General features: G+C 36.1%; 1 protein-coding gene across 1 annotated transcript; it reads left to right on the top strand.

The window, feature by feature from the left end:
- Positions 1-62,571: 62,571 nt before the first annotated feature.
- On the top strand, positions 62,572-121,215 carry GABRA1 (gamma-aminobutyric acid type A receptor subunit alpha1). Its single transcript, XM_044230129.1, has 10 exons — positions 62,572-63,011; positions 65,298-65,386; positions 68,795-68,907; positions 83,276-83,343; positions 90,242-90,462; positions 92,708-92,790; positions 99,436-99,579; positions 108,299-108,451; positions 112,803-113,005; positions 118,334-121,215. The coding sequence occupies exons 2-10, from the start codon at positions 65,313-65,315 to the stop codon at positions 118,643-118,645; spliced, it is 1,371 nt and encodes a 456-aa protein (XP_044086064.1). The 5' UTR covers positions 62,572-63,011; positions 65,298-65,312; the 3' UTR covers positions 118,646-121,215.
- The last annotated feature ends 22,964 nt before the right edge of the window (positions 121,216-144,179 follow it).

Raw genomic sequence — 144,179 nt, 5'->3', positions numbered from 1 at the left:
TGGTTGAGCATTTGCCGACAGCTCAGGTCATGATCTCTGGTCCTGGGATCAAGCCCCACATCAGGCTCCCAGCTCAGTGGGGAGCCTGCTTCTCCCTTTGCCTCTCCCTCTGCTTGTGCTCTCTCTCTCTTTTTCTCTCTCAAATGAATAAAAAAAAATAAGAAATGCAACTGATTTCTGTGCATTGATTTTATATCCTGACACTTTACTGAATTCCTGTATGCATTCTAGCAGTTTTGGAGTGGAGTCTTTTGGGTTTTCCACATAAAGTATCATTTCATCTGCAAAGAGTGAGAGTTCGATGACTTCTTTGCCGATTTGGATGCCTTTTTTTTTTTCTTCTTCTTCTTGTCTGATTGCTGAGGCTAGGACTTCTAGTACTATGTTGAATAGCAGTGGTGATTGTGAACTTCCCTGCCATGTTTCTGACCTTAGGGGGAAAGCTCTTACTTTTCCCCATTGAGAATGGTATTCCCTGTGGGTTTTTAATAAATGGCTTTTATGATACCGAGGTAGGTACCCTCTATCCCTACACTTTGAAGAGTTTTGATCAAGAAAGGATGCTGTACTTTGTCAAGTGCTTTTTCAACATCTATTGAGAGTATCATATGGATCTTGTTCTTTCTTTTATTAATATATTGTATCACATTGATTGATTTGTGGATGTTGAACCAACCTTGCAGCCCAGGAATAAATCCCACTTGGTCATGGTGAATAAGCCTTTTAATGTACTGTTGGATCCTATTGGCTAGTATTTTGGTGAGAATTTTTGCATCCATGTTCATCAGGGATATTGGTCTGTAATTCTCCTTTTTGATAGGGTCTCTGGTTTTGGGATCAAGGTAATGCTGGCCTCATAAAATGAGTTTGGAAGTTTTCCTTCCATTTATATTTTTTGGAACAGTTTCAGAAGAATAGATACCCAAAATCCTTGAGGAGCACACAGGGAGTAACCTCTTCGACCTTGGCCACAGCAGGCAAAAATGAACTTTTGGGACTTCATCAAAATAAAAAGGTTTTGCACAGCAAAGGAAATAGTTAACAAAACCAAAAGGCAGCCTACAGAATGGGAAAAGATATTTGCAAAAGTTTTATCAGATAAGAAGCTAGTGTCCAAAATTTGTAAAAAAGTTATCAAACTCAATACTCATAGAAAAAAATAATCCAATCAAGAAATGGACAAAATACAAAAACAGACATTTCTCCAAAGAAGACATCCAAATGGTCAGCAGACACACAAAAATGCTCACATCACTCGGCATCTTGGAAGTACAAATCAAAACCAAAATGAGATATCACCTCACACCAGTCAGAATGGCTAAAATTACCAAGTCAGGAAAAATAGATGTTGGGGAGGATAGGGAAAAAGGACTATCCTTTTATGCTGTTGGTGGAACGCAAGCTGGTGCAGCTACTCTGGAAAACAGTACAGAGGTTCTTCAAAAAGTTGAAAATAGAGCTACCCTATAATCCAGCAATAGCACTACTGGGTATTTACCCCAAAGATACAAATGTAGTGATCCAAAGGGATATCTGCACCCCAGTGTTTATAGCAGCAATGTCCACCATAGCCAAATTATGTAAAGAGCCCAGATGTCCATCAACAGATATGGATAAAGAAGATGTGGTATATATATACATTGGAATATTACTCAGTCTTAAAAAAAGAATGAAATCTTGCCATTTGCAATGATATGCATAGAACTAGAGGGTATTATGCTAAGTGAAAAGTCAGAGAAAGACAATTATATGATTTCACTCATATGTGAGATTTAAAAAACAAAACAGAGGAACATAGGGAAATGGAGAAAAAAATAAAACAAGAAAAAGCAGAGAGGAAGACAAACCATAAGGGACTCAGAGACTCTTAATCATAGGAAACAGACTGAGGTTTGCTGTAGGGGAAGGATGGTGGGGGAATGGAGTAATTGGGTGATGGTTGTTAAGGAAGGCAAGGTAATGTAATTAGCACTAGGTATTATATACAACTGATGAATCACTGATCTCTGCCTCTGAAACCAATGATATACTATATGTTAATTGAATTATAATAAAGAAGAGTAATGGTTAACTTAATCTTTATTCAATGTAACCCCAGAATTAAATAGTCCCTGCACTGTACTGTAAGTTCCACAATATCAGAAATGTTTGCCTTGTTTCCTAGTGTATCCCCAGAACCGCGCACAGTGCTAGGTCCTTGAAAAAATAGGCGGTCAATAAATCTTTGTGGATGGAATAAATAAAATGAATAAAATAAAAGACAGTGAACAAAGGCATGGACCTTGTCCTCTATTGGAAATTATGGTATAGAAACAGTTTTATTGCAAAGTCAAATATCCCAAGTGCTATAATGAAGGGCTCAAGTTCTCTGTGATGAGTGAAATTAATAACAAGAGGTGAAGTCAGCAGAAATGGGGAATCATTAAATCTTTCAATGAGCAGTAGTTCTATATCCTGCCTTTATGAACTGGAAAAGGCTTATTTTATTTAGAATTTTTCTGGGTGAAAGAACAGTGAGACAAGTAATCTCAAAGGAGGGAAAGGGAATTTATCATAATGAGACATATATTTATTTGGGATTGAGGTACAGAGATCACTATACAGCCAGGAATCACAGAAACAGGAAAACTTTCAAAAACAGACCCAGCTCTATCTATCCCTCTCAGGAGCTGAAGGGCAGACAGTCCAGCTTTGCTAGTCTTGCCTAGTCAAGCTCTCAATACCAGATCATTGCCTCTGCTTCTTTGTGCTCTTAATACATCAATCATCACTGTAATTTCCTTTTACTTCCTTTTGTTTCCATTGCCTCCTCCTTTACTGTACTTTGGTTCCAAATGCTAACACCCTCAATATCTTATTTTTAAAGTGCCAAGTGAAGGGACACCTGGGTGGCTAAATCAGATAAGGGACCACCTTTTGATTTCAGCTCAAGCTCAAGTCATGATCTCAGTGTCCTGGGATCAAGCCCTGCATGGGCTCTGCCCTTAGCAGGGAGTCTGCTTCTCTCCCTCTCCCTCTGCCCCTTCCCCTGCTTGTGAGCTCTCTCTCTCTAAAATAAATAAATCTTTAAAACAAAAATGCTAAGTGAAATATCTTGTAAGTAAGTAACTAGCTACCCAACATAAAGGCATTTTTTGGCTCAGGGCTATGTAGCGTGTTGACATTTCAATAGGACTATCAACAGTTAACAAATTTCTGAGAAGAAATCCTGGGAAAGTGGGCAGGTATAAAATACAACTAGTGAGAACATGTACTTATTGGCTATTTTTTTAGATTATAAAATCAATGGTTAAATAAAATTCATGATTATCATCATAACACTGAATTACTGTATTACTCTGGGACATTTTCCTCCAGTCTATTTTCATGCATATATTTCTAATACTATGCACATACTTTTTAAAAAATATGTGGGATCTCACTCTATATATTTTTTAAAGATTTTATTTATTTATTTGACAGAAAAATCACAAGTGGGCAGAGAGGCAGGCAGAGAGAGGGGGAAGCAGGCTCCCTGCAGAGGAGAGAGCCCAGTGTGGGGCTTGATCCCAAGACCCTGAGATCATGACCTGAGCTGAAGGCAGAGGTTTAACCCACTGAGCCATGCAGGTGCTCCTCACTCTATGTATTTTTATAAATCTCACATTTCTGATTGCTTATATATATCCCTATTCCCCTAAAAACACAGATTTAAGTGACTATGTAATCTCTCTTAGAAATTCATCATCTTTACTTACCCCCAATTTCCTGCAATCAGGCTTGTACGCACAATAACATACACTGCACCATCAATACAACTCTCCATATTTTTAATTTAATTATCTATTCACCTATATTTTTCATTCTCAGTAAATATTAAACATATACTGTAAGCCTAGGTGGTGTGAGGTACTAGGGGCACAAATATGAGTAAAATATTTTGCCATAGGCCCAAATCCGAAGCCCATATCCAGACATGGAAACAACCTATTATGATGTAATAGTACAAGTGATAGTTAAACAAAAAAAAAAGGAAGAAGAATGCACGCAGAGTTATGGATTCCAAGAGGAAGAAATGGCTAAATCTGCAACAAGAAACAAGCAAGGGAGGCTTCTTAGGGAAAATAACAATACTCTTATTAATACTGAAATTCTTATCAAAGAAACACAAACTGGTTAGAATGGCCAAAATTAACAAAACAGGAAATAACATGTGTTGGAGAGGATGTGGAGAAAGGGGAACCCTCTTCCACTGTTGGTGGGAATGCAAGTTGGTGCAGCCTCTTTGGAGAACAGTGTGGAGATTCCTCAAGAAATTAAAAATAGAGCTTCCCTATGACCCTGCAATTGCACTCCTGGGTATTTACGCCAAAGACACAGATGTCGTGAAAAGAAGGGCCATCTGTACCCCAATGTTTATAGCAGCAATGGCCACGGTCGCCAAACTATGGAAAGAACCAAGATGCCCTTCAACGGATGAATGGATAAGGAAGATGTGGTCCATATTACACTATGGAGTATTATGCCTCCATCAGAAAGGATGAATACCCAACTTTTGTAGCAACATGGACGGGACTGGAAGAGATTATGCTGAGTGAAATAAGTCAAGCAGAGAGAGTCAATTATCATATGTTTCACTTATTTGTGGAGCATAACAAATAGCATGGAGGAAAAGGGGCGTTAGAGAGAAGGGAATTTGGGTAAATTGGAAGGGGAGGTGAACCATGAGAGACTATGGACTCTGAAAAACAATCTGAGGGGTTTGAAGTGGCGGGGGTGGGAGGTTGTGGTACCAGGTGGTGGGTATTATAGAGGGCACGGCTTGCATGGAGCACTGGGTGTGGTGAAAAAATAATGAATAATGTTTTTCTGAAAATAAATAAATTGGGAAAAAAAAAAAAAACTTATAGCTGCAGAAGATAAAGAAGAGATTTGGCCAGCTGGAGAAATGTCTCTGCTATTTCAAATAGTTTGGAGTTTATCCACCAATTAGATGTGAATTTTAGAGAGATGGGAGCTGAAAATTTTTAGTGGGTTTATTAGTAGGTAGTGGATCTGTGGATATAATGCAGAGCCAGGATGGGTCAGTTTGGGCTTTACTCAGTTTGAAGTAATTAAAGGATATGAAACTAATAATACACTGTATGTTAATTAAATTGAATTTAAGTAAAAAATTTAGAAAAACAAAAACTGGAAACAAAACAAAAAGGCCAACTGGGGCCATCTTTCCAAATGGTAACTGATAACTTCCTCCAAAATTTCAATGACTCTACATTGCCCTCAGAAACAAGTTTAAAATCCTTTAGAATTTTATGTCTGTGCTTAATCTGGCCTTACCTAATTTTCCATTATTATATCCTGTCCCTTTCCCTCTCCCTCATACTGTTCTATTGTTGCTACACCCCTTCCCAACTAGAGTCTTTGTACCAGCAGTGCCTGACATGCCTTTCCATCTACTTTCCTTCTCTTTCAACTAAATTCTGCTGGTTGCACAGACCACAGCTGTTTTTCTAGCTCTACATTGTCAGGACAGGCTGTGTGCTTTGTAACAAACATCATATAGTTGTTCATAAACTGGCCTTTTCCCTTCTGTAATATTCTTCTGTCTCTGAAGAATAGAACCTCCACAAGGTCAGGTTAGGGATTTATCCATTTGTTTACTTCTGTGTACCCATTGTCTCATACAGTTTCTGAATATAATGGGCAATCAATAGATCCTCATTGGAAAAATAAACAAAATAATGGATGTTGAGAGGAAAAAAAAACCCATAAAGTCACTTATAGTTAGTATGACTTCAGGTGATTTTTAAAATCACCCTCTGGAACTTCAGTCTGAATACCAAAAATTGTATACTGTATTATGCTAAATAAGAGAAGAAAATGAGTTCATTGAATTTCACTTTCAACAGTAAGAGCAGGACCACCCAAAGGATATGTTTTAGTTAATGAACCAGAAATTGACTGTTCCTGAAGATCCGTTCCCCCAATATTTTCTGTTGTGGTGGTAGTAAAATGCATATAACATAAAATTTACCATTTCATTTCCAAATTTTAAGATTAAATAAAGACAGAACGTGTGTGGTAGAGTACTTAGCTGTTCTCCAAATCTGTTTCTTCGGTTTCCTGTACTTACAACTATACTTTATTTCCCAGCTGTTCCATTAGTTCAGTATGGCCATATGGCTGGGTTGCAGCTTATGGCATGTGGTGTGTGAGCAGAAGGTAACACGCTCCCCTTCCATACTTACTTCATAAAATGCTTGCATTGAGGGTTCATCCATGTTTTCTCCTTATCTAGTGATTAATGAGAGGACCAAGGAGAGGACTTCAGGGGTAGTAGACTCACAAGCTGGAAGGATGCTGGTTTCCTGAATGATCATTTAGAAGTGTTCACTTGTGGGGTGCCTGGATGGCTCAGCGGGTTAAAGCCTCTTTGGCTCAGGTCATGATCCCAGGGTCCTGGGATCAAGTCACACGTTGGGATCTCTGCTCAGCAGGGAACATGCTTCCCTTCTTCTCTCTCTGCCTGCCTCTCTGCCTCCTTGTGATCTCTGTCTGTCAAATAAATAAATAAAATCTTTAAAAAAAAAAGAGTTCACTTGCATTTATGATCAGTTAATGAGGAGTGGAATTTGGAATTTTGATGCTTCACAGTGGTAGAACCTGGCACTATTCTAACAAATACGATATGTTCTCTGTAGCTGATACAAATATTGACTGATAACTTTTTCCAGGTATTGCAGTAGTGAAAGATATTGTGGGTGCTTTTCCCCTTCTTTTTCTGTTTTCTTCTTAACTGACAGCATCCAGAAATTAATGTTAGGAGTTGAAGAGACAGATAAAATGGACTTCTATTACCAGTAACAGGAAGACAGGCAAGGATTGGCTGTACACCATTTGGGGGATGGCACAATTCTGCATGGAGTGCCTGAGGCAGACATGTGTTCACATCAGAATGGAATGATGGATGCCATGACAATGGAGTGGTGGCATTTATTTCTACTAAAAACATCTAAAGCACATGCTGCACCTTTTCCAAATTGAATACTCTACTAGAAGTAATTTGCACATATTTCCTATTCTAAACTATTATAGTTCCCTTTACTATAAAGGGCAAAGGGCCTCCTATGCAGACTTGCCTTGTCACTGTTGGCTCCCTTTTCAGCTCCTCAGGGACAAGAGGGGAACACAGAAGGATTTCTGTGACTGGGAAGAACTTGAACCATAGAGGTGACAGGGTATAAACTGTTCTCTGAGAGAAAGGGGGAAGTTACTAACTCTGTTCTGAATCACTGTATTGGGATGGATCTGAAAGTGAACTAGGGGTAACTTAGTAGAAAAGCTAGCTCTACTTTCTCTTCTTAAACAGTTACAATAGTATTAGGAATATGATGACATCTTTAGGTTAGTGAAGCTCACCTAGAATGATTCTTTCATAAAGCTGCCAAAACCACCAGGGAAGTCATTCCTTTATTTAAAATACTTTAGTGTACTTCTATCAAGATAAACGTGCAATCTGAATGAAGAAGGGCCTGTGTAATCTTGCTGTTGCTTACTTCTACATACTCATCTCAGGACAATCTCCCCTGTCTTTATGGTCTTTACGTCAGCCTTATTTCTTTCAATTCTTTAAAAAGCCATGCTTGCTTGCATCACATGATATTTGTACCTGCCATTTCTACTATGTGGGATGTTCCCTGTGGACCACAGCTTTTAGGCAAACATATTTTATCCATTAGAACACTACTAAGACAGTACCTGAAACTTTGACTCTCTGACTAGATTAAGGATTTTTCTTACATTACATATCTTTTGTGGGCTGTATTAGTTGTCAAAAATATCCACTGCCTTTTGACAAAGTACAGCCTCCCTTCCTGATCAAAACTCTTCAAAGTGTAGGGATAGAGGGCACATACCTCAATATTATCAAAGCCATTTATGAAAAACCCACCGCAAATATCATTCTCAGTGGAGAAAAACTGAAAGCTTTTCCGCTAAGGTCAGGAACACGGCAGGGATGTCCATTATCACCACTGCTATTCAACATAGTACTAGAAGTCCTAGCCTCAGAAATCAGACAACAAAAGGAAATTAAAGGCATCCATATCGGCAAAGAAGAAGTCAAACTATCACTCTTCGCAGATGATACGATACTATATGTGGAAAACCCAAAAGACTCCACTCCAAAACTGCTAGAACTTGTACAGGAATTCAATAAAGTGTCAGGATATAAAATCAATGCACAGAAATCAGTTGCATTTCTCTACACCAACAACCAGACAGAAGAAAGAGAAATTAAGGAGTCAATCCCATTTACAATTGCACCGCAAACCGTAAGATACCTAGGAATAAATATAACCAAAGAGGCACAGAATCTATACTCAGAAAACTATAAAGTACTCATGAAAGAAATTGAGGAAGACACAAAGAAATGGGAAAATGTTCCATGCTCCTGGATTGGAAGAATAAATATTGTGAAAATGTCTATGCTATGTAAAGCAATCTACACATTTAATGCCATTCCTATCAAAATACCATCCACTTTTTTCAAAGAAATGGAACAAACAATCCTAAAATTTATATGGAACCAGAAAATACCTCGAATAACCAAAGGAATATTGAAAAAGAAAGCCAAAGTTGGTGGCATCACAATTCCGGACTTCAAGCTCTATTACAAAGCTGTCATCATCAAGACAGCATGATACTGGCACAAAAACAGACACATAGATCAATGGAACAGAACAGAAAGCCCAGAAATAGACCCTCAACTCTATGGTCTACTAATCTTCGACAAAGCAGGAAAGAATGTCCAATGGAAAAAAGCCTCTTCAACAAATGGTGTTGGGAAAATTGGACAGCCACATGCAGAAAAATGAAATTGGACCATTTCCTTACACCACACACGAGAATAGACTCAAAATGGATGAAGGACCTCAATGTGAGAAAGGACTCCATCAAAATCGTTGAGGAGAACACAGGCAGCAATTTCTTCGACCTCAACCGCACCGCAGCAACATCTTCCTAGGAACATCGCCAAAGGCAAAGGAAGCAAGGGCAAAAATGAACTATTGAGATTTTATCAAGATCAAAAGCTTTTGCACAGCAAAGGAAACAGTTAACAAAACCAAAAGACAACTGACAGAATGGGAGAATATATTTGCAAACGACATATCAGATAAAGGGCTAGTGTCCAAAATCTATAAAGAACTTAGCAAACTCAACACCCAAAGAACAAATAATCCAATCAAGAAATGGGCAGAGGACATGAACAGACATTTCTGCAAAGAAGACATCCAGATGGCCAACAGACACATGAAAAAGTGCTCCATATCACTCGGCATCAGGGAAATACAAATCAAAACCACAATGAGATATCACCTCACACCAATCAGAATGGCTAAAATTAACAAGTCAGGGGGGCGCCTGGGTGGCTCCGTGGGTTAAGCCTCTGCCATCGGCCCAGGTCGTGATCCCAGTGTTCCAGGATCGAGCCCCACATCAGGCTTTTTGCTCCGCGAGGAGCCTGCTTCCTCTCCTCTCTCTGCCTGCCTCTCTGCCTACTTATGATCTCTGCCTGTCAAATAACTAAATAAAATCTTGAAAAAAAATTAACAAGTCAGGAAATGACAGATGCTGGCGAGGATGCGGAGAAAGGGGAACCCTCCTACACTGTTGGTGGGAATGCAAGCTGGTGCAACCTCTCTGGAAAACAACATGGAGGTTCCTCGCAATGTTGAAAATAGAACTACCCTATGACCCAGCAATAGCACTACTGAGTATTTACCCTAAAGATACAAACGTAGTGATCCGAAGGGGCACATGCACCCGAATGTTTATAGCAGCAATGTCCACAATAGCCAAACTATGGAAAGAGCCTAGGTGTCCATCAACAGATGAATGGATAAAGAAGATGTGGTATATATACACAATGGAATACTATGCAGCCATCAAAAGAAATGAAATCTTGCCATTTGTGACAACGTGGATGGAACTAGAGGGTATCATGCTTAGCGAAATAAGTCAATCGGAGAAAGACAACTATCATATGATCTCCCTGATATGAGGAAGTGGAGATGCAACATGGGGGGGTTAAAGGGGTAGGGGAAGAATAAATGAAACAAGATGAGACTAGGAGCGAGACAAACCATAAGTGACCCTTAATCTCACAAAACAAACAGGGTTGCTGGGGGGAGGGGGGTTGGAGAAGGGGGGTGGGATTATGGACATTGGGGAGGGTATGTGGTTTGGTGAGTGCTGTGAAGTGTGTAAACCGGGAGATTCACAGACCTGTACCCCTGGGGATAAAAATATATTATATGTTTATAAAAAAAAAATAATAACCACTGCTTTCTTGACTCACCCTGGTAGGACCTTTCCCTGGAGTCTCCTTCTCCTCCTCCTTCTCCTCCTCCTCCTCCTCCTCCTCTTCTTCTTCTTCTTCTTCTTCTTCTTAAGATTTTATTTATTTATTTGACAGAGAGAGAGAACACAAGTAGGCAGAGAGGCAGGCAGAGGGGGAGGGGGAAGAAGACTCCCCACTGAGCAGGGAGCCCAATGCCAGGCTCCACCCCAGGACCCTGAGACTATGACCCGAGCCGAAGGCAGAGGCTCAACCCACTGAGCCACTCAGGTGCCTTGATATTTCTTTCCCCACTGATGCCCAATTTTATAATAAGGGTTGCTTTGTACAGTAGCATGTGAGTAGAAGTGATGTCATGTCTACAAAGAGGTTTTGAGTCTTACAGCTAAAGCTGGAAATTTTGTTTTCTCCTGGATTCCAGAAAGAAAAGGATATGGAACGGAGTTGAAATTGACCTAGAAGGGACATTGACATGAGCAATAAATAAACCAATCTTTATTGTTATAAGCCAAAGAAACTTGGGGATATATTTGTTATTTCAGCATAATATAGTGAAAGCTGACTCATGCATTGTCATAGCATACTTTTTTTTAACATGAGAGGAAGTAAGAGTATGATAATGTAAGACAGGTTCTTAAGATTAAGCTTCTGTAGTCAGTGTCCATTCTGTTACTTGGTATTTTGTGTTCTAAGATACCACATGATTTACTATCTCTGGCCTCAGTGATTTCACTTGTAAAATATAAATAATACTAGGATAAACCACTTAGGGTGGTGGTGATAATTAAATGAATTAATCCTGTTAAGTATTTATACCCATCTCTGGCACAGAAAAATCCCTCAAGTGATGTTAATTATTAGTAGTCACAGAACTTAGTGAATTTTTCAACTACAGTTTTTCTATGATTATTTGATTAAAGTCTGTTTCCCCTTTTGACTGTTAAGATACTGAGAGAAGAAACCTCACCAATTTTATTCACTTTTATATCACCAGTGAGTAGCATAAATCTCTAAACAACTAACTAATACTTGTTTTCTGCAGTGAGTTTTTAAAAAAGGAATGAATGAATTATTTTTAAAGCCCAAGCTAATGTCAGTGGTTATACTGAGAGTAATAAAAAGTATAATCTCTTCCAGTCCCGTCCATGTTGCTACAAAAGTCAAGCAGAGAGAGTCAATTATCATATGGTTTCACTTATTTGTGGAGCATAACAAATAGCATGGAGGAAAAGGGGCGTTAGAGAGGAGTAGGGAATTTGGGTAAATTGGAAGGGGAGGTGAACCATGAGAGACTATGGACTCTGAAAAACAATCTGAGGGGTTTGAAGTGGCGGGGGGGTGGGAGGTTGGGGTACCAGGTGGTGGGTATTATAGAGGGCACAGCTTGCATGGAGCACTGGGTGTGGTGAAAAAATAATGAATAATGTTTTTCTGAAAATAAATAAATTGAAGAAAAAAAAAGTAAATACTACTAATATTTTAAATTTTGTAAGAGGACTAATATTTCAAGTAATACTAGCTTTATCCACTGAAATTATATAAAATCTCGACTGATGAAAACAGTCAGGCTATTGGCTGAAATCTGCAGGAGCCAAGTTCCTGTGGTAGACTGTACTATAGGTCTATGTGAGTACCATCACTCTTCCTTTCATAAATCACAAATGTGTGATATATAGAAAAGTGATTGTTAAGATGTTTTATTCTCAAAAAATACTTCAGTCATTATACATCTAATTTTTGAATTTTATGATGAATAAAGCCAGTCCTATTATCTATGTAATACCTGTTCTCAAACTCTCCCATTGCCTTTTTCTGCCACTCCAGAGGACATTTCCTTGTATGTGATATTGGCCATCATTTTCAAATCATCTGCTATAACTGCAACTTACTGCCCATCTCTTTTCTGACAGCCAGTCTCTATTTACCTAGCTATTCTTTTTCCCATTTCAACATCGTGTACCAGGCAATATCCTTTCATAAAAGCTTGAAATTCAAAAATTAGATTTCATGGCATAAGATACATGACTAGATTAGTAAATTAAATTGGGCTCAGGCCTAGATAAGTAACCTGGAAGAAAAAAAACTGGAGTACAGATTTAAGGCTTAAGGAAGTTAGACTAGAACCTGGGTAGGGATAAATATCAAATGCAGAACTCAAGAAAAGTGGTTTCAACTATGTATTTTTCTAGATTTATTGAGATATAATTGATATATAACCTATGTATGTTTCAGGTGTATGGGTGATGACTTTAGCACATGTATCATACTATGAAATGACTGACATAGTGTCACAACACTTTCATCATCTCACATAATTACCCATGAGTATGTCTGTGTGTGTGTGGTGAAAATGTTTAAGATCTACCCCCTAGCAATTTTAAATATGTAATACAATGCTGTACAGTGGATTTCTAGAATTTACTCAACTTCAAGTTTGCTCCCTTTGACCAACATGTCTGCATTTTCCCCATGCACCACCCAAACCGTGGCAACTACAATCGTACTCTGTGAGTTTGGCCTTTTAAATTCCACATGTAAGTGCAATTATGCAGTATTTGTCTTTCTCTGTCTGACTTATCTTAATATAATGCCCTTGAGTTCCATCCATGTTGTCACAAATGGAAGGATTTCCTTCTTCTCATGGCTGAATATTGTGGAATATGCATATCACGTCTTTATCCATTTATCTGTAGATGGACATTTAGGTTATTTCCATATGTGGGCTATAGTGAATAATGCTGAGGTGAACATGGGAAGGCATGTATCTCTTTGAAATCCTGATTTCACTTTTTTTTAATATACATCCAGAAGTAGGATTGCTGAATCATATGGCAGTTCTATTTTTAATTTTTGGAGGAAACTTTATAATGTTTTCCATAGTGGTTGTACCAATTTACATTCCCATCATCAGTGCCCTTTTCTCCACACCGTAGCCAACACTTGTTATTTTTCAAGTTTTAGATAACTGTCCTTCTGAAATTGATACCTCATTATGGTTTTGATGTCACTTCCCTGATGTTTAGTTATATTGAGAAAATTTTCATATGCCTATTGGCCATTTATATGTCTTCTTTGGAAAAATGTTCGGTTTCTTTGACTATTTTTAATTGAACGGTCTGGGGTTGTTGTTGAGTTGTATGAGTTGCTTATATATTTTGGGTATTAACCCATTATCAGATCGACCATTAGCAAATATTTTCTCCACTTTATAGATTTCCTTTTCATTGTGTTGTTTCTTTTGCTGTTCAGAAGCTTTTTAGTTTCATGGAGTCCCACGTTGGTTTTTGCTTTCATTGCTTGTGTTTTCTGTGACACATGCAGGCAGTCACTACTAAAACCAATTGTCCAGGAGATTTTTTCCCTGTTTTATGCTAGAGGTTGTACATTTTCAGGTCTTATTTTTAAATCTTTAATACGTTTGGAATTAATTTTTGTTAATAGGAGTTCAGTATCATTCTTCTGCATATGCTTATCCAACTTTCCATTACTGTTTATTGAAGATAATATTCTTTCCCTATTAAGTATCCTTGGCTCCCCTCTCAAATATTAATTGTCTATACATGCAAACATTTCTTTTTCAGATATTTTATTGTTGGTATTCATCTGTTTAAGTCAAGTAGTCCATACGCCCAAATGGTTTTACTCCTGAGAGGCTCCATTGAAGACTTTGGCCCTGATACAGAGTTGAGCCCTTGAGATTGGGAAGCCTGTAAGAGTCTCAGTGGTGCTCAGATAAAATTATGTCCATGTTCCATTAAGGGAGAAATGAACACAACAAACACCTAATAAGTCAATGTTATTGTTGCTCTTTTTTTTTTTTTAACATTTCTTTTGCCAACAGTTCTTTCAGACTCTCCAGGAATGACAATTGGAGATATCTTCAAAGGATGCAAAATAGGTACTTTGACTTTCAGTTGATGACATTTTAGGGTCAGGCTTAGGGTATCCTTTTCTTGATTTGGCAAAAATACCACATTGTGAAGGTGTGGGGATGGGATAGATAGGGGAGGTGGAACTGTTTAGGGAACAGAAAAATGCTAATAATTTATCAACCAATTAATTAGTAATACACAATAACCAACTGATCACCAACTAGGCATTTTTTAGAATTACCCAGAGACAGATATCAGTTTTCATTCTCAATGCTTATAATTCATATTTCACAGTCATGAATATCCAAGAGAAGTTTAAGTAAATGGATAAGAATTATTTAAATAACAGAGCTATATTCATAAAGTGATAGATGAGATTCATATGATGATAAAAGTTTTTTTCTTTCCTAAATACCAAGTATTGGAAAGATATTTGATTCTTCATATACCAACTATCAAATTATTTTAAAGGTCATTTTTCCTTTCCCACTCTCTTTTATTCTCTTTTGTCACTGTGGTAGATAATCGTGGTAAAATCACTTAGAGTAAGAGCTATCTGTTTTTCTAATTAAACACTGATGTAAAATATAGCAGTGCAGATAGCTTGGATGAAGAGCAGAGGCAATTTATAACAGTAAATTACAATACCTGATTTAAACAAGGAGGTTTAGAAGTATAATAAACTTTGGAGTTTTAATTTCATGCCATGATATCCCTATTAATAAAGATCAGACTTATAAAAACTGAGGTGTTTTTGTTCCCCCAGGTATTTTCTAGATCATATTTTATCTCCTCCAAAGAAAATTTTATATCTCTGATGCATTATGTAAGACTCTGGTCTTCCTGTGCTCTGTGAGCTGCCTGTCTTGTGTGCTTGGGTTGCAGTGGCCCCACATAGATTGTGGGCATACTTAATCTGGGCAGGATACCAATAGGGTTCAGGGTACCCGAGAATGTACCACATTTTCATGTGGATTATTTCAAACTGAGAATGATCTGAGCCCAAAAACTCAGGAGCTTTTACCTCTCCCTTAACTTCCTGAAAGAATTTTAGGTAAAGAGCTTATACACTGAAGAGAGCTATTACCAAAGATAACATTTTTTTTAACATAAGAAAGGCCTCTCTGCAAGACATGCTAAACATTTATTTATTTATGAATTGCCTTCCTCCCCTTTGAAGTCTTAGACCCCTATCCCTTCTCTGTAGCTCAAGATGGCATATAAACCTCAATTACCTGTCAGTGAGCCTCTCATGTCTTATGGGACTTGTGTACAAACAAAATTAAATTTGCTTTTCTCCTGTTATATGTCTTGTGTCAATTTAATCATGAGGCCAGCCAAAGAACCTAGAAGAGAAGAAGGGAGGTTTTCCTCCCCTATAGTACTAAAGAGATAAAAGCACATTCCTGAGCCTTCAACATAAAGGACTCTATTCATGTAGCCTGGCACTAGGGATGAAATATCAATTATTACAAACACATTCTGGGCACTGAGAGGCCTTAATCATTCTTCGATGTAGAATGGGGATTTGTGCTTTCAGGAGAAAAGAGGGAGTTGGCAGGTGCAATAAGAGTTGCATAACTTAATCCATTTCTCTTGGGGTGGAGAAGCCAGTTTACATTTTTCCAGTGAACCATATCCATTGATGATTGCTTTGATTTCGTTGTACAAGAGGCTTAACAAACAGCCAACAGATTTATGTTTTAATGGAATGTACAGCATAACCTTCAGCAGAAAACCTCCTTCAGAAAGAAACTGTGTGTTTATGCTGCCAAATACATTTAAGGGTTGCAGCAGTCTAAGAAAATAGGACATTTGTGTGCCATATTCACCAGGCTGTGTCCTCTGAATTATCCCCTTGGGGACAGGTCCACACGCAGTAGCGGTCACATGCTCCTTGACCTTAGCAACTTAACGAATCTCTGTCATTGGTGCCATAAAGGCTGGAGAGAAGCTATCTGATGGTAAGATTTTCTTCTCCCCTGTAAGGAATTTATGCCTTTAAGAGATGTTTCTATTTAACACACACATTTTGTTCTCTGTTAAGGACAGAAGCAAAAAAATAATGCAGATAATACAATATATCATCTGAAAAGATCATTTTCCCTGATTGTAAAATTTAAATTGTAAACACTACAATCTTAATTGCTTTATTGAGATATGATTAACATCCCCAAAACTGTAAATATTTAATTTCTATAAGCTGATGTGTATGAAGATAAATATACACCTGCGAGAGCATTATCACTATCAGTGCCATAAACTCATCCATCACTTCCAAAAGTTTCCTCTGCTACTCCCCTATTTTTCCTTTTGTGTTTAGAATACTTAACATAGGATCTATCCTCTTAGATCTGAATTCTATTCTCTGCTTCTTTGTGTTTGACTATTTAGATTCCATATAAAAGTGAGATCATGCAGTATTTGTCTTTCTTTGTCTGGCTTATTTCACTTACCATCATATCCTCCAAATCCACCCATGTTGTCACACGTAGTCTGATTTCCTTTTCTTTTAAGGCTTACCAATATTCCATTGTGTATATATATATATATACACACACACACACACCACATTTTTCTTCCGCGCTCATCCACTGATGGACATTTAGATTATTTATATATTTTGCTATTATGAATTATGCTGCAGTGAACAGGGATGCAGATATCTCTTCAAGATATTAATTCCTTTGGATATTTACCCAGAGCTAGGATTGTTGGGATCATATTTTTAACTTTTTGAGGAACTTCCATATTATTTTCCATAATGGTTCTTACCAATTTGCATTCCTACCAAGAGTGTATGAGCATTCTTTTTTCTCTACATCCTTACCAACAGTTGCTATCCTTTATTTTTTTTTTCATTTTGTTTTTCGGAAAATATCCTAAGTGTGAAGTGATAGCTCATTGTGGTTTTAATTTGTATTTCCATGATGACTAGTCATGTTGTACCTACTGGCCATTTATATGTCATATTTAGATAGATGTCTCTTTAGATCCTTTACTCATTTTTTAATTGTTTTTTTTTTTGCTATGGTATTGAGGAGTCCCCTATATATTTTGTATATTAATTCCTTTTGAAATAAATGGTTTGCAAATATTTTCTCCCACTCTATAGGTTCCCTTTTCATTGCTTTCTTTGCTTCACAGAAGCTTTTTAGTTTGACATAATCCCACTATTTTGCCTGTGTTCTTTTTTCAAAGATTTTATTTATTTATTTGACAGAGAGAGATCACAAGTAAGCAGAGAGGCAGGCAGAGAGTGAGAGAGAGAGAGAAAGAGAAAGAGGAGGAAGCAGGATCCCCACTGAGCAGAGAGCCTGATGTGGGACTTGATCCCAGGACCCTGAGATCATGAACTGAGCTGAAGGCAGAGGTTTAACCCACAGAGCCACCCAGGAACCCCTTTGCCTGTGTTTTTTGATGTCATATGCAAGAAATCATTATGCAGTCCAAAGTCAAGTAGTTTTTCCCTAAGTTTTCTTCTAAGAGTTTTATTCTTTCAGATTTTATGCTTAAGTCTTTAACACATTTTGAGTTCATATTTGTATGTACTCAACTTATAAGTAAGAATCCAATTTCAATCTTTTGCATATGGGTAGCCTGTTTTCCCAATACCGTATTGAAGAGACTGTATTTTCTCCACTGTGTGTTCTTGAAATCTGTCAATGATCAACTGACTATATATGAATATGTTTTATTTCTGGGCTTTTGATTCTCTTCCATTAGTCTATATGTTTATTTTTATGCTATAACCATACCATTTTAATGACTGTAGCTTTGTAATATATTTTGAAACCAGGAAGTGTGATGCCTCTGACCCTGTTCTTATTCAAAATTGCTTTAATACTTCAAGGTCTTTCATGGTTCTATATGAAATTTAGAATTTTTTCTATTTGTATTAAAAAAAATGCCAGTGGGATTTCGATAGAGTGAACTGAACAGGAGGAGTCAAGATGGCGGAGAAGTAGCAGGCTGAGACTACATCGGGTAGCAGGAGATCAGCTAGATAGCTTATCTAAACATTGCAAACACCTACAAATCCAACGGGAGATCAAAGAGAAGAAGAAAAAATTCTAGAAACAGAAAATCAACCACTTTCTGAAAGGTAGGACTGACGGGAAAGTGAATCCAAAGCCACGGAAAGATAGACAGTTGTGGGGGAGGGTCCAGCTCCTGGCAAGCGGCAGAGCAACAGAGCACAAAATCGGAACTTTTAAAAGTCTGTTCCGCTGAGGGACATTGCTCCAGAGGCTAAACTGGGACGAAGCCCACGCGGGTTCAGCGTGGCCTCAGGTCCCGCAGGGTCACAGAAGGATCGGGGGTGTCTGAGTGTCACAGAGCTTGCAGGTATTAGAATGGGGAAGCCAGCTACAGAGACAGAGCCGAGGAGTGAGCTCTCAGCTTGGGGTTACCTTGAACCGGTAACAGGCTGGGTGAGCTCGGAGCACAGCCAGAGGGCAGGGAGACAGGAGTGATAGGGCGCTATTCTTTGAGGGCGCACTGAGGAGTGGGGCCCCGAGCCCTCGGCTCCTCGGGGCAGAGACTGGGAGGCCACTATTTTCATTACCATCCTCCAGAACTCTACAGAAAGCGCTCAGGGAACAAAAGCTCCTGAAAACAAATCAGAGCGGATTACTCAGCCCGGGCACTGGTAAGGGCGGTACAATTACACCTGGGCCGTAGACAATTGAGAATCACTACAACAGGCCCCTCCCTCAGAAGATCAAGAAATCCAGCCAGGACCAAGTTCACCTACCAAGGAGTGCAGGTTCAATACCAAGGAGAGCAGCAGAATTCCAGAGGAGGAGAAAGTAAAGCACAGAACTCATGGCTTTCTCCCCATGATTCTTTAGTCTTGCAGTTAATTAATTTTTTTTCAATTTTTTTTCTTCTGCAAAATTCTTTTTAACATTTACCCCTTTTTTTAAACATTTTAACTAGTTTATCTAATATATATATATATATTTTTCTTTTTATATATTTTTTTCTTTTTTTAATTGTTTCTTTCTTTCTTTTTTTTTTTTTTTTTTCCTGAACGTCTTTGTATCCCCTTTCTCCCCGCCATGATTTTGGGTCTCTTCTGATTTGGTTAAAGCTTATTTTCCTGGGGTTGTTGCCACCCTTTGAGTATTTTACTTGCTCCTTCATATACTCTTATCTGGACAAATGACAAGGCGGAAAAATTCACCACAAAAAAAAAGAACAAGAGGCAGTACTGAAGGCTAGGGACATAATCAGTACAGACATTGGTAATATGTCAGATCTAGAGTTCAGAATGATGATTCTCAAGGTTCTAGCCAGGCTCGAAAAAGGCTTGGAAGATATTAGAGAAACCATCTCGGGAAATATAAAAGCCCTCTCTGGAGAAATAAAAGAACTAAAATCTAACCAAGTTGAAATCAAAAAAGCTATTAATGAGGTGCAATAAAAAATGGAAGCTTTCACTGCTAGGATAAATGAGGCAGAAGAAAGAGTTAGTGATATAGAAGACCAAATGACAGAGAATAAAGAAGCTGAGCAAAAGAGGGACAAACAGCTATTGGGCCACGACAGAAGAATTTGAGAGGTAAGTGACACCATAAGACAAAACAACGTTAGAATAATTGGAATCCCAGAAGAAGAAGAAAGAGAGAGGGGAGCAGAAGGTATATTGGAGAGAATTATTGGAGAGAATTTCCCTAATATGGCAAAGGGAACAAGCATCAAAATCCAGGAAATGCAGAGAACACCCCTCAAAATCAACAAGAATAGGTCCACACCCCATCACCTAGTAGTAAAATTTACAAGTCTTAGTGACAAAGAGAAAATCCTGAAAGCAACCCGGGAAAAGAAGTCTGTAATATACAATGGTAAAAATATTAGATTGGCAGCAGACTTATCCACAGAGACCTGGCAGGTCAGAAAGAGCTGGCATGATATATTCAGAGCACTAAACGAGAAAATCATGCAGGCAAGAATACTATAACCAGCTAGGCTATCATTGAAAATAGAAGGAGAGATAAAAAGCTTCCAAGACAAACAAAAACTGAAAGAATTTGTAAACACCAAACCATCTCTACAGGAAATATTGAAAGGGGACCTCTAAGCAAAGAGAGAGCCTAAAAGTAGTAGATCAGAAAGGAACAGAGACAATATACAGTAACGGTCACCTTATAGGCAATACAATGGCACTAAACTCATTATCTCTCAATAGTTACCCTGAATGTTAATGGGCTAAATGCCCCAATCAAAAGACACAGGGTATCAGAATGGATAAAAAAACAAAACCCATCTATATGGTGCCTACAAGAAACTCATTTTAGAACCGAAGACACCTCCAGATTTAAAATGCTTTAATTTACCATGCTAATGGGCATCAGAAGAAAGCAGATGTGGCAATCCTTGTATCAGATCAAATAGATTTTAAGCCAAAGACTATAATAAGGGATGAGGAAAGACACTATATCCTGCTCAAAGGGTCTGTGCAACAAGAAGACCTAACAATTTTAAATATCTATGCCCCTAATGTGGGAGCAGCCAACTATATAAACCAATTAATAACAAAATCAAAGAAACACATCAACAATAATACAATAATAGTAGGGGACTTGAACACTCCCCTCACTGAAATGAACAGATCATCCAAGCAAAAGATCAACAAAGAAATAAAGGCCTTAAATGACACACTGGACCAGATGGACATCACAGATATATTCAGAACATTTCATCCCAAAGCAACAGAATACACATTCTTCTCTAGTGCACATAGAACATTCTTCAGAATAGATCACATCCTAGGTCCTAAATCAGGTCTCAACCAGTATCAAAAGATTGGGATCATTCCCTGCATATTTTCAGACCACAATGCTCTGAAGCTAGGAATCAATCACAAGAGGAAATTTGGAAAGAACCCAAATACACGGAGACTAAACAGCATCCTTCTAAAGAATGAATGGGTCAACCGGGAAATTAAAGAAGAATTGAAAAAATTTATGGAAACAAATGATCCTGAAAACACAACAGTTCAAAATCTGTGGGACACAACAAAGGCAGTCCTGAGAGGAAAATATATGTGGTACAAGCCTTTGTCAAGAAATAAGAGAGGTCTCAAGAACACAACCTAACCCTGCACCTAAAGGAGCTGGAGAAAGAACAAGAAAGAAACCCTAAACCCAGCAGGAGAAGAGAAATCATAAAGATCAGAGAAGAAATCAATGAAATAGAAACCAAAAAAACAATAGAACAAATCAACGAAACTAGGAGCTGGTTCTTTGAAAGAATTAATAAGACTGATAAACCCCTGTCCAGACTTATCAAAAAGAAAAGAGAAAGGACCCAAATAAATAAAATCATGAATGAAAGAGGAGAGATCACAACTAACACCAAAGAAATACAAACTATTATAAGAACATACTATGAGCAACTCTATGCCAAAAATCTGACAATCTGGAAGAAATGAATGCATTCCTGGAAACATATAAACTACCAAAACTGAACCAAGAAGAAAGAGAAAACCTGAACAGACCCATAACCAGTAAGGAGATTGAAGCAGTCATCAAAAATCTCCCAACAAACAAAAGCCCAGGGCCAGAAGGCTTTCCAGGGGAATTCTACCAAACATTTAAAGAAGAACTAATGCATATTCTCTTGAAACTGTTCCAAAAAATAGAAATGGAAGGAAAACTTCCAAACTCATTTTATGAGGCCAGCATCACCTTGATCCCAAAACCAGACAAGAATCCCATCAAAAAAGAGAACTACAGACCAATATCCTTGATGAACACAGATGCGAAAATTCTCACCAAAATACTAGCCAATAGGGTTCAACAGTACATTAAAAGGATTATTTACTACGACCAAGTAGGATTTATTCCAGGTTTGCAAGGTTGGTTCAACATCCGCAAATCAATCAATGTGATACAACACATTAATAAAAGAAAGAACAAGAACCATATGATACTCTCAATAGATGCTGAAAAAGCACTTGACAGAGTACAGCCTCCCTTCCTGATCAGAATTCTTCAAAGTGTAGAGATAAAGATATCACCTCACACCAGTCAGAATGGCTAAAATTAACAAGTCAGGAAATGACAGATGCTGGCGAGGATGCAGAGAAAGGGGAACCCTCCTACACTGTTGTTGGGAATGCAAGCTCGTGCAACCACTCTGGAAAACAGCATGGAGGTTCCTCAAAGTGTTGAAAATAGAACTATCCTATGACCCAGCAATCACACTACTGGGTATTTACCCTAAAGATACAAACGTAGTGATCTGAAGGGGCACGTGTATCCAAATGTTTATAGCAGCAATGTCTACAATAGCCAAACTATGGAAAGAACCTAGATGTCCATCAGCAGATGAATGGGTAAAGAAGAGATGGTATATATACACAATGGAATACTGTGCAGCCATCAAAATAAATGAAATCTTGCCATTTGTGACGACGTGGATGGAACTAGAGGGTGTCATGCTTAGCGATTTAAGTCAATCGGAGAAAGACAACTATCATATGATCTCCTTGATATGAGGAAGTGGAGATGCAACATTGGGGGGTTACGGGGGTAGGAGAAGGATAAATGAAACAAGTTGGGATTGGGAGAGAGACAAACCATCAGTGACTCTAAATCTCACAAAACAAACAGGGTTGCTGGGGGGAGGGGGTTTGGGAAAGCGGGGTGGGCTTATGGACTTTGGGGAGGGTATGTGTTGTGGTGAGTGCTGTGAAATGTGTAAACCTGGCAATTCACAGCCCTGTACCCCTAGGGATAAAAGTACATAATATGTTTATTTAAAAAATTAATTAATTTAAAAATTAAAAAAAAAAGAGTGGATTCTACAAGTCACTTTGGGTAATATGGAGATTTAAAAAAATATATTAATTCTTCCAATCCATGAACAAAGGATATCCTCCTATTTATTTGTTGTTGTTATTTTTATTTCTCTCATCAATATTTTGTAGTTTTCTATGCTCCAGTCTTTCACCTCCTTGGTTAATTTATTCCTAAGTATTTTACTCTTTTTGATGCTTATCAATGTAAATGAATTGTTTCCTTAGTTTTCTTTTCACATTGGTTGTTGTTAGTATACAGAAATACAACTGATTTTTGTATGTTAACTTTGTATCCTACAATTTTATTGATTCACTTACTAGTTCCAACAGGTTTTTCTTACTTGTTTAAATGTTTTTTTTTTTTTTTTTTTTTTGGTGAATCTCTAAGGAAAGAAAGAAATAAAACTAGCTCTACAGGTAAACTATATACATTTGGGAAATACAGAATAATATAAAAATATCCCCAAAATATCCCTATAATTTTGCTACTAATGATAATGTTTTATTTCTTTTATGCATATATATTTACCTCTATATCTGTACATTCCTATACATGTATTTGTATGTAGATGCATGAGTACGTATATTTATAAAGACATACCACATTATAGCATGCTTATATCTTGTGTCTTATTCTTCTATCTTGGAAATTTTCTCTTGTAAATCTAAGTTTTTCCAAAGTTCAGTTTTAAATATTTTTTATGCCATTGTATCATACTGTCAGCCCAAATATCTAGCTACAGATAAATATCTTCCCTATATCTTTCTTGACAGATAACTGGCATCCTCTGCTCCTTTGTTTATCTGTCTCTGATACAAAGCATAAGAAAGAAAAGTGTGTTGGGCTAATACTTTTTGTTCCTTTTATCCAGGAACCTGGCTTGTTTTAGAGAATGCCCAGGTGACAGAAAATAACAGGCCAGGTGAGAAAGTCAGCCACCTAAAGCTCTTCTTCATCATTTCATTCAGAATGAATTTTCAGGGAATAGATTTAGATGTTTGGTTGAGAGAACTGACCTGAAAGAGACTAAAGCAAAAGCGAGGGGGGTACAGTGTTCAGGTAACATGAAAGTGAGGTCCAGGGAGAGCCTCTGAGAGGGCTGCAACTTTGGTCTTCCCAGAGCAGGGTGATCCGGTAATTTCTTTGGGTATGTTTGACTATCTGGATTCCACATAAATGATTTATTGTGTATAGGATTGTTGCAACAAGAAGAGGCAGAGAGAAGAAACAAAGACCTAACATCGCTTCGTTGTGCAATGGGCAGAGAACCAGTGAAAGCAGTGACCTGGCTAAGTTATCTCAGCAACTCAGACTAATGGGATTTTTGCCTGCTTATATTGTACGGATAGCATCATAATGGTCTGCTTTATTTTTCAAGCAGGGACACAATCTTTGGAACAATGTCAGGAAAAAAAAATACAGAATCACACATATTTTCTGTGGCGGGGTTCTATATAGGTTAATACAGAGACACATTATTTTATGCCGTATGGATAGAGGGAGAAGAAAGTTGAAGCAAAAAACTTCCTGATCCTTGATCTCAGTTATAAATTTTTGTCTTGAACATATATTCTGTGAGTATAATCCCAGCTTTTGTTCTTCCTTAGTGGTTATGATTAGACAGTACCTGTTCTTTGTTCCTTCAGTATTCTGATATAAAATTTGGGAGTAGACACATGACTTACTGCTTTTGTATTTGTGCCATATGTGAGAATTTTAAGAGAAAGATTTTTTTTTCTTTATTTGTCAATAATCCTTAAAATTATTTTTTTAAAGTTTCTCATTTTTCATAAGCCACCTTAGCATCTTTAACACATGGGGCATTGTGTGTTACACCTTTGTCCCTGCTGTTCCTTCTGTCTGTAACACTTCCTCAGACCACCACAGGACTTTCTCCCTCACTCACTTCAAGATGTTGCTCAGGCATCATCTGCTCAGTGAGGTCTTCTATGGTCATTCCACTTAAAATGTCACCTATCTATCTATCCTTCCTATATATATTTATACCCCTTTTTTGCCTTTTTCCCCCTCTTTAATACCTTTCTCTTAATAGCTTCTAACCAAGTATAGAATTTTTATATTGTTTATGTGATGTCTTCCCACTAGGATGAAAGTGCTTTGTGGAGAGAAAATTTGGGCTGCTGTTTTAGTAATAATAACCAGCACCTAGAACACTGTCTTACACATAATGGGAATATATACAAATATGTTGAGTGAATGCTATTACTACAAGAAATTTTTAATGGATAAATATAACTACATACTTAGATTTTATTTATTTTGGTAAGCTACAAATCAACAGAAGTCAAATAAAAGCAACAACCAAGGATATGTGTCTAAATTCTTATAATATTATAATTCCATATTTAGACAATTATTTAAAAATTAAGCAGTCTGCATCAATTTTAAACTGAATAATTTATCATTGATTTGGGCATCAGTTCCTGAAATCTTCTAAAATTTCAGTTTTGCAAGTTATATTTTAGCTTAGACAGTATTCTTGCTATCAAAATATCTTCCCAATAACAAGAGGACAAGAGGATTTTTTTAGTTACATTTTAAAAAGACCCAAAAGAAATTATAAGAATTTTACCTAGTTTCAGTCATTAGCTCAAAACACCTGAAACAGAAAAGAGAAAGAACAACAACAAAAAAAAAATTACATCCTGAAAAAAATAAATAAGCATTGTAGTTTCAGATTTCATGGCTTCCCCCCACCCCATGGCTTTTTTTTTTTTCCTCCTCTTCTCTCCCACCTGTATTTATCTGCCTGTGTTCACTGGCAGAGGATCTAGTTTCCTAAAATCTGTTTTCTTTTTTTTTTTTTTTAAGATTTTATTTATTTTTATTTGACAGATAGAGATCACAAGTAGGCAGAGAAGCAGGCAGAGAGAGAGGGAGGAGGAAGCAGGCTCCCTGCCGAGCAGAGAGCCCAATGTGGGGCTCGATCCCAGGACCCTGCCCCCTAAAATCTGTTTTCAAAGAGACATTCTATGAATTTGTTTTCCGCATTAAGCCTAACTAGGAATTAATTGCTCAATAAAAGATAATACATTTAGTTTATCCTTCATTTATTCATTCAGTATGTACAAAACATTGAACTAGGCTTTGTATTATCACAGGAGGAGTAAAACGGGATCTCAGTCCTCATGTAACTTACAGTCTATGGGAAATAACAACTCGACAGTCCAGGCATGTGTGGTGATACCCTGACCTTTGGGAGCTGGGTGGTGCCTCACAGTATTGCTCTCTATATATGATGATCCTTGTATCTGTGAAGTTCACAAGTGTCGTAAGCATTGATAAGTATTGGCTGGCATGGAAACAATTTGTCAAATAAGACAGGAGGCCATACGTGCTATTACAGAGGTGTAATCAATGTGCTGCTCAAGTAGTTATTTCTGACCCAAAAACTGCAAAATGGGAAAAGCGGGGGGACAGAAACTGTAGGTGGCGTTACGGGATTTCCCCCCCCCCCCCGAAAGTCAGGTAGATTATTTGGTTTAAGTAGACTGTTAGAGTAATTAAGCATGAAAGATAGAAGAGATTTTATAGATCACTTCTATTTCTATCTTTGCTTTATTGATCAGGAAACAGATTCAGAGAAAGGAAGTGATGTGCCCAAACTTATAGAGGTAGTTAAATGTATTGCAGAATTCTAACCTCATTTATTAACTGTTACTTACTGTCAAACATTATTTTCAATCTAGAATTTTTCTTTACTTTTTTAATGAGACACCTCTCTATCAGTCTCTTGATTATTATAGCGGTCTTGGAATTGCCATGTGATATAATATGGAAAACTTTTAGATAAGATTGTATGTTAAGAATCTGCTTCAAGGAAGAAGACTGTTAAAAAAAAATCTTCATGCAGCTTTCCTTAACTAAATGAATTTAAACTAATGATTTTATATTTTTAGTTTTTTCTTATGCTTTAAAAAAAAAAAAAGTAACCATAGCAGAAATAGCATGTCATAGCAATACTGATAGGGATTAATTTATTTAGAGATTATGAAAAACTATTTCCAAAAAAACTAGGAATTTCTTTATATCCTCTAAGTCTACTCTGATAAAAGGAATTAGAGCTGGGGAAGTTTGCTCAGGAGAGCATAAGTCAGAAAGTATACCTCCTTGATTGGGTTCCATGTCTGATTTTATCCCTACCTTCCTCCCTGCACAGTAGCTTCATTAGGAAAAAGCCATGTCATTTAAATACTATTTACCTAAAATTAAACATAAGTTTACATAAATTTACATAGAATTAAATATCATTTAAATCACCCCTCAGGTGCCTGGGTAGCTCAGTCTGTTAAGCATTTGCCATCAGCTCAAGTCATGATCCCAGTGTCCTGGAATCTAAACCTGCATTGGCCCTCTACCCCTACCCCTGTTCGTGATCTCTCTCTCTCAAGCTCAATCTCTCTCTCTCAAATAAATAAAATCTTTAACAATAAATAAGTAAATCACCTTTTTAATTGTAAAGTCAACATTCTACAGCCTGCAGATAAAAAACCTTTGAATCTTGAATTTATACTTACTCATGTTACAGGAGTTGAAAATGCTCATATTCCATAGGCACATGTATTTTAGAGTAAAACTTCATCAGCTCAATGTAAATAATTCCCATTGATAATGCCGGCTTTTCTTCCTAGTCATCAAGAAAATTTTAAACCTGACTCACTAGCTCATTCAACAAATGCTGTTGACCACCTACACTGAAGAGTAGGCACAGTGTGTGATGCAGTACATCTAGAGGGCTCTCCTTCCTTCATTTTCATCCATTTGTCTCTAAATCCAGCTTCAGCTTGCTCCTTAAGTAACCAGTCTCCATATTGTAGAATTACGTTTTCTGTCCCTCATTCTGACCCACAGGGGTACAGTATGAAATACAGTGCCACAGGACTGGAAACCAGGTGAACAATGGCTCTTCTTTAGAAAATATCCCTTACTCTACACAAGACAATTCCCATTTCTGATCTCAGAAACATGTTGTGTATACTGCTACAGATGAAGGGAACAATAGGTTTCTGTTTTACTTATTTATTTTCACCAAATCTCAGCAATCTCATATTATTTCACTGCTTTGTGAGCCCCGCATCGGGCTCTCTGCTCAGTGGGGAGCCTGCTTCCTCCTCTCTCTCTCTCTCTGCCTGCCTCTCTGCCTACTTGTGATCCGTCCATCAAATAAATAAATAAAAATCTTTTTTTTTTTAAATCCAGAAGCATTATGATAAGATTAATTATATAAAATTTTTTTAAATTCCTGCCAACCTCAAATGTAAATCCATCCAGTTTAGGAGATATTGAACAAATTGTAGTGCCAGATTGGCATACTGTTTAGTACCTTGAATATGCATTTCCAAAGTGTTCATTATTTTATGACATTTATGAAGAGGAAAAAAGATTAATTTCTATGTGTAGGTATTTCTCTATTAATAACAAAAGTTGAAGAGAATGAGAAATAAAATATTAATGGCAGGCATACTTGAACAGTGAGATTATCATTATATTTTTTCCATGTTTCAGTTACTACACTTTTCACTATGTTAGGTTTAGTATGTATTGCATCTATTTGGAAAAAGAACCATAACTGAAAAATAGGCAAAACAACACTGAAACTTAAAATGATTTCTGAGTCACTTGGTAGATTTTTTCCCCATATGTAATTTACTTTTTAATTTTATATTTTCAGTGTTCCAAGATTCATTGTTTATGCACCATACCCACTGCTCCATGGAATATGTGCCCTCCTTAATACCCACCACCAGGGTCACCTAACCCCTCACTCCCTCCAAAGCCCTCAGTTTGTTTCTCAGAGTCCACAGTCTCTCATGGTTTTTCTCCCCTTCTGATTTCCCCCAGTTCACTTTTCCTTTCCTTCTCCTAATATCCTCTGTGTTATTCCTTATGCTCCACAAGTAAGTGAAACCATACGATAGTTAACTTTCTCTGCTTGACTTATTTCACTCAGCATAATCTCCTCCAGTCCCATCGATGTTGGTATAAAAGTTGGGTATTCATCCTGTCTGATGGCTGCATAATATTGTATATATGGACCACATATTCTTTATCCATTTGTCTGTTGAAGGGCATCTTGGCTCTTTCCACAGTTTGATGATTGTGGCCATTGCCGCTATGAACATTGCAGTACAGATGACCCTTCTTTTCACTACATCTGTGTCTTTGGGGTAAATACCCAGTAGTACAATTACAGGGTCATAGTGTAGCTCTATTTGTAAATTTCTTAAGTGTCTTTCAAAGTGGCTGCACCTACTTGCATTCCCACCAACAGTGTAAGAGGGTTCCCCTTTTTCCACATCCTCTCCAACGCTTGTTATTTACGGTCTTGTTAATTTTGGCCATTCTAACTAGTGTAAGTTGGTATCTCAATGTGGTTTTTATTTGAATCTCCCTGATGGCTAATTATGTTGAACTTGAGGCAGAAATCTATCAGAATCCTAGATGAGAACATAGGCAGTAACCTCTTTGACATCAGCCACAGCAACTTATTTCAAGACATGTCTCCAACGGCAAAGGAAACAAAAGCAAAAATGAACTTTTGGGACTTCATCAAGATCAAAAGCTTCTGCACAGCGAAGGAAACAGTCAACAAAACAAAGAAGCAACCCACGGAATGGGAGAGGATACTCGCAAATGACACTACAGGCAAAGGGCTGACATCCAAGATCTATAAAGAACTTCTCAAACTCAACACTCAAAAAACAGATAATCGTGTCAGAAAATGGGCAGAAGACATGAACAGACACTTCTCCAAAGAAGACATATAAATGGCTTACAGACACAAGAAAAAATGTTCATTCCTGTATGTAATTTAGAGCCAGAAAGATGTGTCTGAGGATGCCTCATAAAATACCACAAAATAATTAAAAACTTAAACTTTAAGGAAACATTTATTAAAGATGACAAATTTAGTGGTTTAATTGTACACTAAAAAGTGCCAGTGTGGGGCACCTGGGTGACTTGGTTGGTTTAGCATTTTCCTTCAGCTCAGGTCATGAGTCCCACATCAAGCTCCCTGCTCCATGGAGAGCCTGCTTCTCCTTCTGCCTCTGCCTCTCTTTCTCTGTCTCTCATGAATAAATAAATAAAATCTTTAATATATAATTAAAATGAAAAAAAAAGTATCAGCTCTCCATCATGCTTTGAGGTTTATGGGACCCTTAGGTATCACACGATCTTATTCCAGGTTTTGATGTCTTCACATTTTAATCTGGGCAAGATAGGAGTGGTGAGCAATAATGCAGCAGATGGCACTCCTGTCCTTAGGTCTAGACTAAAACAAAATCTCAAGTTTGTTTCACACTTCAGTATAGAAACAGCACTTAGAAATCTATAAAATCTGTTTATCATAATACTAGCATGGATCAATGCAATCCCAATGAAAATCTCAGTAAGTTATTCATAGGTATTGACAAGCCAATTCTAAGATTATGGGAAGAGGCAAAGACCTAGAATAGCCAACACAATATTGAAGAGAAAGTTGGAGAACCGACACTCCCTGACCTCAAGACTTAACTATAAATACACAGTAATCAAGACAGCAGGATATTGGCAAAAGAATACCCAGATCAATAAAACAGAATAAAGAACCCAGAAGCAGATCCACATAAATACAGTTAACTGACCTTTGACAAGGGAACAAGCAATATAGGGGAGAAAATTTAGTCTTTTCAAAAAATGGTGTCATGAGAACTTGGAATATACATGCAAAAAAAAAAAAAAGACATGAACCTTACACTCTTCTTGAAGAACCTTACACTCTTCACAGACCTAAATTTAAAGCACAAAACTATAAAATTCCTAGAAGATAACATAGGAGAAAATCTAGATGGCTTTGGGTATGGCTATGAATTTTTAGGTATCACACCAAATGCATGATCTATGAAAAAATAGTAAGTTATACCTTATTAAAATAAAAAATTTTAGCTCTGAAAAAGACACTGTCAGGAGTGGAAACATAAAATGACAAAACCATTTGGAAGACCGTTTAATGGTATGTTACAAAACTAAACCTTCTCTTATCGTATGATCCAGCAATCATGCTCTTTGGTACTCACCCAAAAGAGGTGAAAACTTACATCCATGTAAAATTCTGTACATGAATGTTTATAGCAGCTTCATTCATAGTTACCAAAACTTGGAAGCAACCAAGATGTCTTGTAGCAAGTGAATGGAGGAGTAAACTTGGTGCATCCAGACAATGAAACATTATTCAGTGCTAAAGAGAAATGAGCTATCAAACCATGAAAAGACTTGGAGAAACTTTAAATAGGCATACTACTAAGTGAAAGAAAACTATCTGAAAATGCTGCATACAAACTTTGATTGTAAATGTACCACTTTGGTAGGGGATGTTGAAAATAGGGGAGATTGTGGGGTGCAGGGGATATATGGAAAATCTCTGTACTTTACTTCCAAATTTATTGTGAATCTAAAAAGAAAAAAGTTCTTTTTAAAAAACTATTTATCATAATGCTAGCATGGACACCAAGTATATTTAGGGAGAGAGGGATGGAATTGGGTAAACAAGCTCATGTGATCCTTAGTAAGTAAATGGTATGGTTGAATTGTAAATAACCTTGAGTGTACCAGTGTTCCTTACCACTTTCAAGAACATCCCTCCACTGACCTTCCTGCTAACACAGCAATTACCATTATTGCAGAAATTTACAGTCCACTGTGGTTTAAAACTTTTAAAAAGATGTTGACATATTCAGAGTGACAGTCTTCTTTCTCCTGAGATACTCTGCAAATACTGATTTAAAAGGGTCACGTGAAGACCTATTGGAAGGTGCAACATGGAGGGTAAACATTTTTTTCTTTTTAAATGTTTTTGTGTGGTGACACGGATGGAATACCAACAATACTTCTTTTCAACCTATCCGTCCTGATACTAACTCAATGTCTCACCAAGTAGATGGAAGGTATAGAAGACCCTAAGGGAGAAAATCAGAATTCAGACTGTTTCTAAAATACATATTTTGTCTTCTTATGGCACAGTGAGATATGTATATACATATATATATCTTTGGTTTAGACTTCATAGATTGCATAAATTTTACATTATTTGGTCAGCATCATGCAAAATTTGAAATTTTCCCACTTATGTTGTACCATGCTCATACACAACATTTGCCAATAGATTATGTTTTTAAAGCAATCCAATTGCTTTAAAATTGGATTTTTTATCCAATTTTAACTTGGATTAACTCTGAACTTTTTAAAATAAGAAAGTTAAAGAAAATAATTTCATTTTCTGTACCATAATGCCACAGATTGACAAATGCTAGTGAAATCTTTCAGGAACAAGAGTTAAGAGCTGTATTTAAATTATGATAAAACATCAAGTAGCCTCATTTAAACTTTTAGTCATCCAAATCTTTTGAGTATACAACGTCTAATAGGAAGATATAATAAAGATTATTGTTGAGAATAAGAAAGATATATAACATCTTTCTTCTTCAAGGGAAGAATTAATTCTCTAACAGGAACCTATATAGCTCATGGTAGTCCTTCAGAGACTTATTTATCTGAGATCCTTCTGTACTCAGGATAACCACATTTCCAACATTCAGAAATTTACTACATGAATTCTGCAAGGAAGAAGCACAAGCTTTGTGGATCATGTTATCAATACATAGAAGTTGTAATAGCTTGGTGATCAGGAACACATACTCAAGTACCCTAGTTTAACGGCCTGGTTCTGCAACATCATAGCTATGCGAACTTGAGCAAGTTAATTGCTCTGTGACTCAGTTCCCTTAGCTCTAAGGGAAATATACTGCATAATACCATTGTCCATACATACTATATAGCTTTAAGTGGTACTTTTCTCCTTGTGTTGATATGAAAATTAAACAAGTTAGTTACAAAGTTCTTAGAACACTGCCTATATGTAATAATTGTTATATTGAATATGTTAAATATGTTTGAGAAATGCTTATACAGTAGCTGTCTCTTTAGAGTCATAATGCATGAGTGTATTAAAACTCCAACAACACAACAGCTGTGTTGTGATAATGAACAACCACAAGATCTCAATAGTTTATAATGACAGATATTAATTTTTCACTTGTACCATATGTAGACTAGTTTCAAATGTTTGTTCTTTTTTTTCAAATATTTCTTCTTAAACTCACATGGTGTGACACTGGGCAAGTGACCTATCTGTAAATCAGATTCCTCCGTTGTACATCAGATTCCTCATCTGTACAGTGGGAATAAGAATCATATGAATATATCGGAAGGTGGCTGTGAGTAATATATCTTAGCACACGTAACATGCTTTTGTGGAATGAGACATTATAGGCACACTAAATGTTAGCTTTATGACTGAAATTTTTTTATAGATAAGAAAATTAAGCAAAAAGATGAGGGTTTTTTTTATAATTAAATGATGTTTTTATTACTGAATTAACACATTGATTTTTTTATTTTAAATTTTTTATAAACATATAATGTATTATTAGCCCCAGGGGTACAGGTCTGTGAATCTCCAGGTTTATGCACTTCACAGCACTCACCATAGCACATAGATGAGGTGCTTTAAACAAAGTTTACATAACTAGCAAATGATGGATCATAGACTCAAAATAAAATTGGTTTGAATTAAATCTCTTTTTTTTAATGTTATATTACTGGGAAGTTCTTATTGCTAGAAATGGTTATCAACATACTATTAGAAATATGATCAAGAATTTGGAAAAAATAACTTTTTCCCTACTGTATAATATATTTCAGTGATTCATATAAGTTGGCACATTTAGGTACACACAAACAAAGTATGAAAGTATGAGTTTGCAAGTAATAACAGTTCTGGCCAATATCAGTGTGATTTTATCTTTTTCTCAGTCTTCATTAGTCCCATAAAACAAGGAAGGAAACTAACATTGAGTACTGATAAGGTTTCATGTACAATGCTGTATATCTTACACTTAATTCCTAAAATAGGAACCTTGTAAAATGGTCTCAGTATCTATAAATTTTATTCCCAAAGCACTCCAGTATCTCCATTATTGTTTCTGGATTTGTGCTTGTTGACATTCTGTCACTAATTTCACTATATAACATTTTTCACTTAGCCAAAATGCTTTCTAAGAAAGACTTTCTTTGTCAAATTGTAGAAAAGAGGCTGTATCCAAGTCATATCACTCCTCACTCTCTGAAATTATAATTATCTATCTATCTCCCCTATCATCAGTGGAAGCTTCAAAAATACAGAGGTATTATCTGTCTTGGTCCCTGCTTAATCCTCACTGTCTATAACAGTGCTTGGGTGAACAAATGAATGAACCTGTGAATGCAAAATTGAATGAATGAAGCTAAGAGATTGTTAAGGAATTTATCTAGTCACAGTTCGTAAGTTGCACAATTGCAATCTTTACTACAGATTTGGGCCCAATCCCTATGGGCATCCCATTGTGCCAACTGTTTCTATCTTTTTTCCAACATTTAATGTCACCATGGCCATGAAGAACAACATTATGTAATATTAGTTTGAACCATATGGATTTGCCTTTCAGAGCTGAGTGACATTTAATCTCTAACATAAAGTATATAAAGCAGCCACTCTGCTAGTAGGAAAGACATCTTATGCAAAAAAGTCAGTAAGGTCAAAGGCCTTATTTTAGGGGAGAGCCTGGGTTATGCTACAGGATGACAAAATGGTCAGAAATTAGTGGGTGATAAGGAGAGTGTTTGAGAATTAGGCAAGGTCTAGGTACTGCATGATGCTGTAGGTTATGTAAGGGAATTCACATTTTATTCCAGGTGCAGTAGAAGCCACTGGAAGTCTTATGCTACAAGAGTAAGATGATCTGATTTGAGTTTTTGAGGTTTTGAACTAGTCACTCTAGCTGTTGTGTGGAGAATGAACTAGGAATGGGCAAAATATACATGTGCGCACATATACCTGCACACTCCACGTGCTGCCTTTGGGTTTATAGGATGGGGAAAAAGAGGATTTTGCATAGAACTTGGCACATGGTGACACAAGTTAATGATTGCATCCCATGTCTCTAAACACCAAATGATATGTCTCCTTTTTTCTTGGTCCAACTGCCTGACCTCTGCAGCATGAGCAGCCTCACGTGGACTAGGACCCTGTTGTACAGGTGGCAACTCTAATATGAATGAAACACTGAACCTAGATATAATTTCATACATAAAATATTCAGTGTGTAATGATGACTTACATATTTTCCATTGTTAGGATGCACTTTATTCCAGTATACTACCCAGTTGCTAAGTATGGTTTTCTTTAATTTTTTTTCCTAGGACCATGTGATCCTTCCATCTAATGTTCTTTATTAGCTCCCCATTTTCTTTTACTTTGTAGGATAAAATGCAGGTATTCAAAGTTCTTCATGATCTGGCCCCTACATCTCCCTCCATTCTCACATTTATAGGCAGTCTTCCCCATCCACCTCACATGCACCCATACTCTGTGTTGAGGCAGTAATGAATATATTCCTCATATTCTATTATTTTCTCATTCTTCTGTATCTTTGGGTACTCCTAGTTTTTGGTTTGATGAACTTCTACTCGCTTTTAAAACCTTGGCTATTTTTCTCTTCCACAGAAAGCCATCCCTGGTTCTTCCTTAATTAGAGAGTCACAGTTTTCTCTAAATTTTCTCTATCCCTCATTTATGAATATATTAATAGATTTCTTTACTGGATTCTTATTCATTTATTACCAAAACGAGTTTCTGGTTGAAGGATTACTTTTCATTTGTTTTATGTTTCATGTGTATAGTAACATTGGGCCTGAGATAGTTCAGCCATTAGACAAATATGTTCTAGGTTGAAATCGACTTTTCATCTATGCATATATTCTGAATAACTACTATTCACAGAGAAATCAAGTAAATTCACAATATGCAGTAAGAGGGAATCCAAGATAATTCTTACTAGTCATTTGTCACACTACAGTGGCAAAAAGTATTGCAAGTAAACAAAACAAAGGGAAATAAAATATAGACCCTTTGTGAGATTGCAAATATTTTTAAGAATTTTAATATATTTTGTGGTTTTGGAAATCTATACTTATGATAGATACAGAACAGAATAAGAAAAAATTAAATTCAATAAAAGTTTTATTGTTAAAAAATGGAGTTGGAAGAAATGTGTTAAAATATTGTAGAAACCACCTTTTTTATTGTTTTGATTTAAACACTTTAAAAATAATGTTTCCACTAAGGGCCTTCACCACAATTTATAAAGGTTTTTAGTCTTTACTCTTTTATTCAGAATGCTGCTGACCTTTGAAATTTAAGGAACTGGGAGCTGGAAGGAAAGAAATACAGTATTTTTTATTTGAAGAGGCAGTGCACTACTAGACTGCTTTCAGCCCTGACAAACGAGATCATACTTACAAAGGTCTTTGAAAAACTTCAAAAAAAAAAAAAAAGCAACCTCTATTCATAATTCTGGTAGCAGTAATGGAAATGACATACCTTCAAGATTCAAGATCCCAGAAATTAGAAAATACAGTACATTTGTTATAAAGTACAGGCTTCAGTGGATGTATTTATTATCTGGTTGAATGTTATAACTTTCTGCTCATATTTCCTCACTGCCTTCCACAGGGTCTTTGGAATGTCTAAAAATAGCATAAATGAAAATAATGTGATAATGAATTAATTACCTCAGAAAAGGAATCACAGACCTCCATGGTTATATGAATTCTACTAGAGTCTAAATTGTTTTTCTTGTTCCCACTGTAATTCATGCACCCAAAATATGGGACAAACAATACAGAATCCCAATATTTGTTGGACTAACAAATGATATGTTGAGTACCCATCTTAAATTTAAATGGAAATAATTCCATTTTTTCTAATAGTCATGTGAACTTCAATATTAGTTTATAAATATCAGATCTTCTAGTTGTCTAATTTTGCCACTTTTGTTCTGTCTCCCAATCTCTCTCTCTCTCTCTTTGTATATAAACAACCATTATCTTTTATCTTTTTCTGAAGTTTCAAGAGTAAGGTGTGGACAAAATGTCCCCTTACTCCGAACAGTACATTATTTCTGTTCCCCAAACAAGTATATTTTCTTGAATAATAATCACATAACCCTCAAAATAAGGAATTTAAAATTGGCACAATATTACCACTCAATCCCAAGTTCCCATTCAAATTTTGTCAATTGCCCCAACGGTGACAACTTTCCCATTCTGGTTCTGTTTCCTATCCAAGATACCATGTGACATCTAATTGTTAGGTCTTTTCTGATTCTTCTATCCTGGTTCAGTCCCTCAGAGTTTTTCTGTCTTTTGTGTCTTTGACAAGTTTAAAGGGAGGAGGCCTTTATGACCCTCAACCTGAGTCCATGTGGTAATTCTTCCTGTCCTGACTCAGTTCATGCACTTTTGGCAGGAATTCTGCAGAAATGTTGTTACACACTTCTTGGGGCATCACCTCATGAGACACTTATGAAACAATCCTTTCTCTGGGGACTTTAATGGATACCCTCAACATTAATTGAGCATTACCTTAATTTAAGGCACAATATGATAGTCAAAGCTCATCTCCTACTTTCCCTGTCCTAGTTGTAGGAAAAGTTGGTACTTCAAGAAGCCCTGGTTCCTTTTAGTGAGGTCAGCAGTTAGAAAACCAGTGTCTTAGCACTCACTGTACTGACTGTTACAAGAGTATTATTGCCCTGTCAATATGCAGAGCTTGGATGTATATGTATATGAATACATATACAAACATACAATTAAAACTATTATACACATAGCCGTGTATATATATTACAAAATCATGAGTCTTTAATTTTAGTCTAGCACCTCATTTTCCTTTCCATCATTTTACCTTTCTTTGTTAATATCTTCTCTTGTTTCAAGGGGCTTCATATTATTCTCAGTACATTTACTTATTTGCTCAATGTAGCAAATAAGTAAATGTGCTTATTTATGTAATACATACATGTAGCCAAACTCTAGCCATGCCAGCCATCTTTTCTGTCATCTCTAACTTTCTTCTCATTACTCCCATTGTTGGTCATCGCATCTTCTAGTCTGCCTAACATCCCTGACCATCATTCCTGTCATTCCATACCTCCATGCAGTTTTTCAACTCCTTCCTCCCTCTCTACCTCACATGTCACTTGTCATATTGTTCTCCTCTAGAAAGGAAAGCCAAAGGAAAGAAAAACTGGTAAAGAATTTTTTTTAAAGATTTTATTATTTATTTGACAGACAGAAATCACAAGTAGGCAAAGAGGCAGGCAGAGAGAGAGAGGGAGAAGCAGGCTCCCTGACGAGCAGAGAGCCCGATGCGGGGCTTGATCCCAGGACCCTGGGATCATGACCTGAGCCGAAAGTAGAGACTTTAACCCATTGAGCCACCCAGGTGCTGCAAGATAAAGAATTTTTAACACCATTTCTGTCCACTGACAGGTACTTCACAAAATATTCATTAAATAAAGTCTATGCTATACCAACAGGAAAAAAGAAAGGAAAAGAAGAGGGGAAAATAAAAAAGCTCTTTCTGGTTGCCCTTTGGGTCACATATTTAAATTTGAGTTATCTAAAGAAATGATTCTAGAGACACCTGGGTGGCTCATTCAATTGAGCATCTGACTCTTGATTTCAGCTCAGGTCATGATCTTAGGGTTGTTGGATCGAGCCCCACATTGGACTCCATGCTCAGCATAAAGTCTGCTTGACATCCTCTCCCTCTGCCTCTCCCCCAAGTCATATGTGTGTGTTCTCTCTCTCTCTCTCTCTCTCTCTCTCTTTTTCTCTAAAATAAGTAAATCTTTAAAAAAAGTTCTATACTTGTGCCCAAGATATTTCTTTGCAGTTCTATCCCCCAAATTATGTTAAATTAAAGGTGTTTATTGTAGAATTTAAGACATTTGCCATTTGTGAACCCTGGTGTTATAATAAAAAATGTTGTATTGAGATACTAATTCTGTATACAGTTCTAAGTTTATTTCTAGAGAATAATCATGTAAAATTGTATGATTTTTTAATTCAGTGAAAATAACTATCTTGCCTGCAAAGCCTGGCCTTTATATAAGAGCATATATAGGTAGAGCATATTTACTGTCACCATTTAATGAGAAAGAACACTTAGGCCAAAGGAGCAAATAGTTTTCTAAGATCTCAGAAGTATCCAGTTCTTCCAGTTCTTTCATATCCTGCCTCTGACTTTATGATAGGATGAAACATATACCTACAAAATATGTTACTCTCCTCCAAAAATGTACAGTTTTCTGACAGTATCTCAGTGGTTGATTTTAGCCATGAACCGTAGAATATCCCATTAAAAAGAGATTAATTATTGGGGATAGATATTACTTCACACAATAGGAAATTTAATGTGAATAACTGCAAATGGTCTGAGATTTCACTTTACCTGAGCCAAAATAGCCTGTAACAGTTCTCATGAGTGTATGTGAACACCAGACTCTAGGTCAGAAACAAAGGCTTTATTACTCAACAACACTAACAACAGCCAGAGTATCAGTTTTTACTGGTTCCATGCATCCCATTTCCACATGGAAATTAAAAGGTCCATGTAATATGTGCCCATAAAGTTGGTTGCATTTAAAGAGAAGACCTCTAAACTCGTTTTTAATAGTCTTGCCTATACTTTGTCGTGGAGGTAAACATTAATTTCATCATACTGAAAAGTAAACAGACTGGCTCTTTTACAGAAGGAGGCATATCTCTATCTTCCAAGCCTCTTCATTATACAAACGTCCTTGAAAATGTCGTCAGAAACACAGGTAGTCAGTACTGCTTTTTGCAAGATGTACAGAAATAAAGAGACCCATGGAAAATTGTTTCTCAGTGCTCAGCCGATGGATGATTCCAGAATTGATTTTGCAAGTCAACGATCTCATGGACCCAGATGCTCAGTATGTTAGTCCTCTCTTATCTTCAGCAAGTTGGAAATATTTTTATTTATGGTTGCAAGATGTTTATAACAGTTTTGTGTTATCATCTTGACATATGGCCATATCTAGTGAAAAGGATATTTTTACTCTTGCATCATTTTTTAAAAAGATTTTATTTATTTATTTGACAGACAGAGATCACAAGTACGCAGAGAGGCAGGCAGAGAGAGAGGAAGGGAAGCAGGCTCCCCGCTGAGCAGAGAGCCTGATGCAGGACTCAATCCCAGGACCCTGGGATCATGGCCTGAGCTGAAAGCAGAGGCTTTAACCCACCGAGCCACCCAGGTGCCCCAACTCTTGCATCATTTTGTTTGTTTGTTTGTGAAGCTACATTGATTTACCTGTCTAGCTCTTTGGTCAGGATTGGGTCACACATTCATAACTAATCAATCACAACCAAAAGGTTTGAGACCTAACATAATTATCCTCTTTTTTTTTTTTTTTTTCCCCTGAACCATGTGAGAATGAATATCCAAAAAAATGGAGGTCCTGTCACAAAGAAATAGGCAGATGGGGCAACCAACTGGGACTGCCAGGCTTCTAGATTCCAGGAACATTTCTATTTCTCTGTGCTATAAATTTTAAGCATTTCTTGTGCAGCACAGAGGTAGGAAATGGTCTTTCTCTTTCACATACAATAATGGAATATGAGCAATTACAAAGTCTTTATATTTGGGGAAAACCATAACTGTGAAACTAAGTGGGACACCTTGCTTCATCCTATTATCTGAGAGTTTGTCTTCTTATTCAACTTATAAGTTGTAATTCAGAAGTTTCCTCCTTTTTACTCTGAGATTTAGAGATGATGCATTATCACCATTACTCTCCCTTTCAGGAATCCTTCTCAAGCTTCCATTCTAAAGTGTTTCTTCTTATTGGTAACTTGAAAAAAATATAAGTGGGACTACTGTTAAAAATCGTATTTCCTTACATTCCCTTGAGAGCTCATCATTATTTTCTTCATCAAGAAGTCATCTCTTGATTTACCAGAGAGCCAATTAGCATGATTTTGAGAGCATTTTGTATTTGAATGGTCTTTAAATTTGTATTTTATGGAAGGAAAAGGAATATATCTATTTGATTAATTTAATTACTAAAGGTAAAACTCCAAAAAAGAGAATACTTTCCCTCCACTGGATTGGCTCTTCTTTTTCCCTGGTCTAAACTTTTATATTGAAGAGCTCTCAAACATGCATCCTGCTGTGATGTGATGGGATCTTATGAAACTGGGTTACTAAATATTTCAGAAACCTAAGGAAGTTTCTTTAGTCTTTTAACCGGTGGAGCCTCAACTGAATATAATAAAGGCCTTTTTAGTTGAAGTAAGGTGTTCTCATGTCTCCCTTCCTTAAGGGAAGTAATTACATAAAGTGTTCTACCTAGTTTTGAAATCTGATTTCAATTACATCACATTAGTTTCTAAACAGGGGACCTTCCAGTCTCTGATCTCTGACACTGGTTCAGATGCTGTTACTTTAGGTGTTTTTGTTAGATTTTCAAAAATCAAGGTTGGACCTTCTAACAAAATTCAGGAAATCAGTGTGTTCTAAATTATACACACACCTACCTACTTTGTGGAAGGGAGAAAACCTGCATCCTAGCCCATGGCTTTTCCCCTAGAATAAATTGCCTGGGAACACACCACACAGTAATAATTTTGAAATATAGCCCCCTCCAAATAGCCACCATTAAATGTGACATTGGAAAAGTCACTTTAGTGCTCTGGAATGTTTGTTTCCTTACTGTGATGTTCAAGCATTGGATTAAATGATCATTCCATAAACTGATCTCAGGATCTTTGAGATTTCATGATTCTTAATAATTTTATAAGACTGTAGTCAAGATGTTTTCTAGACATTAGGACATGGCTATAATTCTTGAAAAGATTTGCTGTGTAAACCCTTCAAACGTTCACTACCCTGATTTTTATCTCAATTTTTTTTCTCCATTTGTGAAAAATAAAGACTGAGCCACATGATTGTTTCTCTGCCTAATTCTCAAATTATTACTGCCTTTTCATCTCATCAAGTATATTGTTCTTACAGAAATAAAAAAAGCTGAATTTAATTTCAGTAAAGGAGAAAGTACTATGTGTAATAATGTCCTTTCCTTTGAATTTGTACTCTAGGACATCAGCAAAATTTTCAGTAGAATAGTTAATAAAGCAGAGGGAGTGTATATACCACTAGCCACTCCTAATTTTCTTTGGGAACTAAATGAAGTCCAAATAAAAATAAACAGAAATATACTTTTATTCTTTTCTACAAGTCATATGCTCTAATCATTACTATTTAATAAAATATTTATTAAGCTTACTGGGTATTCAGTACATTCACACGACCCCCCTCCCCCCAATCTGTATACTCAGCCTCTGCCATTATCTGATAAGATAGTGATGCATTTTGCCAAAAATCTTTTTGAGCAGAGTATCTTAGATACATTCTCTTCATGAGATGATCTATTTCATGTGTTTGAAAGAAAAAGGTTTCCTAATGGAATGAAATCAAAGGCAGGAGTCTTTTAAAAGAATATTGATGGTAGGCAAAAGCAGCATGGAGAGAACTTGAGTTTTAATTCTTCACACACTGACTGAGTCCTCCCTGAAATCTAGTTGGCAGGGCGGAGTGGATGAGAATGACAGGTGGGATAGAAATGCAGCAAAACCACAATAAAAAAGATAACCAACCTCCAACCATCTCAAGAGTAAGATACTGATGAAAAGAGGAATCTAAGAATCTCATTCATAAATGTTTTACAGCTCTTCAACAAAGGTTGCAGAGTTAGGACTGTTTAAAAGCTCAGAATCTCTTCAAAATCTGGTGTGGTAGAAGGTTGTTAGAAGAACTCATGAAGCTGGTTACACGCTGTTGTAGTTGTTTTGATTTTAGAGATACTAAGGAATCTTAAAGGTATTATTTTCTCCCAAAGAAATCATTCCGAAATCAGGACTGTGCAGGTTTTTATTGATGTTGCAGTCATTGGCTCTTAGTATCCATGGTACTACCTCAGTGAAAATGATACTAGCTTCAGTCACAATACTGCAAGCAAGTGTAATGGTTTACACCATAGTAGACAGTTTCTCAGCTCTTCTCAATGTCAGGAATGTTGGCTCCCCAGGAAAATGGAAACCTCCTTGACTACAGATATGAAGACATGAGCAGACTCTGTTCTCTTATTTCAAAATAGTGAGATATCTTCAAAGTGGCAAAGAAATCAAAACTATCTTCAGCATGGAGCTATAGATCAAAGATGTATCTGTATTTTTGTGCTCTTTATAAAAAAAAGCTGTTCTTGGGGCACCTGGGTGGCTAGGTGTCCAACTCCTGATTTTGGATCAGGTCATGATCTCAGGGTAGTGAACTCAAGCCCTGTGTTGGGCTCTACACTGGGTGGGGAGCCTGCTTAAGAGTCTCTGTCTCCCTGTCCCCATCCCCCCGTGCATGCATGCGTGTACACACATGTGCGCTCGCTCTCTCTCTCTCTCGCTCTCTCTCTCTCTCTCAATAGATAAATAAATAAATAAATAAATAAATAAAGTTCTTTAACAAAAAAAAAAAAAACCAAATTGGAAAATGGGAAGTTTTTCAAAAATTTATTAATTCATGGAATCGGTTTCCTCAAACGCTTTCTATTGGTGGGGGAGTCAGGATTATCTCCTATGACTGTTGATAGTTTTATGTAAGTGGTATTGTTTTATTAATAAATCCTAGTAACCTTTTGCTTGTCAGTCAGAGAAGTTACTACTGCAGTGGTTGATGGCCTCTTGAGTAGAATCCAGTTTGATGTTCTCTTATCTGGTTTTATGCCCTACCTTGCCCACTTTTCACAGTGAAACTCCTTTATCCATGCTGCACCTTAATGCCAGAGAGGTAATTCAAGAACACAAAACTGATTTTGTTCCTCGTTGTCTAAAATTGCTTAATAGTGCCCCATTGCCTAGAGTATAATACCTAAGTGCAGCAGAATGACATAAAAAGCCTTGCATAGTTTGGCCTTTGTCTACCTCTTCAAAAGTGTAATTCTGTCAAAGGACCATGTATCCAACTTACTTCTGTTCCTCAGCTGTTATCAAAGTTGCTGAAGTTCTTGGGACATACTACTATCTCTTTGCATTTATCACATTTCCTACTTGTCTTGTATTTCTATTTCTTCTCTATTTAGAAAACTCCTTTTCTCCCCTCAAGGCCTAACTGAGTTTCTTTTAAGAAGACTTCCGTGGCATATTCAGGGTTCAATCATTCTGTCTTTTCGTTTCCCACATCCTCAGCATTTTGCACAGTGTCACATAGTAATTTCTTAATAGTTGTTTTATTTATGAATGTATTATTTATGACATTAATTTCCAGTCTTCAGTGACTAAATGTGCCTGTAAACCTTTAAGTGAAATGTACAGTGCACAGAAGTACAACACACAAAGTGTGTATCAAGAATTGCATGCAATTGCTGGTATGTAACAGAGATCTAGTCACAATTGTTTAAACACATTAAGATTTATATTTTCACTCCCCTCCCTAAAAAGAGTTAAGATGTAGGTACACCAGGGTGGGTAAGGCAGTGTCACAGAGTAAATTTCATCTGTAGGTTTTTGTAGTGTAAGTCTTGACAGTTAGCTTTTCTTTTTGTGATGCAAGTGTCTGACTTAAGCTTTGACTGCTGAGACATCCATTTCAAAGGGGCATCCACTTCAAAGACAAAGATTGTTTATCTCCAATAAACACACTGCCAGCCTCAGGACCAGAGAAAGAGCCAGGACACCTCTCCCCACATTCCTTTGTTTTAGAGAGCTTGGTTGCCTTCAATAACTGACCATCGTGCCTCTTGTTTTTCTCTTTCTTTGCCTTAAATTCCCATTCTTATGTTTGAAATTCACCAGTGGAGAACCTACCAAACCATTGGCCTCCATCTTCAACCCCACCTAAAACTAAATAAGAATTCTTTATTTTATAAGAAAGAAGAAATTTGGATAAATTTTGCTAGAGATTTTCCAAACAATGAAATCTTAACTTCTTAAAATGTTGGCATTTCCAGAAATATGCGTTTGTTGCAACAGTTTTGGAAAACACTCATCTAGACAATCTGCTTCAGACATATCTCCCCAATATAACATGTTTTTAGTTACTAATTACCTAAGAAGTATATTCCAGATCCCCTTGGATATGATATTCTATTTTTCTGTTAGATCAAAACCTGCCTTTTTAGTTTTCAGATTTTTTTTTTTCTGTTCTCTTACCTTTGACATTGTGCATTTATGAATCCTTCTTTTTAGGATGACAATAATCCTTTCTCTTTAGAGATATTTTCCAAAAACACATTATTTTTCTTCCAGAGGACCAAAGTCCAGAAGCACCTGGCAAAAAAAGCATGGGTCAGCTATATTCTCATGCTAGACGATCGATTTAGGCATTTTTGTCCATCTTATTGTATAGACATTGTACATCTGTTGTCTGCTATGGCATCCACTGGGGGGAAAAAAATGTGTGCTGTATTTCAGCCTCTGTTTAGAACCAGACTTTACAAACAATGCAGATAAAAACAACCAGTCATTTTGTTCCATGACTAAACCTAACAGTCTCTGGGATACTACAATTCTCTATCAACTGATGACAAAGCTGCCTGCTTTATAAGGAAAGAACATCTTCAGCATGGAGTTGCTGCATTAGAATATGGGCTGCCTATTCTGCAAAGTTTCTGGTTCTGGAGCAAGATAGTTCCAAGGTTCAAATCCTGGCTCAGATATAAGCTAGCTGGAAAATCTCAGGCAAAAACCTCTTCTCTCTGAGCCTGAATTCCAAATAATGAAAGGAGCATCAAAGCCTTTTGCAACATAATTTTGATGTTTAAAAAAAGTATATAGGGGTGCCTGGGTGGCTCAGTGGGTTGAGCCGCTGCCTTCGGCTCGGGTCATGATCTCAGAGTCCTGGGATCGAGTCCCGCATCGGGCTCTCTGCTCAGCAGGGAGCCTGCTTCCCTCTCTCTCTCTGCCTGCCTCTCCATCTACTTGTGATTTCTCTCTGTCAAATAAATAAATAAAATTTTTAAAAAAAGTATATAAAGCACTGAGCATAATTCCTGACAATGGCTCTATAATTTGCTATTTTTCTTCTTGTCTCCCTCCTCATCCTTTCCCTTATCATTATATTGTCATTTTTAGTAGTAATAGAAATATTAGTGTTTAATATTAATAGTATTTTGTTGCAAATATACTTAACTCTGTTCTCTAGAAGCTTCTAGGCAAAAACTTTTTTTTCATTTTTTCTGTAAATCCAAACACCTGCCTTACACAGTGCAAATATATTCCTTATTTTGTGAATACTCAGAGCATCAGTAAACTTTGTGTCTTTTTAAAAATAATGAAGAAAGTGAGCCCATTTAACTTCCTAAAGGAAAAGAGACAGCATCTATTTCATCTGATTGCCTACTGTAGTCTGTAATTTACAATATGATCTGGCTTCTGCACAAATTGCTAAAATCATCCAGTATTACTTTTCCTCTCATTCATCACTCATGTTCCAGCAACACTGCTTTTATGTCTCTTGTTCACGTTTCCTTGTCTCTACTCATGTTGTCTCTGTTTCTCTCTTTTTCCCCTTTTTCTCTCCTCACTTTCTTTCTTTCCCTTCCTTTTCCCTAACCTCCTGGAATGTTCTTTCTCCCAAATTCTACATGACAGACCTTATACCAAATGTTATCACTTCAGAAAAGCCTTCCCTTGGATCAGGGGATGGGGTAGTTGGGCGATGAGCATTAAAGAGGCTACTTGATTTAATGAGCATTGGATGTTATATGCAACTGCTGAATCACTAAATTCTACCTCTGAAACTAAAAAATACACTATATGTTAATTAAATTGAATTTAAATAAAAGGGAAGGCTTTCCCTGATTACTCTAATTAAAGAAGTTGTCCCTAATTACATTATACTTTTTATTTGGCTTTATAACATTTATGACCATCTGAAATTGTAAAATATATTTGTTCACCTATTTATATTTGTCTCTGGTTATTAGTAGGTATGCAACAAGAGAGAAGAGACATTATCAGTCATAGTCAGTACTGTATTCCTTGTCCTAGAGTAATACCTGCCCATTGGAAAGTGCTCAGTATATGAATAAATGAATTAATGTTAAGTGAACCTTTATTGAACATGAAGGAAGGGAATTGCAGGCCCTTTATTTCTCTATATTCTGTCAAGAGCTATGAGGTGTCTAATACTTTACTTGCAAACTAATGATTTATTCTTCTGCGTTCTTTATTTTTTTTAAAAAGACTTTATTTATTTATTTGACAGACAGAGATCACAAGTAGGCAGAGAGGCAGGCAGAGAGAGAGAGGAGGAAGCAGGCTCCCTGCCAAGCAGAGAGCCCGATGTGGGGCTCAATCCCAGGACCCTGGGATCATGACCTGAGCTGAAGGCAGAGGCTTTAACCCACTGAGCCACCCAGGCGCCCCTTCTTTTTTTTTTTTTTTTTTTTTTTTTTTCCCCAATTTATTTATTTTCAGAAAAACAGTATTCATTATTTTTTCACCACACCCAGTGCTCCATGCAAGCTGTGCCCTCTATAATACCCACCACCTGGTACCCCAACCTCCCACCCCCCCGCCACTTCAAACCCCTCAGACTGTTTTTCAGAGTCCATAGTCTCTCATGGTTCACCTCCCCTTCCCTTCTGCAGTTCTTTAGATGGACACAGAAGACATAAGACACTTTGGTCAAAGACAAAGAGCTTTATTATTCAAAGCACAACCAGCAGCATAACATTTACATCCCTGCTCCATATCCCAGTTTCCACAGGGCAACAGGAAGAGGGCCAGATGGCATTTGTCTGTAGAGCACAGTGCATCATAGGATAGGAACCTGGAACTTAAGGAACCCACATGACTTTTTATTAAGATTTTATTTTATTTTACTTATTCTTAGTTGACTCCATACCCTACATGGAGCTTAAATTCATGACTATGAGATCGAGTTGCATGCTGTACCGATTGAGCAAGTCAGGCACCCTAGGATTCCCTATCTCTTATTATGAGAAGCACCCTGCCCTATGCTCTAGGGCAAGACTATCTTTACCTTCCAGACTGTTTACTACAGAAACATCCTTGAAAAAATAATCTGGAGCAAAGCATCATTTTCTCTGCTTATAATATGTGCAGAAATGCTAGAAAACAATAGAGAATTGCCTCCCACTAAGTCACTTTAACTCTTACTCACAATTCACCCCAATGTCTATTTTGCTGTTTTAGATTCTACCTTTTCTATGACTTAACCAATTTACTTGTTTACTCTGAACATTTCTGGCTCTCAGGAAACTTACAATCTAATGTTAGTGAATAAGGAAATCCAGATTTTCCAGCTCCAAAACCAGCATTCCCTACCCCATCTCACTCCTGCAAGCACAGCCTCTAGTGGTTGCCACTGCTTCTTGGAGTATAATAGACAGGAGGTAGTCAACTCATATTTTCCGATGAGAATGGAGGATTGGGTGTCTTCTGAAGCACTTAGAAATATTAAACTCAGCAGGAAAAGTTCATGCACAATTGCACTGAGAACTCCTTCATGTGAATCACTAACACTAGAATTATTTTTAAAGATTTTAAAGAGAGATCACAAGTAGTCAGAAAGGCAGGCAGAGGGGGAGGGGGAAGCAGACTCCCTGCTAAGCAGAGAGCCTGATGCAGGGCTTGATCCCAGGACCCTGGAATCATGACCTGAGCCGAAGGCAGAGGCTTAAACCACTGAGCCACCCAGGCACCCCAATATTAGAATTTTTAATAACCAGAATATCCCTAATTAGCATGGTTCTAATACTTTGAGTTGGAAATGGGCCTGTCATAGCTTGGGATACAATCTATATTTGTACTTTGTATTATATATGTATGTATATGTATGTATTATATATATATGTATTATATATATAATACATATAGTATATGTATTATATATATTATATATGTATTATATTATATATGTACTTTGTATTATATATGTACTTTGTATTATATATGTACTTTGTATTATATATGTATTATATACATTAAAAAGTATTATATATTCTATTTTGTATATATATTGTATATTGTATTTTAGTCCAGTAGAATCTTAGAATCAATACCTGAGCTGTCAAATGTTTGCAAATATTCAGTTAGGCCTTCACTTATGCATGACGGAATATATGGGCTGGTATACTGGGAAACAATTTTCTTGCTTAATTATTACAATAAGACACATGGAATTTCATATTCAAAAAGAAACAGGGAAGAGGAGGGAGCATACACTATTTGAATACCGCAACATCAACATGTTTTTACCTATGCATGGGGTCGTAGAGCCAAGGAGAAGTAATTGTGCATTCTGACTGATTTAATATCAATATTTCTAAACCTGAATCTTTTTAAACCTCAATGACTGTAGAGTACAGTATTTAAGATAAGATTATCTGAAGACTATAATGACTGTTCGTGCTAATATACCTTGGCATCACTTCTTCTAGGAATCTTGAATTCATCCATTAAATCCTAAATTGTACAGTGCATTTAGAGAGATGTGTGTTCCCTGATGTATGCCATTTACATGGCTATTTTGTAAATTCTCAAGTGATGGTGACATAGTGGTATTCCCTAAATAAAAACATTATAATGTCAGTGTTTCCAGTAATAGTAGCTATAGTAAAAGTTCCTTTGGATTATTGATTTCTAACCTCACTGTGAAGAAGAGATATTAATCTCAATCCATAAAAATTTAGAAACTCAGTATCAGAAAGGTTTTACTATAGTGATGATATAATATTAATGAGTAGAATTAATATCAGTAACATTAAAAAGTATTCATTGAACATTTCTCATGTACCATGCACTGTGCTAAGCACTTTATTTAAGTTACCTAATTTAGGCTTAAGAAAAAATTGGCTCTTACTCTTAATTTTTAGATGAAAAATTGGAAATATAAAAAACTTAAGTAACTTGTCTCAGCTCAGTAATTAGCCGAGTTCAGACATGACCTGTGTTTCCCTGAAACTGCTTTGCTGTTCTCCTCTTGGACATTTATTTCATTGAGTTTTGAATAGAACCTCTCTGCCATCTTTATGCCCATCCAAGACTGGACACTTAGCCCCTACTGCCACCATCTACTCTCATTTGATCTCAAGAGAAAAGGGGAAATCCTCCTTTTCAACAACCAATCTGGAGACTGATGCATGCCCACACTACACAACTGTCAAGTTTATCTTTGTTTACCTACTCTTCTGAAATGCAAACCTATTTTAGCTAAGTGAAAAATAAGAAATGCTAATTTCATCTACCAGAGCTTAATAGTAAATGTAATAATTACTATTAGAAGTGTTTCAATAACTGATCTTTTCGTCCTTTAAATAGAAAGCTAGGTTTTCGGGGGTGCCTAGGTGGCTCAGTTTGTTGAACGTACAACTCTTGGTTTCAGCTCAGGTCATGATCTCGAGGTCCTGGGATTGGGTCCCACATTTGTCTTTGTGCTCAGTACACAGTCTTCTTGAGGATTCTCTCCCTTCTCTCTCTCTCTGTCTCAAATAAGTAAATAAATCTCTAAAAAAGAATAAAGACAGAGAAAAATGGGTTTTGAACCCATAGAAAAGAGATGCCCAAAGTTGTGTGCTATTCATATATGGAAGAATTGTTTTTCTTTCTTCATACAAAGATGCAAAGCAGAATTATACTTCTTCCTTGGCCATGAGGCTCTTTCTTGAATGTTTCCATAAACACTAACTTATAATAGTACATTTTATTGGAGTGAAATAAAGAAATTTGAATCATTTAAATTTACTCTTTATTTAAAACTTGCTCTTCTTGCTAACGCCATGTGTGTCAGGGGGCAGGGGTAGGGGCTTGGGAGAGAACCTTTCAAATGAGAGAAAAGAGCATGCTTAATAGGGATTTGGAGATGTTTACTTACATAACTGTTGTGCAAAACCACACAGCCAAACTTACACATGGCTTCAACAGAAGGAATAGGAGGTGATTCATTTAACAATAGGACTGTGAGAATTATGCGACTAGTGAAGAGTTCCAAGTGCTATAGGCAGAGAGCCAGGTGAAGAACTTTGGTTCCCATCAATGTGATGTGACATACTTAAACATATGCTCCCTAGGGTATCCAGCAGGCACAAAATGAATTCTGCCTGAAACAAAACAAACAAAAAAAGTGGGTGTACGTCTCTAAACTCGTAATATTGTAAAATGATCTGGGATTTATAACACGCACCAGAGAGTCTTTTATACTTGCCCATGTCTGTTTAGTTGATTGACAGTCTTTATTTTTTGATCATTTATTGTTGAGGTTACAGTAAACTTAGAAACATTTTATTTGGAGTAGTGCCTAAGATAGTGAACTAAGTATCTATCTTATTTCTGAAGAGAAGTTTTACTCCTGGATAACTATATAATTAGAAAGATGAAGAAAGTGAGTATGAATTTCTAGCACTGTGCTGCCATTTCCTCTTCAACTTCCAAGACAAGTGAATGAAATGTCAGCAATTTTGAGAATCCAACTCTTCCTGGGTGATAATTACAATAACAACTGCAATAACAGAATTCTGGGGTTAGTGTCACTGTTTCATTTCTTCTGTATCCAGGAAGCTAAGTCATATCACTTTTTTTTTTCTTTCTGTTATTGTTTTATAAAAAAAATTTTACAAAAGGTATACATATACAAAAAATACTATATGGAAAAGATAAAATTAAAAGGTGTGATCTTTGTTGATGGCTTTATGTATCTGAAATGTGTACCATTTCAGGCCTATATATTATTTTGTTATTATATGTATTTTGCAAAACAGTAATCATACTATTTATGTTTGCTTTTTGATGTAGCAATACATGGCAAGTATCACTTTATGTGAATGGGTCAAAATTTACTTCATTTTTTAAAGTACTACATATAATTTCATGATATGAATGTACTAAAATTTATTCAATTTCTCCCCTATTTTTGGACATTTAAGATGCCTCTAATTTTAGGGGCATTTACAGATAATCCTACATTAAGCTTCCATCTGCATCTGGGCCAGAACTGTTTAGTTTATTTACTATAGTTTTTCATGTACATTTTTATATCTGGTAGAACAATCTCTATCCTTAGAATTTTCTCTTAAAATTTTTTTTGATGATTTTGTTCCTATTTACTCCTCAGAAGAACTTTAAATGGATTTAAACAGTTCTAAAAATAATCTGATTAAATTATTCAGTACATTTGTAAAGATTCTGTATGAAATAAATTCTGGAAACTCAAAGGCAGTAATACTTATAGACATGAATTTTGCAAATGGGTATGAAAAAGTGAAAATAGTAGGCCTGAGCAGGTGAGTCCTTTCACAGAGTGTGCTGTTCAATGAGGAAATCTCAGATTTGGTTTTGGATTTGGAAACTAGATAAAAATAAAGATCTATGCAAAGGATGGTTACTGAGGCTTCTTTCAATAAAAATGGCATGAACAAATAATTACTTAATATTGTCCAGGAGTCTTTCTGTTAAGACTTTTATATAAAATTTTAGTTTTGCATAGTATTTGATGTGCTGAGCTCTGAAGACTATATTTCTCTTCACATCTTAATGTGCTTCAAAAGAGAAGGGAGTTTAACAACTTCAGAGTTAGCATGATTTTTCAAAGGGAAAGAATGATAAAATTGGGGATTACAATCGCAAATATTGGCAACACTTTTTCTGCCTGTTCCCATATATTAGAGTAGAGGAACTGCTATACAGTTTAAACAAATTTTGTCCTAAAATATTTGGGTTTTCTCTTACATTTTTCTGGTGACTCACAAGCTCTTCTCAAGGAAAGTGTTAGCCCTTCTTCCATTTGTTATTTTTTTCCCCTTTTGTTTTTATTTATTGCTCACACAAAATCACACACTTATTTTAAAAATAGGCAAATTATTTCTTGTGGATTCAGCAAATTCTGAAATTGAAAAGTAACTTTTTTTTTTCAATTTATTTGACAGAGAGAGAACACAAGTAGTCAGAGAGGCAGGCAGAGAGAGAGGGGGAAGATAGGCAAATTTTGTAATGGATTTTTTTTTTTTTTTTCAAATTTATGGGGCCTTCCATGAGTGTATAAATGGGAGATAGATGCTGTTTTGTCTGGGGATAGGGCTTGTATTTGCGTCCTCCTTAAGCCTTTGACAAAGGCTTCTAAACCTTGACTGACCTTCCCCAGCCATGTTCTTCCAAAGCCACAAGGCAGTTCTCCTGAATTCGCTTTCTTGGGAGCCTGACAAAAATTTCTCCAGGCACTGAAATCATGATTTAAACATATTGCTGTCAGACTAACTTAGGACAGTTCAATCCCTAAAATAGCTAGTTTTCCTAGAGGTATCAAGTCTCTCAAGGTCACCCAAAGAGTAACTATAATATTTTAACATGGTTCACAGAACTAATAATGAAGGAAAAGAACAGCAATCTAGTGAAGCTGCTTTACAAACACTTTTTTTAAAGTTCTGCCTTTATTCCACTTTGGCAGTTTAGAAAAGCATACTTCTAACTGAAATTAGCTTATAGAAAGAATTGTAAAACAAACAAAATGCTGTGCATGATTTTTAATTCAGGAGTAGTTGATATTTGTGTTTAATTTGAATTTTAAGATATTGATATGATTCAGATGGTCTGTTATGGAATGAACCTCCCTGATAAAATAAAATATTCGCACACAAATAAATAAAATCAAAAGCATGATAGCATGATATAAAAAAATGAATCTCTACAAGACTTTTCCCTGACCCATTCTTTGTCTAGTAAAAGTTACTTTTCGGGGCGTCTGGGTGGCTCAGTGGGTTGGGCCTCTGCCTTTGGCTCGGGTCATGGTCTCAGAGTTCTGGGATCAAGCCCCGCATCGCATCGGGCTCTCTGCTCAGCGGGGAGCCTGCTCCCCCCACCCCGCCTGCCTCTCTGCCTACTTGTGTTCTCTCTCTCTGTGTCAAATAAATTAAAAAAAAAAAAGTTATGGTTCACCTACCCTTCCAATTTACCCAAATTCCCTACTCCTCTCTAACGCCCCTTGTCCTCCATGCTATTGGTTATGCTCCACAAATGAGTGAAACCATATGATAATTGACTCTCTCTGCTTGACTGATTTCACTCAGCATAATCTCTTCCAGTCCCGTCCATGTTGCTACAAAAGTTGGATATTCGTCCTTTCACCATGAGAGACTATGGACTCTGAAAAACAGTCTGAGGGGTTTGAAGTGGCGGGGGGGTGGGAGGTTGGGGTACCAGGTGGTGGGTATTATAGAGGGCACAGCTTGCATGGAGCACTGGGTGTGGTGAAAAAATAATGAATACTGTTTTTCTGAAAATAAATAAATTGGGAAAAAAAAAGTTAGTTTTTAATTTCAGAATTTGCTGAATCCACAAGAAATAATTTGCCTTTTGGTGTTCTCTTCTAGAATTTCTGAACTGCTTAGTCCTTCAGGGGTATCTATCTCCTCTGATTGTCAGAAAAAGAGTAAAACATAGAACGAGTAGAGCTTTTTTCTTAACTTCTAATTTGTTCATTGATTTTCACCCCATCTATTTTGTATTCCATTTTATCTGATTTTAATACTAAGCCATGCTATATTTTGACTAAACCCACACCATCTTATTGGCAAAATAGTTGAGCAGAAGTTGGACAGAGAGAATTTTTCACCTCCTGTTGTTGGGTTAATCTTGAGTCTTGCAGTTGCTTCCGCCTTGAGCGTTTTATGTCTTATGTTCTACCACCTGCTGAGTCAAATTTCTCTGAAATAATGAATTCACTTTCCTTCTAAAAGCCAGAGCTTTGTTTGCTTCAGGCAATAACTATATGATGAAAAAAAAAATCAAATGGTCAATCTGATATTTGATAAATTTTGGCTGAGTGAGTTGGTCCAACTGCAAAGCCATAACTTAGTTGGTTGCTGTGTATAAAAACTTAATTTCAATATTTGAAAAGCTAAGAAATGTTCTAGGGAAAGTTACACATTATCGCAATTGTTAAGGATTGTGTTAATAATAACCATAGTTACCAACTGCTGAAAATATTTTAATGTATTACCTATTTTGTAACTATTATCTCATGAATATTCCATGTAAAATGAAATTATTAATCCTCTGTTATTAAAAAAGAAATACAAACTCAGAGAAATTAAGTGGCTGAACAGTAAGTAATTGACAGAGAAAGAAAATATCCAACTCCAAATTCCACTTTCTTAAATATATTATTCTGCTTCCCCATACTAAATATTTTTTAAAAATTTTATTCATATAATTACATTTCTTCACAAATTGCAAATCTGTGATCGGAAATATTTTCATGAGTCTCTCATGACAGTTCTATTCCCAGCCAACAAGGAAGAGAGACTTACCTTCATTTACTTTATAATCACGAGTTTTTGGAAGCCACAAAATCAGTGTCTTCCTCTGGTTCAAATCTGGGCTCTAAATTATGAACCAGGTGTGTCTAGGAAAGTCCACTATTCTTTTGAACCTAGGTTCTCTGTAAACAACATTACTGCAAGAATGCAATGGCAAAGATTATGTGGAGGAGAAAAATATATATAGTTTCTGGTATACTTTAGCTACTAAATAGGAGATAATCTCTTTTATGGGGAGAGGGAGAGGCGTTTAAGAGTTCATTCTCTCATGTCCTTAAATGAAATTTAAGAATGGTCCACTTTATGTTGAGATTCTAACACTAAATGTGAGTAGCGATGAACTGTAAGCCTGCTCTGTTGTTTTCAGAAGCACTTCACCTCTTTCAAAGGCAATTATGTCCTGTCATCTTTATAAGCAGATGATGTGTGGAACAAGTAAATCTGTCTTCACTTGTCTTCTTGATCCTTAATGTTAAGTTGATATTGGTCTGCAGGATTTCTGATGTTTTATCTCTTTACCCATCCAATACAATGCTTTCTGGGCTACTCTCTAGTTCTCATGCACAACAGTCCACATTCCTGAGATTTGCATGGACTGATTGTTTCATAAATGAAATTACTGAAGAGTAGTTATCACTCATCTTTAAAACTCTTTTGTTACCCCCTACCCCTGCCCAAGGTCATATATATAATGAAAATGGAAGTTGTGGAATTTTCTCCAAGAGAAAGCGTGGTGAATGTTGTTATAAGCAAAATTGGAAGTGAGTTAGGTTGAGATTGTTTAGCTGTAAATTATGGTGAAAAAAATTAATTGGTTCTGTGTTCTCCACTTAACACAGGGACATTAGATAATTTGGGATATATTTATGATCAACAATAATAAAAAATTCATCCATATCTACAAACTCATTTTCATTTCACTCCACAGAACACAATTATTGTAAACATCAAGAATTGGGAGCTACTGAACAGATGGGGCATTAGTGTCTTAATTCTTGATCTTTGTTCTAGTAAATCCTTCCATTTCATATCCTTTCCACAAATCCTATGGCCATTCAGGGCATGATGAATGATTTTTTAAATGCTGCTTTAACGTTTGTATCACTTTCTGTGTTTTATGATCGGGAACAGAAATGTAAATGAAGCTGCCCAGCAGGGTAATTAGACCACATTAAAATCCTCAAATATTCTAAACTAGGTGTATCCTTATCATTTCAGAAGATACTGAATAAACTACATGCAATTTCTTGGTACCAACATGCCTATTTTTTTAATTTTTTTTTTACTGTTTCTGATAAGTGATCTTTCTAAATTGATTCCGCAACTCAGATCTTTATTTTTCCTTTCTGTATGCTAGACACTTAATAATTGATATTGACTGAAATATCTATTTATTATGTTCTCCTTAACAGAGAAAAATAAGGGCAAATATGCATTCTAATAGGTTAGAGGAGTTTACCCAGAGACTGTGTGCACATATATACACTTGAAGTTTACTAAAGAAAACGTATCCTGAATGGCTGAAAGTTACCATAAAAATAGCAAATGCATGTTTCCTCAAGTCAAATTATAAAGGATATACCATTTTAAAATACCCAATCTAGAGTTGGGACAACATTGTGCTCATTTTCTTACCTCCCTCCTGACTTGCATTGCAGTCTTCACATTGCTAATGGAATCTACAGTCTAAAATCTTCTCAAAGTTTTGAAAATTATTGATACTTGTTATTTGAAAATAAGTAATTCTTACAACTATCAGCTTATTATCATTCCTCTGAACTCTGAATAAATCTGCGTTTTCCTGCCTGGGTTGATGTGTTTGACATCTGTGAAAAGAAAAGACTTTGAAAGAAAATGGGTGAATCTGGGTTACACGTGAGTTGCTGATAAACTGAAAACTGCCACAAAAGAAAACTGGATACTGTCCTACTTATGTAACTATTAAAAAGAGTCTGGCTCTCATATACATGTTTTATTCCTAAAGGGTATTTGTTGCATTTTTCTTAAATCTTACGGGAAAATGTTGTATAATGTCTCTTGGAGGAGGGGGTGTGTATCTGACTGTAGAAGCTGTGGTTGGAGCATGTGATATGGTTGCTTCTATCTTGGAACTGTCTTCAAAACTCCTGGTTGAGAATACATGTAAAATACTCAGTGCCGTGGCGCCTGGGTGGCTCAGTGGGCTGGGCCTCTGCCTTCTGCTCACGTCATGATCTCGGGGTCCTGGAATCGAGCCCTTTGCCAGGCTCTCTGCTTGGCGGGGAGCCTGCTTCCCCCTCTCTCTCTGCCTGCCTGTCTGCCTACTTGTGATCTCTCTGTGTCAAATAAATAAATAAAATCTTAAAAAAAAAATACTCAGTGCCTAAGGCAGGTGTAGTGAGAACCATTCTTCTCAGAGCACCTTAGGATGAGTATGGGTCTAGGATTAAGCCTGGCATGTAAGCCAGCTTGTCGTGGTATCTTGTCTAATAACTGGGGGTTTTATGTTTCAGTTAAATCTAATGTGTAATAGGGATAATAGAATCGTTGTGCTATATGAATATGCTGTTAAGAGTGTACTATAGTGCTTGAAAAATAGTGAATTTGTATTGAGATAGAAGAGAGAGAAGGAAAGTGGCTTTCATTGGGCGCCTACTAGGTGTATACAGGAAGACTATGTGATTTGCATTTGTGTTCCCATATAACGCCACAATCAGAAAATGAGGCAGCATTACTTCATTTTATTTATTTTTTTAAAATATTTATTTATTTATTTTAGAGAGTGAGACCATGAGTGAGAGGAGCAGAAGGAGAGAATCTGAAGCAGACTCTGCGCTGAGCATTAAGCCCCATGTGGGGCTTGATTTCACGACCCTGAGATCACGACCTGAGCTGAAACCAAGGTCGGTCACTTATCCTTCTGTGCCACCCAGGTGCCCCTAACATTACCTCATCTCAAAACTTCAGAAAATAAGGTTCAGAAAAGTTCAGCAATATATCAGTGGTCATGAAGCTGTTAGATACCAGTGACTTCAGGTATATATCCATGCACGACAGTCACTGTGCCATGCTAACCCGAGTTCTACTTCTACAAAGATCACAGGAAAAATTACATCATCTTTGATCTGTTAAATTGGTTGGGGCAGACAATCTTTAAATCCCTCTAGAGTGCCAAATATTTATGACACAAATATGAGAAAATTTTGATTTTATTTCTATTATACATACTCTGTTTTTCACTATGCTGAGATGTCAAACTAGCCTTCTAGCAGGGGAAAAAAGAATTTGTCTAAGTAACCCAGATGACAAAGGTGTCTAGGTGAAAGTACAAAAAGTGCTCTTTTACTGAAATCACAATTCTTTTTCCCACTGAGCTATTATTTCAGTACCAACTAGAATAGAAGGTATAGCCCTCTGGATGTGCTCATATAGTTCATTAGCAAGATGGTCTGTATGATAAATAGGAGTATTAGAAAAGGGGGACTAATTTAGTGAGTGTAAAAATTTCATTTTAATATCCAACTGTATATATAAATAAATGTAGGTGGCATTATGTTTAACTGCAACCTGTACATTATTGCTGCAGATTGATAACCAGGCTTCCTACATGTTAAAATGTACTTGCAGCACCCATATCTAAGCTATGCAAAGACATTTAAAAAGACCACTTTATTCTAGATTTCGGTTGATGCTTATTTGTTATTTCATTATTTTTGCTTCTTCTTCTCCCTCACCCCAAATTATTTTATAAATGATAAAAAGCCACACTGAATAATAAGAATACTCTTGCTATTTTTTTTTCTCATTTGGTTCACATTTAGTTGGAGAAAGTAAAAACATTTCTATTGAAAAGAATCAGTACCACTTCTTCAATTAGGTCAGGGCTTCCTGCCATTTAAAATTGACAGAAAAAGCAAAATGTACCAGACTGCAACACTGGAAATAGAGCTGTTAGGCCTCCCCAGGATCTGTGGTCCTAGGTTTGACCTCAAATCCCTTCTGCCTACAACCAGTGAGGGTTTGGAGGTTCTTTGAGAGAGTGGCCTTGTAAGAAGGAAAATAGCAGAAACCTCCAAAATACTGAAGTAAACCTGACCCTGTGTTGCAGTTTGAAGCACTAGACCAGCAAAAGAAGAATCTTGTCCTGAACAAAATTTTTTTTAAAGATTTTATTTATTTATTTGAGAGAGGAAGAGAGAGAAAGAGCATGAGAGGGGAGAAGGTCAGAGGGAGAAGCAGACTCCCCACAGAGCTGGGAAACTGATGTGGGGCTCGATCCTGGAACTCCAGGATCATGACCTGAGCCAGAGGCAGTGGCTTAACCAACTTGAGCCACGCAGGCATCCCCTGAACAAATATTTTTTAAAAAATGTTCAGAGGTAGGTTTTATGTAACTGATATGAAGATGGTAAGCATAGATGTAAGATGAATAAAACAGATTTTAACGTGAATTTACAACTTATAGTAATTAAGGAAATAAAGTAATGTAGAAGGATGGTCAAGAAATTAAGCTTTGAAGTCAGAAGATCTGGGTTTGCATAGCACGAACATTCACTACCTATGTGACCTTTGGCAAATCTCATTCTCTCTAACCCACAATTTATTGGATGATTAGTAAAACAGGTATATTAAGACTATCTCTCACAGACATGTTTTATGAATTAAATTAAATGGTTTATGCAAGTTTGTTAGCACATTATTTGGCACCAAGTAAACACTTTAAGAATACTAAATATCATGTTACTACTATTATAAAAACTGACTTCATCAGATATAAGTTGCACACACAGTTTGAAGGAATTTATTCCCCTAGGTAGAGGAAAAAACAAGAGTGTCGCCAATGATCTAAAAGATTCAATATAACAAGACAATAGAAAGTAATTATTTCCTTGTCATTAATTTTTTATATTTTTTCTTATATTTATTCATTGTGCATATGTTATGTGCATATGTTATGATGTGCATATGTTAATGATACCTTGATGGGAAATAATAAACACACTGATAATTTAAAGTTGCAGTTGCTGGTTTTGGAGTAGTCAAATTATCAATGTTTTAAATGGTCACTATTTATTAAATTCATTTATTTAAAACATATGTCTCAAAACAAATCATACATAGATCACCTAGTAAAAACTGCCTTGTTTTACTTAGAAAATCATAGTATGGACATTTCCATTTCTGTAGTTTTAACTGTAGTTTTAAGATAAATCCAGTCTTATTTATAAATATTTGTCTTAAAATGTATGGAAATGCTGTGCAGTTGCATCCTATTGGATAGTCACATAATATTTAATCTGAAGAAAGATGTGATTGGCATTGTTTTCAGAGATTATGGTGCAAATGATAACATTTCAGTAACTGATTGAAAAAAACATAATCAGTAGAGTGATTTGACTGTATGGCATTAGATATAGGTTATAAAGTTATTTCCATTTGCGGAGGAGAGTAGAAGGAGCTGTGACAGTTTTACCAGGAGGAAAAAAGAAGATGAAAAGATTACATTCCTAGGACTATCTAGAAATAGTCTTTGTTGAATAGTCTTTGTTGAATCAAAGGAAAACAATGGAATTGCATTTTAAATAGATAAGAAAACAATATTTTTAAATTGTTAACTCAGGGTTTCAGAATATTGCTGAAGTGAGTTTTAATTCTCAGAACTGCTCAAGAAGTAAGTGATTAATGGATAAGTACATAAGTAAATAAAAATTGAGGACTCTCATATAGGGAAGATATGATCCTCAATGGATATCTTTAAGAATGCATTGATCTTTGTCCTATCTGAACAGAGTAGGCAACATAAGATGGTCTTCAAATCTCTCTTCCTTGAAGATTTATTTCTAAAATAATTTCCCAGTAACATTTCCCTTTCAAAACTCATGATAACCAAGCCCAAATCTGAATGTGGTTATCATTTTTTATTTTCCTTCATTTTTTTTCAATAAGATACGTTTATTTTCAATTACCTGTCCTATGTTTTAACCAACTAAGCTGATTGCATTGCAGCACAACGTCAAGGAAGGCTTCCAGCATCAAAAACCAGTGAGTGGTATAGACTTGCCATTTAGGGTTTTTTTCTTCTCCTTGCTAAGCTCCTCCCCTATTAAAAAAAAAAAAAAAAAAGTCTCCTCTGCTAGAAGTCTTCGTGGTCAAAATGACTAGGGAGCTCAAAGTTCGGACCTTACTGACCAGAAGAAATACCTGAAGGCACCCTATCTTTTCAGCGCCTCCTATCTAGTCTGGCGCAAGTACAGAAGGGACAGTTTCCAGAGCTTCGGGTCATTTCAGAAACACCCATTTCTTCTGTGCTACAAACACTCATTCACAAAATCCGAAGAGAACTCAGTCGCCCCTGGCTCGTTGAAAATTTAGTTAGATTGATGTTGAAATACACCCTCCTTCCCTAAGTGTATAGTTTATTCGTGGGTGGGGAGCCACCAGGGAGGGTACAGAAGAGGGCAGGGAGGAGGGGGAAAAAAAAAAAAGAAGACGGTTTTGTCTTGACTTCTAAAAATCTTTTTGTTAATCTTCTCTCCTCCCCCTCTCCCATTTTCCTAATCCGGAGGATGATGGAGTTCGAGGCGAGGGAATGATTCCGGAAATGGAGCTATGACTCTCAAACCTAGAAATGATCTGGGTGCTTTACTTAAAGTTAAATACTCCTCGTCCTGGGGACCCAGCACAATTCTTACTTAAAGGAGCCCGTGTTTTCTCCTTCATAACGTAAACAGACAAACAGTGGCCTCCAGAGATTAAAAACGCGGTTCCGGAGCGCGTTTATTGCTGCCCTCTAAGCTCCAGACCAAGGTGGGGTGAAAAGCGCTCACAACCTGTGAAAGTGCGAAAGCCTCGAAACCAGGTGGCCAGTTCCCTCCCGGCCAGAACTCTTCCCCGCCAATCCCTTATTATTCGTGACTCCGCAAGACACACGGACTCAGACATGTGTGTGGGAGTGCGTGTGAGGGAGACAGGCGAGAGGACAGTGGCTTTCCACACGTGCAACCCTGCAGCTCCCTGCATTCATTCATATGCATGCACTGGTTGAATCTTTGATCAAAGGATTAGTTACACTGATGAGTGTTTTTTGTTTTTTGTTTTTTTGTTTTTAATGGGCACACCTTAAAATAGTGTTCATAAATTGAAAGTATGAAAAGGTTCTGAGTGGAGTCCCTGGGTCTCTAACCCTGTCTATCCTTTGCTCCCCCATTCCTACTCCCCACCAAAAAAAAAAAAAGGGGGGGGGGAAGCTTGCAGCAGATTGTAGAAGGATTTGAGTCTGCAGCCAGAGAGAAGGGGATTAGGGCCAGAGCGGTGCAAGTTAAATTGTGCTGCATATAAAAAATGGGCGGATTGGTCTCCAGATCCAGAGGCTGGTACCACCTTCCTTTCTAAAATAAAATCTCTCTGGCATGAAGTCACCGCCTATTTCACATCCGGTTTGCCCTGGGACGTATTACTACTGTCTTGGTAAAGAGAAATCTTTTGTTGTATAGCTGCAGATCGGATACTGGGTAGCGAATTTGGGTGTGAAATCTTCAGCAAAGGAGCACACAGAGTCCATGATGGCTCAGACCGAGTGAGTGAGAGGCAGAGCTAGGACGCCCCTCCGCTCCCGGCGCGCCCGGACTCGCGGACTCGCGCTGGTTCCAGGCTCTCCGCGATTTTCTCTCGCACACTTTTCCCGGGTCTTGAGCGATCCTGTGCCCAGAAGGGGCCCGAGGTAAGTGCGGCTTCAGACCGCTACACACTGAGCTTTGAACGTTGCTTTTCCTAGCTGGAGAGACAGGAATGCTGGAGAAAAAAGAGAAAGAGGAACAGGACAAGAGCCCGATCCCATAGCAGGTAGAAACAACGAATGTTTTTCTTTCAGGGTGAAAACCGCAGCGATAGAGAAGCATTATTTTTGCCCCTCTGTATCTCTTCTTTTCTTTCTCCCTTTCTTAGGCAGATATGAATTTATTCCGTGGGGTGGGTGGTGACATGTTGTTTTGATTTTTTTTTTTTTTCAAGAGGGTGCTGGGTTGAGCTGGGGAGGGGCTTTGGGGGGCATCATCTAAAGTTAAGACGCTGGGACAGAAAAACCTGTCCTAATGCTCTGTCCTATGGAAGGCACTCTCACATTCTGTCTGCAAAAATGCCTCTTTTCTCCTTTCCAGTGGACGCTGCTAAAATGCCCTCTGGTGTAGGGGTCTCTCTGGTTCTGAACATAAAAAACTCAACTTATCATTTGATATGAGTGGCATGGGATATGGGTGTTTGGAGGGTGTGCGTTTGGTGGGGGAAGGTGGAAAAGGGTAAGGAGGCAGCTTAGCATTTCTTTTAAACTATTATGTTTGTATTTGCAAGAAACTTTCTTACTCAACAACTCGAGTACCATGATAGGTTTGTTTTTCTCTTTAAAATGCCAGAGGAGGACAAAAAGCTATGGTACCTTGTCTTGGGATTTTGTTTCATTTACCCCTTCGGGAATACCCCCCCTTTCTTTTTATAAAGACCAATAATTATTAATAGGGCAAGAGAAGTTGCTTTTCTTTCATAATATGTTGAAAATTAATGCAAGGGTGAATTATAAATGTGCAATTTAGATGCAGTATTTTAACAGAATGATATTTATGCAATATTTCTTCTCGTCCGTGCCAAAACCAGTGACTAAATTAAGTAAAAACTATGAAGCTCACTGCTCTTATCTTTGGATCTAGACCATTTTACTCCTAACACATTAATTATGTTTCATTGCTTACATGCCTGTTTGTAATGGTTTTTACTGATATAAATGATCCCCAAGAGTGTGGAAAGCATTTGTGTAGATGTACTTAAAGGCATACCACATTAAATCCTAGAGTGGTTAATGAAAAACATGCTTTAAAAGACATGCAATCCATTAATCACTGTCTATACTAAGGAGTATAGATTCAGGGAAGTGCTAAAAAATACCTTTAACATTCTCATGTTATAACTGCCTTTAATTGTAGCACATGAAATAAAGTGTTACCATATCTGCTCCTTAACCAGGTAGTGCACTAATTTTTAAAAATTGACTCCACAAATAGATCATAATTTTTTGAAATATTTAAGCTTTCCATGCTCCTCCTTTCCTCCAGCATCCCACTATCAAGTCTAAAATTCAACAATCAGATAATGATTGATTGCACTTTACCTAAGAGGGAAAAAAGATTCCCGTATTCATGTAAAGCAAAGCACTCCAGCTTCCATCTGTTTGAGATGAAACATTTTCTAGCAGCAACCTGGCAGAATTCAAGAGGGCTTAAAAGATATGGGTGGGCATGTTTGTATGCATTTATGTGAGTGTGGTTTGTGTGTATGAGAGAGATCAGCACATGGTTTGACTGTAAAGTATGTCCTTTAGCCTCACAGAAGCATTAGTGAGCATATTTAATAAGGCAATCACAGGCAGAGAACATAAGCACGACTTCGGCATTCAACAGTGTGTTTCCTTTTTTTTTTTTTTTTTTTAAGATAAATACAGTTGCTTCTGAAATCAAGGTGCATCCAGAAATCAAAGATGAATTCAGTCATTGAAGCATATTAACCTACCCCATCTCAGCTCCAAAACATTTCTCCCCGTTACAGATACCAGCTTAAAAATTTCAATTCACAGTTCAGGCGTGGAAACTCCAATCACAAAGGTCAATATTTTCAGATCATAAACAACAAGAAGAGAGTAATTCACACTATATTGGAAATACAAAACCTAAAGGAAAAAAAAAAACAGTTTTTATGTTGGGCAGTATTGGCACTTGAAAGCATTTCAACTTGTATTCTTTTACAGGAGAAATTAAGACACTGATATTTCTGAATGGAGAAATGGAAGGGATAGTGGAGAATGGATGGTCCAGGTTTCCATTGCTTCCAATGAGGTGTCATATCCCAGTGAGGTCATTTCCTGACTTCAAAGCATTCATCTGAACTGCCTCAGTCAGCTCTAGTGGTTATAACCTGATGTTTCTTGCGAGAGACATTGATCTCTACTTGTTCTACTTTTCAGCTGCACAAGCCCGCAATGAAGAAAAGTCCAGGTCTCTCTGAGTATCTTTGGGCCTGGACCCTCCTTCTGAGCACATTGACTGGAAGAAGGTGGGGGCACTTTATTTTAAATCTGCATGATAATTTCTGTAACTTTTCATTTATTCTTTCAGGGGGAAGAAAATTGTCCTTGGATGAATTCATGACTAAGGGAATTCAAAAAACTTAACGGCAATAAAATCCCAACTAAGAATAAAGAAGAGCAGTATGAAAAAATAGCCATCTATTTGCATGATGGTTAGAATACACTTAACACGCTTTTGTTAAAGGAATGTATTAATTCAACATTTAAGTCTTAAATTGAACTTTTCACTGTTCAGTTGTAACTGAATGAAATATGTAGTTTCCAAATTCATAGAGAAAGTTACCCCAATTAATGTCTGCATACTCTATGAGTTGATTTTCCAACAAGAAAATTTCTAGCCAACTGTAAAGATCATAGAGTAACTTGTGACTGCATGAAAGTGGAAAGTTTAAAATAATAATCGTAATTTGAAAGTCCTAAGTCTCTATAAATGTGTGTGCATATTATGTTTTGAAACCATTCTTTGTATAATCAATAGAGGTAGAATATACTAAACAAATATTTAAGAACATTACATAAAATTGAACTTCTCTATTTAAGTGTGACTACTGTGGGAAAAGTTATGAGAAAAATTTAAACATATGTTTAACCATATTTGAAAATTTGCTGATGATCAAATCAAGCATATAAACATATTGTAGTAGCAGTGATGTAAGTGACCAAAAATTTCAGATTCTTCTTTATCTGCTTTTATACTTCTTGCGTGGTCTATTCCTGTCGCCCTTAAGGCAGTCTTAGACATAAAAACCCAAAGTTCTTCGAGATGTAATGGAAGGTAAACTCTTAAAAAGTTAAGGTGGAGAGAAGGAATAATCTGGAAAGATGCGAATTTGGGAATTTTTTTTTTAATTAAGAAGTTGTCTGTTTTTATTTTTTGCTATTGTGTGTGGTAAGTGATGACTATCAGATGAAGAGGAGATCCACTATTGCCAGATACTCTTAATCCGAGGAGTTAAATGTTTTCCATTTCTTTTGAAAAATTATATGAAGTGTTACTATTGTAATGACCTGTAGATGGAGTTAGTGCACAGTGTTTTATTACAGAGTGGTTCATTCGGAATCAAAATCAGGTACTGTAACTGACATTTCTCTTCAAATTATATATTCTGTTTAGGAAACCTTACATTGGCATAAGTGTTTAAGAGCAATAAACAATCCTGATCTCTATTCTGGGGTTATTCTTTGACAGTTATAACTGGACATGGTAAATTAGACGTGGAGATGAAAAATACCCTCATTAGAAAATCACAGGAAATAAAGATTACTATTCCAGCTGGGATAGCAGAACTAGTTTTCTGGGAGGGATGGAAAAGTCTCCTTTGGCATTTGCATTCTGTGCATACAATTGGTGGATAAGGCACTTATAAGATAAAACCAGGGATGAAAGTTTTTCCTGAATTTGGTATAAGCTTCAACACGCAGAAAATGCAGGAAAAGGTAATAGACAACTGCATATTCTAGGAATTGTATCCAGAATCGAATTGTGCTCTGTCACTTACCCCATCTCACCTTACCCTTCTTATTTTGCTGCTTTCTTCCTTAGACTACTTGATCAGGCCCTCCTCACAATTTAAAGTGGACTAGCATTTCTTTTCCACCTTTATCAAGATGACCTTCCAGTATCCTTGAAAGATGCATGCATGTGTGACAGTTCGTTTTGTGAAGACTTTCTATAAGTAATTACATTTAGACAACTATTTTTGCTTTACTGGTATCATCTGCTAATGAGACATCCTGGAAAGCTCAGTGAAAATTTGATTTAAAAAACTAGTAAGATGTTTAATTTTGCCAAGGGAGAATAGACTGTAAAGCTGTATGGTATTACTGTTGAATTTAGGAGAATGGGATATTGTTCCATACAGTTGAATTTCATATATTTAGCATCATGAAGAGCCTTTAGTTATAATAGTTTCAATTATTAAATTAAAATTCTATCAGAAAAATGGCCATTGAATTTTGACAATATAAAACTAATTACCTTTTTAAAAAATAGTGTTTGTTTTTGAAATGATACTTTCTTTATATTTCTTATTCCTGTCAAATAAGTGAATCCTGGTTTCAGATGTCACTATTTTTTTCATTATCAGTAATATAAACACACAAGAGTGAAGCCGAAAGCATATTAAACAGAGAGTATGAAAGTGATATTTTTGTGGCGTTTCTTAGTTTACACTCTCCATTTTTTTTTTTTTTTACTCAAGGTCAGAGCTGTCATTGAAATGTATCAGTGAGTGTGATCCACTGAGATAAAAAAAAAATTCTCTCAAAGGATTTTGGAGGTGTCATCCTAATCATTACATAAAGTATGATTCAACAACCATAAATGATAATGCGATTGTTATAAGAAATGCGCAGTGTTTGAACTATGGTCACTATGTGGTTGAAACTCAAAGACTAGTAATGATAAGGGGTAGAAATGATTCCTGAAGCTAGAAAGATTTAAATAGGAACAATTAATCCATTATAGAAGAATAGAACTAAAGTGAAGAATAAAACTAAAGTTTTAGATTAAAAGTTGAAGAAAACAGGGTTCTAGTTCAAGCTCTGCTCACAGATTGCTATGTTTTCTTAAAACACTAATCCCACACTACAGTTCAATAAGCCATAAATTAAGAATATTGGATCATATCTTTTCCAAGGTATCTTTTACTTTAAGACAGAAATGACAAAAATTCATTTAATTAGAGATTTGAATAGGCACATTGTAGAAATCAGTTCATAAAACTTAAGGGGAATGGAAATTACACACTGATTTGAAACGTAAATTATCCTAAGAAACAAGTTTTAACTTTTTTTCTCATCTAAATATCCTAAAAGAACATCAAAAGAATAAATATAGATATATGTAGATATTTCTACCTCTATATCTATCTATATATATATATAAAGTGGATGAAAGAAGTAAATGTTGGTAGGTGAAATCTTAGGCTAATGCTATACGTTACATTAAATGAAAGCAAAACTACTAATCTGATAGCTCATAAATACGTTTGTTTTTGTTTTTTTTTTTTTGGAAGAAGTTTGCCAGATTTTTTTATTTCTCCTTAGCATGCATTAACCTTCTTGCCCAGGGAAACATGCATTATAGCATTGTATACATGCTGAGATTTATACAGGCAAAGAGAACTCATTTCCTATAATTTTCCTTCCATAGTTAGAAATATTAGAATAAAGAGTTTATCATGTGTGATAACAAATATGAGAAAATGGTAAAAATTAAAATGACTTTTTTTTTTAACTTTGCTGGAAGGAATTTTCAAATTAAGATTCAATAGGAAAGAAGATAGGAAAATCTAGGGAAGGCTTTATTTGGAAAAAAGGTTTTAAAAGAATTATGTAATTTAGATTGTTACCTGCCTTTATGTCTTTTTCAGCTATGGACAACCCTCATTACAAGATGAACTTAAAGACAACACTACTGTCTTCACCAGAATTTTGGACCGACTCCTAGATGGTTATGACAATCGTCTGAGACCAGGATTGGGAGGTGGGTTGCATTATTGTGTTTTTATTTTAGAGAACAGTATCAAATCTTTACTAATGAAGCCTCGCTTTCCTTCTAAATGTAAAGTAGTAAGAATAGTAGCAAGTAGTTTAAGGACTAATCCTATTTTTAATAGATTGCTCAATGTTAGTTCAATTTACTATGGTATTTCTGTGCACATACCTGTATGTAGAAAAAGAAACAAACATCTCATAATTACATTAAGAAATGTTACATTTACTTGGAAATCATAATGTTTTCTGTGTAATGATTTTATTATCCGGGGAAAATATGAAGTTAATATTCTCCCTGCTAGCCCAAAGAGTACATCTACTTCATTTGGCATTGCTATGTTTACATTGAATTCAAATAGATTATCTCTGAGCCTAATGCTCTAAACATTTATTTTGAATTTTACGTATTGATCCACTGTTTTGCATTAGATTAGTACCAACTCTGGGATAAAAGGTGAATGAGATAGATGGTAATTTTTTTAACCATGAGTTTGAACTTAAACCTTAATTTTCTGTTGTAAAAATTTACCAATTAATATACTAATGGATTTCTACTTAGGAAGAAAAAAGCGCTAAATAATACAATATTTATTACAATAAGAATAAATAGTGCTAGATATTACTCACATATTTGAATAACCTTTGAATAAGATAATCCACCAATCTTATTTAGTTAAGCAGAGACTAATGAAGCCAAAACAAAATATTGATCTCAGACTAAAACAAGGGAAGCAAGGAAATAAATTATTGTTTAAAGTCACACAGGAAACCAAAGTGAGAATCTATGATTCCCAACTGTAGCTAATGCTGCACCTTCTCTGAAGCATGTGTTAAAAACTATTTGATACCAATATTTAATTTCCAATTAGATGGCAATATTAAGAAAGTCATCTCTCCTTCACTGAGGTAGCAAATATTTACAAAAAATAAGAAGCTTAGGAATCCAGATTTTTATTTTAAAATGGAATGGTAGCATGAATTTAGTCTTTATATATATAGAGAGAGAGTAGTGTAATCTCATGGAATGTGGATCATAGGTCTGTTTTGAGGCTAACAAACACCATTAGTGTCTCAGAGGTTTAAGAGGAACTGCTTTGTCAAAGACACAATTCAAATATACATCAGAGGCCTTACCAGGTGTTCTTTCTTGTCAATTTCAAACGTCCATTCTTGGACATGCTATACAAATTCCTTCAGGTTTGAATTCCACCTAGTGTTCCTTTACTACATTCTGAGAAAAAAAAAAGTCTCAAGGAACAATGTTTTGGTCATTAAATGGAATGCATAATTGGGTATGTGATGTATTGCAATGATATTTGTGTATATCTAAATGTTTAAACTGGCTTCAAGAAAATTGTTCTTAATTCATAAAATTTGAAATAAGTTGCAAAGATTTCGGGTAGGGAAGGAATGTATAAAAGGAAGAAACAGGATAGTGATACAACTTTTAAAAAGTAAGGCTTTCCAAAGTACTAATGGGCATGCATCTGATTCCTTTACTTCCTGCTCCATGATATCAGTCCTTACTAATCAACAGAATTTTATAATGCATCTAGGAAACACCGTTTCCATTCTAGTTTAGGAAATCCCTTTTAATACTTTAACATGTGAATATGAGTAACCTCTATAAGCTTTATACATAATTTTCAGTTTGTTGAAGAATTTTAAACACACACACACACACACAGGCACATACCTTTAATGATCAGCTGGTTTGTTTGGAGTGTAAATAACAAACCCAGAACTGCTCCTTGACCTTTAATTATATATAATAATTCTTAAATAAATGTGTATGTTAACTCTTTAAACAAATAGAGTGTAAACAGGAAGCATTTTACCTACTTTTCATGTGCATACCTGGACCTTAGAGAGCCATAGAACTTGGGGATGTATAATGTAGGCTAAGAATGAATTGAAAAGCAAATTTTCAAGAAATGAGATAATGCTAGATATGTCAACAGAAACAACTGCAGTGATTGAACCTGCAACATTACTGTTTTGGTAGAATCTACTTTTAATATCTATTTAGTCCCTCCAAGTAAGAAAAAATAGACATGTATTTAAAGAACAGAAATAGTAGTTGGCCAAATATAGTCGAAGTATATTCTTTTAAATTGAAATGGATATAATGTGCTATAATAATAGATAATTCAAGGACTCAAGAAAATTTAAAGGAATGGGTGTGCTTTAATCTTTGCTAAAGATGACTTATCTGATATCTGTGACTCCTAGAAACATTGATTTTGAGGATTTGGTAGACAAAACAAATTAAAAAGTAGCTCAAATATTTACCTCTGTTTCTATTTTACGTATCATCCTGGAATGTACTACAATTAAATCTGATAAATTTGACAGTTATGAGGAAGCTTTAATACTAACTTAATTTTCATTAAATTTTTTTGGAGTGCGTCTTATAACCTTAAGGGATATACTAACATGTTTATTACATGTATCTCCAGAGTCATCAGTACTTTTATGTACATTTTGAGAATCTCTCTCTATCTTTAGAAAACTGTACCTTAAAATATTAAATACAGTTTTTAGATATTTTCTGAAGCATCATCAGCTATAGAATTAGAAAAATATTACCACAATGCTTTCTGAGTGCTATAAACTGAAATTACTGAATAAATATTTCTCTGTAGTTATTTAATTTCATTTCTTTACCATAGATTTCTCTTAAGTATGATATACATTCCAGTAGATCTCCGTTGCAGAAATGTACCTTTCTTATTGTTGTTGTTACAAGATCCATTTGCCTTTTTATCTATTTATTTTCATTTGCTCATATAGAGCAAATACTTGAAATATTATTATTATTTTATAAGAGGGTAAAAGTTTCCTTTCAATTGCTTCATCATCACCACTGAGTTAATCTTCTCTTATGAGAGAAATGGGCCCACTCTCTTCTCTATTATGACAAAAGTCTGTTTTTGTTTTTGTTTTTGTTTTTTTAAGAATAATGTTATGCAGAAGGCAGGGATATTTTGTTCTGAATGTCCTCAGAAGGTATAGAAATATGATAAGCTGAGACTCGAAACTAATGGAAGAAGCTCTTTATGTGCAAATTCATCATGCCCTGTTTTTCAGAAAAACATACTGCCACCCGAAGGCATAGCAATACTCTTTGGAGATACACATCCTGGGTCCAATAACTAAGAAACAAAATATATTAACTTGGTTCATCTAGTTGATAGAAACCAGTTTGCAGATTGTCTACCTTTTCAGAGCCCAGAGAGCAATCCTGAGAAGGTGAAAATGAAAGGGTAACGTAAAGAGAGATATCTGGGATATCTTTTTTTCAGAGAGCAATCCTGAGAAGGTGAAAATGAAAGGGTAACATAAAGAGAGATATCTGGGATATCTTTTTTTCTTTTTCATTTTCTTTTTTCTTTTCTTTCTTTCTCTCTTTCTTTCCAGATAGGAGAGGTGAAAAGGAATACAATGTGTGGAATTCTAATGATGTAATGTCCTCTATTCAAGAACAAAAGAGAACAATAATTTGGCCATGTTCATATTTTAAATACAAAGTTAATGAAGGAACCTTGAAATAGACTTGAATTTAAATAATCAGTAGCCAGAAAATACAAATCAAACTTGTCAGAAGTTGTGGAATTCATTCTCATTTAAAAGTCTCTTTTTTTGAGGGCAAGGTGTAGAGGGCTACTTCTCCCTCTCAACCAGAAACTAAAGAATGTTTTTGAAAGGCTTTTGCCTAAAGCCTGATCAGTACAGAGGAATGAAATGGTAGGAGGAGGGGAAAAGGTAAAAGCCAGAAAGAATGGCAAGATAGGAAAGAGCAGGTTAGAGAAGAACAGAGAACGAAAGGGGGCATTGAAGATAGGGAGAGGGAAGTGAGAGGGATAGAGAATGTGAAAGGAGAGCAACACAAAGAAAATGGTCAAGGAGAGGGATCTGTGTTCTAAAGAGGAGTAGACTCAGGTGTTCCTTGATCAATCAAGATTCCTCTTCTCATTTTAAATCAGGACCAAACCAAGCACATTCTGAAACAATTCATTTTCTGAAGGTTTCTCCTCATTAAATGAATTTTCTTGAACTTCCTAAAAAGTTAAATGATACAGCCTCTGAACTGCAACCACCTAAGTTAAATTTTGGCCACCATCACATTGGTTCCCCCTGTGCTCTAGGTGGGGGTAAAAACAGCCTATAAACACAGATCCCAAATTTAATTCTGAAGGGAGGTTTCAGGTTTTTAAGGATAAGTAATGCCTTTCCAGTGACATCTTACCCTTTCCTTTTGCACAGCTTTATGTACACGCTACATTTAATCAATGATATGACACAATCCCAGGGTGAATCGGGTTGATATGTACAGTTTATCGTCTGGAACATACCACCAAGCTGAGGGGTTACTGTCCCTCCCATTCATAGGCTTCTTAAGCATCTTTCTTCTATAAACAATTTTATTTCACTCCTTGGAAAACTGATTAGGGTAAAACCATTTTAAATAGAAATCAACCAGGGTAGTGTCAAAGGAATGAGATCTTGGTTGAGCCACATTTTCAAGGGACTACAGAACTTTTCACTTGCTCTCTCCCTGCTAATGATAGTTTCTGGAAATATTTTTCTAAATTTCTAAATATTGCCTTAGGTTTAATCTCAGTTAGTAATATATAGGATGATGGATGCCTCTCAAAGATTGTATCATCAGACCATAAAGATGAAGATGGTAAAGTTAAGAGAGTGAATGCATAATCATCATGTGACAAACCCAGGAGATGAGCGGAGAAGTAAATCAGTAAATGAGTAGATAGGAATGTAGGTAGATAATGGACTTTATTTATCCCTACCATACCCTTAATAGATATTTAGTTAAGATTTTCTTCTTTTTCCTGTAAGTCATACAGAGTTAGGATTTTTATTTATTTGTGTCATTTTTTACTCAAATGTATCAGTTAGATGAATAATTGTAAGGAGTATAAATGGGGTTTTCTCTCTAGTTATTTTATTGCTAACTAATGTTCAAAAAACAATCATACTTCAAAGCAGACTTTCTCCTTATCTTCCTAATTTTCCCAATTTGGGATTTGTAATGCTGTATGAGGCCTTTTAGACTTCCTTTAGCTCAATTATTGCAAGAGATCTCAGGGTTAAGATGTAAACATCTCCAGCTAAGCAAGGTGACTGGGTTGGATATGCATACAGTTGGCAAAGTGGTGTTGACTCCTGGGGGATCTTTGGTTATGGGTTTTTGGTCTTTTGGTTTTTGGGGTTTTTTTAACATCAAAAGAAGTAAAGGTGGAAAATTAATCACTCTGGATAAAAGCAGATTCACTTTTGGGAAGTTTTTTGTGACTTTGTAAAGTTTAGGTGACTAGGGGCTAGAGAAAGAAGCATAATTTAATTCTTTTTCAAAATTCAACTTTGTTCTATCTCAGGATTCCAACACATCCAATATTCATGTAATTTTTAAAATTATTAATTTATAGTTTATATATTTATCCTATCATTATTATTATTATTATTCTTTGTATCCTGTGTGATTCTGAGATCAGAGACAACCATTTTATTAATGTTCAACTGAATTTAACACATACATTTTATATTTCTATTAAACAGCCAGAATTTCAAAAATTAAGAGGATGAGATATTAAGAGGACAATGTGATGGCTTTTGACAGAATGAAAAGATTCTAAATTAATAACAACATCCAAAAAATTTAAAAGATTAGATTCATCTAATATTTTTTGTTGGTGGAAGTGGTGTTATATTTCCTTTACCAGATCATGGCTTTAGTATTACCTTTTGAAATGTGACTCTGGAATCCTTCATTCTGAATTTGCTGTAGCCTTATCTGGTGCATTTAATGTGAGCTGTGGAGCAGATACTCAGACTCTGGCATAATGTAATCCATTTTCACAGAAATATTATATCTAGACATTCCCAAATTCAGTTGAAGTTTTGAGAAAAAGCAGTTACTAAAAACCCAAGAGGAACTGTTAAAATGAACAGAGAGCACCTTTTAACCTTCACTGGCTGGGATCTCTAGTCAGCTCCTAAAGCCAGCTTGTCTAATGAATCCAAGCTAGATACCCAAAGGAATGTTGTAGCATGTTTAGAAACTTTCTACTCTCATCATTTTCTGTTGTGTTTAAATCATCGACAGATCAGTGCCAAGAATTTCCTGAATTAAAATGTAGCCACTGAGGCTATGCTCAAGTTATAAAGACCAAATTATTAGTAACAGCCGCAGTTTATTTTCTGTGCAGTTACTTTTGAACTTTTTATAGTTTTCATTTCCCATCTTGATTCTAGAAGCAATGTAGAATATTTTTTAAAAAGTTTTCTGTTGATGATTTTTTTTTTTCCTGGGTGAAATCTGAATTCCTTACTTGAAAAATAATGTTGTAGTGTTTCTGAGATGAGAAACTCTGCCATTTTGGAAAACTTAAGAGAAAACACAGTCCTAAATAGGTCCCATATTCCTCCAAAGATTGCTATAGTGTTAGTCTTATGTAACTAAAATGCTGTGATGGGAACAGGAAGTATGATGCCTCAAAGCTTTTACAGATTATACATTTTTTAAAGATTTTATTTATTTATTTATTTGACAGAGAGCAAGATCATAAGTAGGCAGAGAGGCAGGCAGAGAGAGAGAGGGAAGCAGGCTCTCTGCTGAGCAGAGAGCTCAGTGTGGGGCTCGATACCAAGACTTGGAGATCATGCATGACCCAAGCCAAAGGCAGATGCCTAACCACTGAGCCATCCAGGTGCCCCAGTTATACAATTTTGATCAAGACTTACATAGACCAAAAGAAACCCATTCTTCCAACACAGCCAACTCTCTATACGTTACCCCCTCTCAATAGAAATTGCCTATAACATAAGGAGGGAAGGAGGGAAATTCTCAATGGAAATGAGATTCATCTCTGCCATAATAAACTTTCCCTTTTTTCCCCCCGGAAGATGCTTGTATCATTTGAGTACTTAGAATCTGAAAACACAAAAGGATCAGGGTTTGGTTAGTTACCTCGAAGTGTGGGTTTCTACCCCATATCCAGATTTAGTAGCTGAACACAGCCACAATTAAGTAGCTCTACATATCAGCTAGAGAAAGTTGCCAATTATTTTAAAGAAATTAGGACCCTGCAATTGCACTCCTGGGTATTTACCCCAAAGATACAGATGTCGTGAAAAGAAGGGCCATCTGTACCCCAATGTTTATAGCAGCAATGGCCACAGTCGCCAAACTATGGAAAGAACCAAGATGCCCTTCAACGGATGAATGGATAAGGAAGATGTGGTCCATATACACTATGGAGTATTATGCCTCCATCAGAAAGGACGAATATCCAACTTTTGTAGCAACATGGACGGGACCGGAAGAGATTATGCTGAGTGAAATCAGTCAAGCAGAGAGAGTCAATTATCATATGGTTTCACTCATTTGTGGAGCATAACCAATAGCATGGAGGACAAGGAGCGTTAGAGAGGAGTAGGGAATTTGGGTAAATTGGAAGGGGAGGTGAACCATGAGAGACTATGGACTCTGAAAAACAGTCTGAGGGGTTTGAAGTGGCGGGGGGGTGGGAGGTTGGGGTACCAGGTGGTGGGTATTATAGAGGGCACAGCTTGCATGGAGCACTGGGTGTGATGAAAAAATAATGAATACTGTTTTTCTGAAAATAAATAAATTGGGGGGAAAAAAAAAAAAGAATTTAGGGAACGGAAATGAAGGACAGGGAGCAAAAATGTTGCCCCAGGTAGGTTGGTAGGGAGCTGAAACGTTGTCCAATCCAGGAGTACACACTGACGGTTATGTAGGGAGCCCAGAACATTTTCAATTTCCAAACAGGACCATTTCCAAGTGGGGTTTTAAGATATACTTTATTATGATGACTAATGTTAGTCCATTTAGTCTCCATACAGTGACTGCTTCTGTGAATTAGCAGATAGAAAATGATGTAAAGGAGACAATAAACCCCCTTCATGAGCTGTAAGTCTACAGAATAGGGCCTAGTGAATATTACTCTGAGTTCCTCAGTAGACAGCATTTCCAGTGAAAATATGGCCAATACCATATTAAATAAATTGTTGTGATAGGCATTCTTAATAAAAACACCATCTTTAATTCTTCATTGTTGATTCCCTATTCCATTTTTTATGACACTCTTAGAACGCATTATTCACACAGCATCAGCTATCTTCTTAAACCGCAAGGAACATCATTTCACTTCATTACCCAAAGGCTCTTTATTGCATTAGAATAAAGGTCAGCTGCTTAGTGAAATGCAGAAAGCTCTTTAGGTGTGGTCCCACTCACATCCAGAGTGTCCTCTTGTACCATGATCACTGGCATAACCAGGCTCCAGATATATTATCAGACTTTCTGTTTCTTTTTTTAAGATTTTATTTATTTGACAGAGAGGTAGAGCACAAATGAGTGAAGGGGTAGAGGGAGAAACGGGCTTTCCACTGAACAGGGAGACCAATACAGGGCTCAATCCCAGGACCCTGGGATTACGACCTGAGCCAAAGGAAGATGCTTATCTGACTGAGCCACCCAGGTGCCCCCGGGCTTTTTGTGTCTTAAACATCACACGTTCGTTCTCACCTCAGATCTTGTTCTTTCTTCTCCTCCTTTAATCATCTTTCTCTTTCTGCTCCTCCCTGAATTTTTTTCATCATTGAGGTCTCAGTTCAAAGTTATCTCTTCAAAAGACATCCTTTCAGAGTACTTACAGTGATCTGAAATGAATTAGTATAATTCGTGTATGTGTTTGGATATAATTATGTATCTGTCACCTTCCTGTTATCTACTACCAATTTGTGTATCTAATCTATCATCTATTCATCTTTCCTATTTATGTTTCTAACCTATCTAAAATAGGTTTTCCCCAAGACTGTAAGATGTGCTACAGAATAGGAACATTTGCACTTTTGTTCACCAACCCAGTATTATTACTTAGAACAGTGCCTGTGTGGCGTGTAGAAAATGCTCAGCAAACATTTGTTGGTTAAACTAATATACTCAACAAATGTATTTCACAGTGTTTTTAGCATCTAATCTTATTCCGCCCTTACTCTAGTGTGATGTACTCAACTGTGCAGGTGTTATTTCTTCACTGAAAAGGGGGAAAAACAGGCTCAGAAAGATTAAAGGCTTGTACCTAAAATCACACAGCTTGTTCTCCAGGAGAATCAGAGTTAAAATCTGAGTGTTTTGACTTTTAATCGAGTGTGCTTACTACTTACTATACTATACTGCTTTTCTCATTTCTGCCTCAAGCACTAATCATCTTTTTGAATTATCACTTCAAAACATCTGTTATTTTAATACTTATCAGCAGGATATCAACATTGTAAGAAATCTCTGTTAAAAACAGATTTACTACTGTCTAACAGCTATAGAGTATATAATACAGTATGTGTATGTGTTTGTATATATAGATATACATTTGTGTGTATATATGTAACATAAATATACACAAATCATATATATAAAGCACATAAAGCATTTATATATGTATATAAAGTATATGTTTGAAGGATATCTTCTTTAAAGACTGATTTTAATTGGTTTATTTATCATCAGAGATTTTGCTGACATTGATGTACTATTTTAAGGTATCCCAAATTACTATAATAATAATCACCAACATTATAATTTCATTTTACAGAACTATTCCATGATTATCCCTATGACAGTCTAACATGTATATAAATTTATACAAATTTTAAAGACTGTTGATTTTTTTTATAATGGACAGGAAAGGATTACTGTGAAGAAAATACTTTAAAAATTATTTGCTAATTAATCTGCTCTTTGAACATTTCCTCCAATAGAGTTATTTTAATTGATTAACATTTTCAAACAATTTCCTAGTTTCATAAGGGGTTCATTGATGTTTACATTTGACTAATAGTAAAATCACTCTAGCTAAACTTCATTAGAAGTTCCTGACTCATGTTGTATGGTCTTAAATAGAATATTTTAGAACATTAAAGTATCTTCACTTTTCCTCATGTGATTTGCAGAAAGGCCTTGAGTACTTTCTAGGTATTTCTAATAACACTAGAGTCCAGTGCTGAATCAATAAAGTCTGGTATTAGAGCATACAATTTGGATTTTAATGTTCTAATGTTCCTTAAATAATAAATAATTCCTTAAGTAATAAATAACATCCTAAAATTATGTATCTATATATTTCTCCCCTTAATGGGGATTTATGGGAATTTCAAGTTGGAAAGGAGGGGGAAAAGATGACTAAATCTTCCCAGAATTGGAAAAAATAAGATTCCTCAACAATTCTCTGAGATATAAGCCCAGGCACATACATATGAGCATATCTTCCATTTAAGCCTGATCCTAGACCTAAATGGGTCTGGATTTCAAATCATCATTTCTTTACTGAAAAGGCAAGTTAACTTTTTATAATTTGACTAAAGTACATTCATAACGGTCCTCTATATTGAACCTTTGCGCTCTGAATTATAAATCTTCTGTCTAAAGAATGACTTCATGTATCACTAAGGAAATTGCCTGTGAGTTGTAAGGAAAAACATACTTTTGGTCAAAGGAGCCTATTTCTTGTCACTGAAATTGTATTCAACTGAATTAGAATGTGGTTTAAGGATAATCATTTGAATAGGGGGGAAAAAAAGGAGGAAAGGAATACATCAAGATATTAGCAGTAGATGTATGTGAACGAAGATATTCTAAGGGGGTTGATTTTCTTCATATTTTTCTTTTTGAAATTTCTGAACATACTTTCAAGTTAAAAAAAATTTAAATAAACAACATGATAAATAACATTAGCCTTATGTTTACCATAAGGCTTTTGTAACATTTTAGAGTAACATTCCCAGATAAGTTTGGGAAATACAGGGATAAAAAAGGTTGATGACATTTATTTAAAACATGATTTCTTAAAGACATTGACATGATAATTTTCATGATGAGTCTTCCAGAGACATACATAATAAGCAGAGTTTTTCAGCAGTGGAAACTGGCCACTCACAAACAGCTGATGACAAATCAAAGAAAACCGTTTGGGTATGTGGCAAGGAAAATATGTTAGAGGGAAAAATACAGAAAGTGTTGTTTCCTTTCTTTAATTACCTTATCCCAAGTTCCAGATGGTTTCCCGGATGTCGTAGCACCATCGTGCTTTCTGTTCTGGTGCCATCACCCACCTCTTACATTTAGTAGTTGAGTGTCCCTGCACCCCTCCCAACCCCCACCAGGCAGCCTTCGGTTTGGAAATTTTGCTACCTTAACCTTAGGGTTTGTCAATATGTTTGGAGGGAGAACGGAATGAACAGAGAGCACAAATCAGAAACTCTTTAAGGATATCTGTATGATTAGTAAGTGCATGGTGAGAAGGTCGTCTGAAGGTCTCGGGTGAGGGCTCTCAGTCAGGGTACATGCCTTGGAATATTACAGTGGTGATGTTTGGAAGGTATCAGAGGGAGAGAACTAGTAGAAAATAAGGTCAAGCACTTGAAGATGATGAACTGGTATGGTAAATATACTTAGGGGCAAGGATAGATAAAGGATTAAAGAAATAGATTTTTAAAGTGTGATTATAGCCATTTGTGTGAACTGCTATGCATTTATTCCTAATCCTTCTATATGGCACACTAACAATTATGTTTGGCAATTAATGTGTATAAACTTAACCATGTTTTACATTCCATTTTATTGGTACAGTAATCTTTATAAATAGTCTTTATAATTTGTTAGTTATATGGCAACATCATTTACTAACAATTTAAAAACAGCAGAGGGAAATAGCCCATATATTTGGCAAGTGGATATCTCATTTCTTTAGAGCGCTTTATCATGCTAGATAAAACAGATTGGTTGCTCCTAAAACATCTGCTGAGCCAATTTTTGTAAAGGTAGCTACCTTGGAGAGTTACCTTGAAGTGTAAAAATTATGCCCTCCCTACATGCAAGAAATAGATAATGGTGATAAAGGAGTTCAGGAAAGCTGTCCCAAACTGCAAAGCACTTGCAAGTATGCAGATAGGAATTCATACATATTTCCCAAATGAACATGCATTTAATAGTAGATCCCTACCACAAAAATAAAAATGAAAGAATGGACATAATTTTAATTCTGTAGATATTACCCAGATCTGTAAGATATTCACCATAAGTCTTACAGTTTATATAAATTCAACCTTAGAAACAAAATTAGGTTGAATCAACCACTCAGAAAAATAAATAAAATAACAAGAGGATCCAACTATTTGAAGATTTTTGTAGAAAGAAAATATAAATATTAATTCTCCTTGATCACATAATATAGGGTACTTTTAAAAGAAAGAAATTAATCTATATAAGTAACAAGAAATAAAATTATTACCAATAAGGAGCATACCTGGCATACTAGTAATTAGGATAGAAATGTGCCCAGCTATCTATTACCTGATAACTTTCTTTTTGTACTATTTTCAGGGCAATAAGTGCATTTTTTTTCATATCAAAGGCTCCTTTGCTTAAACTAGAAAGGAAAATGCTGAAAAAGAAAGGACAAAAATGAGCTCAATTAATAAAATAAATTCCAGCTTTTGGGAATAGATAGCATGCATTTTCTTTTTATTATTGTTTTAATTGAAAGTCAGTCCTGGTATTCTAATAAAGTGTGAGCTCTAGGTGGAGTCTTAAGAAATAACAGATGTTTAAACTAAGAAAAAGAGTTAATTGAGTAAAGAATACATATGGAAAGATGGTGCAGGAGAGAAAAAGAGATGGGCAAATGCAGACAGAAAGAGGATGGAGACAGGCCGAACAGGCCAGTGGTTACTCCAGCTAAGACATTGCTGATGGCTGTTCCTTTCAAGCTCTTTAGTTGCTGTAGAAGGTTAACACTGACTATGGAAGGAAGTGAGTTCTAAAGTTTTTTTTTTTTTAATTTTCTTTATTTATTTGACAGAGATCACAAGTAGGCAGAGAGGCAGACAGAGAGAGAGGGGAAAGCAGGCTCCCTGCTGAGCAGAGAGCCCATGTAGGGCTGGATCCCAGGACCCTGGGATCATGACTTGAAGGAAGGCAGGGGCTTAAGCCATTGAGCCACTCAGGTGCCCTAGGAAGTGAGTTCTAAAAACACAGCTCTATTTTCTTTGTCTCAAACTATGTCCTCCATTTTCAAGTTTTTTAAAGAGTAAATCTCAGATAATTCTCACGTCAGGGGGCTCATTTAAACATTTTGGAGCCAATGAAATTATTAGGGAGAAAAAAGGAAGAAAAGAAAGAAAGGGGGGGAAGGGAAATGAACCAAAAAATATTATATTGGTTATTGGAGGGATTATCTCTACCTCCCAAGTTATATTCTCATTTTTGGTACAGATTATGTACAGTATACAACATGACCTTCTTGAGAGAAATTTATACTGAAAGTATTAACTGTTTACAAGTGAATTGCTGAGAGATAAAATTCTTGATTTTCAGAAGAATTCATTACTGCTTATATTGGATCACCTTTTTAATGTCCTACCTTAGAGATATAAATGTCCTGATAAATAAAATGAATTGCTTAAGATACTGGACCATTATTTCTCAGAACTACAGTTTTAAAATTACAAAGCCATCTTTTTCACTCTCACCTCTAAACAAATTGTGTCCTTTTATGAAAGCAGCATTTTTCTATCATTTTTTTGGGGGGTGGCTGAATTTCCTTGAAAATGCCTGTGTTGAGTTGTCACCAGACTATAATGAATATGTTTTATTGGTTGATATATATGCCTCAGAGACTAATAAAATAAAATCGCATTGAACTTGAAATGGAATCTACTAAACGAACTTTTTCTGTGCCATAATATATTCTTCTTGTCCTCAAAATTGCAAGTATTGATATAGGTTGTCAGTTTTTCCTGGGGAGTAATTTGGATGATTCAGTTATGATTTAATGCCAGAAAGCATCATTTACAAAACATGCCCTTGAGCCCTTAAGGAGTTAATAAACTTGCTACAGTATACTGTATACTTCCCAGAAGTATCCGAAATAGCTAGAGGATCTGGTGAGCTCTGTAAGAGTATTTAAGCTTAAATGACACCCATATGCCAACATGTTTTTTTATTACAATGTGAAATGGCTTGGTATCATTAGGAAAATGTGCCCATTCTTGAGGAATTTGTTAAGCAGCAGCTGACTTCTCCATAAAGTCTGCCTCCCAAAGTGGCATATTTAGGCTTCATTCTCCATTGAAAAATATTAACTGTGAAATTTCGTGTGTAAGCAGTAAATTATCAGGACTACACAGTGGACCAATTTTAGAAGTAGCTAATCAAAGCCAATAAATTTCCCATTTGGGTATGAGTATGTGGTAGTGAGATCTAATAAGGACTGTTGATAGACATTCACTGTCCCAATTTCCTGCTTCATCAGAGCGTGTAACTGAAGTGAAGACTGACATCTTCGTCACCAGTTTCGGACCTGTTTCAGACCATGATATGGTAAGTGACACTGCATTTTTGGTTTTCTTGGTGTAGTTTAACTACAAAGTTTAACTTTTGAGAGGAAAATATAAACCAAGTACTTAGAGAATAACTTGAAATAGCTTAGCTATATCTTTGTGTTTTTCTGTATGCATAATATATAACATATAATAATATATAATATTTATATCATAGAAAATACCCACTTACTTTCCAGACCAAACCCATTTATGATATCAACCACTGCAGTCTTTTTTTCCATCCCTGAAATGATTGCTTTGACTTGGGTTATGTTCTGTAAGCCAAATAGTGTAATCTGCCTTACATTTTATTTAGGAGGGCATGTTGATTGAAAGATGCTATGTCTCTAGATAGCCAGCATTCTTATACAGTAGCCATGAACATCATGATTTCTGAATTATTCTTGGCTAGAAAGGGGATGTGAGTGTAAAAGCTGAGTGAATAGTTGACCAGAATTAGACAGAGAAATAGTTCAAATAAAACACATTGGTGGGAAATGTTTAGCTTCACTGCAAAAGAAATTCATTAATTATTACCAAGAATGAAAATAAAATTAATGCATACCTGTTCTTTCTTTTCCCAACCCAATAAGTTAACATGAATTTCTCTTCTATCTGATGGGAATTGGTATAAGAGTAGAACTCTGATGTAATATTTGCGTACTCATAATAGCCACACTCCTATGTAATAAAAAAATCATAAAGAGCCCATGAAGACACACTGTTATGAAATATTTCAGATATATTTATTGAATATTATTTTCAAAATGCCTTTCTATTGATACCATCTTTACATAAAAGTTCTCTGATTTCATAATAGTTCAAGTGATTGAGAATAAAAGTTACAAAAAATATCAGTTAAAACCATCATTTTTCAAAGTGTGGAAATTCACAAGTGTACCCACTTTGGCAGCTCTGACAAGTCCTGAAGTAAGGAAACCTGTTTAACTACATTTAATCTAGTGTTTTCCAGTCATATTTGTCTAAACCTTTAATGTGGTAACTGTTGACATTCTGTAGAGCTAATACTCTGTGAGCCAAACACTGGGAAATGCTGGCTCAGGATAATTAGATAGGTTAGATCTTAACACAGGTTATGAAATGTACCAACTATGCAAATCAGAGTCACCGAGCATAAGAGAGTGTTAGGTAAGAATATAGATTTCTGAACCAGAATGCTGTCTGGGTTTATATTCCCGACTTCTGTGCTTATAAGTGTGTGTTAAGTTCCTTAACATCTCTTTGCCTCAGTTTCTTCATGTGTAACATGGGAGTGATGGTAATACCTCATGGGGTTATCATAAATATTAAATGAATTCATACATGCAAGAAATAGAAATATAATAATTAGCACAAGTGTGTATTTATTTCTTTGGCAACTTTTTATATTGGTTGATCTATAGACCACTTTTTTGAAATACTGTTATACACTATTTTTTGCTGAACTCTTCACCCCGAGGACCTCTTGTGATTCCCCCATGTTGGAATTCTGTCTTAAAGCACTATTCTCTTGTGCTACTTTTCTAATTAAGAACATTTAATAGATCCTAGTCAGGTTTAAGGTCAAATTTAAACTCCTCTGCCTGTATTCCGTACAGTTCACAGATGATGTTACCATCCGTCCTCTCTTGTTCCTAATATTGACAATTTACTTTAGTCATTTGCTTAAATATTACTTTCTGTGAGGCCATAGCACTTGGGGGTGAGCTGAACTTGTCTAGGATCCAGGCTGGCTGAATTTACATCTCACCACTGCCAATAGCATGACCTTGGGCAAATCACTAAAGTGCATAAGCCTCAAAGTCTCTACAATGGGTGTGTTATTGTAATAGCCTCTCCTTGTAAAATAGTTAGGAATTTTAAATGAGCAATGTAAATAAAGTGTTTATAGATAGTGCTCAATAAACTCAATAAACTCTCAGTAAACTAAATAGTTATTACTTTTGCCTCTGAACTCCTTACCATGCTGTGTATCCTTCATAGAAAATTCCCTCTGTTTCCCACCCATCTAAATTCTACATTTCCACAAAGGCCCAAATCAAGACCCAAAAGCTTGGTGAAAACCTTTTTTTTTTTGATTAATCCGATAATGGATGAGGTTTACCTTTCTGTATTCTAGTCAGATTTGTTGACTATAAAATAATAACTTAGCTTCTGGTGTCATTTATAACACTGCTTTGTAAAGTTATTTCTCTTATATAAATGTCTTATTTTCCTAAAGTAATGCCGAAAAATGTAAAGATACATTTGCCTCACATCCCTCAGAGTATCAGCGCATGGTTGCCTCATAGTTAAGTGTTGAATTCCTACTTATTTAATGGTAGGTTTAGTTGTCTCTATTGTCTTTACAACAAAGTCCTGTGAGACTCAACAAATAATACCCTCTTTCCTGAGTTCTGAACCTTTTGAGAAATAAGATAATAAAATAAGGGATTTGGAAATTGAGAATCATCATCTTCATTACTAATTATTAAGGCCCTGTGGACGGTGCTTTATATCTGTAGACAAGTGAGTTTCCAGAGAGTAAACATCAGAATCGATCTGATTAACCCACCCAGTCACCTGGTAAGACTTTGGCCTGCTCTCTTTGTTAGGGCAGAGACTGTCCATACAAAACTTCTAGCATGGAGAAACATCAGAATTTGTGAGTCTTGTGGACAGAGCAGCAAGAAGAGGCTGAGATAGGCAAGATTGATTTCTCCTTCCAGATTTACCCATCAAATGAAATTATTCTTCCCTCTCCCCCTCCCTAAGTAAAGGAGTATGAGGGATTGGAGAGCATTCAGAAGTTTTGTACCGGTGAAGCTCTCTTCTCATAAATGGAAACATCAAGAAGGGATGAAGCATTACAAACATCACACACTGATAATGATATTATTCCTCCTCCTCATTATCATTATTATCATTACCATCATCATAATTAAAAATGAATATTCTCTATCACTGGCATCTTTCATAATGCCTCACAAAGATTAGATGCTCAATACGAGTTGTTACAGGACGGTACTCAAATAAAGGCATATTTTCTCTTGAAAATATTTGGCATACCTTTGAGTTATTTGCTTAGATTGTCATTTAAGGAAACACTGATTTTTTTTTTTTTTGTCTTGGACTAAAGGAGTATGTTGGGGTTTTCGATACACCATTAAGTCTATGACTTATGCATTACTTTTCATAAATGGCCGTTGGTAAAAAATCAGATAGGAAGAAGGAACAGAGTGTCTAAGCCAGTTATACTTCCTGTTGCCTAAAATTTCTGAACAAGATAATGTTTGAATTGTTCTGTCAGAGGACCAAATTACCCAGGTCGACAACTGATGTGCTAAGAGGCTACCTGGCCAATTCATTGGAGATTACTCATTTAAACCACATTATGGGTGAATTACAAATAAAGAGCAGTATGATTTAGAGTCTATCAAAATTAGAAGGCCAATGACAAAGCTATTTTTCAAGACAAGAAAAGCTTTGTAGTTTTTAAAGTGATAACTAATAAAATATCTAATAAGGGTAACTGTTATAACAGAATTCAACAGTAATGAATGCTTACAATATGTCAAGCACCATGCTAATAGGTTTATAGATCATATTTCATCTAGTACTCATGATTTTGCTTAGGCATTATTATTATCCACAGTTTCCAGAGGAGGAAAGTGACCTAGCTAAGTAGCAACTTGAACTCAGGCTGTGTGCCCCTAGAGGTTCCATAGCTCCCAAGGCATCTGACTTCATCTGGAATAGAAAACAAAATTAGGGCAACTCCTTAACTTTATTTTAAAAACCATTAATTGGCAATCAAATGGCACAATCCCAGGGCACTAGGTTCTGACAGAAATATCCAGGCAGCACAGTTGCAGAGCCCTGTTTTCCATAGTAATAAAAACGTATGAAGTCAAAGCACACACAGATGGTAGTAGATGATGCAAGTGGGAACACTTCAAAACAATATTTATTTAGGAACATAATGGATGTTCTGTCCAGTCTTCAGGGTAAGACTTACATTCTCCAGTGACCTACTCTACTGAACAGGGTAACGTGGAGAGACACTTGTCACTTGAATGGTGGCAGCTAGAACACTGAACCTTGAACAGCATCTTTGTCAGAACTTCCTACTTGTTCAGTCTTCTGTAGAGTCTTTTCCTTTGCCTTCAGATTTTACTTTACTTGGTTATGACCACCTCACTTTCCTGAGGTTTCCTATCCTGCTACCAGTCCAAACAAAGAGCACTTTTTTCATTCTCAGCTACATTGAAATCTAATATAAATTTGTGTTGATGAGCAAAGAAATGGGGAGACAAATAACTTCTAATGTTTACTGAGAACTTCCTATGTTTCAGACATTCTTGTAAACTGTTCACTTGCATCATTAACTCACTTCTTACAATAGGCAAGTGAAATCGCTACTGTATGGTCCCCACTTTATAGAGTGAAATCTGGAGTATAGAGAATGAGCTACAGTCACACATCTGGCAGACAGACAATTTAGTTCTAGTTAACAGGTTTAGAACTTACATCCATAACCACTGTGCTGTGGCTTCTGCTCTCCTCCCTCATATTCCAGCTTCCTAAAGAAGGAGCTCTGGCCCATCCTGGTCTAGTGCACTATGACCCCAAGGGTGAGGTCATGCTGAGAACCTCCTGCCTGCTACCATGGCAATGTTGCAAGGGCAGTTCTTAGAAAATGGGACACTAAATATTTACACTCTTGCTTAGATAGGGTCTCATTGTTATCAAGTGTTTTTATTTCACTTTATTTCATATCCACTTCCAGCTGAAGGGAACACTTAAATGAAAGCTTATCAGTTAGTTTTGCAGTGTTGTGTGTGCATGCTTGTGTGGCCAGTATAGTATTTGGAGGGAGAATATCATATGAATTTGGGAGTTTCAGTGTCTGCCATTAGCCAGGTAAGTAAAGCTGGTTGTAAACATGACAAATATGTAAACATGAGGAATTTGGCAAGTTTTGACATAATTTTTGGAATCACTGACTTTGGGATGTATCTTATCAAAGATTTGATAATAAATCTATTTTAAAGTTTTTAAGATATTTAACATTTATTTCATCTCATTTTCAAAAATCTCCTTGGAGCAAATGAACAAATCAACTAAATAAAATTTTTGGATTCATAGGAATATGGTCAGTTGGACATCTTGATTTAACAAGTGACTGTTCTTCTACTACTTGACAGGCTAAAGTAGTTCAGTTGGATAGAAAATAGAGCTTATGTGGCTGATTCCTGAGTAATAGAAATGTCCTGACTATCATACCCATATCTCATAAGCCTATCATCCAGAGAAGAGAACATACAGAGGTCAGGGTAAATCCATCCCTTTGCTTCCTGGCAAGCACTTCTCCTGTGTATCATTTCCCAGTGTTGTCCATAGGTTCCCACCCCATCTCTCTCCTCATGGAAAATACCATTGGATGCCCAAACTACTCCATGAGTTTTCTTTACAGCATCCAAGTTTAAGCAATTTCTCCCTCTGCTAAATTTAAAGATGCTTAACAAATGTTTCCTGGTGAGAAAATTCCTATGTCATGTATCTCAGTGCCTTTTCACGTCACACTTCCAGACACAAGACACTTCCTAAGCAACAAACAAGGTAGTTTGTCTTGCCCACAAACATAAACTGACATCATGTTACACTTCCTTGTTGCTATTTCAGTCAAGATATAGCACTATGCCTGGTCCTCTGTAAACTATCCAATAATTATTATTAATTACTTGATCAGAAGGTCTCAGCTATACCAAATGTGTGGCAGAAGGATAAACCTTTCTTCAGTCTTTACCCAATCTTACTTAAAGCTTGAGGAAAAAAGCAGATAGTTAATTCATGCAAAATATGCTTAGACACAGACATTATTTTTTCTGCATGTTCTAAAGATGATATGTATAAGATTTAAAAAAAAACAGCTTTCTCTAATGCATTAAAGTTTAGGGGATTAAGAAAATGTAGCATGATGTTTTCAAGTTAGTCTTCCTTCCAGTTTGGAGCATGCTAAGATTAATGGAGAATGTGGTAATCTTTATTTCAAACCATTAAGTTCCAAATTTAGTGTCAGTGTAGCAAGTGCTGCAAGGAAGATGGATATTACCCTTTTCAGTTTTAGGAGCTGGTAAGTCACATTGCTTGTTTTCAGATTAGCAGATGTTTGTCTCTGGGTATTGCCATAAGGAATGTTGTGTTTATTCAAATAAATAGATTCCCTGGCTGTGAATGATGATGAGCTTCACACATTTCTCATGTGTCTTCTACACACATATACTCAGATACACACTCACACACACCCTCATATTCTGCATTTTTTTTTTTTTTTGGCGAAGATCCCAATTAACAGTGAAACAGATCATTTTCATAATCTTCTTTGTTGTGGAAAATTGAAAGACTATAAACATTATCTGTAAAAAAAAATTTTTTTTGCTTATCCATAAAAGAGATGGGGATTATTAGGCTAGTATTAGGACCACGGATGATTTGAAATTAACTGTGAGGTTTTCAGACTATGGAAGGACCCCCCAAAATACTATATGTAAGTAGCTGTCATTATCTAATTTAACAGTAAGCTCCAGCATGAGTTTTGTTTTTATGGGTACTGTATTCTATTTTTTTGAGTGCTGGTGTGGTAGAGGTATAGGGAGAAGGGCATGATTTTCTTTTCACATACTTGAGGAGATAATTGTGAATTTTTTCTGACCAAGCAATATTTCTGGCATTTTAGATATTTTAAAAAATGATTCACCAGAAACCACTATGAACAGACCACCACAAATTTACTTTTGAAAACGTCACCTAGCTCATATTTTGCCTTTAAAGTTGTAAAAATTATACATTGTCTGAGTATTTGCATTGCAAAATACAGCTCCCTGAACTCTTTGCCATTTTCCAAAATTATCTAGGAATATACAATAGATGTATTTTTCCGTCAAAGCTGGAAGGATGAAAGATTAAAGTTTAAAGGACCCATGACAGTTCTCCGGTTAAATAACCTAATGGCAAGTAAGATTTGGACTCCGGATACCTTTTTTCACAATGGAAAGAAGTCAGTGGCACACAACATGACCATGCCCAACAAACTCCTGAGGATCACAGAGGATGGCACCTTGTTATACACCATGAGGTAAGGCTGACTGTGTTTCTCTCTGTGATTCTTTCTGTACTTCTCTTCCATATATATGTGATCATGAAGCTGATGGGCCATGGTGGAGCCTCTGGTTTCCTCTTTGCCCTCTTTTTTCAACCTTAATAATTACTCCGCTATAAAAAAAAATAAACAGACTGTTTAATGCAAGCATTAAAGCATTAAGTAAAATGATTAGGTAAAGTGGGGGAGGCTTATAATGTATATTAAGTAATATGTCACAGGTATCTCTCCAACTTGCTCTAATTCAATATGAGGAACTTCTATTCCTACTACTAACCTCATATATTGCTGCATCCCAATAAATTCTAGATCATATTTCTAGAAGCAATCTCAAGGTATATATCCGAAAATGTTTCTACTTAAAAAAAGAGGGGGGGGGAGAACAGTTCAACTGTCTTAAAAACTGTAGATTCATGTGGAAGTATGCACTTAGAAGAAGTATCTGAATTTATAGTGTTATTATTAGGCTGAGAATATAAATGTTCTTAATTTTGCTTACATTGAAGAATATTTACATATATGAAGAACATACGTGTGTGTGTGTGTATAAAATTCCTGCTTAATAAACATTTCTCCATTTTGAGATTACTGGAAAACCTGGCAGCTAGATATCTTTATTCATTTATGGTTCAATAAAGAAAATATGAAACAAAAAACATTGTGAATACTTTTAAAGAAAAAAATGTTTAAAATATTCCTAATTTGTAAACAATTAAAAACTGTCCAGAACTCATTCTTAAGGGAAGTAGTTATTTCATACCCAAGTGACTTATTAAAAGTGTTGTTTTTGTAGACCTGGACAGTACTTGGTAATTCAGACCGTCCCAAGTGTTCCTCTGGCACAAAAAGGTAATGGAGGCAAAATCCTAGATTGGTGGATTTTGTTTAATGTGGGAATAAAGTGATTCTTGCTTTTGAAGAAAGCTGCCAGAATTTCTACCTTTTTATACAAAATATCCAAATGAAAAAGAAAGGGAAAAAAAATGCTTCAAGAGACGCTTTAGATGTTAGACTCAACTAGTAAACATGTAATAGAATTAAAGAATGACAAATTTCTAAAAAAAAAGAGAGAGAAAAAATGGAGGATCAGTGGACAGACGTGCTGAGACCTTTCCAGATCATCCAAGTAGGATCTATTTATAATTGAGACTTGAAATATTCTCCTCTTACAAAACACCCTACACTTGTTTTTGAGCCTAAGTTCCATATTTATTCCTCACAGCTGACAATTTTCTGGGGCAAGATTTGTACCTACTGAAAAGTTGCCCAAATCATACTACCTGGTGTATGCTGTATTCTTCATCAATAACTAGCCTGTTACTGCCCATCTCCTAAACTTTTAAACTCCTAAACCACCTTTGCTAATATGTCATCACTTTCCTTAATATTTTGATTTTAAGATGCAAGTTTGATCATTAATTTATGCACTTCATATTTGCTTTAATCAACATTGTAACATAATGAGTTTACTGACTATAAAGCCATCCCTACCACATTTCTTGAGCTACTTATTAATATGAGTGAATATATTTTATAAGAACCATGTGAGGAATTTGACATAAATTCCCTCATAATTCCACCAAACAAAATCAAATATATTTCAGTGAAATATATTTTTCAAATGTAAATAGAACTGAAGATAGGGAATAATGAGAAGCCAAGCAGAGTCCTGGCTTCCATTAGACAGTAAATTTGTATAAAACGAAATGGTGGGAATATAGTGAGATCACCCACAAACTCTCCTTTGCCTATTTCCTTTGTTGGTTTACCCCATTTGGTGCTGTTTTAAAGAAGGAGATAGGGAGAGCTGCCCTGAGCAGAGGAGACATCCTCTTCTCTTCCTAGATACCCATGTCTTCTTCTCCACCAAGTCTTTATCCAAGTATTTATTTGCTTACATCTAGTTTTAGTCCTGAGAGATTTTCTGGGTCTGGGTGGATTAAGTAATGAAGCTGGTCCTCGGAAACATAACAAATGCTTGCCCATCATACAAAATCTGATGTCAATGTTTTTCTCAAAACAAAAACAAAATCTAATCGTTGTTGTAAATAATTCCTTTTAGATACTTTGGCTAAGAGCGCAGTATCATGCTGCTGTTGTGCCTGCCTCGCTTGCTTTTCTTAATATATTTGCTATAGTTAATAATATCGAGTGTATTTATCAATAAGTGCCCAATCTATAGATCTCTTGTTTATATCCTCTATTTTCCTCAACTGATAAGGCTGACGGTGAGAGCTGAGTGTCCAATGCATTTGGAAGACTTCCCGATGGATGCACATGCCTGCCCACTAAAATTTGGAAGCTGTGAGTAAATTTTTAATTTTAATTTTTCTTTATTCTTATGAGAAACCTAAGTATTTTTTTAAAAGATTTTATTTATTCATTTACTTATCTGCGACAGAGAGCAGGGGGAGGAATAGAGAGAGAGGGACAAACAGATTTCATACTAAGTGCAGAGCCTGATGCGGGGCTCAATCTCACAACCCTGATTTCATGACCTGAGCCAAAATCAAGAGTAGGATGTTTAACTGACTGAGCCACCTAAGCACCCCTGAGAAACCTAAGTCTTTTTTTTTTTTTTAAAGATTATTTATTTATTTATTTGACAGACAGAGATCACAAGTAGGCAGAGAGGCAGGCAGAGAGAGAGAGAGAGAGAGAGAGAGAGAGGAGGAAGCAGGCTCCCCGCTGAGCAGAGAGCCCGATGCGGGACTCGATCCCAGGACCCCGGGACCATGACCTGAGCCGAAGGCAGTGGCTTAACCCACTGAGCCACCCAGGTGAAACCTAAGTCTTTAAGCAAGAAGCCTCCAATTAGTAAAACCTGTTACAAAACAGATAAAGATAAAAATGAAGAAAGTTCAGTGATTTGCTGCAAATAATTTCTAGGGGTGCCTGGATGACTTGGTACGTTAAGATTGTCTGCCCTCAGTTCAGGTCATGACCTCCAAGTCCTAGGATCAAGCCTTAATCAAGATTCCTGCTCAGTCTCTTTCTCCCCGCCCCCACCTCCACAACCCCCTCCTCGTTCTCTCTCTCTCCTTCTCTTTCTCAAATAAATACATAAAAACTTTTAAAAAATACTTTCTATAAGTAATAATCTTTAATTTCATTTTTAATGTTATTTCAGGAAGAGATTATTATAAGAAAGAATGGATTTAATTAATTAGGGGAAAAATTCTACTTTTGGTTAAAGCTGTATTCATGGAAAAACAATGGATGCTTTTACCACATAGATAATAACTCCCTGCCAATAGATGGAGATCACTGTGCTTATTTTGTATCATTGCTGACATTTGTTTGACTTTAAGAATATTGCAAGTTGTTTATCAAATGAAAATATTGGTAGGTGACAGCAGTGGATGATAATCGTTTCTTCATAATGAAGCCTACACCTACCAAATATTGCCTGATGAGAATTTACCCTAATCGTAGCCTTTTGAAAAGTTCTAGATCTGTTTGGATATCCCATGAAATTTATGTGTATATTAGTGCTTTTGAAGGTATCCTAGATACCTTTATGATAACTGTTGAGGCTTCTGCTATTTGAAACTATGCAGGCATACATTAGAGGAGCCAAGAGAACAGAACTCTGCCCAGCAGAGTCAGGTTCTCTTGTCTTCCTCTAGCCTTCTGCTTTTGACTAGTATGCATATGTAAAGGGAGTAAGAAGTAAGAACAGTGTATTCCTGGTTTCCTGCAGGAGAGTTACTTTTGGACTGAGTCAGCTCCTGGACTACCTAACCATCTTTCTGTTCCCACTAGACAGACAGTCTAAGCAACTATTTTGGTGAAGATATGATTCATAGAAAAAAAAATAGTGGTGGTGTAGGAAGACAGCAAGCAAAGAAAATAGCAAAGGGCCTTCAGGCTCCTAGCAGCTCTAGTCATGGAAAGACAAGTTTATTTATAAATCGAATTCTATACTGAAACCCAAGGACAAACTACTTCAAAAATTGTCAGCCAAACAGGCCTTTGGTGATAACTCACTCTTTTCCCATTTAATGTATATTCTATGTTACAGACTACTATATTTTCTCCTGATTACCACCTCCATTTTTAACAATATTATGTATTATGTGTTACTGGTATGCCAGGCAGTATTTTAAACATTTGTATATGTATCAACTCATCTAATCCACAAAATCTTATACTTAGGAAGATCATGCATTATAGGTTGCCTGGGGGCAGTACTTACTTTTGCCTTATATTCTGGTATAACTACTAGTAGTGCCCCCTTTTACCTTCAGAAATACCTTGTTTTGAACAACAAATTACTTGTTTAGTGTACTAGTCAGGAATGCTTTCAAGCCGTGAGTACAGCTAGCTGAAAAAGAAGAGGGGTTTATATTTTTATATAAGATGAAAATGGTGGTAAGTGATTGTTGGTTGATTGTTGTTTTGTCGGCATCTTAAAAACGATGATGTGTTAAGATGCCCTTAGATGTTCTTCCTGATCACAAAATGGTTGCTGCAACTCCAGCCATTGCATCTGCTTTCAAAACAAAGAATAGTGGACAAAGAAGAAAGAACTAGCACCTGTATTGAAGAGATAAAAGCTTTCCCTAAAATCCTAGCAGACATTTACGTGTATCTCATTAATCAAAGATGTGTCTCATTGCCAATGCTGACTACAAATGAGGCTGGGAAGAAATATTCTTAACTAAGCACATTGTTAGCCTGAAGAAAATAAGAGGTATTTTAGGAAGGAGGAAATGGATAGCAAGTAGAAAACACATAATGTCTCATGTATGAAAACTGAAGTTAAATAAAAATCTGCTTTCTACCTCAGAGCCTTTATACACGCTCTTTTCTCTACTTGGGTTACTCTTCCCTTGGTTCTTTATGTAAGTGGCTTCTTTTATTTTTCACTTCTCAGCATAAATGTCATCTTCTGTGGCTTCCCTAATGACCTTATCTAAATTTACATACATCCCCACCCATCTTCTTGATTATAATACATGTTTAATTTACATGTATGATAGCAATAATTATTAGTTTTATTTATTGGTTGACATTTTTATTGTCTGGAGACTGTGAAACTCCCATGAAAGCACAACCTATTTTGTTCAGCATTTCCTAGTACAGAGCCTAATATGATGTAGACACTCAATAAATATTTATTGAATAGATAAAAATTATAGTAAACGGGTTTTAAATGCCCCTTTAATGTTTAAGTCTCAGAGAAGATTGCTTCAGAAAAGGGTTTAAGACCTGTGGGTAATTATACAGAGAAGATTTGAAATTGAAAATAAGCATCTGAGCTCAGTGGGAGAGTGCCATGACTAATTACCATCACCTGCTATTGACTTGAGAAGGAGTGGTGGTTGATTTATTGTGTAGTTAGTTCTCTGTCCTGGCCTAATTAGCATACTTCTGAAATGAAGAAACTGAGGCAAAAGTGGGCGAAAAATGCATTGACCCAGTTTTTGAAGCAAACATCTTGCCAGAATCACAGAGAAGAAAATAATCAAGAGATAAGCTAGAAGATTTTGTAATAATTTAGTAGAATACTATGTAATAAATGTTAATGAAGCAAAATCATCCATATGTTGATAGGAACTAACCTCTGAAAAGCAGATGTTTTCCACTTTCCATTACCACTTTCCATTCGACCCTGATTGTCAGTGTTATATATCACTCTTTTTGCTTATTGGGGATAAAGCCATCTTCATAAGGCCGTATAACCAGAAGACAATGTACATGATTTAGTTGACATCTTTTAACTGCTTTTGAGGAAAATACAAAGAAGGCTTTGATTCTAAATGAAGAGATTCAGATGATATTCTGACAATAAGATCTAGGCAAGTGCTAGATCTAGTTATGGACTCAATAAATGATGGTTTCCTGGCTGATTATCAAGCATAGTGCCTTGTAAATAAGGAGAGAGGGATAAGTAGAAATTTAAACAAATTCTGAATAATAAATAATTTTGGAAATTATTTAGTGCACCTGCTTCATACAAATGAAAAGACAAAGGCCTGTAAAAGTGAAGAGATAGTGTCTATAGCAGATGCTCTTCTGATACCAAGTCTATGCTCCCAGTGTTGTAGCACCACAGAGTTCTTTCACAAGCCCAACCAAAGTTTTTTGTCTTCTTTTTAAAATTTTTATGAGGTAATCTGCTAGTATTTTTAAATCTGAGCTCAACATATCGACTAAGTAGCTGAAGACTCTTTTTAACCTTATCTTCTTTATGCTGATTAGTCTCAAATGAAGGAAGCAGTCATAGGACCTCCTTTCTAAGTACTAAAATGAAGAAATAAGGTATATCACCTATTGTGATGCCTTATATCATGAAACACAAAATTTCTTTTTTATTTTTTTTAAGTTTTTATTTAAATTTCGTTTAGTTTGTTGGGGCACCTGGGTGGCTCAGTCTGTTGAGTGTCTGCCTTCAGCTCAAGTCATGATCCCGGGGTCTTGGGATCAAGCCCCACATTGGGTTCCCTGCTCAGTCGGAAGTCTGCTTCTCCCTCTGCCCCTCCCTCTGCTTATGCTCTCTCATGCTCTTTCTCTCTCTCTCCCCCTAATTTTTTTTTAATCTTTAAAAAAATAAATTCCAGTTAGTTAGTATACAGTGTAATATTATTTTCAGGTGTACAATGTAGTCAATCCACTCTTCCGTAAAACACCTAGTACTCCTCACAACAAGTGCTCTCCTTTATCCCCATCCCCTGTTTAACCTTGTGGGTCCACTCTGCATTTTGGGAGATTTCCATTGAGAGACATGGACAACATGTCATCTCCACTTTCACAACAACGCTGAGTTTATTGTAGGTTTCATACACAGTGGAGTTTCTAAGAGATTGCAAGTGTGAGACATTGAATTATATGAAGTTTAAAGGGGATGGTAACAAATTTTTTCATCTAAAACTATATTGGCAGCCTATCAGCAGCACATGATGAAGTTCAAAAAAGTAGAGTCCAGGCACTACTGCTAATGATAGTGCAATACAGTAGCAAAAGTTTTTTTTATTTGTTACAAAAATGACACAAGGTTTAGAATTGGTTTCATCCCAAATTACTTGACCACTAAGTATCCCCTTGCTTGGATTTTGAGCATATAATATACAGTTTTTGCCTAGGAAATCCTTATTAACAACAGTAGGGTAGAAAGAATGTCATTCTATGCTCTTACCTCTGTTTTTTTTTTTCCACTAAATAGCTATTTAAAGGGTGCCTGGGTGGCTCAGTGGGTTGAGCCGCTGCCTTCGGCTCAGGTCATGATCTCGGGGTCCTGGGATCGAGTCCCGCGTCGGGCTCTCTGCTCAGCGGGGAGCCTGCTTCCTCCTCCCTCTCTCTCTGCCTGCCTCTCTGCCTGCTTGTGATCTATCTCTATCAAATAAATAAATAACATCTAAAAAATAAATAAATAAATAAATAAATAGCTATTTAAATATTTAAGCCCCTAAATAAGCCATCCAATGTTTCTGCGCTTTGTTTATCATTTGTAAAATGAGACAAACTATATAACCTCTAAAGTCCTTCCATGTTAACAATCAATAATTCTGTGTTACCATAAACTTGAGATGTGTTCTTAGGTTAGACCTTTCCATTAAGAAAAGAAAAATTTACCATGATGGGAAAAATATTTTACTGAATATAAGTTCCTACAAACTGTGAGCAATATGGTTCTTCTCAACTAGTGCTCTGCACTTCTTTGAGGGATTTTTAAAAATAAACATGTTTTAGATGCTAACAAATGCTGTCCTCCTCCTTAAGAATTGCAATGCTGAAATGATTCAAAATTTAAGTTAATGGGACATGTTAGCTCAATGGTAGGAATTATTTCACAGTGTATATGTATATCAAATCTTTATGTTGTATACTTTAAATACCTTATCATTTTATTTTCAATTTTACCTTAATAAAGCTGTGTGTGTGTGTGTGTGTGTGTGTGTGTGTGTGTGTATAAAAATCTAACAGCATATACTGTCATTCCACCCCATGTGTCGTGGGTATCTGTGACTAGAAACCAGAAAAGCTATGGAATCCCTTCTTCTCCTTCTCACCCATTCTGTACAGCTCTTCCCCCAACCTTCCTGAACTACGGATCAGGGTTATGACCTCATCTCTCATGTAGAAGGATGGCTAGGTTAAAAGTAACATGGAGAATGAAAATGATTGAGAAGTGCAATGAGCTAAATGGTGTAACTCATCAACATCATCATCGTGATAGTAAACATCCATAAAAAGGAGAATTAATTAAAAGAAAGTAAAGTTGCACTTCTTTTAAAAATGGATGCTTGGTAGAATTTCTGGTGTTATATTTCACATGTATCACGACCTTCCCTTGGCCTGACATAATCCAGATCCAGGCTTCTGCCTCTAACTGTATTCCATCTCTCATGTACACAGATTTAGTCACATTGGTATTCCTGCTCTAACTCAAACATATCAAGCTTTTACCTGGACCAGAGGAAGAAACTTCTTTGTTGACCTATCCAGTAAACTCTTCCCCAAGACATACCCTACTCTCATTTCTGTCATGCATTTAACTGTCATTTCTTCAAGGACCCTCTCTGAGTCCTTCATCTAAAATAGGCCCACATCCTTCATTCTCTACTCCCTTAGCCTATTGTGTATGGCTTTATGGCATTTAACACTACTTGAAATTATGTGTTTATTAGCTTGTCTGTTTTTGTCCCCATTACTGCCATGCATATTCCACAACATCAGGGAAACTTGTTTGTTACGGATTTTTTCAGCAAGGTCCTTTGTCTTTTGTAGATGCTTAATAACCATTTGTTGTAAAAGTGAACAGATGACTGAACAAATCAGGAAAACATGTTTTAATTTTCCTAAGCTAAGGGACATGGGCTCTTTTTTTCCTGGCCTGCTCTCTGGAACCATGCAATTGAAAATAGGAAACTAATAGCACTTACCAGCTAGTGAGGAGTATCAAAGTAACATGACACATGGACATTTTCCTTCCTTTCCTTTCAGATGCCTATACCAGAGCAGAAGTTGTTTATGAGTGGACCAGAGAGCCAGCACGCTCGGTGGTTGTAGCAGAAGATGGGTCACGCCTAAACCAGTATGATCTTCTTGGGCAAACAGTAGACTCGGGAATTGTTCAGTCTAGTACAGGTAAGTGCCAGTTGATTATTCCAGACAAGTCAGAAGAAATATAAACAGTTTTTGTGAGAATGTGACAATTCAGTAAGTCCTTCAATAACACAAGTAGAGAGAGAGAGAAAATTTCACTAACCTGAGACCAGCTAAGCTATGAACTAGTGTAAACTCTATAGATTTGTGCCCTTGTATTCCTCATTTAATGTCTTCTGGCCTCTGTTTCTTGGTTTGCAAAATAAGATGCTAGTTCTATGTGATCAGGGTAGCAGAGTATTTAGAAATGTGAACTTTGGGGAAGAATGTATGGATTAAATTCTTACTCTTCCACTCTGTCTGTTGATTGTGGTCACCTCACAAGGTTGTTAGAAGGTATAAATTAAATCCATGAAGAGTACCTTAATAGCTTCTGGCATATAAAAAAAAACCTCTCAAAAAATGTTAGCTATTAATATTATCTAGGCCTGATCTATTATAAGGAGTCAGTGAATCTTGGTGAATTTGTAGCAGTGATCATTATACATAAGAACTAGAGCATATACTATTAAGCATCTGGACCCAAATTTTAAATTTTGAAGTTGCTTGAAGAAATAAGAGTTTAGTTATGCAAATATCCATTTGTGACTAAATGTAATGTGATTGTTGGGCTGGAAAACTATAAAAATTTGGATTTTAACCCTCCCTCAATCCCAATAATTTTAATTATGTTCAATCAATGAAAGCTTAACAAAAGCCAGAAGTTTTTATAGCTGTCTTTAAAATTTTAAATTAGTTCATCCACTTTGGTAATTTCTTTAAAAATATGCAGTTTGGTAATATATAAGGGCAGATGTGCTATTCTTGTCAGATTTCTTCCTTAAATATCAGGTTTTATAGTTTTATATTAGGACCCTGATAATTCTAACAAGTTCAAGTAATAGGTCAATATATCTTATTCTGGCTATTGGAAAATCCTTGTTTAATGGGATCTGCATTTTGCTTATTTTGTCACAACCATGGCTACTCTGAAAGCCCAAATATTTATGTTTCTTCTTTTGAAAAATAGAGAAGATTGTTGCTCAGTTTTGCCCATGTTAAAAATGCATGTGGCATAGTGGAAAGATTTTAGGCTTTGTAATGAGTAAGATATGCCCTCAAGTCCTGGTCCTGCCACATAGAAGTCTTGTGACTTTGGGGAAGTCATTTATCCAACTAGAAACTCTGGTCTCCTCTAAAATGTGGGCATTTTGTACTTTTGCAATAAAGATGAGATGATATAAAACACTAAGCAGAACATACATATGGTAAGTGCTCAAAATGGTATGTAGTCTGAGATCCCAGAACATGGAAAAATACTGAAAATTTCTCTCACTCATAAGTTATGTGGGAAAACATTCTAAAATGAGCAGTGTTCACCTTTAAAAATCAAATGCTATTATAAACTGGATATTGTGGTAGATACCAGAGAGTCAATCATAGACAAGGCAGAGAGCTTGCTGTCATGGAATCTAAAGTCTAAGGGAAGACAAACACATAAACTATAATTATCAAAATGGGTGGTAAATGCTGTGATTAACATTTTTGTAAGGGCAGGAACCATATCTATCTTCTGTATCCCTATCATTTACTATAGTAGCTAAAACAGAAGAGGCACTAAATAAATATTGTGAACTAATTAATAAAACAATAAATGTACCCAGCCTAGAATAATCAAGGAGGAATTGCTGCAGGGGTTGACTTTCATGGTGTTAATCTGTATTTGTTGGAAACCAAATAATCACTGTTTTAGGTCCAGAACATTGAAAATAATAAACATAGAACTTTCCCTCAAGAAATTCTCCATTATCATTAGAATAAAGGCTGAGGGATGTGAAAGCAACAATAAATCAACCCCAGGGGCATGCATTCAATAGCAGAAGTAGACACAAGCCAGGAGGGTTACCCAAAGAAAGGAGTGCCTCCACTCTAGTTGTAGTGCTAGTGACCTTGACATGTCATTTCATCCCTCTTAATGACCAATTTCCATGTCAACAAAGTGAGTGGCTCATTCTGATAAACTTGGAGATGTTTCTGGCTTCATCTGGATTTAGCCTACATACACCATAGTTATTCAGAAATGATATACAGGCATACGTGGAGCTAGGAGATGAGAGGCAATGGCCCAACCCCCCATCACCAAACTGACTGTACCTTATACTCTGGGTCTGTTGAAAGTATGCATTCTGTGCTAAAGCAGCAAGTTTATCTGTACAAATAAGAGCTCTTTCTTGTCATTCCCATAATTGATATTGGTGGGGAGGAAGGGAAGGGAGGTGAGGAAAATAGCAAATTCTCAGATGCAGGGATTCGGTTTGGTGTACCCTTTCAACCTCACAATAAAACACTTAACTAAACACTTCCTCTGGGTCCACTTTACCTCATCAAAAATCCACCCTGATAGATTTCTGTGGGAAGAAACAGAGATCTTTTTAAGGTCTTCAATTCCATATTTCACATATCCTTGTGGAGTCCTAAAAATATTAAGATAAATGGCATTGAGTGCTTTACCTCCCTGTTTTTGCCAGAAGACTAGGAATGATAGCAATAAAGAGCAGCACACGGAGAATGATTAGGTAAAAAACCATCTTCCTCTATCTTAAAATTCTCTGCAGGGAGAGAAGCAATTCAAATCACCTCTTAGAAGGGGTTTCCCTACTTTTCTGAACCAACTTACATGTGAACACACATTCATAGGTACTACCAGTAATCTCTTTCAAGTCAAATACCTCTAGATCACTTCAGTGACATAGGAGGGGAGCGGAATATGAGGCTCCATCCAATGCTTGGATTTTTTTAAATTCAGTACAAAACCATTAAAGTCCCAGTATCTTTCCTGAGGTCTGCCACCAGATTTGGGAGAAGACAGTAAGTTGGAGAGTTAGTTTGAAGTTCACCTACTCACCTGGCAGAGAAAAACCTTTAAAGTCACGTGGAAGGATGAGTCCAGTGAGCTCTCAAATCCAATACAATTCTATGTTATCCAATACAATTTATTCACTAATTCCTTCAACCATTTACTCACTTTCTGTTGTTTGACATTGTAATTGGGCCTGGGAAAGATAGATGAAGGACATTTAGTTCCTGCCCTCAACAAATTCATAATTGATTGCTGTAAGTAGCTAACATGCTCATGGCATTGTTCTAATACGACAATCCCAGGATATAGGTATTAACGTTATTATATCCATTTTGCAGATGGGACATAATTGAAGCCAGAGAGATTTAACTGCTTTTCCTAGGTCACACAGCAAGGAAATGGCAGAGCTGAGATTTGAACCTGGGGGTAGTCTAGCTGCAGAGTGTTCAACCACATATCTAGTAACAGGCAACATAGACATGTGTGAAATGCAAGGCTGTGGTACAGCATGGATTTAAGAGTGTGGACTCTGGAATTATACTGTGAAAGTTTAAATGCTGGTTATACTACTTATTAACTGTCTGACCTTTGGCAAGACATTTCTCTGTTCATCTTTCTCTTGCACAATTTGTAGATGATAAAAGGATCTACTTCATGAGCTGCTCTGAGATTGAAATAAGAAAAATGCATGTAACCTGCTTAGCAGAGTGTCTGACATATAAAAATTATGTAATAAATATTAGATATTACTATTAATAATGATGATAGAGTTAGTGCAAGGGAGTGACATAACATAAAGAAGTCGTTTCTGCTTGAAGTATCAGAGAAGGCAGTTTGGAACTGGACCCCAGACATTGCCCCTTATCTCATCTATCTTATCTTATCTATACTGCATTATGTTTCCTAAGTAATTTTTTGAGGAGAGCCTATACAGAAATTATAACAATGACTAAAGAGCATGAAAATATGAGTTATACAAAGAAATATAATAATTAAATCAGTGACCAGGCATAATGATAATATCATGGACAGAAAATAATAAGAATATAATAATATGCAATGCCTTTTTAAAATACATAATGGTGCCTGTAAAACCTTCATATTTACCAAAGTCAAAGACAGATTTGATCAAAGGAATTTTAGGTTAGCCTTACTGAATAAGAATGTTTCTTCTTTATGAGTGGCTATCATTTATCCTTAGAAAAAATGACCAAGAGAAATTGTGAGATCCTCTTTCTTAAAGATAGTCTTTCCTGGATGAGTTGATTTAAGGATGACACTGCAGGCTCAAAATGAATGAGGAAAACAAGCATTTTCCCTGACCGGGGGCAATAAGAGTGATCAGCATTCATCCAAGGATCCTTAGAGCCCCCATTTACAAAGCCTAGTACATGATCTCGAGAGAAATAACTATAGCCATAAAATGTAAAAACCAGGGATTGGGGGTAGGGCAAAGAGACTTCTGTAGTTATCTAGTCAATTCATATTTCAGATGAAGAGACAGGTCTAGATTCAGTAGCCTAGCACTCTAGCCATTTTTTTTTTTCTTATTTCTATTCTAGAACTCTTTGACACAGATATTAAAATACCAGTTCCTCCCTCAATGATATTTTTGATTTCTCATTCCTATTAAAAAAGCAGCATAAAAACTTGGGAAATACATAGCTTAGAAAACACAAAGTTAAGAATACTTGGAAGGAAAGTGATCTCTTAGGGATCTATTATCTATTAGGGACCGATTTATAGGGACCTAATGTTCATTACAACTTTGTTGACATGAATGGTTGCTTTCTAGAGCTGGAGAGAATATATTTCTATCATTTCTATCTTGCACTCTCAATTTGCACATGACTCAATTTATTTTTAATGACTTTCGTATCTATCATTTCATTTTATCCTCCAGCATCCTAGGAAATAGTTACGTAAAGCACTATTATTTTAATCGAACAAATTAGGAAACTGAAGTCAAATAAAGTTAAGCAAAGTATTTACTCTTCAAGTAAATGGAAGCCATTTGCTAAACAAACCCTCGAAGCTCCTTTATAGAATTCTATCCCTGCTTCTTTTCTTTCTTTCTCCTTAATTTTGTATGGTAATGTATCAGAAATATTGTCACATCTAATTTACAAGTTTCCCTGAGGGTTACATGATATACAAGGATATTTGAATTACAATTCTTCTAGACTGTTGAATTAGAGGAAAAGAATTTGCCATGCTTAGTGTATAAGCACTTGATGTCTAGAGATTTCTTTCAATTCAATTTAGGAGATTGATTTTTTTGTTGTTGTGCTCTTCTTTTATTTTTAAACTATTACAACATGATTCTGATTTTGCTGCCTTTTTTCTTTTTACTTACATGTTCTGTGCCAAAACTTCTTATATATTTTTTTTAATTTAGGAAAATGATTTCAATAGATTTGAAATCCTTCTATTCTTTCTCTAACTTGTTAGTGAGGAAGTGGTTTATAGAACAAATATAATGTGGAATAATAGCTCCTCCAAAATAATATTCTCTGTAGAATCTTCCTAAAATGTCACATTGCGAACAACAAAAGATGATAATGGAATATGTATAGACACTCATCTTTCTGACATTATATGAAAGGTGGAATTTTTTCTTTGAGCTGATGACATTTTGTAAACCACAGTTGAATGAATGGTTAGGAATAATAAAGCATACTCCTGAGAGGGTGAAATGTAACATGGCCATGTCCACACAAGACTGCATTTTAGTAGTCCTGGAAAAATTGGTTTTCTGCCTTTTTCTGAAATTTGAATCACTCATTTCTTGCAGATGACCTTGGAGTCATCACCCAGGGTATCTACAGAAACCGAGAAGAAACTAGTAAACATTGTATTTACCCTCCCAAATAGAGAGTCTCATGGATGTTAATTTAAGTGAGTGCCCTTACACCTCACTGCGTCCCTTTTCACCATGCACACATGTTGAATACTTAAAGTATGTAAAACCACACTATATTCAAAGAACTGTCCTCTTCCAAATTAACTGTCAGTTTGATGAAGGGGATAGAAGGATATAAGTTAGATAAAATTAAAAGTGTGAGATTTTATCATAAATGTAAACAGAAGCTATAAATAAATTTGAAGTTACTTACTAGTGATCAGTCAATGGCAATTGTTACTAACAATTAGCAGTGAAAGCATACTTGTGTGTGTGAATGATTTTCTCCTATAAAGAGTAAATGCATTTATTTTACCAATATTTTTACCAATTCTGATTGGAGGGAAAAGAGAAGAAAATGGACAAGGGAGCCAAAATTTATTTTGAAACTCTTACATAGCATTATCTTAATTAGAGCCCTTATTCTTTATTCTCCCCACAATATACTTCTCACCTTTTTTTTTTTTTTTAAGATTTTATTTATTTATTTGACACAGAGAGATCACAAGTAGATAGAGAGGCAGGCAGAGAGAGAGAGGGAAGCAGGCTCCCTGCTGAGCAGAGAGCCCGATGTGGGAACAATCCCAGGACCCTGAGATCATGATCTGAGCCGAAGGCAGCAGCTTAACCCGCTGAGCCACTCAGACGCCCATACTTCTCACTTTTTTATAGAATAGGAAACTGAGGATTAGAGACTGTAAGCAAGTTACCCATGGCTATCCAGAAAGAAAATAGCATATCTAAGTTTTGAACCCAAATCCATTTGCTTTCAAAGCTAATAAACTTTCCTTTACAGCACATTTCTTCCTATTCTGCTATGGACTGAACCCAACCCAAAGATGAACAAAATATTCAGCAATAATAGATGTGAAGTAGAGAATTTTATTGGTCATGATACTGAGATGTGAAAATGCATGGTAAGGCAAGAAACATGGCACTGAAATGCTTATTAGGGCTATGATATGGAGAGTCTTAAATCCAGGTAACAGAGTTTGCTTAGTCAGTAGGAACACTGGAGACTGTTGATTGTCACACTGGATAAGGGTGGGGCATTTGCTAGTATCATCTAGTGAGTAGAGGACAAATAATCCAAAAACATATGGGACATCCCCCACAACAAACAATTACCTGGTCTGAAATGTCAATAGTGCTGAGGCTGAGAAATCTTAATGTAGATAATGGAATCCATTAAGGTATTTTAAGATTTTTATGTATGCTTTAAAAAGATTACTCTGACATCAAAATTTAGGGAAAACTCGAATGAGGAAGTGATTGGAGATAAACAAGACAGTTAATAGATCTACAAAAGAGATAAGAGCAGTGATCATGAGATAAGACATAGACTGAAAGATATTGCAGTGACCATGAGATAAGAGATAGACTGAAAGATACTGCACAGGAGAAATTAAAATTGTAATGATCAACTGATTCCTTTCTCTCTCTCTCAGAAGCCGTACTTAACATCCAAGGTTTGATCCCAGGATTTTAGTCTGAGTGAGCAGACAGATGAGAGAGTATCATGAATTTAGAGATAGATTTTAAATGGGAAAGCAGCACAGGTATATGCTGGTCATTATTTTTTTTTATGGGAAAGGTTAACTAATGTCAGTTTTTGAACATATTTAGTTGGTGTTGTCAATGAAAAATCAGTATTTCTGAGATGTCCAGTAGATATTTGGGAATACAGGTTGATTTTGAAAGCAGTGTCACTTAGGGCTGTGGATTTGGCAGCCCCTTAGATACAAATGAGTCTAGGGGCAGGAAGAGAAGGGAAATTCCTGTTTAGAGCCCTCCCCCCAAAAAAGTGGAAGAAACCAAAAAGCAGACCTACACCAGGAACCTCTATGATTACTTTGCAGAAAGATGAAGAGTGGGATATTAAAAGGTCATGAACAGTTTTAGCCACATTTGTAGGGGCTGAAGCTAGATGTTCATGGGCTGAGACATAAATCACAGGTTGCATAGGGCAAAATTTGGAGTTGAAAGGAAGGAGAAAGGTGAAATAATGTGAATGCCAAAGAAAGCTATGTTTTCTTAGTAAGAATACACCTATTTCTCTCCTCCCCCCTCCCCAGATAGCTAAGTATATACTCAGAGTGGATAAAGCTAAAATTTTCTAAGATTTGTAATTGAAAAAATATAACATCAGTTTAAAAAAAAATCCTATAATTCAGGTTGCATGTCAATCGCTTTGATAAATGAAACTGCTTTTCTGAATGAAATCAGACTTTGATATATACAAAGACATTAAGTGTGCCCAGCTAGTCCATTGTTTCCTAGCCCAGGCTATGAATTGGAACAGTTCCAAAGCTATATTGAAGTGGATTTTCCTTGGCCTCCCTTAAAGAATGGTTTGTGTATCTAGGTGGGACCTGAAGAACTGAATGTTTCAAAACCTTCCCAGGTGATTCTGGTGGAGGTATTCCTCAAAATAAATTTTGAGAAACCATGGATTATATCCCACTTTCCTCATTCCAAAGATCAGGCTAAGCTAAAGGAGTTACCCAGGGCCACAGAGCAGCTGAAAGAAGTGCTGGTATGAGAACAAGAATTCCCCCAAAGTTGGACACCAAAGCTCCTTCATGAGACAGCCCGAATGTCCTCCATAGTGGTAAACTGGGGATTTGATATGCTCTAACCCATTACTCTGTGTCATCAGGATCTTGCACTTTGCCTTCATGGTCATTAGAGCCATTCTCTATGTCTCTTACATGTTTGATACACCAGGATAAGGGTGTAGCAATATCCATAAGATCTCTGGCACCTCAGTCTTATCCTCAACCCCATTTTGTGTTTTAATAATGTCTCTGTTCTTTCCTGGATAAACGTTTTCTCTTCAGGAACCAGATGTCACATGGGACATGTTTTAAGTCTAAGATTTTGCTGTTGATGGAAAAAATCCAGAGATAATTTCTTTTCAGGGTCAAATTGCTCACTTTACTGTATGTTTTACCCTCTAGGAGAATATGTTGTTATGACCACTCATTTCCACCTGAAGAGAAAAATTGGCTATTTTGTTATTCAAACGTACCTGCCATGCATAATGACAGTTATTCTCTCCCAAGTTTCATTCTGGCTCAACAGAGAGTCTGTACCAGCGAGGACTGTCTTTGGTAAGTGCCAATCAAGATGTACAGGCAAGGGTCTGGAGGGCAAGTTATATTATTCTGGTGACGTTGCAAGTGGAATGAAAGAATAATTATCCATTAAAATCTGGAGTTAGCACAATAGAAAGGTTCAAAGAATTACCATTCTCATTGTGGTCTGATTTAAAAAAAAAAAAACTAAACCCTCTTTCTTTAAATAGAAAGCTGTTTTAATGTATGTAGATAAATGCATGTGAATATCAACTAGGCATGTGCTATGTTTAAGACTCTTTACTATGGAATAAAAAGCCTTAAGATGTTTATAATCTAATCTGAAGATTATTCATGTGCAGAGATCCCTATGGTATCATTCTTCAAGAATAGGCAAGAATGGAAAATCAGTTATCTCAGGAAAAAAGCAAGACTTTGCTACAAGTGCCCCGAAAAGAGTCTTTTCTTCTGAATTTATCAAAGTGCTTCCAGGTTGAAACTGCCAAATCTTTGCTCTGACAGTAGCCTAAGAACACAGGTATATTAAGATCCAGAATGCTTCCAGCTGCAGAGCACAAGAGTAGTTCATTTCAAACTTTTTAAAAAAATTATCATTTGTTAATATTAGCTAGTGTTGAAGCCACTTACTAGCACTAAATACTGAACTCTTGTCAAGATGTTTATTTCTATATGTATATTCAGTTTGAGCCCTTTATTCACTGAAAATTAAGAAAAATAGAATAGAGAGCATATGTTTTAATTTTATTTTTTAAGAATGAACAATAACACTATAGTGAAAAAGATTTTTTTAAGTGTTCACACTTCCCCCTTCTTACCCTAATAAATCTTACTCTTCCTTTTTGAAAATTCTTTAAAGCATTAGAAATGTTTAATAAGTCAACCTTGCTCTTAACATTTTCAACAATCTGATGTCTCAGCCAACTCATGCCCTTTCGGTGAGCATAACTACATATCTGTAAACTCAAATGTGGCAAGCATTTCTGTGTATCAAGTTATATATTTCTAATGTTTTAAGTTCAGTACAATCACAAATACAATTTCCCAAGACCTTTAGCCTTTTAACATTTACTTAGAACACATGTTTCTATTGTTTTTAGTCTCAACTCAGCACTTTCCTCTGTGCTGAGTGAGAAGTCTGAGAGGGTCACAGATATTTAAAGAAACAATACACAAAGGAAAAAGAAAAAGGTACAAAAGTTGTACTTTGTAACAGTTTAGCATAAGGCATCCAGAATGCAGCAAAGCTGAAGCCTGTTTTATGTCTTCAAAAGTCATCTTCTTGCTGCTCCATGCTCTCTGTCATTTAGAGGCAATGTGGTCGTGTAATTTTGCTGCCAGATAGATCCAAGTTTTAGGTTCCATCTTCATTTTTGTAAGATTCAGTTACCTAAAAGTAAGGAGTTTGGGGGGTAGGGAAGGAAAGATGGGATTGGGACGGAGACAAATCATAAGAGACTCTTAATTTCACAAAACAAACTGAGGGTTGCCAAGGGGAGGGGGCTAGGGAGGGGATGGTTGGACATTGGGAAGGATATGTGCTATGGTGAGTGCTGTGAAGTGTGTAAGCCTGACGATTCACAGACCTGTACCCCTGGGGCTAATAATACATTATATGTTAATTTAAAAATTTTAAAAAAAGATTCAGTTGCCTATAAAATGATAGTACAGTTAAAGTAAAATAGTGCTGTTTAAAAGATTGAGAAGAATAAAATAAAATATGTAAATTATCAGGTTGAATTCTTGGAACTCAGTAGATGCTCAATACATTTTTGTCACGCACACGCGCATGTACGTGTACACACACCCCTCTCTTTATGTCCTTCTTAATTTATGGATACATTTAGTTTAAGAGCATACATTTCCAAATTAACTTCTGACAGTTGCCTACATGAACCAAATTTTGGAAAAAAAAAATGGAATTCACTCTAGCAGAGATTTATTAACAAGGACTGAAGTTATCAATTAACATTGTTCAACATTGTATCAACAAGTTGATAGCCATTAACTTTGTTCGTGGTATCAGGTTCAATGCTAAACACTATTACAGTAGTTTATTTAATACCCATAATAGCCCTCTGAGTTGGACTTATTAATTTATAAAGAAATAATTTTTTAAAAGATTTTATTTATTTATTTGACGGATAGATGACTAGCAGGCGGAGCGGCAGGCAGAGGGAGGAAGGGAGGCAGGCTCCCTGTTGAGCGGAGAGCCTGATGCGGGGCTCAATTCCAGGACCCTGGGATCATGACCATAAGCCGAAGGCAGAGGCTTTAACCCACTGAGCCACCTAGGTGCACCAAGAAATAATTTTTTAAAAAAAAACAACAGAAGTTCAGAATTGTGAGGCAATTTTCCCAAGGTCATTCAGCAATTAAAGAACTGGGATTTGAAAACTGGGTTGTTCTGTTCCTCAAATACTGACATTTAATTACCTTGCTCTTTGCTCATGTTAATATTGATAGGTAAATTTAAGGGCTGTTTACCAGTCACTATTTCTTAAACCATTTGTTGGTTATATAATACAGGTAATGCTCCTGAACTTTCTGTAACATCTCCAAAGTTTAAAGTAAGTCCATTCCTACATCTGTGATCATGTATCAAAAATATGATTTAATAGAAGTCTCTGTCTTTCTTCTTTATTTTTTTAATTTATTTTTTTAATTTTTTTAATAGACATATAATATTTTTTTTATCCCCAGGGGTACAGGTCTGTGAATCGCTAGGTTTACACACTTCACAGCACTCACCATAGCAGATACCCTCCCCAATGTCCATAACCCCACCCCCTTCTCCCAACCTCTGTGTTTCTTCTTAATCTTATCACTTCCTAACATAGGAAGTGTTGCAAAGATCATCTACCTTAAAATTCACGGAAAACTAGGGAATATTGGATGGTTTAAAAAAGGAGCACCTGGGTGGCTCAGTGGGTTAAAGCTTCTGCCTTTGGCTCAGGTGATGATCCCAGGGTCCTGGGATCAAGCCCTGCATCAGGCTCTCTGCTCAGCAGGGAGTCTGCTTCTCCCTCTCTCTCTCTGCCTGCCTCTCTGCCTACTTGTGATCTCTGTCAAATAAATAAATAAAAGCTTTGAAAAAAAAAAAGCTATGAAAAATGAACCACCTACCAGCTTTGTTATACTACTGATTCTCTAAAAATTAATCAAAAAGTGTAATCATAGACACAAGTTTTATACATATCTGATGACAAAATCTTCCATAGCAATAATTTATCATCTTTAAAATGTTTTATATATTGTTACATTTAATCCTCAAATAATCTTGTGAATAACTGTACAGAAATTCTTCTTAGAATTTCAGCAACGATAGGTAGTTGAGAGAATGAAATCTAAATGACCCCTCTTACAGATATGGAGACTGGGGTCCCTAGACCTGAATTTTCCTATGTGGCCATTGAGTTAGTAAATGGTATGTTTGGGACTAGTCAAGGGATGAGGTGAGAAGTTTTTCCATACCATATAGCTTACTGGGTTACTGTGAATTTTTTTAATACTGTGAATTTTTTAATACCCTTTCAAATAGCTTGCATCTTACACTATTCTATTCCTACTGCATCACATATACTAATTATCCAAATAAGCTAAAAGCAACTGACTTGAAAACTGTTTTGAGTATTGGTAACTTTAATCACTAGGGATGGATGTGCAGACTGAGGGCAGATGAGGCAATATTAACAGAGAAAAAGAGTGTCACTTCTGTGCTGTGTGCCCTCAAGGAAGTGACACACAACATATTTCAGGAGTTTCTTCAAAAGAGGAGCTATATCAGAATTAGGAGGGAAAGAGTGTAAAGCAGAAGAGTTTGTAACAAAATACTATCCTCAAATTATTAATTTAAAATAATGTAACAAAATATTATCCTAAAACAATTCAATTATCTATCAATGATTAACAAAAAGCTGTTGGCTTCTTGGTTTATACATTTAGGATATGCAGATAGAATATTAAACAGAGCTGAGGATCCAGCAATTTCTTGTGGGTCAGAGACAGTGATGATCAGTGCTTTCAGTTTCAAGGAGTTGGGGACAGTGAGACAGTATTACTTCCTTTTCTGCTGAGGATACCTTATTTAAGGCACCCATTTAAAGGAATTCATGGTCTTATTAACTGCTTCTCAATAGCAGAACAGTTTATCCCTCCAACAGTTTATCCCTCAATAAAGCTGTACAGTGAACAGCCCACTACACTGGGGTTAAGTTAAAACTCATCCATCCCAAATCAAAATGGGATGAACTAAAAAACACACTGTATCTATGGTCCTGCTGGTTTCCCTTTGCACAAGTAGACTGACCTTCAGTGATCAAATTTTGTGATGTGAACCCACAGATTCACTTAATTTCTTTCTTTACAGGAGTAACAACTGTACTCACCATGACAACTTTGAGTATCAGTGCCAGAAATTCCCTCCCTAAGGTGGCTTACGCCACTGCTATGGACTGGTTCATTGCAGTGTGCTATGCCTTTGTGTTCTCAGCTCTGATCGAGTTTGCCACGGTCAATTATTTCACCAAGAGAGGTTATGCATGGGATGGCAAAAGTGTGGTACCAGAAAAGGTAAATACTTTAATATCCCCTATGATCTGTCACTGGTATGTTTTATTCAACCTGTGAGATGGCATGTTTGGACTTTGGGAAATGGATGAAGAGTGCAGACACAGAGTAATGAGAATTCTCTGTTTCCTAAATCATAAGTGACTGTCTGCTGTGGCAATTTTGGTACTGCTAAAGAGAGAGGTTGTTTTAAGTGGGCCGATGTGCAGAGTAGAGTGAAGGAGATAAAAGAGAGACGAACGTAAACATTTATTCTCAAATATGTTTTCCTTGGGTCTCTGTTGATTTAAGAACAGTTTTAACCAACTTGACATTAGGTGCAAATAAATTTATACCATTGTAATTTGAACTTGAAAATAATAGTCTTTTTGTTGTTTTCAGAGCTTAATCACTTTGGTCATAAAAATTATTAATTCTAATGCCTCTGTTGAACTTAGTTTACAAAATGTATTATCTCCAATTTCAGTGAAGTAAAGGACAGGAAATATATTTCCTTTCCAAATTAAAGGTTTGCTTTAAGGATCATACACAAATCACAGAAAAATTCTTCATTATAGAAAATTATCAAGTCAAGCTCATTACTGTTTCTCTAAATTAGAACCTAATTTGGAGTGTATTTTAAAGCACATGTGGTGAGGATATTTCTACCTCTATTGCTTGAAGGAAAAATATGTCAAAATGCAAGTGAGTCTTGGGATGGTAGAAAGAAGGTCAAAGTCAGAGACACAGAGATTGTAAGATGTCTAGAAATAATCTAGGAGGAATCACTCTATAGTAGCTTTTTCCCAAAATTCTGTTCCTCAGAGTACTAGTATCATGAGTTAGTCCCTAAGAATAAAGTCTGGTTGAATACTCCCATATAATGCTGCGTTCTATATCACAGAGTCTCAGGATATTCAAGAATCTAAAAGGGTTTATAGTAAAGAGATTAACTGTGGTATTTTTCTCAGGGCTCCACAGATGTACTAGAAAAGAGAATCCTTTGTGGAAACATCTACCATATTTTAAACTAATTTAAAGTGTTAGCTATTATAGGATGGGCCATTAATATATGCATAAGTAGAAAAGAAAAGATGCTGCCAAGTAAAAGCTCCTTTAGATTTACCCCTCAGGCACAGATGAATCAGCTGAACCCCCCAGTGGTCTCCTACACAAGTAAAAGCAAAAAGAAAGTCTGTGTAGATTGCATTATGGCAGCCAACAGAACCTGAACAGGCCCTCGAAATTCATTTGTCTTAAAACATGCTTGATAAGTATGAAAAAAAAAATTTTTTTTCTCTTAATTTGCAAACCAAGGACCTTGGCTCAGGTTCAGTAGAGAGAAAGGACAAGACGAAGGGATTCGCATTTACCAGTTGGAGAGAGGAGAGAAAGAGTGAGGACAGAGTGACGGTCAGATACGTACTTTAGCCATTGATGGTCTCCATTTGTTCTAGAACAGAAGGGCAGCCCAAAGGAGAGTGAGCCAAACATGGAAAATAGTTAATCATAAGATACTACCAAGTGTAAGACATAGCCCAGAGTCACAAATGTGAACCTTTTTAAATGCACATCTCAGAATCGGGGAAATAGTCTGCTAAAGTGCTTCAGAATTAATGGTACACAAACTTGGGTGATAGCTGAAAAAGTGATATGCCAACTGTGGGAAAAATTGCTTTTCTAGCTGAATACTTTCTTTGCTGCAAGAGGCCGGTGTCTTTCTGATTCTGTCTCATCAGTGTCAGTATCAGTATCATGAATTTCATCTGAAAAACATACAATTTGGATTGAGGCATTGGTTGAGCTTATGGTCCACTTTATATTTATCTCTGTCTGACCCTGTATTTTTTTTTTTCAAGTGCTATGTCTCATCGAAAATACTCTGATCTCCATCAATCTACAGCCCATGTTATTCAGCATATAAATATAGATGTAGGTAGTGTCATTATCCTATCTATATATATGCATATATATTTATCAGTAATTCATCTAAGCTCATCCCAATGAGAAAGATAACACTTTCTGTAAATTATCTATGCCTCTAAAATAATCTTCCCCTGGGCTTTGCCAGTTTCATTTGCTTATATCAGGGAGTGTGAGCACAGTGTGATCCAGGTCTCATTTTGACATTCAGAGAAAATGAATAAAATATGTTTTCTATGACCAGGTGAGTGTTTTCAGGAGAGTTAAATTTTCAGTCTTTAACATGGTATAACTTGAAATTAAAAAACAAATTTCTGTAAGTCATCGCATTATCAACAGAGGATTCAGGAGCCTGCTTAAGATCCATGTTCATATGGTAAATTGCTAAAATACCAATTTCTTAAAGAATATGGGGGAACTCAACATTCTCAAAAATTTAGAAAGATAATTAAGTATTCTTTCCTGATAAGCCAACCCCATATTTCTCAATATTGTATTCAACATGATGTTGCAAAAAAAAAGTTCTTAACTTGAGAAGCGTTAGTATTGGAGTATTATAATAATTTGAGACTAGGAAAAATGAAATATATCAATAATATAAACTCTTCTCCAAGAATCATTCCTGCTACAGATTTTTTGTTTCAGTTTATCTAACAGAATGTCTGTCACTCAACAAGTTTTGATTATATTGGAACCCATTGCCTCTCTTCCACAATAGAGTACATAAACATTTTATCTAAAGGACATGCATGGTTTTTAAGGTAGTCTGCAATGTTAGAACTTTTATTTTTAAGAAATGGACTATGTTTAGTCCTGTGGACTGTGTTGAAATAATCCATATCTATTCTTTCATTCCAGTAAAGATGATACAAAGTGTTACATTAATTTCAGGTGTACAACCTAGTGATTCCCCAACTGCATACATTAATGCTGTGCTCACCACAAGTGTAGCTACCAGTGGTCACCATACAATGCTGTTACAATACCATTGACTATATTCCCAATGCTGTGCCTTTTAATGTAACTATGATGTATTCATTCTGTAACTAGAAGCCTGTATTTCTCACTTCCCTTCACCCATTTTGCCTATCCACCCCTGTGCCCTCCCCTCTCGGAACCAGTAATTTGTTCTCTGTATTTATGGGTCTCTTTCTGCTTTGTGTTTATTTATTCATTTGTTTTGTTTATTAGATTCCACATATAAGTGAAATCACATGGTATTAGTCTTTCCCTGTGTGACATACTAAATCATATCTATTTTTGACCTGTAGTCACTTTGACATTGAAAGAAAGAATCACTTTTACTTGCATTATTTTTGTACAAATAATTATGGAAATTTCTGTCACTCTTTATAAAGCTTAACCAAATCTGTCTTCACTATAAAATAGGAGTACATCTGAAGTAAGTGGCCTTACTTTTTTTTTAAAGATTTATTTATTTACTTGAGAAAGAGAGAGAGAGAGAGAGCGCATGAGTGGGGGGAGGGGCAGAGAAAGGGAGAAAGAGAATCTCAAGCAGACTCCACACTGAGCAGGGAGCCTGATGCGGGGCTTGATCTCAAGACTCTTAGACTATGACCTGAGCCAAAACCAAGAGTTGGACTCAACTAACTGAGCCACCCAGTGCCCCTAAGTAGCCTTACTTTTAATGGCGTTATACTAGAAAGAAAAAATTCTGGGCTTTTTGTCATGTCCTAATATAATTCTTAAGGATTTGGGGGGGGCAGGAATAGCAGGTCACAGGGCTGGATAATTAAAAAAAAAATTAAACTGTTAAAATTTCTGACTAGTGTACCTTGTGAAAAGCAGCAGGTCTTCTGGTAGTGATATTTTATTCTGATTCAATAATAAAAGTACAAATTTTCCAGAGAGCATTGAGTCTGGTTGGTCAAGTTTAGAGGCTCATCAGTATTATCTGTATACATTTTGTGGTTTCTGTAACCAGACTCTGCTCTTGAGGAATTCTGACTGAAAATATGAGATTGTGCACAAGAGATTTGCCCTTTAAAAATTTTTAACTAGTGGTTTAGTGTGCACAAAAGAAAGAGAACTACTCTGTTATGCCAGTGCTGTCCAGCAGAAATATGTGAGTCACAAATGTGAACCATATATATAATTTAAAATTTTCTAATTACTTTAATTAAAAAGTACAAACCAGTGCAATTAAATTTTCTTCTTTTCTTTTTCTTTCTCAAGTTTTTATTTGACTTCTAGTTAATGTACAGTATGATACTAATTTCAGGTATAGAATTAGTGACTTATTAATATGCTTTAGCCAATATACCAAAAATATTATATTTATAATAGGCCTTCAGAATCCTATACATATTTTATACTTACACACTAGTCACATTTCAAGTTCTCAATAGTCACAAGTGACTAGTGGCAACTGTATCAGACCACATAGCTGTAAACAATGATCTGCTTCAGTTTTTAGAAATTCTTTATGACAGAAACCCCAAGAAATGCTGCAGTTGTGACTCACTGTACAGGTAACATGGACAAGCAGCTGACATGGAACAAGAACTGACTTCGGGATACCCTGAATAACTCTGCTTGATCATTTGCCCACTGGCAACATGGCGAGAAGGAGCAAATAATAGTTCAGCATCTTACTATTGTAAAACAAACCACTCCAAAACTTAGTGCCTTAAACCACCACACTTTTGGGGCTGGGAACAACTTGGTGGTAGTTCCATTAGTAGACTATGGGCTCAGCAACGTGGTTGCAGTACACAAGAGGGTCCACCAGGGGGAGATCATCTGCAGTAGCCACTCATTGGTCTGGGGCCTGGTACTGGCTGGGCCTCTCCCTGCACGTGATTTCTGGTCACCCAGTTTTCCAGTCCAGACTTCTTCATGAGGCAGTAGTATGTCTCCAGAGGGTAAAGGCTGAGGCTACAAAGCTTCTTGAGAACAGGCTTCTAAACTGGCATCATCTCACTCTACCTCCTGATGGGAAAGCCAAGAAAGTACTGGGTACTTTATTCCAGCTTTATTGAGATACGTGACACATGACATTGTGTAAGTTTGAGGTGTACAGTGTGGTTCATATGATACACTTATGTATTGTGAAGCCATCACTACCATAGCATCAGTTACCATCTCCATCCTGTCACATAGTTACCATTTCTTTTTTGTGGTGAGAACATTTAAGACCTATTCTTATCAACATTCAGGTCTAGAATATGTATTATTAGCTGTAAACACTGTGCTGTATGGTAGATGCCCAAACTTGTCAATTTTATAACTGGGCATTTGTGTCTGCTATTTTAAATTATCTCCATAATACAGTCATATATCACATTTCTCACATTTTAAACAAATAATAGGTTTGGGTTCCAAAGTAAAGGTCACTTTGCTCAGCAACTTATAAACTTCCTTCCCACAGCTGACTGAACAAAATGCTTTTACTCTTTCCATCTACAGCCAAAGAAAGTGAAGGATCCTCTCATTAAGAAAAACAACACATATGCTCCAACAGCAACCAGCTATACCCCTAATTTGGCCAGGGGTGACCCTGGCTTAGCCACCATTGCTAAAAGTGCAACCATAGAACCAAAAGAAGTCAAGCCGGAAACAAAACCACCAGAACCCAAGAAAACGTTTAACAGCGTCAGCAAAATTGACCGACTGTCAAGAATAGCTTTCCCGCTGCTATTTGGAATCTTTAACTTGGTCTATTGGGCTACATATTTAAACAGAGAGCCTCAGCTAAAAGCCCCCACCCCACATCAATAGGTCCTTTCATTCACATTCTGTTGTTCAGTCCTCTGCACTGGGAATTGCTTTCTGTTCTCAACGCAGTGATTCCCACCTGCTTTATTGCCTCTGTCTTAAAGAATTTGAAGGTTTCCTTATTTCCATAATTCATACAAGAACAACAGACCCCTGTCCAGCAGTCCTGAGCAAAGCAGAGCATACAGCTGAGAGACAGGATTCTGAGAGAGGAAGCAAGAGAGAAAAGTCATGACAGAAGGAGACAGAATGGAAGAGAGAGGAAAGGTGGGGAACTAGGTCCAAGCTAAGAGGAAAAGTAGAAGGAAAATAAAACTTTAACTCTATTAACTCCAGGTCATTTGTAGATATATATTTCCAAGTATTCTAAAAAAAAAAAAAAGAGAGATACTGTATATGTCAAAAATATTTTTATGTGGAGGTGTTTCAAGGAATAAATTATAAATGTTTAATGAAATTTTAAAAATCTATGTCTTTATTGCACAAACTGCTGTATGGTTTACATTTTGTTTTGTTTTTTAAAATGATGTATAGCTTTAACACTTTGTTTCCAAAGCTAAAGATCCCTGTTTTTTCCTCTGTTTAAAAATGGCTAATGCATTATTCTGTTGTTAAAGTCATTTTAAAATTCATGAAAATTGCATAGGCAAACATGCAGTTCCTTACCATTAACCACATTTAATCCAAAAGAGAGAAATGGTTTAATAAATAAGTTACTTCACCATCATCTGAGCTTTTATCACTGGATTCAATGAGGAATCATTTTAACAGAGACATACACTCATTAAAACCAAAAACTAAAATAAATAAATAAATAAAACAAGTTAAAAATACTCCCTTTGCCACCCTGTCTATTGCAGATAGCACATGGGTCCAATGATCACTTGATTCTCATTACGAAAAGATGTTTTCAGAGGGGCAAACATATTTTGCAAGCTCTAGAATTGTTGAATGTATTATTTTATATAACAATACATTAAAAGCTTTAGATTGAAATTTATGATTAGTAAATATAGATTATTATATAAATTATGTATGTAAATATACAGCATGAGATTGTACATTTTTTACTTTTTTAAAGTTGTGTTCTTACAATATTGTGTAGGACTCACCGCTCTTAGCTGTTAGAATGTTGTGAAGTGCTACGGAAATACCTTAGAGCCTGCATTAAAAACAGAACAGCCTGTGGGAATCAGATGGAATTTAAAATAGATGGTTATAAAGCCCACTTATATAGAGAAAGCCTATAATTGTAAACTATCATCCAGTGTGCAGTAGTAAATCAGTTGCTCTCTGCTCAAGTCATGCCACATTTCCCTATTTGAGGCTCTTATAAAATAGAAAATGGAAAAGCATTAGTTGGAGCTAGAAAATCAGCTGTATAATATTGCTATAATTGCTGATACCAACTATCTCAATAAGTGTTGTACCATATGTAGCATTAAATATAAAAACACATGAAAGAATGTACAGGAAATAGCTTTTATTGAGTAACATTATTACATTTCATTTATACTGTAGCAATATATTTGTAGGTTTACTATGTAAGGGCTTTAACTACAAGAGGTCCATTAATACTCCCTATAAAAATTCTGGTCTGTTTCATTACTTCCCAGATGTTTTAGAGATGAATATTTATGCAGAAGGTATTTTTGAAGTCTCCTTTTGTCTGATAGAATTTCAGAGATGTTTAAAATTAGCATCCAGAATCCGCAGGTCATAGTCTAACCACATTTAGAATACTACAACATAAACCTATCAGCATAATTGCCAAATAAGTCTGTTGGGATCTGTACCCAAGTTTTGAGCAATGTTTCTTTCAAAAAGCTGCTATCCAATGATATAGGAAAAAACAGTTTGTGTTTTCCTAAACAAACTCTGGTTTTCTTTTTTAAATGTGCTTTATTGTTTGATTTGGTCCTATTCAATGAGCTAGGCCAATAAAGACTGAACCAAGGACGTTTCATCCTCTGGTATCATGTGTAGATATCATGTATAGAAAATAAAATGAAATATGGCTCTAACCTCTGTGTTGCTGTTTATATCTGTTATTTTTCGGCGTTAACTCAATGTGTTTATTAAGAGCATTTTACCTTCCAGACTCCTCATGGCTAACATTTTGTCTGTATTTTGCTCATTAGATGTGAATATTTCTTATTAGTCTGCTTTCTGCTATGCAATGATTGCATTTCTATCATTTCTTAGTTTGTTAGTATGTGTGGATAGTATTCTATTGTATAAATTGATTGCACAATTTATCAAAGACAAATTATTCTATGTAGCTTTTCTACAGTGCTTTGCTAAACCATGTAATACTAGTTAAGTCTTCCTTGAAAATAAAGATACACTCTTATAGAGGACAGTTCCTGTTTACTCCCAGGAACATTTTTTAAAAGATGACACTGAATGTTTATTGCACCTTAGTGCAGTGAAGTGGCAATAAAACCTAACATGAATCGAGGTTGTTTATGGCAGATGCATGTATTGCTTTACAGAGTTTAGCAAAAGCTCTTAATTTTATGTCATACTGTATTCTATTCTAATAATAAAGCTAACATTATTCAATAACCAAATGCAATGCTTGACTCTCCTTTCATATTATCCTAGGACCTACCAATGACCTGCTTTAAACATTTTCACATGGGAGCACCTTAAAGTGCCAAGTGCTAACAAGAATCTAGGGTACAGAGAAGAGTTTTGAAGCTGTTTCAATAGTCTGACCCTAAACTATGAATGAATCACTTTGTAAAGAGAAATTAGGACGCCCGTGTGGCTCAGTTGGTTAAGCCACTGCCTTCGTCTCAGGTCTTGATCCTGGGGTCCTGGTATTGAGTCCCACATCGGGCTCCCCGCTCAGCAGGAAGTCTGCTTCTCCCTCTGACCTTCTCCCCTGTCATGCTCTCTCTCTCTCTCAAATAAATAAAATCTTAAAAAAAAAAAAAGAGGAATTATTGTGCAACCAGTAGCACTTCAGCTCAAAATTTATAAAACATAAATAGAACAGAATCAAAATGCTGAAATGATCGTAGAATATCTATTGTCAATACTGCAAATCTATTTTCTGATCTACTTCGCAGAGACTGCGGTTTAATTGTTTTGAGGGGGGCATCTGAGCATTGTCATTTGAAAAGCTCCCTTGCGGCTATTCCATTCCTCAGTATTTCTGTGATCATGAAATCAGATTAAAGTACAAAATACTTACAATCACTTGAAAGACAATAGAAAAATGATTTCAATGACAGGCATAAAACTGTACCAGGTTTCTACAGACAAGACTATGCAAGGCAAAATCTTTATGTGTCAGATGGTGGCCAGGCAAAAACAAAATAAATTCTATCTCTACAAATAACCGCTAAAAAAAAAATGATTGAGGATTTAGCAAAATTAATAATTTTTAAATCCTCCAACCAAATTGCTTATTCAATCCAAATAAAACTGCTCATGTAAACCAACTGAATCCATATACACTGATTTCTTGGCTCTCACAAAAATGAATGTAGTGAACGATGGTAATTTTGGCTATCAAAATATATCCATGTCAGGACTCACCATAATAATTAGCTAAGAAATCAAAATCAGAATGGACTTGGCATAATTGCTGACCATCTGTTTGAATTTCATTATACCTGTTTGTTAAGACCTTCTGTTGGAGTTTTCTAAAATCTCTCCAACTCTGGTAACCAACAAGAACAAGCATCTGACTTGGTTACGTTATAGCCCCATTTGGCCAAATAAACTCCAAATGTTAATTTAATTAAGTTAAATTCTGCTAACATTTGCTGAGTCTCTATCCTGTATTAAGTACTGTGCTCTATGATAGGCATGAAGCCATAAATATTTCATGACTTTTTTTTTCCTTAAGGAAATTGCTGATAGATAAGGAAGAAAGAGTATCAAGGAAAGATAATATAAATACTATGAGAAGAGTAGAGGATGCTAAGAGACAAATAGGGATAACAGCACTCTTCATAAGTTACATAGTTGTATCTGTAGGAACTAATCATGCCCAAGCTAAAATTTAAACTGTAAGAAGAATCAAAGTTGTCCCGGAACATTTGTCCATGGCCTGGGGTTATGAGGCCCTATGCTTTGTGAGCCATTTAACCACCATCTAACACAGGAGACCTCTTTGAATCCTTCAGCTACTGTGGTAGGTCCTGAGATGACAGAAGTGAAGATGATGGGATGATCTTGGAAAGTTCGTAATTCATAGAAAATCCAAGTGAAGCTAACGTTACAACACTTTAAAGAAAATGTACAACTACCAATAAATGTACACGGTCTAGGGTATTTAATACTTGGGCAGTTTTGTGAGTTTTTAAAAGCTGGCTCAATATTTATCAGGCAGTTTGTTGTTGGGGATGGTTGATGATGAGGAGGGACAGGCCTTTCATTGCATGATGAGAATAACATGGTAACACTTCACTCAGTGAGTCACAAAGGCTATTGCCAGGGAACTAATGCATGGGTGTGAAGTAGACCATATACTACACTAGAGCAAGCACTCAGGCCTGTGAGAAACAGGCCACATGCCCAGTCTCCTTAGTTAGCCTCAGCCCACCTACGTTGTACCATGAGGAGAAGGGGGCTGTATATTCCTACAGATATCCCAATGATACAAAAAACAAAACAAAAATTCTTTTTAACTCCAATTTTGAAGCTTACTGTATTTGTCAAATATATGATCCAGTTGAGTCAGACTAATTCAGCTGACTAATGATCTCTGTTTCTCAGAAAATCAAGACAGATTCATACATTAATTTGAAAATCATTGATTGAGCAGATATACTATGTTTGGTGCAAGAATTACTTCACAGAGAAAGGAAAGGTGTTCCTCCTTATTAATAGCAAACTTTAAAACTGTATTTGAAACAATGTTGATTATCTACATTTTCTAAAGTCACATTATTTTTCAATAAAACATATGTGGCCTAAAAAGAAGTCATTTTCTGCATGGGGCTGTGAAATACTAAGGGATTATTTTTTTGTTTGTTTCCTTTGTACCTGTATTTCTCTAACTGAAACATGGAACACGTTTTATTATGGAAAGTATGATTTCTTCATTAATAGTCCATCAAGGTATAATTACGGATATTATTTTCTTTGATTCTTCCCACAAGCAGTGTAGTTATAAAAGAAGAAATTTATGTAGGTCTGTTGATTTGCCTAAAACACTGTGTAAGTAATATTGCCTTCACAATAAAGCAGATACTTTCAGAATTCATCTTTTTAAAAAAAAATTACACTGGATTTCCTTGACTGATGGTCTATGTTTGTTTGAAAAATTAATAATCTTATAAAATATTACAAACAACACAAACACAGGTCATTTCAAATAAAAAAGAAAGGTCATCTGAAACAAGCTAGAGATGAATAGGGTGGCTCATAATGGACACTTTCGTATTCATCTCCATCGTAGCATAAAACAGGCACTGAAATCAGAGATCTCACTTTAAATATTGACATGGCCCGCTGATCAGTTCCTGCTGAGCCTTATTTATGCAGGAAACAGGAATAGTAATAATAACTAATGTGAACATTGCTAGAATGGCAAATAAAGACCTGAACAAATCTACTTTCCTAAGACAAAATGAAGCTTGATAGGTTTTCTAAAACAATAATTCAGAACTCTAGAAATCAACCAAAGCCACAGAATAAAGGAATATTTATTCAAAACAAAAACAAAATAGGGCTGAAACTTTTGGAAGAATATTTATATGCCATGTTTGAATCTGGAATTACACTCATGATCTCTTTATTTACATTTTTGCAATAATGTTACCAGTGGAGGACAGGCTGTGTTAACAAACACCTTCCCACCTGAAGAGGTCCTTAATTTAGGGCAAAGCAGGCAGAAGTTCCATACCTATGGATACTGTTAAAAACAGTAGCAATCTTACAAGCAAATTCAGAAGACTAATATTGAAGGTAACTAGAAGTAACAATCCCAGGTAAAGCAAACAGAAGACCCAAAGAACCAAAAGTAGAAATTTAACAGCAAGATGAGGAAAATAAGGCATCCAGAGTGGGCTGACTTCAAAGCAGTATAATCAGTGTGTCTGAAGAATCAAAAAGCTATGTTCAAGTAATGGAAGTATTAGGACAATGATATATTAAATAGAGAATACCAATAAAGAGATAGAAATCATTAAAAAAGTAAATCTAAAGGGAAAAAAATCTAGACTTAGAATAGCTGAAGAAAGGAGTGCCTAGGTGGCTCACTCAGTTAAACCTCTACTTTCAACTCAGGTCATGATCCTGGGGTCCTGGGGTCAAGCCCCATGTTGGGCTCTCCGTGCTCCCCATGCTGGGTGGGGCATCTGCTTCTTCTCCCTCTGACCCTCCTCCCTGCTCATGTGCTCCCTCTTGTCTCTCTCTCCCAAATGAATAAAACCTTAAAAAAAAAAAAAGTAGCAGAGACGATATAGTCACTAGAGGAGCTCAAAAGTAAATGTGGACTCTTATTTTATTATTTGCATATACCCACATTACCCACAGCCTATGTTTATGGGTACATTGGTTTTATTTCAGAAGCTAAAGTAGCAATACCCTGGGGTGAGGAAGGAGGGAAGACTGAAGATTTAAACAACAAAGCATGACTTTAATAGGGAAGGTATGTACATTTTACTATAAATGACAAGGAATTCAAAACTTTATTGAAAGAAATCTTAGAGATTTCATCTCATTCAGTATAAAACTGATAACTGTAATAAATTGTACCCGCAAATGGAAAAGTGAGTACAAATAAAGTGGAGAAATAAAATTCAATGAACCTGTTAAAACAGAGGGTTTTTTCCTGACATAATAAAATTCGAATATTTTTGAAAATTAAATTCCTTTGTCCCTTTTAGAGAAAATTCAATTTCAGACATTACAAATGAGACTCTATTCTGCTCTCTACATTCTAGTGCAGCGGTTTGTAGGACACTCAGTAACATTTGCTCCTGCTGTTTGCAGTTCTGTCCATTTGCTCATGAGCTACAGTTTTCAACTGATGTAAGAGCAGGAAAATGTCTGTGGATATTATAATTATTATAAATGCATATGATCTTCAAAGAGGAAATACAATCTATGCTGAGAATCCTCTAGTTTTAGGGGCGCTTGGGTGGCTCAGTGGGTTAAGCCTCTGCTTTCGGCTCAGATCATGATCATGATACCAGGGTCCTGGGATTGAGCCCCGCATCACATCGGGCTCTCTGCCCAGCGGGGAGCCTGCTTTCCCCCCCCTCTCTCTGCCTCTCTGCCTACTTGTGATCTCTGTCTCTGTCAAATAAATAAATAAAATCTTTTTTAAAAAATTCTCTAGTTTTAGAGGGTGCCAAATGGACACTCAATAATGAAACACTGCCTAGATCTTCCCCACATTGAAGGTTATGCAAGAGAATTAGAATTTCCGGCATAACAATTAGCTCAGGGTGAGAGGTTCAATAGAGTCTCTTCAAAATACTGTTGAGCACTTCTCTTTAACAAGGTTATTCAGGTACTAAAAGGTTAAACATTTAAATTTGGTTTTACAATAATATTGGTGATTTTCTGTTCTTCTGCACTGATTACCATTGGGAACTGATGAGTTGACATGTGGAAACTGAATCCACATATTTGGAGGTCAGCTGTCCACAGTAAGTTCTGCTTCTTCTCTCATGGCCACTATAAAAATAGAAGACATAGGAAGAATATAATAAAACTGCTTTTTAAATTCAAGCCTTAGGTAGTACCCAGTAGAGAAGTACTCTCAGGAACATTTTTCATTCAAAAGAAGTTTTCTTGAGTAAGGGATTATTCAAAGGGAAGAGTAAAGTGCTATGTGGCCCAAAGAAAAGGGACTTTTTCTCTTCAACCAGTTTTGGCCAGTGCCCCAGGATAAAGTTAAATCTTGATGTTCCATCATATTTGTGTATTCTGTGGATCCTAAACAAAACTCCCATAGGAAAACAAGCCATTGTATGATGTAACAGGAATGATAATCACTGATTAATTGTTCCCAATGATGTATTGCTTTCTTAGTGTCAGGGATTACACTGGATTATTTCATATGCTCTTTCATCTAATTCTTATATCACTGTGATGCACTGGTGACAATTCTCATTTTACAGATGAGAAAACAAAGGCTTAGAAAGATTACAGAACACACCAACTGTTTTGTAGCTATAAAATGCCAAACCAGGATTAGGAACAGGATCATATGCAAATAGTGGTCCAAATTATATTTAGCAATCATTGATATCTGGAAATTATTTTGATGGTTTAAAAACAATATGACAGGGGCGCCTGGGTGGCTCAGTGGGTTAAGCCGCTGCCTTCGGCTCAGGTCATGATCTCAGGATCCTGGGATCGAGTCCCGCATCGGGCTCTCTGCTCAGCAGGGAGCCTGCTTCCTCCTTTCTCTCTCTACCTGCCTCTCTGCCTACTTGTAATCTCTCTCTGTCAAATAAATAAATAAAATCTTAAAAAAAAAAAAAAACAATATGACATCTCAATTGCAAATGGATGGCATTAGGATATGACTAAATTCTCTTATTGACCCATTGAAAGCAGGTAGGGCGCTGCTAGTTAAAAGATCTTACTTCCTAAAGCCTGCCAGGCTATTATGGGATTATTTATTTTAACTACACTTCCTTATCAAGTCATATAGAGGTTTATGATTCTATAAATCATAAGGATATAATACTAAGGATATAAATACTATATTTATACATCATCAGTACATCATCAGTACAAACCACTATGCAATTTTCCTATTGAAAAGTCAGTTTTCCAGAGCAGAGGGCAGGATAGCCAAGAAAAAAATGATGAATTTTTTTTTTTCTTTTAGAAAAGGGAATGATTTGGGTAAGCATTTGAAACAGCCTTGCAAATAGTTAAGTTTTATGTAACTAACACCAACCTTCCTCTCCCTTACAATAAAAACCCTAACTGGACATTTACACACAGAATAGTGAAATCGCTTATGATGCTGAGTGTGATGATGATTTATATACTTACCCCCAAACTCACCAAGTTGAATATATTAAATATGTATAGCTTTTTGTATATAAATCAAACCTCAATAAAGTAGCTTTTAAAAGCTAAATCTGGGGCACCTGGGTGGCTCAGTGGGTTAAAGCCTCTGCCGTCAGCTTGGGTCATGATCCCAGGGTCCTGGGATCGGGGCTCGAATCGGGCTCTCTGCTCAGTGCGGAGCCTGCTTCCTCCTCTTTCTCTCTGCCTGCCTCTCTGCTTACTTGTGATCTCTGTCAAATAAATAAATAAAATCTTTAAAAAAAAAAACAACAAAAAACAAAAAACTAAATCTTTGAGGCAACTGGCTGGCACTGGTTGTGTCTGCCTTTGGCTCAGCTTATGATACCAGCATCCTGGGAAGGAATCCCACATCAGGCTTCTTACTCAGCAGAGTCTCCTTCTCCATCTCCCTCTCCCTCTGTTCCTTCCCCTGCACTCATGCTCTCTCTCGCTGTCTTTGCTCTCTCTCTTTCTCAAATAAATAACATTAAAAATTTTTTTAAATGAAATCATTAAGATAATAAGTACAATGAAGAACATAAACCAGTATAGATAACACCTATGGTTGATCTTTGTGGGAAGTCAACACATTCTGGGACATAAATGTCAAGGAAAAGCCAGAAATTGATAATATACCCCAACCAGACGGAAGGCTGTATGGCTGGGATAAGCTGGTAAAAACTCTAACAAATAAATCAAATACACATACTGAAGTATTGTGGGTAGGAGTTAGAGGAGATGGTGGCCAGGTAGCAGGGATCTTAGATCTTAGCAGCTGTTGTAGACTATAAATAAGAGGCTGGAATTAATTTTAAGTTTTTGAGGAGCTGTTGCAGTTAATCAAATGCTAAGGGTCAGGCTTCTTTGTCTGAATTAAAAATTCAGGTCCTTTCAATGCTACCAATATCATATCTCACACCTGTTTTCATAAGAGAGCCAGGGAGTGTCGGGGGAACATGTAGAGTTAATTTGAAAATAGATAAGAATTGCTTCAGGAAAAAAAAAAAATCATGATCACATACCACATAGATTTTAGGGAAAGAAAAAAAGACAAAAAGGAAAGAAAGAAAAGAAAGCATATTTCTTCCAGAGGGAAGAACAGTTGGAAAACCCAGCCGAGAGATTATTCGGTCTATACATTAGTTACAGATTTAAACAGTATGCCTTCTGCTTGGGTATCTACTGATATTTGAGTTTTATTCAACTTTTACTGATCAGGTAATAGATGGAAATATGAAAAATAGTAGGTGCGGATTGGAATGTGTTGTAAACTTGGACATGTAAAGAAAGACCGCCAGGAGTAAATGAGAAAGGACCAACTGAATAATGAGTAGTAGTAGATGAGCAGTAGTTGAGGATGAGGTTGAGATGGGAGAATTAGACATCAAATTATTTTTAAGAATTTAAAACATTTTACATATACATTTTTTCCAGTTTTATTGAGATATGAAAATCTGCCAACAATAAAGCCGTACCCTCCAAGGCCACAGTAAACTAAAGGTGAGTGTCTGCTGCCCCTTCCAGACCAGGCATGGAACTCCCAGTTCTTCGTAATCCCACAGCCCTCCTGTGCTCTCACCACCCAGCACACCTGCCTGGCTCCATTCATTGATATTATCATTCTCAGCTTTGTTGGCATTTGGAGGCCCTTAGTCCATAACACTGTGCACATCTCAATGGACACTGAGCCGTCAGACTCTCTGATGAAGTAACTTCTTCATAAATCAAGGTGGTTTTTTTTTGTTTTTTTTTCCAATTTATTTATTTTCAGAAAAACAGTATTCATTATTTTTTCACCACACCCAGTGCTCCATGCAAGCTGTGCCCTCTATAATACCCACCACCTGGTACCCCAACCTCCCACCCACCCCGCCACTTCAAACCCCTCAGATTGTAAAATCTAGGTTTTAACTCTTTCTCTCTTTCCTATACGTCGAAAAATAATAACTACGTATGTATGTGCATGTTATGTAATGTATCTCTTTGCATCTCTCTCTCTCTCATACATACATAAACAGAAAAAGAAAAAGATAGGAACAGATACACACATGCCCAAATATATATGCATAGTTATTATCTCCTCCCGTATTTCCTCCTATTTGCAGAACCTCATAAAGAGAGAGTAAACTGCATAACAAAGATGGTGGCCACATGGTTTTTTGGTCTAGAATTATAACAAGCCCATAGGTGATCTTGATTCTAAATGAACCTTCTCAACAGCTAATGGCTTCTCACAGTGCCAGTGACACCTGCATTTTTTAAAGTAAAGAAAGGACAAATTCACTCTTTCGGCATCCCTGGCTTTCAGGTACCTGTTTCCTTTTGTTGTTGCCAAAGGTTATTGGGACAAAACAGAAATGACAGATTGTCTGGAGACTGTAAGCTGGTAGCAGCCCACGGCAGTCCAGACAGCACCAGGGAGCAAAAGTTACACAGACTGCCAGGCCCTGTGCTCTTTCATCGGGACTGCTAAAGGGTGCAGGTGGCCTGGAGATCAGGACACCCTCGTAGAACACAGGAGAAATACTGACTATTTCCTCCCCACCTGTTCCGTTTGGCTCTTCTTCATTTGATACAAATATCCTCAGGAGCAAAGAGGACCTGCTTTTAAGGAGAGGTCAAATATCCTCTTTTTTAATTCACAAGAATAAAAATAAATGCAAACCTAAGGGGGGGGGGAAGCAAAACAAAACTATAACAGCAAATAAAGCTGTTTATCAGAAGCAGGAAAGGGCAGAGATAACCACAAGGTCAAAGATTTCTATAGCTATGATAGATAGCATGGATGATTTTAACCTTTCCCTGCACGTGTTTCGTCAATTCCCTGGACCAAAACGTAACCTCCCTGGGAATATTTGTCTTACAGGGTGTATCTTGACCACTCCAAAGTCCTCTCCAACCTCTGTGGTACAACTTTTGGTTTAGATAGATTTCTAAGTTTTATTTCCTCCCATTGAATGGCAGGTTTTCCCTTCCTTATTCTCCTTATCCTCTTCTCTTGCAGCCCACAGTCCATGTGACTAGCCCAGTGTTCACAGCCTCAGGCTCTGTCTGTGCCTGGGTCCTCGGGCCAAGTGAGCCCCAGTGGAGGGTCAGCATTATGCCGAAGGCAAAGCTTCCACACTATTGAACTACCTGCAACCTAAGCTCTGATCGACTCCAAACACTGTGCTCCCAACCTCAGCAGAATTTCACTAAAACCACAAGAAAAACAATGAAGGGACAAAATGCACTGTGAGTTCAGAGGCAAGTGTATCAGCTGGAGTTCAGAAAATTAGGGAAGCATGTGACTTCACCCACCCCAAATGGATAGTGTCTGCATAAACAGACCAAAAGTAGGCCGCATCACGAGAGCTAGAACACAAGACAGAGGTGCCAATTCAAGAACATCTGAGATGTGTTTGTGAGAATGATGAGAAAACAGGCTGTTTGAGATATTTTATTTTTAAATAGGGGAGCAATGATGGAAGCTTGCATTGTAAGACCGTGTTCTAAAATCACGTGTCTTGATGTTGGATTTATTTCCATTCCCTTTCTAGAAGGGGTCTAGTAAAGTGCAGTGCTTATGAGTAGAGATTCTGTTTTACAAAGATCAAATTCAGATTTCCTCTGGTGCTGTCTGTGTGAACAAGGATAAATTCCATATCCTCTCTAGGTCTTGTTTTCCTGATTTAGAGTGAGAATAATATGATTTAGCTACCAAATTGACTAGAAAAATCAAGTGAAATAATACAAGGCAAAACTAAGTACAATGCCTAGGACATAGAATTTTTCAGGAATTATAATACATTTTTATGTATTATATTAATAATTAATATGTATTATATTATTTATTAAATAATCCAAGACTCTTTTTGGAGCATCTATTCGATTCCATTTGCTGCGTTGGACGCTAAGCATGGAATGATGAGTGAAACTGATTTCCTGTTCTCATCTCATTATCTGTTTGAAGAAAAGTGGAAATTTAACCAAAAGCTTCAATACCATATCATGCACAACGTGATTATGGTAAGTACAGAAGCCTTGGGTCTGCTGCTATGGAGTGAGGAACCACTGGGGCTGAGGGGTTGAGGAGCTTACTAGATTCATGCTTGAGAGGTCTGGTAAGGTTTCCAAGATTTAGAGGTGATGAGCTAACAAGATCCAGGAAGGTCTTCCAAGCTGAGGCAATGGTAGCAGGTGCAGAGGCCTCACAGAGTTCAGAGTGAGCCCCGCCAAACAGTTCACTGGGAAGCCACCCATCCAGGACAGATGGGACTCCATAACTATAACAAACACAGCAATGTTCTTTATGACTTTTTTTTTTTTTTTAAGAGAGAATGGGCACACACATTGGATAGGGAGGCTTGGGGAGGGGGTAGAGGGAGAGGGTTGCTCAGCAAAGAGCCCAACACATGGCTAGATCTCAAAACCCTGAGATCGTGGCCTGAATAGAAATCAAGAGTTGGATGCTTAACTGTCTGAGCCACCCAGGCACCTCTACCCATTTCTGAGAGAACAGAAATTATTGACTCTGCACATGGAATTTAACAGCAATTAATTGGAAGATACAGATGTTAATGTTTTGTTATAATCTGATATTAATCAATTAAATAATTTTACTTGTCAGGTTATTAGAATGGCAGCCCAAATTGCAGAAAATTTTATGTTTCTGGAGCACAGAGAGATGAACAAGGTAAAAAGAAAATCACCAAAGGGGCGGCTGGGTGGCTCAGTCATTAAGTGTCTGCCTTTGGCTCGGGTCATGATCCCAGGGTCCTGGGATCGAGCTCTCTGCTCAGCAGAAAATCTGCTCCCCACGGCCCCCCACCCCGCTGGCCTCTCTGTCTACTTGTGATCTCTGTCTGTCAAATAAATAAATAATCTTTAAAAAAAAAAAAAAGAAAGAAAGAAAATCACCAAAGTCCCAAAACAAAAGAAAAGGAAAACATTCTAGAAAGAAAGTTGCTGTAGCATACTGACTCCAGTAGGGATTTGGGAGTTACTGATGAAAATCTAGAGTCATCGCCCTTATGCACCACTGTCACGAAAAGAGGAAAATGAGAAAGCAGAGCCAGGGCTCCAGAGAGTCAGAATTGAAATATAAATTAAATGTAATTGTGCCATGTATTACCACCTCTGCTCCCGTGCAACTCAGAAACCCGTTTCAGTGTAAACACAGTGCCATGCTGTTCCATCTGTAAGAGGCTCACCTCAAAGGGGAAAAAATAATTTATTCTCACAACCAAAGCTTACTCTTGATTAAGGGAATGTGATTGTAAGGGCAGTTTCCGCAAACCCTTGCAATTCAAATGAACTCTGCAAATTTAAAAAGAATCTCATTGATCAACCTGGCACTAAACCTCTCCTTTTCTTTCCTTCTTAGTCTCTCCTCTATTTTTTTTTTTTTATTATGGAGCTATATGTTATCATATATATAATGAAAAGCTACCACGCCACTCTCTGCTTTCAGTCTACCGATTATTGAGGCTAACAAAATGATTAAAACCCAAGAAAAAGATAAGACAGATAAGGTACCAGAAGAATTAAATACAAGAAGACAGAGTACACTATCACCTTCAAAATGCTGGAGAAAAAACACCAACAAACTAGAATTTAGTGTGCATCTAAATTATCATTTTAAAGTGAGAGAAAAAAATAAAGACATATTTAGAATTATAGAGAATGTGGGAGTTTAGAACCAAATCAACTTTACTAAAGTAGTTATTAATCAATGTAATCCAGAATCCAGAAGGAAAGTAAGCAATTTAAATAATGAAAAAAAGAAACTCCTAACTCTATATAGTTTAATTAAATTTACATTCGTTAGCAAAACTAAGTTCAATTAACTCCTAATTGTTTAAAAATAATATTTTTTAAAATTTATTTTGTAGAAGAACAATAGCTTCTGGGTATAATGGAGTAACTAAGATCAAATGTACCTTATTATTGCAAACAATTAGAAAACTGGATTCCTGTCTCACATTGAGGTCTTCCATCCATTTTGAGTCTCTGTGTGTGGTGTAAGGAAATGGTCTAGTTTCATTCTTCTGCAGTTGGCTGTCCAATTTTCCCAACACCATTTGTTGAAGAGACTGTCTTTTTTCCACTGGACATTCTTTCCTACTTTGTTGAAGATCAAAATCCTTGAGAAGAATACAGCAGCAACCTCTTCAACCTCAGCTGCAGCAACTTCTTCCTAGAAACATTGCCAAAGACAAGGGAAGCAAGGGCAAAAATGAACTGTTGGGATCAAGATCAAAAGCATTTGCACAGCAAAAGAAACAGTCAACAAACCCAAAAGACAACTGACAGAATGGGAGAAGATATTTGCAAATGACAGATCAGATAAAAGTATCCAAAATCTATAAAAAACTTATCAAACTCATCACCCAAAGAACAAAGAATCTAATCAAGAAACGGGCAGAAGACATGAATAGACAGTTCTGCAAAGAAGACATCCAGATGGTCAATAGACACATGAAAAAGTGCTCTACATCACTGGCATCAGGGAAATACAAATTAAAATCACAGTGAGTTACCACCTCACACCAGTCAGAATGGCTAAAATTAATAAGTCAGGAAATGACAAATGCTGGCAAGGATGCAGAGAAAGGGCAACCCTCCTACACTGTTGGTGGGAATCCAAGCTGGTGCAGCCACTCTGGAAAACAGTATGGAGATTCCTCAAAGAGTTAAAAATAGAGCTACCCTATGACCCAGCAATCACACTACTGGGTATTTACCCTAAAGATACAAATGTAGTTATCCAAAGGAACACATGCACCCAAATGTTTATAGCAGCAATATCCACAATAGCCAAACTATGGAAAGAACCTAGATGTCCATCAGCAGATGAATGGATAAAGAAGAGGTGGTATATATACACAATGGAATACTATGCAGCCATCAGAAGAAATGAAATCTTACCATTTGCAACAATGTGGTTGGAACTAGAGGGTATCATGCTAAGCGAAATAAGCCCATCAGAAAAAGACAATTATCTTATGGTCTCTCTGATATGAGGAATTTGAGAGGCAGGGCGGTGGGGGATCATGGGGGTTAAGGAGGGAAAAAATGAAACAAGATGAGATCAGGAGGGAGACAAACCAAAAGAAACTCTTAATCTCATGAAACAAAGTGAGGGTTGCTGGGGGGTGGGGGGTAGGGATAGGGTGGGAGGGTTATAGACATTGGGGAGGCGGGGTATGTGCTATGGTGAGGGCTGTGAACTGTATAAGCCTGATGACTGACAGACCTGTACCCCTGGGACAAATAATACATTATATATTAATTAAAAAAAGAAAGGGAAAAAAAAAAGAAAACTGGAATAACACAAAAATCCACAGTATTCAGACATACAGACAGACAAGAAAGACTGTGATCACAGAGAAAAGGGAAACAACTGAGCTGAGCCTGGTGATCATCTCAGCTTTCAGTCTTGGTACAATATTCTAATGTTTCAGCGGACTCAAATATTCTAATGTTTCAGCGGACTCAAATATTCTAATGTTTCAATATTCTAATCTTTCATGGACTCAAAATGATGCTCAACATCATTACTCACCAGGGAAATGCATATTAAAACCACCACAGGGGCAGCTGTGTGGCTCAGTCAGTTAAATGTGCCACTCTTGATTTCCACACAGGTCATGATCTCAGGGTTGAGAAATCCAGCCCGACGTGTCAGCTTACACACTCAGCAGAGAGTCTGCTTAAGTATCTCTCCCCCTGCTACTCCCCCTACTCGTGTATGCTATAGACAAACAAGCAAACAAACAAAATCTTTTAAAAAAGAATCACAACAAATACCAACCCCTATGCACCCACCAAGGCAGCTAAAATAAAATATTGAAGATTGTGAACTCGCCATGTGATCTAGCAATTGCTCTCCCAGGTATTTGCCCAAGAGAAATGAAAACATGTCCATGTGCAGATCTGTACATGATATTTATAGAAACTTATTTGTAATAATAAAAAGAGAGAAACAACCCAAATTCCCACTAACAAGGGAGTGGATAGTCTGTAATATATTCATTCAATAGAACATTATTTACAAATAAGTGGAACCAAGAACTAACATACATAACATCATGAATAAAAGTCAAAAATATACTGAGTGAAGGAAGATGGACAGAAGAGACTGGGCCCTGCGTGATTTCATTTATGTGAAATTCTAGAAAAGAAAAATCTAATTGAGAGTGACAGAAAACAGGTTAATATTTGCCTGGGTCCAAGAAACTGAGAGATTGGTAGAAAATGAGCTTCATTGAGATTAAATAGGCAAATTATTTCATAATTTGTTGAAACCACACACTTCCATTATTTTTAAGCTCTATCTTAATATAGTTCACTAAAATGTGATAATGAAAAATCTAGGGAAACATTATACAGCTGATATACATATGAAAAGATGTTCAACTTTACTAGGATTTAGGGAAATGCAATAATACACTATAATCAAATTTGCGAAAATTAAAATGTCTGAAAATACCAGCTGTGGACAAGGATGTGGGGAGTCATGAAATCTCATCCTGGAGATATGGGAGTGTCAACTGATATAATGTCTGATAGATTTGGGGTATGCTGACCCCATCATGCACAATGACACAGAAACCTGTAGTCAGATTGCCTGGGTTCAAATCCTTCTCATCTAATTATCATAAACTTTGATTCCTTATTTGTAAAGTGAGGATAATGGGTAAAGCTACTTCATAAAAAAAATGCTAGCATCAGATCAATTAATATATGTAATATATGTAAAGTCTTAGAACAATGCCTGGTTTGATCTGGGAAGGTTACACAGGGAATTTTAATTCTTTCAACATTTATATTTGCTTTTTACTTTGAAAAACATTTGAAGCAAATTCGGTAATGTCACATTTTGTAAACCACGTGTTGAGTCACAGATGTTTATGTTGCTCTATGTGAATGTTTATGTTAAAATGATAATTCTTCATGTTTTTATAAAAAGTAAGAAAACAAAGGATAGGCATATAAACGTTACAGTTTTTCTTCCAATTCATTTACTCATCATATCTGCAAGTCCCAGCAGCAATTATGTTTATAGTCCCACCTCTAAGATCACGAGACTTATTATCAGCATAGGTTTCGAGTATATTTCACATTTACAGACTTACTTTTCATTCATGTATACATACACTTGTAGTTTTACCAGATATTGAAAACTGAATTTCAATACTAAATACTAATATAAAATGTTTAGTTCTTTCATTGTATTTAATATAATTTATTTTACTAAGATTTGGCCTTCATTATTTTTTGAAAATTTTCTTATTATGCTTAATTCCTCTACACTCTAGTCAGGTTTAAATGTAGAGAGCCTGGATTCAAGCAGCCAGAAGTAAGTTGCTTTTTTAATGACTTTAACTGTTGATTTAATGCATTGCTCAGAGAACCATTAAGTTCTTATCCTAGTGCTCCAGATTCCATTATTGGTTACAATGCTTTTTTGAAAGAAAATTTTATAATTATATCATAAATTATTTCTGAACATTTTCCAGAAATCAGTGGATAAAAGTATGTAATTTCAACATTTTCTTTAGAGGAAAATTGAGTTATGAAACTGAATGATCTGGGAATTAATAAAATTAAATTAAAAATTGTTCTTTGCAAAAGAGAGAGACAGAGACACAGAGACAGAGGGAGAGAGATGGAGGGAAAGAGAAATAATGCAATGAAACTAATAAAATATTAGTTTGTAACAAAAGGTTTTCCTCATAGAGACTCTCATGAAGCTGAGATTAGAACATTTAGTTCCATCACTAAAATAAACAATGGATGCAGCAAGAAACAAGAACAAATATTTGATAAATAGATTTTTTTTTGCTAAATAGATATAAAATTTTAAGTTTGTTGATATTTCCTTAAATGTAAAGAGATTAAATGCTTTTTAGCTACTAGGATTTCACTTTCTTTATTTTTTTAACACACAATTAATTACAATGGGGTTTTTTATCCCCCAAGTGGTAGCATTAGAGGTGATATTTATTATTTTTGAGCTTTATGTTCTAATATAACATATTTTACTTTTGAAAAATTTACCTGGGAATCTCAGAAAAGCAGAAAGCTTGGGGTAAGAATTAAATTTGATTGTCATACATGCTCAACATCTAGGAAAACTCCAGTCCCTGAAATTAGCCAGTTGTTAAAGAGAATAAAACAGTACATTATAGCAACCCTAATGTGAAAGATACAAATTTAGCTTATTTTTCTGAGTAGCTACAGCATGTAATCAATCACACCATACAGCACAGTGTGGTTAAGAATGTGAGTTTTGTAATTTGCATTTCTGAGTAGACATTTTCATGGCTGGGTGACCTAAGGTGAATTACTACATGTTTCTGTATCTCGAGTTCCTCGTCTTCTAAAAGGAAGTTATTAAAAGTTGTTTTTAGTCTCATTGGTTTGGTATGAGAATTAATAAATTAATAAATCTACAACATGGAGTGTAATGGACCAAATGTTTGCATCTTCCCAAAATTTATATGTCAAAGCCCTAACCCCCAATATGACGGTATTTTGAGGTAAGGCCTTTCAGAGATAATTAGCTTTAGATGACATCATGAAAGCAGGGCCATTGTTTCACTCACTTGCTCTCTCTCTCTCTCCACCACATGAGGACACAGGGAAAAGGCTACCATCTACAAGCCAAGAATAGGGTCTTCATCCAGGACCCCCCCACCACCATGTTGATACCCTGACCCTAGACTTCCCAGCCTCCAGAACTGTGAGAAATAAACACCTGTGGGTTAAACCATCCTATCTATGTCACTTTGTTACACTACCCCACACAGACTGAGACACACAAGTACATAACAAGTAGTTAATACATAAATGTTAGTTTATACTATTTCATCTTTCATTTATTGCTGAGTATGTAATTTGCACTCCAGTTTTTGATTTCCGCACATATACTTAAATGTGAAGAAGGAAGGAGACACAGGAAATTCAAAACTGAAAGTCAATCTGGAACCACTTACCCTCTCCATTTCAGGATTTACAACACAACCCTGGTCCAACATTTCACAGTCACACAGGTCGTCAGTGAATACGACCAGGATGGAACTCACGGTTTCTTGCCCCAGAGTCAGCACCTTTTCCACAATACTTCTCTTACCGATCCTTAGGTACCTTTTAAAATGAATCATAGATCAGAACACCCTTCTAAGGGTGTACTTTAGAGCGATAAATATGAAATTACAATTCAACTCCCACCTCCTGTTCACCTCTGGTAGCATATTAGAAACCTTTTCTTCAGAGAAATTTGATTGTTCCAATACAAAGTCAAGTATCTAGAGACCCTAAGAATTTTTTCTTACGGAATTTCTGACACATGACCATTTCTTTCTTTTTTTTTGTTTGTTTGTTTTATTTGTTTATTTTTGACATTGAGAGACAGCTGTGAGCTTCAGGTGGAAGCACAGGCCATTTGGACATTTCCTGTTTCTTATTTCTGCTGGGGTAAGTCTTTCGACTGCTCTAGCTGTCCATTAGTCTGCTAACTTTTCATCATCCCCCTGCCTGTTCAGTTCAAGAAGGCATCATTCCTCATCTGCAGTATCCTGATAGCCTCCTTAACTGGGCTTGCAGCCCCTGGAATGGTCTATGTTTGGGGACTTTGTGTGCTGTAGCTACTGACTCCTTCAAAATATGAGTCTGCCTCTGCAATTGTGATATATTGACTGCCATTTCTACAACAGCCGGAAAGCTTTTCTAAGCCCATGTATCATTTGTCTCTGCTTGATTATTTGCTTTTTGCTTTCTTTCTTTTCCTCATTTGAAAAAGTAAAACATGTCTATTACAGAAATACAGACAGCAGATTATGAAAAGAAAAGAAAGATTACATATACCTGCACCATTCAGACCAAGGTGAGTCACTTTGAACACTTTGGCATGCATTTTTCCAGTAAAGCCAGGTTTTGACTTTGCCTTTCTACCTACACTAATTTGGTCACAAGAACATTGTTTACTATGAAGTCATTTTGATCTCATTTTCCATTTGCTTTTCATTTTGAAAATAGCAATGATGGGGCACCTGGGTGGTTCATTGGGCGAAGGGTCTGCCTTCTGCTTAGGTCATGATCCCAGTGTCCTGGGATGGAGCCTTGCTTCAGGCTGTCTGCTCAGCAGGGAGCTTTCTTCTCCCTCTTCCTCTGCCTGCTACCGTGCCTACTTGTGCGCTCAATATCTCTCTCTCTCTCTGTCTCTCTCTGTCTCTCTCTGTCAAATAAATAAATAAATAAATCTTAAAAAAAGAAAAGAAAAGAAAATAGTATGGCCATGTCAAGTACAGAATTCAACGTGGTCAGCAACATCAAAAAACTATTACTGTGATAATATCTATCCATCTTGAATCTCAGTACTGAAGTAGTGAGATAATTTGCTCATAATTTTGTAAATTAGCTAAGAAATAAAATGCAAATCATAAATCTTTTATTCAGTTCACAAGCCATATAACTATGTAAGAACATCAATCTGCAATAAAATAAAGAATAGCTGCCCTACAGGCAGTTAAAATTTTACATAGATGAGAAAATTTCAATACCATTTAGAAGTTATACTAACTGACAGTAAAAACTTTGTAGAAACAATCAACAGGGACTAAAACTTACAGTTTCTAAAATTATTTGGTAAAAATTTTATTGCTTAAATTTGGTGTAAGAGTCCATTCTTACTGACAAAGCATGACTTCAACTTGACTTCTCTGTGGTTTGTTTTCTTACCAGACTATTGTCCTATCAGTTTCATTTTTGGAGTATGGGATACAAAGAACTGAAAAGAAACAAAACCACAAGAACTACAGTTAGCAAGATTCAAAATAAATAAAAATTCATTAACTTAAGTAAATCTTCATTGTAAAATGTATCAGAAAATAACTGTTCCTTTGACAATTATGCTTAAATGGCCCTATTCATAATATTGATCATAGAATTACATTTGCTTAATTGCAAGAATATCAGAAAACATCTTTTGGTAAAAATCCACCAGTATTGGTATAATTTGATTAAAATATTCCCTAATGAACTGAGAATTAATAAGGTTCTGGGTTGGGTACCTGAGTGGCTCAGTCAGTTAAATGGCCGCCTTCAACTCAGGTTCATCTCAGGGTCCTGGGATTGAGCCCTATTTCAGGCTACCTGCTCAGCGGGGCATCTGCTTCTCCCTCTCCCTCTGCTGCTCCCCCTACTTGTGCTCTCTCACTCGCTCTCTCTTTCTCAAATAAATGAATAAAATCTTTTAAGAAAAAAATAAAAGGGTTTCTGGGTCAACAGAATGGGAACAAAATGGTGGGATCACATTTCATACATCTCTTATCCCCCACACATGCTAGATGGAAAGCAGCACGCGTTGCATTTTACTGATCTCTAATTTTCTTTAACGAAGAATTTGAAATAGTTAAAAATCATTAAATATAATTACAAATCTAATTTATTTTGTGTCCAGACTTATTTATTCTCAACTGAGGAATTTTTATTCAAAATACTGTCATATTTTTCATCTTAAAAAACAAGAACCCCTTGCAGCTTGAGAATGAAACAATGACTAATGCTGGTGAAACGCTCTGTGTCCTTGTGTGCCACATTCTCATAATTTGTTATAAACAAAAGCTCTATCATACTCCTGATACATTTCTTCTATTTATAACCATTCAAGTCTCTAGACAGACCTGAGCTTAAGCCTAGCTCTGCCAATTATTAATGGCAGGATCTTTTTTAAGTTACTTAGTCCTGACAGTTCAAAGTCCCCTCAGTGCAAAATTGGGGAAATAATCTTACCATATCTTTTGTGTTGTTGTGTTGACCAACGGTCATTCATAAAACCACTTAGCATTGTTCTTGGTGCATGGTGCATATGTAATAAATATCGAGTTATTATTATGGCCATTGTCTTTAATAAAATTAAGATGAATTCCTAAAGCCACATGATGTGCTCTTTTTGCGATGGCTTTCAACTAGAGGCTTAAGAACAAAGTGGTTGAAAGGTTAGGAATAAATATAAAACTTAAAGTAAAAGTCACGCATCACAAAAGACACATAAAATTGCCATGCAAATATCAAATTATTTGTGTAATAGTATAATAATATTTGTAATGTATTTCGTATTTTTTTCAAAATGTGTAGGTAAATAATTAACTGCATTTAAGGCAGTAGAGAAAAGTGTCTTCCAAAAGACAATGGTGAAAATAAAATACAACCTTCAATATCGACATGGTCTCTATACCACTTTAAGACAGCTGATGGAGATTCTTTATGCATGTTACTATAACCTGTGTGCATGAAGAAGAGGTGACATACTGCCAGCATTTGCAGGATATCCATTTCATATTTGAAGTGTTAGGTATATTTCTGTTCATTTATTTGTTTGTTTTTACACATTCTCCTTGGTAGCTAAATCTAATTACACTTAACCATGCCTGTGTTTACTTAGATTCACACTAAAGAATAACCTTAATCAAAAAAGGATCATTCACACTTTTGAGCCTTGATTAGGAACATTGAAAAATAACATTTTAAAGATTCCCAAATGCAGAATATGTAAACCATTCAGTAATTGTTATCACATAATCTAAAATAAACTAGGCTCAGTGTCAAGTGAAAAAAAAAGGCACATGGGAGAATACTGTGTTTAATCAATATGGCAGGAAACATATTATTTTCTGCAGTAATTGCACTTCCCATGCAAAGACATAATATTAAAAGATATTCTATCAACAATTTATGTTAAACCACATGTGTTTTTTATAAAAATTTAATGAAGTAGAAATTGCTGTTTAACTTCCAATTGGCTTGTCTTTTGAATTGTTCAAAGGAAAAAATAGCAGAGAATAATTTAAGTATCATCAGTCTTCAGGGTTATCTTCCATTCAACCACTAAAATTGGGTACCTGTAAAAGATATCAATGATATGTACATATCTCATCAAATATATCTTTTAAGGTATAAATGTAATCAATGCTATTATTCAATGCTTATCTCTTACTTGGTGAAAGATCAAAGACATGGAAAAATAAACCAGAAGTAGAATACTTTTTCTTTTTTCCCAGCTGTCTTACAAATAGCTAATGGACATAGTACACTTAGGCCCAAATATATGTAATTTTGCAATATTTTTATTTTTTTATTCTTAACTTGAATTTCATGGAGTAACAACACATATATTAGCCAAAATAAATGTTTACAGTATAACATTCTCAACCTCTTCATTTTGCAGGTGTATTGATTCGAAGAGTTTCAGTTTAAAAATCACTCAGTGTTTTAAAATGTTATTTATATATATAATATATCTTTGCAGCATAGTTTCCTTTTTTGAAAAATTTTTTTATTAACATATAATGTATTATTAGCCCCAGAGGTACAGGTCTGTAAATCGTCCAGTTTACACACTTCACAGCACTCACCATGCAGCATAGTTTCTAATCACAAAATATTTTAAAACTCTGAAAGTCCATCAATATGGACTTGAGGAAATAAATTATGTATATTATTACAAGTAAAGAATATATCATCATTAAGAAAATAAAGTATATCTACATGATCTAAATGTGAGACAATCTCAGATATATATATATATATTTTAAAGATTTTATTTATTTATTTGAAAGAGAGAGACAGAGTGAGAGAGCATGAGAGGGGAGGTCAGAGGGAGAAGCAGACTCCCCATGGAGCTGGGAGCCTGATGTGGGACTTGATCCCAGGACTCCGGGATCATGACCCGAGCCAAAGGCAGTCACTCAACCAACGGAGCCACTCAGGCGCCCTCAGATATATTTTTAAATGATAGTAAGTTGTGTAAAAACAAGTGGAGTTGAATACCAATGTGATTAATAAAGAAATGTACACACACACACTTATAGAGATATTGTAGATTAATTGATGGCAAAAATTTCTCTAGAAGAATTAATGGCAGTGGGGTGGGAAACAGTTTACTCTATACACTTTTATACATTTAAAATTTTTTATCTACACAAAAAGTAAATACCTCTTCTTTTTAGGAAAAGAATATCTAGCTAAAATATTGGTGCTTAAGTATTTTGAGCAACTATAATATCTGAAAAACAAGTTACTGGTGCAATCATGTTCAGAACTAAATTCCAAACTGATCATCCCAAATAACTTCTACCAAAGACAATAAAAGATATATAGCATACATAACATATATTGTGTAATTGGAATTTACTAAGAGAGTAGAACTAAATGTTTTCACTAAAAAAAATGAAAAGTGTAAATATGTGAAATGATGGATGTATTAATTATAACTCAGTAGGGGAACCCCTCCCAAAGTGTGTGTGTGTGTGTGTATACACATATATGTCAGATCATCACACTGTATTCTACAATCCTACAATATTATTTATCAGTTATACCCAAATACAGAAAACTACATTAAAAAAATTTTTTTTACATTTTAAAAATATTTAAATGAAGGTATATAACATTACAGATAGAAGTATTCCTATAATCTTGATAAAGAAGCTAGCTATTATGATGAAGTTAGGAAACTAGCAATGTTAGTTATAAAATAGTAAGATATTAT

Source organism: Neovison vison, chromosome 1, assembly GCF_020171115.1.
Source record: "Neovison vison isolate M4711 chromosome 1, ASM_NN_V1, whole genome shotgun sequence".
Taxonomy (NCBI): domain Eukaryota; kingdom Metazoa; phylum Chordata; class Mammalia; order Carnivora; family Mustelidae; genus Neogale; species Neogale vison.
Note: the sequence above shows the minus strand (reverse complement) of the source record. Positions and strands in the feature narration are given on the sequence as shown.

Coding starts and splice junctions, on each gene's coding strand:
- GABRA1 (XM_044230129.1), top strand. CDS start 65,313: ATGAAGAAAAGTCCAGGTCTCTCTGAGTATCTTTGGGCCTGGACCCTC. Junction 83,344..90,241: donor CTGTTTCAGACCATGATATG/GTAAGTGACACT, acceptor AAAATTATCTAG/GAATATACAATAGATGTATT. Junction 92,791..99,435: donor CCCACTAAAATTTGGAAGCT/GTGAGTAAATTT, acceptor CTTTCCTTTCAG/ATGCCTATACCAGAGCAGAA.